This window comes from Nicotiana tabacum, chromosome 22, assembly GCF_000715075.1.
Source record: "Nicotiana tabacum cultivar K326 chromosome 22, ASM71507v2, whole genome shotgun sequence".
Taxonomy (NCBI): domain Eukaryota; kingdom Viridiplantae; phylum Streptophyta; class Magnoliopsida; order Solanales; family Solanaceae; genus Nicotiana; species Nicotiana tabacum.
The window spans coordinates 158,743,529-158,887,707 of NC_134101.1; the positions used below are offsets into that span (position 1 = coordinate 158,743,529).

The 144,179-nt window shown below is 39.7% G+C and overlaps 4 protein-coding genes across 4 annotated transcripts; 1 reads left to right on the forward strand and 3 right to left on the reverse strand.

Moving 5' to 3' along the window:
• Positions 1–23,531: 23,531 nt before the first annotated feature.
• LOC107805142 (BTB/POZ and MATH domain-containing protein 2) lies at positions 23,532–28,757 on the reverse strand. Its single transcript, XM_016629140.2, has 4 exons — positions 27,866–28,757; positions 26,881–27,229; positions 24,952–25,228; positions 23,532–23,956 (listed from the first exon to the last, which is right to left on the reverse strand). Exons 1-4 carry the CDS (start codon positions 28,294–28,296, stop codon positions 23,778–23,780), a joined length of 1,236 nt encoding a protein of 411 aa, XP_016484626.1. The 5' UTR covers positions 28,297–28,757; the 3' UTR covers positions 23,532–23,777.
• Positions 28,758–58,761: 30,004 nt separating this feature from the next.
• Positions 58,762–59,442, reverse strand: LOC142176132 (uncharacterized). The gene is made up of 2 exons (XM_075243207.1): positions 59,220–59,442; positions 58,762–59,105 (listed from the first exon to the last, which is right to left on the reverse strand). The coding sequence occupies exons 1-2, from the start codon at positions 59,440–59,442 to the stop codon at positions 58,762–58,764; spliced, it is 567 nt and encodes a 188-aa protein (XP_075099308.1).
• Positions 59,443–78,511: 19,069 nt separating this feature from the next.
• On the forward strand, positions 78,512–85,058 carry LOC107813893 (uncharacterized). The gene is made up of 6 exons (XM_016639209.2): positions 78,512–79,039; positions 80,226–80,406; positions 80,543–80,999; positions 82,136–82,207; positions 83,461–83,532; positions 84,221–85,058. Exons 1-6 carry the CDS (start codon positions 78,953–78,955, stop codon positions 84,720–84,722), a joined length of 1,371 nt encoding a protein of 456 aa, XP_016494695.2. The 5' UTR covers positions 78,512–78,952; the 3' UTR covers positions 84,723–85,058.
• A 447-nt stretch (positions 85,059–85,505) lies between these two features.
• LOC107813892 (elongation factor Tu, mitochondrial) lies at positions 85,506–93,956 on the reverse strand. The gene is made up of 12 exons (XM_016639208.2): positions 93,529–93,956; positions 92,981–93,056; positions 92,197–92,289; positions 92,039–92,113; positions 90,170–90,274; positions 89,984–90,074; positions 89,646–89,851; positions 89,033–89,116; positions 88,507–88,569; positions 88,352–88,414; positions 87,762–88,002; positions 85,506–85,852 (listed from the first exon to the last, which is right to left on the reverse strand). Exons 1-12 carry the CDS (start codon positions 93,711–93,713, stop codon positions 85,782–85,784), a joined length of 1,353 nt encoding a protein of 450 aa, XP_016494694.1. The 5' UTR covers positions 93,714–93,956; the 3' UTR covers positions 85,506–85,781.
• Positions 93,957–144,179: the final 50,223 nt, after the last annotated feature.

A 144,179-nucleotide genomic window follows, 5' to 3' on the forward strand; every position in this document is an offset into this window, starting at 1 on the left:
CATCCGTTGTGCGATAGTTGTACCTTTCATAACTTGATGATAGTATTATCATCGTTGTTGTAGATTAAGGTGCGAAAAGGCGAGTTCAACTTGGTGATTGTAAAGATTCTGATAAGGTATGTTAAGGCTAATCCCTTCCTTCATTTTGGCATGATCTCGTAATTACATGTGTTTGATAACGAGGCATAAAGAGAAGTTCATACTTCCGAATTTATATACACTATCCTACTCTCATAAGTTATAATATTCTCCCTTATTAGGACTTCATATTTAGTTTAGTTTTGTCTTCTGTCAGCCAAAAGAGCAGAGAGTCTATATATATACAGTATTATAATATTTTCACCATCATCGAGCTATAATCGATGGGCAGGCCCCTATTGGGCAACCTCTGATCAGATGTTGAGTTATATACCGAGCCTACTATGGCTGAGTGCCTATGATCAAGCCCAGGATGGCTGAGATACAGAGCCTAGTATGGCCGAGCGCCTATGAGGGAGCCTACTACGGCAGATCAGTTACACATACCGAGCCTTATAAGGGCGGACAACTATTTTACTTACTATATTGAGAGAGTTGAGCCAGTATCAGCAGGTAAGCATATCTTCATATTATCTTTGACTTAAGTTACTTTCAGTTATTATATTATCAGTTTAATTTTAGCTTTCAGTTATCATGTTGCCTTACATACTCGGTACATTATTTTGTACTGACGTCCCTTTTGTCTGGGACGCTGCATTTCATGCCTGCAGGTGCTCATTAACAGTTGGACATACCCTCCTCGCAGACAAAGTCAAACATCAGCTCGGTTAGTAAGCTCCACTTCCTCGGAGTTGCCAGGTCTAGACCTTGGAGTCCATTTTATATATACAGGTTTGATGGGTAGGTCGAGGCCCTGTCCCGACCATGATACAATTCAACTATCTCTAGAGGCTTGTAGACAAGTCCTGTATAGTTTGTATATTAGTAGATGTTCATGGCGGCCTCGTCAGCCTCCACAGATATATATATATATATATATATGAGCTTTTGGGTATGCTTACCCCTCAGATAAGAGAATCGATATTTTTATATGATTCAGAATATGGCCTCATCGGCCTAAGTTAAGGGTTACCCCTCCAGAGTTTACAGTTACAAAGTGGTACACTCGAGCTAAGAATGGCACCAAGTGCCAGCCATACCTCATCAGATTCGGGGTGTGACATGCGCAGACTGCTAGGTGACAAGCAGGTGTGTCACCTACTTGCTTAAATGAGAGTCCAAAAAGGGGCTATTTCGGGTCGGACAAAGAGCCCATTTAAGGCTTATCTCCTACAATATAACACTCATTATATAACACAAATAACCAGACCTAAACCCCTGTAAATATTCTCCCAAAAATTGCCCATAAACCCTAATTGATTTTCTCTCCTTTTCAAGTTCTAATTGGAGGTAAACCTAGAGTTTGAAGAACCAAAATAGGATCTGAGTTATTAAACAAATAGGGTAAGTTTACTGCTCTCTTTCATCCATTTTTTCTACTAGAGATGTATGGAAAGTCATTCTATAATTGTAAGAACTCACGGGACGGTGATCGAAAGCCGTGAGTTCAAGTTATTCACTTGTAGAGGATAATTTTGTGGATTATTTTCTGTTGCTGTTGGATTGCATGTTTTACTGCTATTTTCTTGATTTTTGTAAGAGGAAGGGTGTGGAGAAACACCACATAAATGCAGCATGGTGGGCTAGTCGTTCTTTATAATATTTTCGGGTTGTTTGACACTACTACGGTGGTCGTTTTGTGTATGAGGAGATTGGGGTGTGCTGGGCTATTTTGTAGTATTTTGTGGTGTATATCAGGTTGGAAAATAATGCACATATCTTGTTATAGTTGTGTTCTTGTGTTATTGGTGATAACTTGAATTTGGAGAAAGTAAGGATTATAGGGGAGATGTTGCCCGTTTTAATACAAAATAAGTTTGTCGTTCGTTGTGCGATAGTGGTACCTTTTGTAACTTAATGATAGTGTTATTATCGTTGTTGTAGATTAAGGTGCGAAGAGGTGAGTTCAACTTGGTGATTGAAAATATTGTTATAAGGTATGTTAAGGCTAAACCTTTCTTCATTTTGACATGATCCCGTAACTACATGAGTTTGATAATGAGGCATAAAGAGAAGTTCGTATTTCCGAACTTATGTACATTCTCCTAGTCTCATAAGTTACAGCATTCTCCCTTATCGGGACTTTATATTCATATTCAGTTAAGTATTATCTTCTTCCAGTCAAGAGAGCATAGAGTCCATATATATATATATATATATGTATACAGTATTACAGTATTTTCACTACCATCCAGCTATAATCGATAGGCAGACCTCTATTGGGAAACCTCTGATCAGATAGTAAGTTATATACCAAGCCAACTGTGGTTGAGCGCCTATGAGCGAGCCTAGAATGGTCGAGATACAGAGCTTAGTATGGTCGAGCACCTATGAGCGAGCCTACTACGGTAGAGCAGTTACACGTTCCGAGCCTTATAGGGCTGGACATTTATTTTACTTACTACATTGAGAGAGTTGAGTCAATATTAGTAGGTAAGTATATCTCTAGACCATCTTTAACTCCCAGTTACTTTAAGTTATTATATTATAAGTTCAGTTTTAGCTTTCAATTATTTTATTACCTTACATACTCGGTACATTATTTCGTACTGATGTCCCTTTTCTGGGGATGTTGCATTTCATGCGTGCAGGTTCCGATAGATTGACGGGTAGATCTCCTCAATAGGTGTTGCCCGAGTTCAGCTGACCATTAAGCTCCACGACCTTCGGAGTTGTCGGGTCTAGGATTTTGTGTATATATTGTGTATATATGTATATATGTTATGGGAAGGTCGGGACCCTATTCCTATCACAGTAATCCATCAATAGAGGCTTGTAGACATATCCTGTCAGTTAGTACAGTATGTTGGGCTTGTAGGCCTTGTATGTATACTTTGTTGGTTTGTCAGCTATAGTAGTTATGACGGCCTTGTCGGACCAACTTTATATTGATGTTTAGCCAAAACTAGTTTCCGTTTAGTTTTATATTTTGCTTCGCAAATTGTCTTAGAATGTGGCCCCATGGCCAAATAATGACATTGTATGTTCAGAGTCCCTCAGTCGCAAGTTGGTATGCTAGGTTGAGTGAGGCACCGGGTGGTGGTCTCGCCCCCCAGGTTTGGGGCATGACAAACTTGGTATCAGAGCAGTTCTATCTTAGGGAGTCTACAAGGTGTGTCTAGTAGGGTCTTGTTTATAAATGTGTTGTACACCACATTATATAAGTAGGGGACTACAGGGCATTTGGGAGTTGGTTTCACTTCTTTCAAATCTAAATCGTGTTGTCAAACTGAGTTATAGGAAATTTGAGTTAAACTTACGTATTGGTGTTTGCATACAGAGATGATGGTGACTAGGAAGAGTACGGCTAGTTAGAGGAGAGACAAGGCAATGGGTAAGGGGATCAGTAGGGAACCTCCAGTAGATGGGGCCCAGTCTGCGGCCCAGGGCGAGACCACTACTCAGCCATTACCGGCTCCTCCACCACCTGAGGAGATTCCTAGGGATACCGCACATCCAGTTCCCCCACCACTTCCATCAAATCAAGACTCGAGGAGTGCGGTGTATTTGTTGACACTGTTGGTAGCTACCGAGAAACAGGTTAGGGCATCAGCTATTGAAGGATCTTCTGAGGGGACTGGGAGTTCAAGGGTCCGAGAGTTTATTGCTTTGAGTCCCCCAGAGTTCACGGGGACAGAGCAGAGGGAGGAATCATAGGATTTCATAGATCAGCTTCACAAGATCTTTCGGGTTATGCATGTCACGGAGAAAGAGGCAGTTGAGCTAGCAGCTTTTCGACTCTGAGATATAGTCATCCTTTGGTACGAGGGATAGTAGAGGTTCAGGGGACGTGATGAACCTCTAGCTGTTTGGGAGAATTTTTCAATGCCTTCCTTGACCAGTACTTACCGTGTGAGTTCTGATAGGCTCGAGTCGATCAGTTTCTAGACCTCAAACAGGTCAATATGAGTATTCGAGAGTATAGTCTCCATTTTGACTCATTGTCCAAATATGCACCATCTAGAGTTGCTACTATGTGGGACAGGATCCACAAGTTTATAGCAAGGTTAGCCCCAGAGTTGATCAAGGCATGTGCCACCGTGCATTACAGGATAGTATGGATATCTCCTGAATTCATGCATTTGCGCAGAATATAAAAAGGGGTAGGTATCGGTAGTAGGGTACAAAGAGGACTGGGCAAGGGCAGCGTAAAAGGATGAGATTTTCCAGGTCTCAAAAGCAGCCTCAGGGTAGTTATAGGCCCTAGTACTTCGGACGGACACCTAGGCCTTCACTACCTCAGTTACAGAATACAGGTATGACCGCTATACTTAGTCAGGACCAGGTGTTAGCTCACGGATGTCGGGTTTGCAGCGATAACGACGTTCAGGGAAGACATGGTCATTTTCGCCGCGGTGTGACATCTGTGGTAAATGATACTTGGGCCAATGCCGAGCAGATTCTGATGCTTGTTATGCATGTGATCATCCGGGGCATATGATATGAGATTGCCCAAATAGAGATTCTGGGGTATGGCACAGCCAGCAAGTTCAGCAACAAGATCATCTATGTTTGTGCATCCTTCAGGGTGCGAGTCTCAGTCTTCGGCTTGTAGAGGTCGAGGCAGAGGTAGAGCTTCCAGTTCAGGTTGTAACCAGACTCGTATCTATGCTTTAGCGGGTCAATAGGACCAGGAGTCTTCACCAGATGTTGTGATAGGTATATTGACCATTTGCTCTCACGATATTTATTCCTTGATAGATCCAGGATCTAATTTATCGTATATTACCCCATTTGTCGTGGGGAAGTTTGGTATAGTGCCTAAAATACTAAGTGATCCTTTTGCGGTATCTACACTGGTTGGAGAATCGATTATTGCTAGACGGGTTTGCCAAGGTTGTATGGTGATAGTTTGTAGTCGTCAGACCTCAGCCGACCTAGTTGAGCTATAGATGATGGACTTTGATGCTATCATGGGCATGGAATGGTTGGCAGCTTGCTATGCCACAGTTGATTGCCGAGCAAAGACAGCCAGATTTCATTTTCTAGTTGAGCCAATCCTTGAATGGGTAGGTAATACAGCAACACCTAGAGGTAGGTTTATTTCCTATCTGAAGGCGAGGAAAATGATCGCAAAGGTTGCATTTATCATATTGTGCGAGTTAGAGATGCAGATGCTGAGATACCTACACTTCAGTCTATTCCAGTAGTCAAAGCATACACAGATGTGTTTCCAGATAAGCTTCCAGGTATTCCTCCAGAACGAGAGATCGGACCACCTGTGAGCGATACTCTAAACCCTCCATGATCGTAAGTTGTATGCTAAGTTTCTAAATGTGAGTTCTGGTTGAAGTCTATAGCATTCTTGGGGCATATTATATCCGATGAAGGCGTATAGGTAGACACTCAGAAGATTGAGGCCGTGAAATCGTGGCCTAGACCTACCACTCTAATAGAGGTTCGTAGCTTTCTAGGCTTAGCAGGATACTACTCGAGGTTGTAGAGGGTTTTTTCTTCCCTTTCGGTAGTATTGACGAAGTTGAGTCAGAAAGCAGCTAAGTTCAGTGGACAGAAGTTTGCGAGTGGAGTTTCCAAGAGCTTAAGAATATGTTGACCTCAGCGCCAGTTCTAACACTTCTAGAGGGTCCAGAGGGTTATGTCGTGTATTGTGATGCCTCAGGTGTCGGGTTAGGATATGTCCTGATGCAACATGGGAAGGTAATTGCATATGCTTCAAGGCAGTTAAGGAAGCACGAGAGGAATTATCCAACCCACGACCTCGAGTTAGCTCGGTTGTCTATGCACTTAAGATAGGGCGGCATTATTTATATGGTGTTCATGTTGATGTATTTACATATCATAAAAGCCTGCAATATATCTTCAAGCAAAAAGAGTTGAATTTGTGATAGAGGCGATGGCTAGAGTTATTGAAAAATTACGATGTTAACATTCTCTACCATATAAGATAAGCTAATGTTGTAGCAGATGCCTTAAGTCACTGATCTATGGGTAGCTTAGCACATGTAGAGGCTGAGAAAAGACAATTAGCTAGAGAGATTCATCAATTGGCTTGTTTAGGGGTTCAGTTAGTAGATTCTGACGATGGTGGAGTTGTACTCCAAAATACTGCAAAATCATCTCTCATAGCTGAATTCAATGAAAGGCAGTACGAGGACCCAGAGTTAGTCGAGTTGAAAGAGCGAGTTTCGCAGCAGAAGAAGCCATTGTTAGAGCTCAAGGGAGATGGGGTTCTTAGATACAGGGGTCATCTTTGTGTTCCAGATGTAGCAGTGCTACGAGACAAGATTATGTCAGAGGTATATTATTCGTGATACTCCATTCATCCTGGGTCGACGAAGATATATCATGATATTAAGGATGTGTATTGGTGGAACGATATGAAGAACATTTCTAATTTTGTTTCCCCATGTCCTAATTACCAGTAGGTGAAGGTAGAGCACCATAAGCTCGGAGGGCTAATGCAGACTATAGAGATCCCGATGTGGAAATACGAGGCGATAAACATGGACTTTGTCACAGGTTTGCCTTATTCTCATCGTAAGTTTGATTCCATATGGGTGATAGTCGATAGGCTCACAAAATCAGCCCATTTTCAACCGGTCAGATCTACATATACAGTTGAAGATTATGTGAAGTTATATATTATAGAGATAGTGCGGCTACACAGAGTATCAATATCTATTATATCTATCGTGGGGCCCAGTTTACAACACATTTCTGGAGGTCATTTCAGAGAGGTATAGGGACTCAGGTGAATCTCAGCACAACTTTTCATCCATAGACTGATGGACAAGTCGAGCGTACAATTCAGGTGCTCGAGGATATGTTACGGGCATGTGTGTTGGATTTTAAAAGAAGTTGGGATGAACATCTACCTCTTATCGAGCTTGCATATAATAATAGTTACCACTCCAGTATCCATATGGCTCTATACAAGGCTTTGTATAGGAATAAGTGCAGATCTCCTATAGGGTGATTTGATGTTGGAGAATCTAAGTTACATGGGCCAGACTTGGTTCAGCAGGCCGTACAGAAGGTAAAGCTTATCTGGGAGCGACTGTTGAAAGCTCAGAGTCGTCAGAAGCCATATTTTGACGTGCGGTGATGAGACTTAGAGTTCAGGGTTGATGACTGGGTATTCTTAAAAGTATTGCCTATAAAAGGGAGTAATGAGGTTTGGCAAGAAAGAAAAGCTTAGCCCACGATATAGTGGGCCTTATAGGATTATTGGAAGAGTGGGCCGAGTAGCTTATGAGTTAGATTTTCCCTCAAAATTGGAGTATGTCCATCCGTTTTTTCATGTATCTATGCTATGGAAGTTCATTGGGGATCCTACCTGAATGGGTGCCCACTAATGATGTACAGATCACAAAGGACCTGTCATACGAGGAAGTTCCAGTTGCCACCCTAGACCGACAAATTCGCAAGCTACGAAATGAGGAGATAGCCTCTGTGAAGGTTTTATGGAGAAGCAAAAATGTGGAAGATATGATGTGGGAAGCGGAGGAAGAAATGAAGTCTAAATACCCCACTTATTTCAAACTGAAGATATGGCTCGAGATGGGATATTTCAGCGCAACTCTATTTAGGCCAGTAGGTCATCAGGTAAGCTCTTATTTTTGACTTTCAGTATTTATGATTGACGACCGTGTGCGGCCAAGTTTTGCTATTTATAGACATTGGCCATATGTGGCATGTATAGTATATTTTCTAGCTACATGCAGGTTGGTTTTAGTCTAGTGTAAGGAGGAGACTCTGGGAAAATTTTTCAAAGTCTCTAAGAGTAAACGTTCGAGGATGAATGTTCCCAAGGGGGGAATGATGTTACACCCTATATTTTCGTACGTAAAAGTGTGTTGTAAGCAAACTAATGTAGGACCAAAAATGAGATCATCTTTGAAAGTATATAAAGTAAGTTAATCATGTTATCTCGGAGGTTAAAAATATTGAAGATCATGAACAACAAGTACAAAGAGGGTTGAAAGGTTCAGAAGCTAAAGGAATTGAAGAAAATAATGTTTCGTCGAAAGTCGACAATTTGGGAATGTTATAATATGTACTTTTGGGGTGAGACTAGGGTACTTAACATGATAAGGAGGTTATGTTATGAGTTATGTTAGTTGTATGATAGTCGTGTGTTATGTTTTAAAGTCAAGCGAGTTGTGGAACAAAAGTCGATGAAAGTCATCACAAGTTATGTTCATAAGTTTTACTAAAATTTGGGCCAAATGTAACTGCGATTTTCTTCCCATATTATCTATAGTTACGGGGTGTTCCACCCAAAAAATTGAAGATATATGAGTCTATTTTATAACTCATTAAATTGTTTGTCAATACGACATCGGAGTAGAGATATATTTGAGTTTTTGCGAGACTACACAGACTGTTAGGTGACAAGTAGGTGTGTCACCTACTTGCTTAAATGAGAGTCCAAAAAGGGGCTATTTCGGGTCAGCCAAAGAGCCCATTTAAGGGCTTATCTCCTGAAATATAACACTCATTATATAACACAAATAACCATATCTAAACCCCTGCAAACATTCTCCCAAAAATTACCCACAAACCCTAATTGATTTTCTCTCCTTTTCAAGTTCTAGTTGGAGGTAAAACCTAGAGTTTGAAGAACCAAGATAGGATCTGAGTTATTCAACAAATAAGGTAAGCTTACTGCTCTCTTTCATCCTTTTTTCTGCTGGAGATGTATGGAAAGTCATTCTATAATTGTAACAACTCACGTGACGGTAATCGGAAGCTGTGAGTTCGAGTTATTCACTTGTAGCGGACTGTTTTGTGGATTATTTTGTGTTGCTATTGGATTGCGTATTTTACTACTATTTTATGGAGTTTTGGAGGAGGAAGGGTGTGGAAAAACACCATATAAATGCATCGTGTTGGGCTGGTCATTCTTCGTAACATTTTTGGGTTGTTAGACTCTACTACGATGGTCATTTTGTGTATGAGGAGATTGGGGTGTGTGTCACGACCCTAAACCCAGACTCGGTCGTGATGATGCCTCTCGTGAAGACAAGACCAGCCGACACTTCCCAGTTTCCATTTTGTAACAAATAAGCATTTAGAAACAGTCTAAACATGAATAAATAAACCAAAGTTTAAGCAAAAGATAGTATGATATGCGGAATACAGCCCAAACACAGCCTGATGCCAGGGTGTCACTAGTCATGAGCATCTACAAGTTCTAATACAAGTCTGAGAAGTCTATAAACTATTACAAGCTGTCTGATAAAGAGATAGAAATGATAAGGGGGAGAAACATGGGACTGCAGATGCCAAACAGCTACCTCGTGGACTCCGAAATTTGCCGGGAGCTCTCAACTCGTACTGGTAGGATCCGCAATGCCTGAATCTGCACATGAGGTGCAGGGAGTAAAGTGAGTACTCCAACTCAGTGAGTAATAATCATAAATAAAGACTGAAAGCAGAAAATCATGTAAGGCAGAAACACATGCTATAATGAAGCAGCAAAACCATTTAAAATAGTAAACCAGTGAAAAATAGGTAAAAATCCTTTAACTCAAATTTAACTTCGTGAAAAGCCTTTTTAAACAATTAAGCAGGTAATTGACAGTCAATTATGAAAAATAAACACATAAAGGTTTGTCCCTCGGGCACTGCATCAACAAATCTGCCCCTCGGGCAACATCTCAGAACAGTACCAGCCCTTCGGGCAATCACATAGATCAATACCATCCCCTCGGGCAATCACATAGAACAATACCATCCCCTCGGGCTCAATCTCACATCACAATGGGTACTCACGCTCACTGGGGTGTACAGACTCCTGGAGGGTCCCCTTACGGCCCAAGCGCAATATCAAGCCACCTCGTGGCATCATCACTAGGCCCTTGACCTCAAATCAATCAAGCCACCTCGTGGCGTACATATCTCAGGCCCTCGACCTCATAATCAGTATCAAATGTTTCCTCACAACATAAGCCCTCGGCCTTACTCAGTCAAAAATCCACACAAGCCACTTGTGCAATGGTAAAACATGATTCTCAGCCCAAAAATATCATTTAAAATATCATGTAAGTGTTAAAAACAGAGTAAACATGGCTGAATACGAAAACAATGAAATATAACACGACTGAGTTCAAGTATAAAGTCAAAACAGTGAGGAAATACCATTAAAAATCCCCGAAGGGTTCAAATAGTTGGCACAAGGCCCAAATATGGCATTCAGCCCAAATCATGATGATAGCAAATAGATTTCAGTTAAATATGTGGTAAAATAGTCATTCGGGACGGACTAAGTCACAAATCCCCAACAGTGCATGACCCCATGCTCGTCATCAAGCGTGTGTGTCACCTCAATATAGCATAACGATGTGCAATTCGGGGGTTTCATACCCTCATAACATCATTTACAATCATTACTCACCTCGAACCGGTCAAATCTCTAGCTCGCGACGCCTTTGCCCCTCGAATCGACCTCCACTCGCATCGAATCTATCCAAAATCAGAACGAGGACTCAAAATATGCTAAGGGAACGAGCCCAAGCAAAAATAATCAAAATACGATACAAATCACGAAATTACCATAACCTGACCCCCGGGCCCACATCTCGGAATTCGATAATTTTTACATCAATAGATTCCTTATCTCCCCACGAGTTCATAAATATCAAAAGTTCTGAAATCTGACATCAAATGATCCTTCAAATCCTCAAACAAAGGTCTAAATTTCCAAGCTCTGGTTCTTCAATTTTTGGCTTAATTTCCATGATTATTTAGGTGGAATTCACATTAGAATCGAGTTTTAAATCCAAGAATCTTACCTCCAAGTGATTCCCCTTGAATCCCTCTTCAATCCCTTCAAAAAGCTCCAAAAACGACCAACAATGGAGGAAATAAACCCTAAAATCGCGGACAAGACGAGTACTTAAACATTCTATCCAAGCCTAAATTCCTTCATCGCGATCGCGAGATCTCCTTCGCGATCGCGAAGCACAAATTCTCAGAACCCAAATTTTACCCTACACGAACACGTCAACTCTCACGCGAACGCGATGCTCAGGCATCCAACACCTACGCGATCGCAGACAGGGGACTGCGTTCGCGATGAACAAACTCCAGGTCAATCCCCTAGTCCACTTAATTCTACGCGAACGCGACCTTCTCCATGCATTCGCGAACAAGAATCTCACAGCCTTACGCGATCGCATCTTCAACTTCATGAACACGAAGAACAACCTGGTATGCCCCCTTCAAAAGCTCTACGCGATCGTGAGACTCCCTACGCGATCACGAAGAAGAAAACTCTGCAACAGCTGAAGCTCAAAAATCTGCAACTTTTCCAAAGTATGAAATGGTCCGATTGACCACCCAAAACTCACCCGAGGCCCCCGTGACCTTAACGAAACATACCAACATATCCCAAAACCTTATTCAAACTTGTATCAATCTTCAAAATACCTCAAACAACATCAAATCGTCCACAGCACATCGGATTCAAGCATAAGTTCTCAAAATCTTCAAAATTACGCTTTTGATCAAAAACCCAACCAAACCACGTCCGAATGACCTGAAATTTTGCACACATATCCCAAATGACACAATGGAACTATTGCAGCTCTCGGAATTCCATTCCGGTCCCTATATCAAAATCTCGCCTACCAATCGGAAATCGCCAAAATATCAACTTCGCCAATTCAAGCCTAAATCTACTCCGAACCTCCAAAACTCATTCCGGTCGCGCTCCTAAGTCCCATATCACCTTCCGAAGTTATCTGAACCATCAAAACTCACATCCGAGCCCTCTAACACATAAATCAACATCCGGTTGACTTTTCTCACTTAAGCTTCCTCAAAAGAGACTAAGTGTCTCAAACCTTACCAAAATCATTCCGGATTCGATCCGACCAACCCGATACCACATAACACGGATAAAAAAAGCATAAAGAATCATAAATGGGAAAAAAAGAGCGGTAACGCATGAGACGACTGGCCGGGTCGTCACATCCTCCCCAACTTAAACAAACGTTCGTCCTCGAACGAGTCAAGAAACATAGCTGAAGACTCAAATAAGTGAGGATATTTGCTCCGCATCTCCCGCTTGGTCTCCTAGGTAGCCTCCTCCATGGGCCAACCTCTTCACTGCACTTTCACTGAAGCTATATCCTTCGACCTCAACTTTCGATCCTCACGACCCAAAATAGCTACTGGCTCCACATCATAGGTCAAATCATCATCCAACTGAACCGTGTTGAAATCCAGAACATAAGACGGATCCCCAATATATTTCCGGAGCATAGAAACATGAAATACTGGTTGCACACTTGACAAGCTGGGTGGCAAAGCAAGCTCATAAGCCACCTCCCCAATCCTCCGAAGCACCTCAAAAGGCCCAATGAACCGAGGACTCAATTTCCCTTTCTTCCCAAATCTCATAACACCTTTCATGGGCGAAACCTTCAACAGAACCTTCTCGCCAACCATGTAGGACACATCCCGAACCTTCCTATCAACATAGCTCTTTTGCCTTGACTGCGCTGTATGAAGCCTCTCCTGAATCACATTTACCTTTTCTAGAGCATCCTACACCAAGTCTGTCCCCAATAGCCTAGCCTCACCAGGCTCAAACCAACCAACTAGAGATCTACACCGCCTCTCATACAAAGCCTCATATGGAGCCATCTGAATACTCGACTGGTAGTTGTTGTTATAAGCAAATTATGCAAGCGGTAGAAACTGAAACCATGACCCTCCGAAATCAATGACACAAAGACACAACAGATGCTCCAATATCTTGATAGTGCGCTCAGACTGCCCGTCCTTCTGAGGGTGAAAAGTTGTGCTCAACTCAACCTGAGTACCCAACTCTCGCTGCACAGACCTCCAAAACTGAGAAGTAAACTGAGTGCCCCTATCTAAAATGATGGAAACTGGGACACCATGCAAACGAACAATATCTCGGATATAGATCTCTGCCAACCGCTCTGAAGAATAGGCAGTACACATAGGAATGAAGTGCGCGGACTTGGTCAGTCGATCCACAATCACCTAAATAGCATCAAACTTCCTCAAAGTCCATGGAAGTCCAACTACAAAGTCCATAGTGATCCGCTCCCACTTCCACTCTGGAATATCCATCCGCTAAAGCAAGCCACCCGATCTCTGATGCTCATATTTCACCTGCTAACAATTGAGACACCGAGCTACAAATTTCACAATGTCTTTCTTCATTCTTCTCCACCAATAGTGCTGCTTCAAATCCTGATACATCTTTGCGGCACCCGGTTGAATGGAATACCGCGAGATATGGGCCTCCTCCAGAATTAACTCCCGAAGCCCATCCACATTGGGCACACAAATCCGGCCCTGCATCCTCAACACCCCACCATCACCTATAGTCACATCTCTGGCATCATCGTGCTGAACTCTGTCCTTAAGGACAAGCAAATGTGGATCATCATACTGGCGCTCTCTGATGCATCATATAAAGAAGACCGAGAAACCACACAAGTCAATACCCGGCTGGGCTCCGAAACATCTAATCTCACGAACCGATTGGCCAAGGACTGAACATCAACTACAAGAGGTCTCTCCCAAACTGGAATATATGCCAAACTTCCCATACTCACTACCTTTCAGCTCAAAGCATCGGCCACCACGTTGGCCTTTCTCGGATGGTACAATATAGTGATATCATAATCCTTAAGCAACTCCAACCATCTTCGCTGCCTCAAATTAAGATCCTTCTGTTTGAACAAGTGTTGGAGGCTATGATGATCAGTGAACACCTCACAAGACACACCATACAAGTAATGTCTCCAAATCTTCAACGCGTGAACTATGATAGCCAACTTCAAATCATGAATGGGGTAGTTCTTCTCATAGGGCTTCAATCGACGAGAAGCATAACCAATAACTCTACCCTCCTGCATCAATACACAACCAATACCAACTCTCGAAGAAACATAATACACGGTATATGAACTTGAAGTTGATGGCAAAACTAACACTGGAGCTGTGGTCAAAGTTGTCTTGAGCTTTCGAAAGCTCTCCTCACACTCATCCGACCATATAAATGAAGAACTCTTCTGAGTCAACTTGGTCAAGGGCGATGCGATAGATGAGAATCCCTGAACAAAACGGCGATAATAACCCGCCAAACCAAGAAAGCTGCAAATCTCTGTGGCTGAGGACGGTCTGGGCCAACCCTGAACCACCTCTATCTTCTTCGGATCAAACTGAATACCCTCGATGGACACAATGTGCCCCAAGAAAGCCACTAAACTGAGCCAAAACTCACACTTGGAGAATTTTGCATAAAGCTTCTCCTCCCTCAATCTCTGTAACACAACTCTCAAATGCTCCGCGTGCTCCTCCTGACTACGTGAATATACCAGAATATCATCAATGAAGACTATGACAAACGAGTCAAGATAAGGCCGGAACACACTGTTCATCAAATACATGAATGTTGCTGGGGCATTGGTCAGCCCAAAAGACATCACCAAGAACTCATAATGACCATATCGGGTCCTAAAAGTTGTATTAAGAATATCCAAGTCCCTGATATTCAACTGGTGATAACCTGAACGAAGATCAATCTTGGAGAACACTCTCGCTCCCTGAAGCTGGTCGAATAAATCATCAATGCGAGACAAAGGATACCTGTTCTTAATCGTCGCCTTGTTTAATTGTCTATAATCAATGCACATCCTCATAGTGTCATCCCTCTTCTTTACAAATAGAAATGGTGCACCCCAAGGTGACACACTAGGCCGAATGAACCCTTTATCAAGGATTTTTGAAGCTGATCCTTTAATTCCTTCAACTCCGCTGGTGCCATACGATACGGCGGAATAAAAATGGCTTGAGTTTCCGGCACCAGGTCAATACCAAAATCAATATCCCTATCCGGTGGCATGCCCGATAGGTCTGTAGGAAACACATCGAGAAAATCCCTCACAATTGGAACAGAATCAATACTAGGAGTCTCAACACCGACATCCCTCACAAAGGCTAGACATGAAAGACAGCCCTTCCCAACCATACGCTGGACTTTCAAGAATGAGAGCACTCTACTAGGAACATAATCAATCACACCTCGCCACTCGATCTGTGGCACACCCGGCATAGCCAATGTGACTGTCTTAGCATGACAGTCCAGAATAGCACAACATAGAGATAGCCAATCCATGCCCAAATGACATTGAAATCCACCATACACAATAATAAAAGATCCACACGGGTCTCCAGACCCCTAATAGTCACCACACATAACCGGTACATACGGTCTACAACAACAGTATCGCCCACCGGGGTAGATACAAGAACAGGTGAAGCAAGTAACTCATGAGGCGTACCCAAATAATGAGCAAAATATGATGACACATGTGAAAAGGTGGAACCAGGATCAAATAATATAGAGGCATCTTGATGGCAGACTGAAACAATACCTATAATAACAGCATCTGAAGTAATAGCATCGGGTCTGCCAGGAAGTGCATAGAAACGGGCCTGACCGCCACCTGATCGACCTCTCCCTCTGGGATGACCCCTAGCTAATGGACCTCCACCCCTAGCTAGCTGGGCGGGTGGTGGTGAAGTAACTGACGCTGAAGTCGATGACTGACCCCTCTGCTGAGATGAACTCGCAAGACGACGAGGGCACTACCTCCACATATGACCCATCTCACCACACTCATAACAACTCCCAGGTGTTGGATAAGGGGACTGAAGGGAACCCCTCGCACCGGAGTGACTAGCAAATGCACTCGACATAGAAGAGCCCTGAACTGATGAAGCACGGGACGAACTCTAAGCTGGAAGGGCACTAAGTGATGACTAGCCCTGATGAGAACTATGAGAACCATGACCCGACGACACCCCACGATAACCTGGGCGAGCTGGCTGAGTGCCTGAATGGACGGCCTTTACCGTGCTGAAACTGACCTCTCGAAGGAGTACCACTATAACTACCAGATCCTTGAGGCCTCTTGGGCTCCCTCTTCTCGCGCTCCTGGTAACGCACAGACTCAATCTCCCGAGAAATGTCTACAACCTCCTCAAAGGTAGCACCAATCACCCTCTCCCTGGTCATGAGAATACGAAGCTGATAAATAAGGCCATCAACAAACCTCCTAATCCTCTCTTTATCTGTTGGAACCATCTAAATAGCATGACGATCTAACTCGAAGAACCTCATCTCGTAATATGTCACAGTCATCTCTCCCTGATGCAACCACTCAAACTCCCTACGCAGCTCCTCTCTGCGGGACTGCGGCACATGCTTCTCCAGAAAGAGAACGGAGAACTGCTGCCAGGTAAGGGGTGCTGCACCAACAGGCCGACGCCTCTCAAAAGCCTCCCACCAAGTGAAGGAAGCTCCAGAAAACTGATAAGTAGTGAAAGCGACCCCGCTAGTCTCCAAAATACCCACTATACGAAGCATCCTTTGGCACTTATTTAAGAAACCTTGAAGCATCCTCGCCCTCTGCACCACTGAAGGTCGGAGGCTGCAGTCTACCAAACCTCTCCAACCTACGTTGCTCATCCTCCAGCATAGCAGGAACCACATAGTCCTGAGCAACTGCAACTAGCTGGGCTGGATGTGCCCCCGACGTCTAAAGTCCATGCACGATCTGCTCAGGTGTGCGAGCGGCGGGAGTCTGATTGCCTCTCTGGCCTGAGAATTAACTGCGACTGTAGTGGCTGAAACCACCTGAGCTAGGCCAGTGCAAACTGATAAGATCTGAGCCAAAGCCTCCTAAAGACCCAGAATCACAATGGGCACAGCTGGTGCCTGAGCTGGTGCTGCTGGAGCGTCCATAACTGGGACCTGATCCTGAACTAGGGCAGTTGGTGGATCTGCAGGTGCTGCCCTAGCTGCTTTGCCCCTACTACGGCCGTGTCCTCGGCCTCTAGTGGCCACAGTTGGTGGTACTGGTGGTCGTCCATCCTGACCGGTAGCACATGTCCTGACCATCTGTGAGAGAATAGAACAATAGAAGTTTAGTACTCGGATCAACAAATTCACACGACAAGAATTTCAAGAATATGAAGTTTTTCCTAAAGGTTTTACAGTCTCTCGAGGATAAATACAGATGCCTCTGTACCGATCTGCGAGACTCTACTAAACCTTCTCATGAATCGTGAGACCTATGTAACCTAGGTTTTGATACCAACTTGTCACGACCCTAAACTTAGACCCAGTAGTGATGGCGCCTCTCGTGAAGACAAGGCTAGCCGACACTTCCCATTTTCCATTTTGTAACAAATAAGCATTTAGAAACAGTCTAAACATGAATAAATAAACCAAACTTTAAGCAAAAGATAGTATGATATGCAGAATACAGCCCAAACACAGCCCGATACCGGGGTGTCACTAGTCATGAGCATCTACAAGTTCTAATACAAGTCTAGGAAGTCTATAAAATATTACAAACTATCTGATAAAGAGATAGAAATGATAAGGGGAGAAACACGGGACTGCGGACGCCAAAGAGCTACCTCGTGGACTCCGAAATCTGTTGGGAGCTCTCAACTCGCAGTGGCAGGATCCGTAACGCCTGAATTTGCACACGGGGTGCAGGAAATAAAGTGAGTACTCCAGATCAGTGAGTAATAATCATAAATAAAAACTGAAAGTAGAAAATCACGTAAGGCAGAAACGCATGCTATAATGAAGCAGCAAAACCATTTAAAACAGTAAACCAAAGAAAAATAGGTAAAAATCCTTTAACTCAAATTTAACTTCCTGAAAAGCCTTTTTCAACAATTAAGCAGGTAATTGACAGTCAATTATGAAAAATAAACACATAAAGGTTCGCCCCTCGGGCACCGCATCAACAAATTCGCCCCTCGGGCAACATCTCAGAACAGTACCAGCCCCTTGGGCAATCACATAGATCAATACCAACCCATCGGGCAATCACATAGAACAATACCAGCCCCTCAGGCTCAATCTCACATCACAATGGGTACCCGCGCTCACTGGGGGTGTACAGACTCCTGGAGGGTCCCCTTACGGCCCAAGAACAATATCAAGACACCTCGTGGTATCATCACTAGACCCTCGGCCTCATATCAACCAAGCCACCTTGTGGCGTAAATATCTCAGGCCCTCGGCCTCATAATCAGTATCAAATGTTTCCTTACAACATAGGTCATCAGCCTTACCCAGCCAAAAATCCACACAAGCCACTCAGGCAATAGTAAAACATGATTCTCAGCCCAAAAATATCATTTAAAAGATCATGTAAGTGTTAAAAACAGAGTAAACATGGCTGAGTACGAAAACAGTAAAATATAACACGACTGAGTTCAAGTATAAAGTCAAAACAGTGAGAAAATACCAGTAAAAATCCCCGAAGGGTTCAAATAGTTGGCACAAGGCCCAAATGTGGCATTCAGCCCAAATCATGTTGATAGTAAATAGATTTCAGTCAAATACGCGGTAAAATAGTCATTCGGGACGGACTAAGTCACAAATCCCCAACAGTGCATGACCCCATGCTCGTCATCAAGCGTGTGTGTCACCTCAATATAGCATAACGATGTGCAATTCTGGGGTTTCATACCCTCATAACATCATTTACAATCATTACTCACCTCGAACCGATCAAATCTCTAGCTCGCGACGCCTTTGCCCCTCGAATCGACCTCCACTCGCGTCGAATCTCTCCAAAATCAGAACGAGGACTCAAAATATGCTAAGGGAACGAGCCCAAGCGAAAATAATCAAAATACGATACAAATCACGAAATTACCATAACCTGACCCCCGGGCCCACATCTCGGAATTCGATAATTTTTACAGCAATAGATTCCTTATCTCCCCACAAGTTCATACATATCAAAAGTTCTGAAATCCAACCTCAAATGTTCCTTCAAATCCTCAAGCAAACGTCTAAATTTCCAAGCCCTAGTTCTTCAATGTTTGGCTTAATTTCCATGATTATTTAGGTGGAATTCACATTAGAATCGAGTTTTAGGTCCAAGAATCTTACCTCCAAGTGATTTCCCTTGAATCCCTCTTTAATCCCCTTCAAAAAGCTCCAAAAACGATCAAAAATGGAGGAAATAAACCCCAAAATCACGGACAAGACGAGTACTTAAACATTCTGTCCAGGCCTAAATTCCTTCATCGCGATCGCGGGATCTCCTTCGCGATCGCGAAGCACAAATTCTCAGAACCCAAATTTTACCCTACGCGAACACGCCAACTCCTACGCGAAAGCGATGCTCAGGCATCCAACACCTACGCGATCGCGGACAGGGGGCCGCGTTCACGATGAACAAACTCCAGGTCAATCCCCTATCCACTTAATTCTATGCGAACGCGACCTTCTCCATGAATTCGCGAACAAGAATCTCACAACCTTACGCGACCGCATCTCCAACTTCACGAACACGAAGAACAACCTGGTCTTCCCCCTTTAAAAGCTCTACGCGATCGCGAGACTCCCTACGCGATCAGGAAGAAGAAAACTCTGCAACAGCTGAAGCTCAAAAATCTGCAACTTTTCCAAAGCATGAAATGGTCTGATTGACCACCCGAAACTCACCCGAGGCCCCCGTGACCTTAACAAAACATACCAACATATCCCAAAACCTTATTCAAACTTGTATCAATCTTCAAAACACCTCAAACAACATCAAATCGACCACAACACATCGGATTCAAGCCTAAGTTTCCAAAATCTTCAAAATTACGCTTTTGATCAAAAACCCAACCATACCACGTCTAAATGACCTGAAATTTTGCACACACATGACACAATGGAACTATTGCATCTCTCGAAATTCCATTCCGACCCCTATATCAAAATCTCGCCTACCAACCGAAAATCGCCAAAATATCAACTTCACCAATTCAAGCCTAAATCTACTCCGAACCTCCAAAACTCATTCTGGTGGCGCTCCTAAGTCTCAAATCACCTTCCGAAGCTATTCGAACTATCGGAACTCACATCCGAGCCCTATAACACATAAGTCAACATCCGATTGACTTTTCCCACTTAAGCTTCCTCAAAAGAGACTAAGTGTCTCAAACCTTACCAAAATCGTTCCGGATTCGATCCAACCAACCTGATACCACATAACATGGATAAACAAAGCATAAAGAAGCAGAAATGGGAAAAACTGAGCGGTAACTTATGAGACGACTGGTCGGGTCGTCATAGTGTGTTGGGCTATTTTGTAGTATTTTGTGGTGTATATCAGGTTGAAAAATAATGCACATATATTGTTATTGTTGTATTCTTGTGTTGTTGGTGTTATCTTGAATTTGGAGGAAGTAAGAATTATATGGGAGATGCTGCCCGTTTTAATGCAAAATAAGATTGTCGTTCGTTGTGCGATAGTGGTACCTTTCGTAACTTAATGATAATGTTATTATCGTTGTTGTAGATTAAGGTGCGAAGAGGCAAGTTCAACTTGGTGATTAGAAAGATTGTGATAAGATATGTTAGGGCTAAACCTTTCTTTATTTTGGCATGATCCCGTAACTACATGAGTTCAATAATGAGGCATAAAGAGAAGTTCGTATTTCTGAACTTATGTACATTATCCTAGTCTCATAAGTTACAGTGTTCTCCCTTATCGGGACTTTATATTCACTTAAGTATTGTCTTCTTCCAGTCAAGAGAGCAAAGGGTCTATATATATACAGTATTACAGTATTTTCACCATCATCGAGCTATAATGGATGGGCAGACCCCTATTGGGCAACCTCTGATCAGATAGTAAGTTATATACCGAGCCTACTGTGGTCGAGCTTCTATGAACGGCCCCAGAATGGCCGATATACAGAACCTAGTATGGCCGAGCGCCTATGAGCGAGCCTACTACGGCAAAGCAGTTACATGTTCCGAGCCTTATAGGCCGGACAACTATTTTACTTACTATATTGAGAGAGTTGAGTCAGTATCAGCAGGTAAGTATATCTCCAGACCATCTTTGACTCCCAGTTACTTTCAATTATTATATTATCAGTTTAGTTTCAGTTTTCAGTTATTTTATTGCCTTACATACACGGTACATTATTTTGTACTGACGTCCCTTTTCTAGGAACACTACATTTCATGTGTGCAGGTTCCGATAGATTGATGGGTAGACCTCCTCAGTAGGTGTTGTCCGAGTTTAGCTTGACTGGTAAGCTCCACGTCCTTCGGAGTTGCCGGGTCTAGGGTTTTTTGTACATATTGTGTATATCTATATATATGTTATAAGAAGGTCGGGGCCCTGTTCCGATCACAGTACATCCATCAGCAGAGGCTTGTAGACATATCCTGTTAGTCAGTGCATTATGTTGGGCTTGTAGGCCTTGTATGTATATTTTATTGGTTTGTCAGTTGTACTAGTTATGACGACCTTGTCTGCCCAGCTTTATATTGATGTTTTGTCAAAGCTAGTTTCTGTTTAGTTTTATATTTTACTTCGCAAATTGTCTTGGAATGTGGTCCCATGCCAAAGTATGACATTGTATGTTCAGTGTCCCTCAGTCGTAAGTTGATATGCTAGGTTAAATAAGGCACCGGGTGCCGGTCTCGCCCCCCAGGCTCGGGGCGTGACAACACTTACATATCAATTACATTAAACAAGAAAATATAATACGCAAAAAAACTCCTGGCACGGTTCAAACCGAATAAGCCCGAACCTGGTTGGGCTCAATAGAACCCCGAATTACCCAGCCCACTAACAACCCAGTATGCCATCCCACTAACCAGCCCGCCCCACTAATCGGATGGGTTATTTTTTCTTATGACCAGCCTGATTTAGCCCGTCCGATAAACACCCTTGGTTTACATATACACTTTTTTTGAAAAATTTAAAAATTGATATGCAAAATACAATTTCAAATTTTTTTAGGGTATTGATCTTGTAAATTGTCAATCCGCATGACATATGTACAAAGCAAGTTATAAAACTTGTTAACAATTCAACAAGATAGGTAAGATGAAGATTGTACTAGGGAATACCGCATACCCGCTGGCATGAAAAAACAATTTTCCATAGCACCAAGCTATCTCTGCACAAATTCCTTAAGAGCCTGTTTGGAAAGCTATCTAGGAATTGGATTTGGGTTTAATTGAGTGTAATTACACAATTTGGCATGTTTGTTTGGCCAAGTAATTACTTAGTCAGCATGAAAATTGGTGGTAATTGGAGGGGTGTAATTGGAGGGGTATAATTACACTCTTCAATTCTCAGGGGAGGTGAGAATTGGTGGTAATTACACTGTGTAATTACAAGGTTGCCTTTTAGTTTCTTTCCTTTTTGTTTTTATTTAATTTATTTTCTTTATAACTTTTTTTTCTATTTTTCTAATTTTTTAATTTTATTTTTACTTTTTAATTTCTTTTGAAATTTTAAAATATATTTTTCTTTGTACATATTTATCTTTTATTTCTCTACATTTACTTCTTGTGATTCCATGTAATTGCTTATATTTTATTTTTTATTTATATTATTCTTTTTTTAAAACTACGCCTTCTGATATTAGAAATAATGAGTTATTAATAAACTTAGCATATAATGAGTGATGCAATTAAAGTGAAATTTCGTTGAATGTGATTATAAACTTATTATGTTTCCTAATCTTAAGTTGTAGTAGAACTTACTATTATTATGTTAGAATTTGACATATGTTAAAATATATTTTTTTGGATTTTAAAATTATGGTATATTCATGGTTCCAATTTACTTATTTTAGTAGTATTGTCTCACATTGCATGTTGTTCATTTTTTAGTTAGTATTGATAGATTAGTTTTATCAAACATTTGAATAATATTATGGCATTATATTTATAAATATTAATTTATTTTATCAAACATGAATTCCATGATGTTCTTACAAAACATATGTTTTTAGTTTTTGTAAGTATCTAAACTAAATATTATTAACTTGAAATATATATAGAATATATATATAAATTATTTTTACAATATTAGTTATAAATATATGATTACTAATTAATGTATATTCACGAAAAAATATACATCTTAAATACCAAATATAATATCATTTATATTATAAAATTTATTTATAGGAATATATTTATTATATTAACTTTTAAGTTTTGATAATTATTTCATTTAAAATTTAATTTAACTGTGTAATTATACTTGTGCAACCAAATAATAAACTTGTAATTACACTATGACAAACAACAGACAAGGTGACTTTCCAAACCGACCCTAAACACAGATAAAAGTTGAACAGCGGCGCGGAATGATCCGCAAATCACCAACGTGTGATTACAACGTTAGAAGCCCTACAAGCCTAATACACACGCCTATTTGTGGAGCGGCAAATTAGTTTCATCGTAGACCTTCATATTTATCACCTAATTATCTGTCGAATAACAGTACTCCAAATAACAGCAAATAAATTACGTGATCCAATTGACAAATCAAGGGCTAAAATATCAAGTTCAAATACACGAAGGAACCGCACATAAGTAGAGGGAATAAAGAGAACCTTATCAACAAAGAGTTAGAAGCCGAGTCTCTTGGGAAATGTATCAAGAGCTTCAAGTAGCGGGAACCATACACATACATATTACTAGGAACAAAATATTATTATAGATGATTACAATATCAATGACATTGACAGACCCAAATTTACATCTATGTCAAACTACAGGCTGCATCATGAAAAATATTCCTATCCTAGAAACGACCACAGTTTGGCATTCAGAACTTCAATTATAATCTTTGTTTCACGCGCCGGCCGTTAACATCGCCGCCATCAAGGATAACCTCATTCCCTAGCTTGCTGGCAATGCCAGAATGTTCACTTACCCTGGCAACATATTCCAACAGTTCTGTGAGGACATGAGGACAACTCTCTCTCAAATAGTCAAAACCATCGGTTTGCATAACAGCTGCATAAGAAAAACTATGCTGGTCAATACCGCTTAATAACATAACTCAATCAGTATCAACTAATAACATAACTCTAACACTAATACGTACGAGCTAGAACAAAATTTACTTCGTTTGTGCAATCCTATAATAAGATCAATGCTAAGAATTTAAAGATGGAACCAGTCAACTTTAAGTCCTAAAAAAATTCCTGGATTCACCTCTCAGAGGTGAATGGAGCCAAGGTGCTTAGGATAATTTTTCTCCAAAAGGTTCCTGGATTAAAATACTATGCTAAGGATATGACAAGTTAAAAATCAAAGGGACAAATGGTTAATGAACATCAAATGCATAATGCCAACAATAATTATATAGCATGTAAAATCTAGATGCATGTTACCGAAAGAAATCTACTAATCAATAGACATTTTCAATTATGCAAACTTGGATTTGAAGTGGTAGCATATAAATTGCAATTTGCACAAAAATATTGTAACTATGTCTATCGGTTGAGCATAAAGTTAATTCCATGATCCACACTGACAAATGACATCACCAAATTGTAGAGTTGCAAGTTTTCTTTTACTTTTTCTTTTGTGCCTAAACCTGAACCCCTTTAAAAATAAGGACGATGAAAAGAAACTCATTTCAGAAATATTAATATAGACCTGCATTAATGGCCAGATATCTTCCCTTCCAAATTAACTAGCGACAATATTTTCAGTAGTACATAAAGAGAATTGTTGAAAATTAAATTAGACCTTTTAAATTTTCATTTTACAGAGATAAAGCACAAGTACATTTTATTACAGAAAATTTTCATAAGGGGAATTAAATCTTTTGAGAGTTACACTTAGGCGAGATTATTTGTAGATCATGATGCCAAAAAAAAGTAATAAATTTGTTAAAATTAACACAAAAGGTCAAGTACTTGAAAGTTGAACCAAATAATCAAATTGAATCGCAACTATGATGTAGCACTATAACATGAGTTGAACAGGAGATAAAAGATCACCTCTTAGATTTTCTGGCATGGCAACAAATTTGAGACAGACAGATTTCAGCTGGAAACAATGGTGCTGTTCAGCCAGGGCTAAAGTTGTTGCAATAGTATTAATAGCAACTTCCTCACACAGGTTAGCCTCGCAGAGCAACCTGAGCCTATCTAACCCATAACGGTCAGCAGCCGCAAGCATATGTTGAGACATTAAGGTCGATGCCCATTTTGAGTTCAATCCTGTGAGTTCTTCCATGTCCGGCAGCACATCCCAGTAAATGAAATGAATAAGAGCCTGCCAGCAACATACACGAGAATTAAAGCAACTAATGCAAAATTAAGTCGCAAAAGTATAATGAAAAGAGACAATGCCACATCAGAATTGTAAATAAAAAACATTTAACTCAAAAATGAACTCCAAATACGGCTCCTATTGGCATCTGCTGTAATCTACTTAGCTTCCTGTTGATACTGTAATAAATTAAACAGCTTCAACAAGTACACCACGGATGCAATGTTACCAAAGGCAAAAAGCATAGAAAGGTGTTCTTGGGCTTTAAACATAAAGAGCAATCACCGTGGTTCCAGTGAAAACATGCAAAAATGAAGAAGCAAATAAGTAAATACGTAATGCAAGAAAAAGTAGATATAAACACAACCAACAAGTATAAATAAAGGAATTAGAAAAAACAACAAATCAATAAAACAAGTGGATGATAATTATAAATCAAGATGAAATTTTACGTATATATAATCTCCTATTCTTAATCATACATATTCATCCATAACTTTTGATTGATATTTAGTATGTCACATTGCGAGGTACATTCATTATTTTAGTGTCACCCTCGTCAAGATTATAGAAAATGGCAATGATGTGTCCCTTTAGTGCCTCGGTGCTTACACTGAAACAGTAACAAAGCAAGGCACAACACCTAGCTTATGTTGTATCTAATTTCCAGACTTAAAAGTGCCTCGAGGAAGCCTTTAACAACACTGAGCGTTCCCAAAAGTAGGGATCAGATCAATGTATTTAAGTTTACAACCACTGGAATGCTTGGGACAAAAAATAGTTAATGCATTAACAATTTCAGAGATAAGCAAGTTAAAGAAGTTATTTGACTGTTGTCTGAATGCATACTTACTTCGCACCAGTCAAAATAAAGTTGCACTTCTTACCACTTGCATATAAATTCATAACCACTTATCCCCCACCAATGTCAACTGAACTTTAGGAATATTATCATCAATGGAAGTCAACTTCCATCCTTTTGAGATTAGAAAGTAAACGGTAGAAAATTCAAAGCAAAAGCACCACGATGTAAATTTCCCATGAGTTGGAAGAGTTAGCAAGTAGATGTACCACATACAAGTAGATTACAGCAAGAGAGTTCTCCAATTTTATGACAATTGGAAAAACAAATCAACAAAGAGAAAATCATATAGTAGAGCATAAAGTTCCTATATGTCTTCCGAAATAGCTTCATACTGACAACTTTTACCGTCCAAGCTGAAACTGTTCAACTGAATACATCACAAATCCATAATGAACAATTCCTTGTCCACCTATAACCTTCTTAAACACTTAATTATGGGTCAAAACTCTGTATTGAACTACCAGGTCTCTATTGGAGAGAAAACTTATGAAACATATTAAGAGTGGCAGAAAATATTCATCTAAAAAAAAGAGGCAGAAAATAACAAATAATTGCTGCAGGTGCAAGTAACTTCGAAAAAATTGCTTAATCGCAATGTGAAAGAAAATGCAATGACAACTGAGATAATAAATGGAATGAGGAGTTTTCATAGTAGTACAGTAATGCAAATACCAAGTTCAGCATATTAATTATCTTGAATACTTAGAGATCACATTAGTGATATTTACATTATAAGAAGTCAAATCTAGAGATAAGGGAAGGAAAGGGGACCGATGTATATGACTTTGACCTTAAAAACAGGGGCTTCCATGTCTTCTATTTTTATATGCTCTGTATTTTGATCCTTCATTGGACCATAGAGCTGTGCTCTGAACACAGGAGACCTCGCAGCAAGTACCAATTTGTGAGCAGCAAATATCTCTCCATCAACTTCAAAGTTTACATCAGTACCCTTCCCACTTTCAAGGAGTTGTCCAAAATGTAGTCCAATATTTGATGGTGGTAGAGGGATGGCATAAGTTTTAGGTCCTTCGGTGCGGGACCTCACAACACCAACACAGCAATGAACTTGCAGGCAATCATCCTTCAGGTAGTCTGATGTTTCTAAAGCAGTTCTTTTGAAGAATCGCTTATATCCCCTGTAGAACCCAAATTAGCTCATGTAGATTTATATACATGCATGTTAAATAAACAAAAGGTTCGACAAACATGGATAGAGAAGGTGATATGTGAAGTAAAAAAAAATTAAGTCAAATCCTGCAACTGAATTCTGGTCTGAAGTGCTAATTTCAATCATCAACAAAACCACAACAAGTTTCAGCATACTTCAAAAGCCCAAATGAAAAGCAAACAGTCTCCATTTCTTAAATAGGGTAAATCAAAATAGAAGTTTCCTTTTTTATCAGGTAAGATGAGTAAATCAGAAAGACGTTATGAGAATAAGAACTACAGCACAAGCATGTAAAGGTAGACAAGGACGAACGACACGTGCAAGGTTGACTGCTGGTTGCAATTTCTTCTACTAAAAGTTAAGCAAATCTATTCGCAAAGACAAGGACAAGGTTAAAGCGCCCAGTGTCACAAAATCAAAAGTATACCACAACACAAGCCCATACATTAAAGCACGCCGTACAAAAGAGTAAGTCAACCAACCAATCCATCAAACAATTCTTTATCGGTCAGGTAAAACCAGCGTTGAATAGTCAGTGAAATTCAACTACATTAGACCACACACTGCAAAAAGTAAAAGAAAGAACCCATAAAAGGGAACTCACCACATGCTTCCACGATATTTAAGAGTGTAGGGCCCACTCTCCAACGCTCTCCCGAAATGACTATGCACCTTATGCCTACCCTTACCGCTTTGATCAATTAACGTCAGCTCAAAAAGCGCCCTCACATCCGTGCCTTCGCTCGCTAAGGCAATGAACAACGAAACATAGGTGGAGTTATCTTCAATACTCTTTCCATCAGGATAGAAATAGATCGCCCACGAATACCCACCTACCATGAACGTACCAGAAGCGATGTACTTCCCAATCCCAGTCCCCTTGGACAACGAATATCCCGTGATCTTAAAATCGTGAGAGCCATTCACCGTCTCCGTCACCGACGTCGACGTAGTCGTCGCCGGAGATGATGAAGCCGAGGACGATGAAGAGGGTTTGGTAATTGCCTCGCTTTCAACCCTTCCCATGCCCACCATACGTGAAAATTTTAACGGCAATCACTCAATCGGTCAATTATTCTTCAATTAAATTTCCAATTTATGAAAAAATTCGAAATGTGGATCAGATCTAGGGTTTGGAAAGCAAAATTCGAAGGAAACGGAGTGGTTTGGGCTAGAGAATTAGGGGTTTATCTGCGAAATTGAGGGTGATTTTAGAGGAAATCTAGACTCTGCGAAATTAGGGCTCTGGAATTGTAGAATGTGAATTTTCTAGGGCTTCGCGAGAGGAGGAGGAGGAAGAAGAAGAGACGGAATGGATGAATTGTTTTTATACGCGCGGTGGGGTTGTGACAAAAAAGATGATTAGGTACTGTGCAAGCTGGCTGTATGATTGAGTTGGAAACTCACGCGCTGTTGGGGGGTTGTTTTCGGTGGTTGAGGAAATGCGGGATGTAACCGTTGGCTCTAAAGGAGTAAAAGGAGATCTTTTGTTAACGTGCATGTATAGATGTTGTCATGTATAGGGAAATTTATACTCCTATTATATACCACTGTCCCACAAAATAGTAAAAAATGCACGCGTTCTATTTTGTAGTCCCCATTTAATCTATATTTATTTTTAAATTTTTTTTTAATTATACCCAAATATGTTAAGAGTCCTAATGTACAGAGGTTCACACGATAATTATACGAGGACTATAGTACTATAGATTCTTTACGAGGATATAATAATGGAAGAATTATTATGAAATAATTAATATTGGGACGATTATTACTTGTTAATTACTTATTTTAAAAGGATATTGTAGTTTTTATAACAACTAAATTTTGCTCCTGAAAAATAATAATCAAGACAAAAAATATAGCGACAAATATTATATTCGATTTCAAGTGATGGGGTTACAATCTCTAAAATATATCTAAATCTAAAGAGATGTAGTCCTCTGATTCTTCTCCTCATGAACGATGGTTCAATAGCTTGAGAGCTTGATCTTGAACTTGACGGATTTCAGATTTGTAGTACGTCACGAACAATTTGAAGGTCATCACGAACCACAATTTGGTGTTGGGCTATCACAAACGGAAGATTTGAAGCCGCCCGCTTATGATTTGAGTTTGCCTTTAGAATTTGACCACATACGACGATTGCAGATATGGATGAAAACCTTGATGCTATTCTTCAGAGCTTCTTTAGCCTTTCTTTCTGCTTACTTGCTTGTCTTAGCCTTCTCCTTTGACCCCTTTATATAGGTATGGGGTGGAGTAATTTTCAAGAAAACCCTAGTATATTATTGGGCTTGAGGCTTATGGGCCGATCCATTTGATATAATACCAATTAACGGGCTAGCCCAATAATACATTGGACTTTTATTTAGATCAATTCATTTTAGATTTAAATAATCGACCCTTTTATACTAGCCCATAGTATCATTTGAACTAATATGTACTTAATATATGATGAAATCCAAATTACTTGTGGGTATAAATTTAATAAAATTTTATTTATCTACAAATGCTCCCTACTTCAAGGCTTATCGGGATGTAGGCTTACCGAAATCAAAGAAGAGACTTGAAGTACCCATGAAGATAACGTCCCTTCATGAATCATTTAGTCAAATGGTCCGATGTACCAAAGTTAACCATCTTGGAGTTTTTTCTATGTTAGAGAAGAATTTAGTTGTGTCAATTGCTTTTGGCAAATACTATGATCACCACGTTAGAGCCTGAATATTAGCTTGCAATGCAAATTAATAACCATCAACGTAGAACTAAGTAGTGGTATTACCAAATTTCTAAAATAACTTGGCTTGTCGATCGGCTAAGTATTTTTTGTTCCATGAAACACTCGGTCGTCATTCCTTCTATAGTTCTATGGAAAGAACATGTATGGACTTAAAATAAATAAGTCAACCCCATTTTACATAGGACCGAGTAAAAACTTAGCTTTGGTATTAATTCCCCGGCACTTCGACATTAAACAAGGTTTAGAATACTTGAAATCTTTTTTTACCAAACATATTATAAAAGCATTGTAATTTGTTTCTACGATTGAAATCCTTGTTCAACAAGCTATGGTTGTTTCTGTTGAAAATGTATCAAGGGCTCATGCTTAACATAACTTATTTTCAGACGTGGTCATACCTCCAGCCTCATTGTATTAACCAACAGGCAGCAGCTAGCAATTAGCTTTTCTTATGCTTTAGTTAAGTCGGACGTCTCCTGTTAGTACGACAGCTTTGCGCACTTATAGAAAACAATTCACATCTTGTCATAGGAGTGTCCAAAACTCAATTTGTTTGATCCTCCAAAAAGTAGACACATAGAGGCAAGATACATTCAAAAACTGAGGTTAAATTTGCTTTGTACTGTCCTATGTGAACTTCTTAAACTTGGTTCCAAGTTCTGTCGCGTTTGATATTTCGGCTTTGCACGTCTTCACAGAAAACTTCATATCTTGGTGTAGAGACGTCGAAATCACGAGCGGTTTGTGGCTAAAAAAACTAGACTCGGAGTACTACAACATACCAAAAATTTGAATTTAAATTCACATTGTATTATTGTGAGCAAGTGATTTTTGCCTTACGAAAAACTACTCCAAAATAAATCAAAAAAATAAATTAAATTTCTTTTACTGTGCAATTTTTGAATTTGCGTGATGTTTGTTAAATATTTGTCTTATATCCGTAAATGTTTACTTTGTCATAACAAAATGAAAATAAAAATAAAAATATATGTTGCATGCATATCTAGGATTTGATTATGCATTTAATAATTGATTCAAAAAATAAAATCACAAAAATATGTGTCTGTTCTAGTTTTAATATTTCAATGTGTGATTAATGTGTTGTCTATGTATTAATTGGTAATTTATCTTTGTAAGGGTAATTTTATTTTTATAATTTTTAGGAATTTAACAATTAGGAATTTAATTAGAAAATAAATGAATGGGAAATGATAAAAAAACGGACCTGGGCCAAAGATTTTTTTTAAAACAAAAATCAGGCCCAATCACGCAAAGGACCCGGTCCATGTCAACCAGTCCCATACGGGACTCAAACGACGTCGCTTCTGGATTTTTAATCTGGGTCGTTGATTCATTGCAATCAAACGGTCCAGTTCAGCCCCTGCATAAATGAAACGACGACGTTTAGGGCAACTAGATCTGAACCGTTCGTCTATCTTGATCCCACGGTCTTAAAAACTCACCCAGACCCGATCCGTTTCAACCCCGGGTTGACCCCTTTCCTGAACTTAGACCAAACGACAACGTTTGGTTAAGTGGATTGATCTCAACCGTGCATCTTAATTGATCCAACGGATGAGATCAATCCACCCCACCCCTATATAAGGACCAAACCTCTACCCCGGCCCCTAACTTAACACCCCTCCTCCTCTCACTGTTCATCATCGTTCCCAAACCAAACCCCTAACCCTAGCCGCCCTAGAATCCCACCGCCTGAAACCCGGCGGTATCAACACCGCCGGTCACCAAACTAACACCCTAGAACCCCCTGAACATCCTCTACACAAATCTGACCTTAGTTTCCTTCGAATCAGACCCCAACTCTTCGAATACTAAATCGAAGGTGGATCTGAAAACTCAAACCTTTCCAATGGCTTCCAAAATAACACCATAGTATCCCCTAGCATGCCTCGTTATGGATCTGAAGTTTGTTTGGTTCGAATCCCCTCAGAACTCTTCGAATCTTCTTTTGAAGGTTCGGACCAAACAAGAACAAACTCAGATCTGTTCTAAACTGACACCAAATGACCCCTAGGCTACCCTCACCCGTGTTTTGTATTTGGTCCCCCTCGAATCTGACCAGAAATGGTTAAGTCCCAAATCGAACCTTCAGGAACCCTAGAAATACCAAACTTATGGATTCTGTCCAAATTGAATAAAGATTGAGGTTTAATCGACCTTAGTCGAAGTATTTTCAGTGGAAAATACTTCGACTAAGGTCTGTTTGATTTCAAACAAAGTCCGAATCCAAGATGAGTCCGAGTCTGTAAATTTAAAGATTCAGAGGTATTTTTTCTTATTTTCTTTTTTTGTATTCTACGTGTGTTTTGTGTTTGTTTCATTAGACTGTGTAATTTTCACATCTTTTATTTATATTCTGTCTCCTACCCATCTATATGATATAATAAGTGAATTGTTTCTGTTGGTATGATTATTTACAATATGTGTAATCGACTCGATTAAGTTCGTCGATTAGTTATATTATGAATTCTCGTTTAATACTGATTGAAATAATCTGTTTCTATAGACTGCTTGTTGACAATTGTTGTAGATAATCAGTTTAATTAATACTCGTCAATTAAATCACCTTTGATTACATTTCAATGAGTCTATCAAAATGAATGTTGTGTATATGTTGATTTCTGAATCAGTGAGTTTCAGGGCATTGTCAGTATATTGACAATGCTCCTGTATTTGTTTGATTTTTGTTCAAATTTAAAGTTCAGTTTGAATTATTATGCTGAACTCAGTGTAATATTGTTGTAATGTTAAGTTTGAATTCAATTTTACAAAAAGTTGGTCAAATACAATGGTGTTAGGAGGTTCATAAGATTGGTTATAGCTGTAAATCAGAAGGATAATTAAGTTTATACAGATTATAGAATCTGTTTTGCAGTAGGTTCAGATTTTTCAGTAATAACATTAGGATTTCAGGGGGTACTATTGGGATTGAAATAATGTGATAGAATAGTGGACTGAAAGTGGAATGTTAATGGCTATAATTTAAGATACTAATGGGGAACAAGGGATAATGGGCTGCTGAAAAACAGGATAATAGCACTCAATAGGATTTAAAGTATTCAAAAGTAGTTTTAATGGAACTTTTCTGATTTTTTTTAAAAGGAGAAAAGGGCCCTGGTAGCACTAGGAGGGTAGAGGACAACCTTGTATAAATAGAGGGGGATTGAGACTGATTTAAGGGAGCTCTTTGAGAAAGAAAAAACAAGGAAAAAAAAAGAGCTTTCAGGCAGATTTTTGAAAGAGAAAAATCTGATAAGAGAGATTTTTTGAGGGCACATTTTGAAAGAGAAAAATCTGATAGAGGCAGATTTTAAAACAGAAAGATTTTAAGAAGAAAAATCTGATTTTTGAAAGGAGAAGAAATCTGATTTAGGAATCTGACTTTGTTGGTCTTTTTGGAATCTGTCCGGGTCTGTGTACTGATACTATTTGGTTTTAAAATCTGAAGTTCTTTAAGAAGCTTTACTCTTGTGAATCTGGGTTTCTCGGGTCTTGTTATTGCTCAAATCTGTGGAAATACTGATATTCTGCCAGTATTTTGTTACTGCTGCAACTGCTGAAAATTTACTTCTTCTACCTTCATTTTCAGGTACATATCTCTTAAATTCTATGTTGGAAAGAGATTCAACATGACAAATAATAAAGTTTGAATTGTAATATTATCTTCTATTCATTTAAGTTCTTTAGTTAAAAATTTCAGCTTTGGTTTCATGTTGGTTAACCAGTAGTGAGTTCGACTCGATGGCTACAAGTTAATTGTCTTATTTTGAAATTCATATAAAACTTTGTAATAATGTTATCCATGTCAAAATTTCATTAGTTTAGTTATCTTTGAGTTGTGTAAATAGGAAGCATGGCAGAAAGTTGGCTTTTATTTACACTTTATGGTATTGTTAGCTAGGTATAGTATAATATGGAAATATCAAGGAAAAATACGCTATTGGTTTATTTTGTTAGTAAGTTAGTTGTTGTTTAAAGCTAGATGATGTTGGTTGCAATTTGCTATCTTTTGGCACAACCTTGGTTGTGTTATAATCAATAGTTGAAAGACGCGTTAGTATAATCCGCTATGTTCACAATATCAAATATGATGAGTAATATTGTATACAATATCTTTTTATTAAGTCAACAGAAAGATTTGTTCTCTTTCCTAATAATAAAGGGCCTAGGAACTTATACAATGTGAAAGATAATGCTTAGTAATAATTCATATAGATTGAGAATCAAATTGGTTTGATTATATAATGAAATTGGTTTGATTATATATATCTATCCCAACTCAATCATAAGCATAATTAATTAAAATAATTTCGCCTATTAGATTAAAAACGAGTATATGAGAATAAGTTGAGATGTACATGCACAGATTGCAACACTTTAAATCAATGGTAAGTAAAAAATAGAATTTGCACTAAATAAAAATAAATTCTTGGAAAATATTTCTTCCCTTTATGAATCATTTATTTTTTAAGTTTCATATGCAATTCATTCTTTGGTAGATATATAATGTTGTATTTGCCGAAAATAGTGTTAATCATATTTTTATTCTTTTCTTTGAATTTGAATAGTCTGGATAAATATAATTTATATGCGGGAATTATAATCGACGGGCAACATTTAATAAATTGTGAATTTTTTTCAAGAGTTCAAGGGTATCTTAAATGGATATTTCTCATGATATAATAAACAATTTGGGGAAAGTCCATAATATTACTAACAAAGATTTTGCGCAATCAGGGATGCGTTCGCGCACCCTGATTATATATATTTTTTTTAAAAAAAGCAAAAATTCGGATTATGCGTACGCGCAATTTCGAGTGAATATTTAATAAAAAAACGAATTTCTTTGGAAAACATTAAATTTATTTCATAAAACCCGAGATGTGCAGTTCATTATTTAAACAAAAAGGGTGATGATGTTCCTGATTTTATTTTAAATTTCGAACATATATTTTTATAAAAACTATAACATGGACAATTTTATTGTGTACACGTACGCGTGGCATGATCCCCGGTAATTGTAAAAAGTATATAATACGAATATACGTACGCGTAATTCGTCCATATAATTGTAAACAATAAGTAAAAAGCGGTAGTAAAATCATGCAATAAAAACGTATTTAGTAAAATCAAGATAATTAAGCCAATAATAAAAATAGTTAAGCGACCGTGCTGGAACCACGGAATTCGGAAATGCCTAACACCTTCTTCCGGATTAACAGAATTCCTTACTCAGGATTTCTGGTTCGCAGAATAATAAACAGAGTCATATTCTCCTCGATTCAGGGATTAAAATTGGTGACTTGGGACGCCTTAAAATTCTCAGGTGGCGACTCTGAAATAATTAAATAAATCCCGTTTCGACTGTCCTTCAATTGGAGAAAACTCCCCACGTGGCCCGCGGGTGCGGTAAAATGGAGGTGCGACAGCTCTGGCGACTCTGCTGGGGACTAAAAGGTGTAAACTGTAACCCAGAACCATTGGTTCAGGGTTTAAAGAATTCGAGCTTAAAATATCTGTGTTAATTGGCTTTATTTACTATATGATTTTCAACTGTTTATATGATTAACATGCTAAATGTTTTTTTTTACCGCTTTAATATTATTTGAATTGTGAATATATACAACTGCTACGAAACCCCCTCTTTCTGAGTCTTCTAAATTTATGGTGCACACGTGCGCGTGGCCCACCTTTCTGTTAAAGTCATACCAAATAAGACGAAGTTGGGACAAGTAACTAGGCCGGGTAGACTTTCGTGCTCCCGGTACGTTGCCCCCGCTTCGGCTCAAACTGTCTGTTTGGGTAAGCCAGGTTTAGAACAATCAACCTCAGGTTTTTCACTTAGAATAACTCAGCCATGTACCGGATCCCTAGTAGGAACGTATATTTGCATCATGTACATTTGGCCTTGGAGACTTAACACAGGGGTTGGGTCTGTCTAGGACAGGTGAACCCGAAATAAAAAGACCATCATGATGCATCCTACTTGCTACTTGTGCATTCATTTACCTCGAACATGCTTGTTGACCAGCTTAAATGAAATCATGGTGAGAAGAAAGGAATAAAAAGGGTTGTTTTAAAAATTTCGAAAAAAAAAGAAAAATAGTTTTAAATCTTGAAATAAAGGTATTTAATAAATAAAAAAATTTTGAAAATGATTTTGTTTTAGTATAAATTTTCAAAATGAATTTTGACTTTATTAAAATTAAATTTCAGATACAAAATGAGCACCACACAAAACCCCTCATCCACGAGTACAGAAGAATTTCTATTTCAACTTCAAATGTGGTGGTATGATTTAGGCAAAGATGGTAAAAAATGGGTCGTCAAGCATTTGGGAAATCTCACGGACATTATGAAAGTTAAACCCCGTGATGATCTGATTGCGGCGTTAGTAACTTTTTGGGACCCTGTTCACAATGTCTTTCGTTTCTCTGACTTCGAGCTTACTCCTACATTAGAGGAGATAGCTGGATATGCTGGTTTTGACGGAAGTCTAAGAAATCAAAGCTTAATATTCACAAAGGCTCCTTCGGTACATCGATTCTTCGGTCTTCTGAACATCAACAGTCAAATCAGGAAAAACAATGTCATCAATGGATGTTGTTCCTTCAACTTTTTGTATTCAAGGTTCGGAAAGTCAGATGGGTTCGAAATTCATGAGAAAGGCCTTACTAACAAGCAAAACAAAGACACTTGGCAGATTCACCGTCGCTTTGCCTTCATGGTGGCTTTTCTAGGAATCATGGTCTTCCCAAACAAAGAGCGAACAATTGATATTCGCACCGCGAAAGTTGTGCAAATCCTCACCACCAAAGAAAATCACACCCTTGTCCCCATCATTCTCTCAGACATTTATCGGGCTTTGACTTTATGCAAATCAGGAGCAAAAGTCTTCGAAGGATGCAAAATTTTGTTGCAAATGTGGGTGATTGAACATCTCCAACAACAGCCCAAGATTATACAGTATGGGTCAAACAATGATAATTACATCGAGAGTTATGAGGAAAGAATAAAAATTATCAGGCTCCAGAAGGGATAGAAGCATGGGTATCTCATCTAAAAGCTTTAACGGCAAATCAAATTGAATGGACTTTGGGATGGTTCCCGATGAGGGAAGTAATACATATGTCAACCTCAAATAGTTATCTGCTACTATTGGGATTGAGAAGCATCCAGCCGTATGCGCCACTAAGAGTCCTAAGACAACTAGGGAGATATCAAATAGTTCCTGATGATGAAGATTTGAGTATGCAAGTAATCGAATTACACCCAGAAGCCGCTATTCCCGAGGCTCTACTTCAGCAGATGTGGAATGGATGTCGATACTTGAAAAGTGATACTTAAGTCCCAGACACTACAAAGGGTAAGATAAATCCTGGATATGCAAGGTGGTTTGAAAAACGGTCTCGCGTGGATGATGTACCAGAGCCTGAGCTAAGAAGGCCAACAAAAAGACCCCATGTTCAAAACTTCAATGATAAAATCCAAGAGCGGTTGATCTGGGGAGAAAAGAAAAAAGGGTACAAAGCAACTATCCATGCCCTAAAAGAAAATCTGAGAAGCCTCAGTTTGGAGAAAGATTTGCAAGCATAAGAAGCCGAAGGCGAGAAAAAGAGTCTAGCTTGTGAGAATGAAAATCTTCATGCTCGATTCCAAAAAATGAAAAGAGTTTCTGAAACGCCAAAGAGGAGCTGGAAGGATAAAAAAACCATCGCCAATCTCTTTGAAAGAATGCAAGATTATGATTCCATTCTTGCGGAAAACGAAAGGGCATTGAGCAAAGCAAAAGAAAGGATCCAGCAATTAAACGAAGAAGCCAGATCTAATAAGGAACGCCAAGATAGGCAATCCGAAAAAGACAGGGCACAATTCAAGAAGGAAAAAGACCATTGGATGCGATCAGAAGACCAACTTTGTGCGCAACTAGAAGAGGCAAGAAGATGCAACAAAGAACATCAACAAGCAGACCTCGACAGGGAAAGAGCGCAAGCAAGATTAGAGAAGGCCAGACTCCGAGCTCTGTTAGAATCAGCTCTAGATCGTGAAAACCGTGTCAGAGATATAGCCACCACTCGTCAGCAGCAATTGCAAGACCAAGACCAACGTCTCCAAGGTTTCAGGGCACAAATCCATGACCTGGCAGTCTTCACATCTCAAAGTTATGTAAACTGCCAAGGAATGGATTATGAAAGGTTTACAAAGCATGCGCCCACTTTTGCTCGTCATCTAGCAATGGAGTTGGAAAGGATGTATCGTACGCTGAGAGGTCATCCAGGTCAAGCTCCACATTGAGCAAATAGTCTAATAATATACAACACAAGTGGAAAATGGGGCACGTTGTGAGATGTTAAGAATTGTATCTTTTATTTTGATTTAAGTGTGTGTGTTTCAAGACATTTTCTTAAAAGTTTGCAAATGTAATTCCATCTTTGTATAAATGAATAAAGGTGATTGCCTTTAGTCCGAACTACGCAAGGTCTGATTCATGTAATAGCATGATACGTAGGCAATCTCTATAAGATTCGACCACCACGATAAAAGACATATATAATAAATAAAAGTGAATAACAATAAAAATTTCAAGAAAGCTGGGACGACACAAACAGCCGAGCAAATGCATAATAGAAAGGGATTATTTGTCTAGGAGCATTGCATCTCAACGTGTGATTATATATGTGTTAAACTCTCAAAACTAACAAGTTTGTTCATTTTCAGAATTCAAGCAGTTAGTTTCTCTAAAGAGTATACTGGCATATTATCACTATCACACAAGATCAAAAGGACCAATACCCGAAAGTATGTCTATCCCAGATGTTGACACAGGTATGGAGCTAGAGGAGATGGATGTCGGGAAAATGAAAGAAGAGATGTTTAAACTCAAGCAGCAAATGGCTGAGATGTACCAAGCCTGGTCTACAGGACAGTTACCCCCATCTTACCCAAATAACCCTGCTCCATCAATGACCCAAACTCAGGATAATATTACCACTGAATTATCCCCAAACTTCCCCATTTACCAGCATTACCGAGGCACCACCTCTCAGACACCACAGTCTCCACCTCCGAAACCAGTTCCATACTTTCCTCCACCTATGACTCCTGTTTTCGTAGCACCTCCCCCTGCTACATTTCACAAATCTCCTAGTGAGCCTACATTCTAGGCCCAGGACAACCAATATTACCCCCCGGAGCCTACCATCAAGGCCTCCGAAATTAATTCAACTGCTCCTCGTTTTAATCTCCCAACCGAAATTGACAAGCCAGCCAAAAATGCTGAGCAAGAAGAGATGTTCAGGAAGGTCAAGAGTTTAGAACAATCGTTCAGAGACATGCGAGGATTAGGTGGCAAGTCAGTGTAGCATACAAATATTTGTGCTTATTCCCCAATGTACAATTACCAGTTGGCTTCAAGATGCCCAAATTTGACCTATACAATGGGCACGGCGACCCAGTAGCCCACTTAAGGGGTTTCTGTAGCAAGATGCGAGGAGCTGGGGGAAAGGATGAATTATTGATGGCTTACTTCAGTCAAAGTTTAAGCGGATCAGCTTTGGAGTGGTATACACGCCAGGACCATGGGAGATGGTACACCTGGGATGACCTGGCACAGGCATTCGCATACCATTTCCAATACAATCTGGAAATCATCCCAGATCGATTATCTTTGACAAAATTTGAGAAGAAACACAATGAAAGTTTCAGAGAGTATGGTTTTCGGTGGAGAGAACAGGCAGCAAGAGTGGATCCTCCTATGAAGGAGAGCGAAATGGTAGACTACTTCCTCCAAGCCTTAGAGCCAACTTACTATGCCCATATGGTTTTAGCGGTTGGAAAATCATTCAACGAAGTGGTGAAGATGGGAGGTATGGTGGAAGAAGGTCTCAAAACAAATAAAATTATGAGCTATTCAGCAATTAAGGCAACTACTCAAGCTATTCAAGGCGGGGTAGGAGGAATCGGAAGAAAGAAGAGGGAGGAAGCAGCGGTAGTTGATTCAGGAATTTGGTCGGGACCCAGAGGTTCACCGCTTTACTATAATCAACAACGACCTCGCCAATCAGCTTACCACCATGATTCATCCCAACACTACTATCACCCTTCGGAGCCTCATTTCTCCATTAACCATGCTCAAGCATACAATCAGCCACCTGTTCACACCAATTGGCGTGCTCCTGCCACACCAAGTACTTACCCACGAGCCTATCCCGGACCAGGTTTCAGGCCGAGGCCAGCGTTTAGGGGGGAAAGAGAACAGAAAAAGAAAACTTACACTCCATTGGGAGAGTCTTACACTAGTCTGTTCCACAGGCTGAGACAGCTAAACATGCTGAGACCAATACAATCCAAGCTACCCAATCCTCCTCCAAAGAATCTGGATTACACCATTAGCTGTGAATATTGCTCCGGTGCACCAGGCTATGATACGGAGAAATGCTGGCATTTAAAAAATACAATACAAGAGCTGATTGATACTAATAAAATCGAGGTTCAAACCCCCGAAGCCCCAAATATCAATAGAAATCTAATGCCAGCCCATCAAGAGGCTAATATGATAGAAATCATATAAGCTGATGGGGAGACAAAGAAGCCGTCACAAGCTGTCATGATGATCAAGTCTCATGAAGCCAAATCAGATAAGCAGTTAACAGAAGAGAAGCCGGTACCTAAGCAGAACAGAAATGGTGATGGACCATCTATGATAATCGAGGAGGGATCATCGAGCAAAGTTGCCGCAAAACAAGAAAGGCCGAAAGTGATAGTACCAGGGGTTGCTAACAAACCCATTGTATTCGTGGAAGGAGCCCGTACAGATCGGGTTATTATCGCACCTGTAATCCAGCTGCCGGTCATCAACAACAAAGCCATCCCATGGAACTACGAACGGGTAACTATAATGTACAAAGGAAAAGAAGTCAAGGAAGAAGTGTGTGAGGTGCAAGGCTTGACTCGTTCGGGAAGATGTTTTACGCCCGAAGAGTTAAGAAAAACTAAAAACAATCCAACACCAATAAAGAGAGTTGTGACGGAAGAAGAGGCGGAAGAGTTTTTAAGAAAAATGAAACTCCATGATTATTCTGTTGTGGATCAATTAAAGAAGACGCCCGCTCAAATTTCATTGTTGTCATTACTGATTCATTCAGAGGAGCACCGTCTGGCTTTGATGAAAATCCTGAATGAGGCTCATGTTCCTGAAAAGATCTCCGTAAATCATTTAGGAAGAATAGCCAACAGAATCTTTGAGACAAACAGAATTACATTTGCTGATGATGAATTACCTGTGGAAGGTACTGAGCACAACAGAGCTCTTTACCTCACCGTGAAATGTGAAAACTCCATAGTAACCCGGGTATTGGTTGACAATGGGTCAAGTGCAAACATCTGCCCTCTCTCCACTTTAAGCAAATTAAAAATTAAAGAGGAGAGGATCCAGAAAAATAGTATCTGCGTACGAGGGTTTGATGGTGGAAGCAGAGATTCATTTGGCGACATAGTGTTGGAACTAACAATAGGGCCGGTTGAATTCACAATGGAATTTCAAGTGTTGGACATAACTGTTTCTTACAACTTGTTGTTGGGTCGACCATGGATCCATGCTGCTAAAGCAGTCCCGTCAACACTACATCAGGCTGTCAAGTTTGAATGGGATCATCAAGAAATAGTTGTGCATGGGGAAGAAAGTTTAAATGCTCGCAGCAGTACCATTGTACCGGTCGAGGGAACAGAAAATGACCAGGGACCATGGGTATACCAAGTATCCGACACAGTGTCGGTAGAGAAAATTCCAGAGGGGAAATACCTTCCGAATCCAAAGATATCCTCTACATCAGTCATGATAGCTTATGAAATGTTAAAGAATGGTTTTATACCCGGCAAAGGCCTGGGCTTATCTTTGCAAGGAATTATACAACCAGTATCTCTCCCCGAGAACTGGGGAACATTCCGTTTGGGGTTCATACCCACCGTAAATAACGTGATAAAGGCCAGAAAGCTGAAACATAAGGCATGGGATCTTCCAAAACCAGTCCCACCTCTATCAAAGTCTTTTGTCAAGACCGGTGCTAAAAATCGCCCGATAACAATAATTCCTAAATCCCGGGTCAATCCTGAGGAGGAATTAATTGAAAGATTCGAGAAATTGTTCGATGATGTGAATATGTTGGAAAGCGGAGAAGGGTGTAGCAATGCAGAAGTTCAATTCATTGGGACAGAAACAAAGCTTAATAATTGGAAAGCCACTCCTCTCCCCATTCGAAAGGAGTCTTGGTAGTTTATTTTGATTTTCTTTCAAGTTTGTTTGGGTTACTTCAGGGTTGTAATCCCAAAGCTTATCTTACAGTTTGTTTGAAGTGTGCAAAACCTTGTTATCTTTCATCATCCAATAAAAAGCAGTTTCCTTTTTATTATCATTCCTGATAGTTTTCTTTTGTTTTTCCTGTATAGTTCTTTTTACGCTGGCTCTAGTGATATGACATGCATGAGGAATCCTCAGCCCAGTCTTAAAAATCAATCTGGTTCCGAAATATTAATTTAAGAAATATATTGTGATTATAAATCAGAATATGATGAAGATGAGGTTTTTGAAGAGATTAGTAAAGAGTTAATTCACTTTGAGGAAAAAATCAAACCTAACTTGAGTGATACCGAGGACATCAATATAGGGGACATGAGTAATATCCGAGAAACTAAAATAAGTGTCCATCTGGAACCAAAGATCCGAGAGGAGTTAATTAAAGCACTCATAGAATTCAAAGATGTTTTTGCATGGTCGTATGATGACATGCCGGGCCTGAGCACTGATTTAGTGGTTCACAAATTGCCCATCGATCCAACGGTGCCTCCTGTCAAGCAAAGGCTGAGAAAATTCAAGCCTGATATAAGTGTGAGAATTAAGGAAGAAATCACCAAACAATTGGAAGCAAAGGTCATTCGAGTCACTCGATATCCTGTTTGGTTAGCTAATATCGTTCCTGTGCCAAAGAAAGACGGCAAAATTAGAGTATGCGTCGACTACCGCAATCTCAACAAAGCCAGACCGAAGGATAATTTCCCATTACCCAATATCCATATTTTAATCGATAATTGTGCCAAGCATGATATAGGATCTTTCGTGGATTGTTATGCTGGGTATCATCAAATTCTAATGGATGAAGAAGATGTAGAAAAGACGGCATTCATCACACCATGGGGAACTTATTGCTACCGGGTAATGCCATTCGGTTTGAAGAACGCCGGAGCAACCTACATGAGAGCGATGACCACAGTGTTTCATGATATGATACACAAGGAGATTGAGGTATATGTGGACGATGTGATCATAAAATCAAAGCATCAGGCCGACCACGTTGGGGATTTGAGGAAGTTCTTCTTAAGACTTCGAAGGTACAACCTCAAGCTTAACCCTGCCAAATGCGCATTTGGAGTTCCATCTGGAAAATTGTTGGGATTCATAGTCAGCCGACAAGGTATCGAGCTAGACCCATCAAAAATCAAAGCCATATAAGAATTGCCACCTCCCAGGAACAAAACTGAAGTAATGAGTTTGTTGGGAAGGTTAAATTTCATCAGCAGGTTTATTGCTCAGCTCACAACAACCTGTGAGCCAATTTTCAAATTGTTGAAAAAGGATGTTGCGGTCAAATGGACCGATGAGTGTCAAGAAGTGTTCGATAAGATAAAAGGGTACTTGTCAAACCCACCCGTGTTGGTCCCGCCAGAGCCAGGAAGACCTTTGATTCTTTACTTGACAGTCTTGGAAAATTCATTTGGTTGTGTATTGGGGCAACATGACCTCACTGGCAGAAAAGAACAAGCCATCTATTACCTTAGCAAGAAATTCACAGCCTATGAGGTTAAGTATACTCATCTGGAAAAGACATGTTGCGCCCTAACATGGGTAGCTCAGAAGTTGAAACACTATTTGTCGTCCTACACTACTTACCTCATTTCTCGTCTGGATCCATTGAAATATATTTTTCAAAAGCCTATGCCAACGGGAAGACTTGCAAAGTGGCAGATATTGCTCACAGAATTTGACATCATCTATATGACTCGGACTGCAATGAAAGCCCAAACACTGGCTGATCATTTAGCCGAAAACCCGGTCGATGAGGAATACGAGCCGTTGAAAACCTATTTTCCTGACGAAGAAACAATGCATATCGATGAGGTGGAGCGAATTGAAAAACCTGGCTGGAAACTTTTCTTTGATGGAGCCGCTAACATGAAAGGAGTCGGGATAGGAGCTGTAATCATTTCTGAAACAGGGCATCACTATCCTGTTACGGCTCAATTGCGATTTTATTGCACCAATAATATGGCTGAATATGAAGCTTGCATTTTGGGGTTAAGGCTAGCCGCAGACATGGGTATCCGAGAAATCTTAGTCATGGGAGATTCGGATCTTTTGGTACATCAAATTCAAGGAGAATGGGAAACCCGAGACTTGAAGCTCATACCATACCGACAATGTCTACATGATCTTTGTCAGCGGTTTCAATCAGTGGAGTTCCAACATATTCCAAGAATCCATAATGAGGTTGCCGATGCATTGGCTACCCTGGCATCAATGTTGCATCATCCGGACAAAGCTTATATAGATCCGATACATATTCAAGTCCACGATCAGCACGCTTATTGCAATATGGTTGAAGAAGAATTTGATGGTGAACCATGGTTCCACGACATCAAGGAGTATATCAAGATGGGGATATATCCCGCACAAGCCACAAGAGATCAAAAGAGGACCATTAGGCGATTGGCAAATGGATTCTTCTTAAGCGGAGGAGTTTTGTATAAAAGAACACCAGATCTTGGATTATTAAGATGCATAGATGCCAGACAAGATACAGCTGTCATGTCTGAAGTACATTCGAGAGTTTGAGGACCCCACATGAGTGGATATGTGTTGGCAAAGAAAATCCTCCGAGCTGGTTACTATTGGCTTACCATGGAGCGAGATTGTATCAGTTTTGTGCGCAAGTGTCATCAATGCCAAATACACGGAGATTTGATTCATTCTCCACCATCCGAATTGCACACAATGTCGGCACCATGGCCCTTCGTTGCTTGGGGCATGGATGTGATTGGACCGATTGAGCCAGCAGCATCCAATGGGCACAGGTTCATTCTGGTAGCTATTGATTATTTTACCAAATGGGTTGAGGCCAAGACATTCAAATCAGTGACCAAGAAAGCTGTGGTCGATTTTGTCCACTCAAATATCATATGTCGATTCGGAATCCCGAAGGTGATCATCACAGATAACGGTGCTAATCTTAACAGCAACTTAATGAAGGAAGTATGTCAACAGTTTAAGATTACACATCGCAACTCTACCCCATATCGGCCCAAGGCGAATGGAGCAGTAGAAGCAGCCAACAAAAACATAAAGAAAATACTTCGGAAAATGGTAGAAGGTTCAAAACAATGGCATGAAAAATTACCATTTGCATTATTGGGATACCGCACTACTATTCGCACTTCAGTAGGAGCAACTCCTTATTTGTTGGTATATGGCACGGAAGCAGTAATTCCTGCAGAAGTTGAGATTCTTTCCCTTCGGATCATCGCCGAAGCAAAGATTGATGATGATGAATGGGTCAAAACCCGTCTGGAACAGTTAAACTTGATTGATGAAAAACGATTGGCTGCAGTATGTCATGGTCAATTATATCAAAGAAGAATAGAAAGAGCATACAACAAAAAGGTGCGTCCACGGAAGTTTGAAGTGGGTAAGCATGTGCTGAAACGTATTCTTCCACATCAGGTTGAGGCGAAAGGCAAATTTGCCCCGAATTGGCAAGGACCATTCATTGTGACCAGAGTATTGTCGAATGGTGCACTATGCTTAACAGATATTGAAGGCAAATGCATGGACATGGCGATCAATTCTGACGCGGTAAAGAGATATTACGCATAACTTTTGAATGTTTGTATTTAACATTATTTCGAAGATTGGAATGACAAAGGCAATTTATTCTGCTATCCAAACACTATACCCTTTTGCTTCCCCTTTTGAGCCATATTTGTTTCGTTCCTACCCTCTCTTGGAATCGATGAAAATCAAATTGATGTAACAATAATAATGGTAAAAAAAATCACTATTATTTAGTGAACTACGTTTGACCTGATTTCTCAAAGAAGGATACGTAGGCGCCTCACGGTTCGGTCATAGGGTGCACAATATACATAATGTGCACAAAAAGAAACATCAAGAGACCCCAAATCAAGAAACTAGGGCAAAGAATTGTATTGGAAATAAGAAAAAAAAAAGATTCCAAGAGTTGTAATTTTAAACCCATATCAAAGCTATTTAGCTTTTAATACTTTTTTTTTTCCATTTCCCACCACATACCAAAAAGACCTTTCGACCAATTTTAGAAAAATGCTGAGTCAAGCAAATGAAGATGGTTCATAACACTCTGGTACAAACAAGAAAGGAAAGAAAAAATGAGAGAGTCTTATAGGTGAAAACCCACACGGGCACCATAAGGCGACAGAAGTTGAGAGAAAGTAAAATGAGAGAGTCTTATTGGTAAAAACCTTCGTAGGCACCATAGGGCGAAAAGGAAGTGAGAAATGAACAAATGAGGAAGGTTTATCGGTGAAAACTCTTTGAGATATTGCAATCCAATAGGTCTGTGAAATGAAAAATGAAGTTGGATTACGGAAATTTTGGGGGAAAACAAAAATGAGACAATTGAAAGGAGATTGATTAAAAGACTGGGTTGATTAATCCGAAATGCATACCCTGATCATTGGTGCCAGTAACTCCAATCAGATAAGTTTTTATTCTTTCTCCAACAGTCATCCAAACTTGGATTTTTCTTTTCATTCTATAATTGTCGAAATCAGCGTGTTTCGTCACTAATAATCTTACTTTTCTAAAGCTTTGAGATAAGTTTTATTCCAAACAAATAAGAAGGAATGTCAAGGTATACTACCAAGATTCAAGGTTACATGATGCAAAATACGGCCATGAAAGGCGGGAGATAAAAAGATATGGGTGTAAGAAAAGTGAAATCAAAAGTGGATCAGCAAAGTCAGAAGGGACATATAATTACAGTTAAAAGGGTTCGAAGGAAAACATACAGAGGGGAATCCTATAGTCAAGGATCAATTACAAGGACAAAACAGTCTTTTTCAACCATTCCAAGGCAATAAAAAGAGACGAAGAGAAGCCTCACCATCGGCAAGAATACCCCAGTTAACCACCATGCTTTAAACTAACGAAGTTTTCTTTGATTTAAAAACAGGGGAAAAGATAATATTTGTGTCAGGAAATACCTGGATGAGAATTGAAGAAGTCGGGCGTCCACCTGGAGAATGAGGATGAGAATTAAAGAAGTCAGGCGTCCACTTGGAGAATGAGGATGAGAGAAAAGAAGAAGTCAGACGTCCACCTGGAGAATGAGGATGAGAATTAAAGAAGTCAGGCGTCCACCTGGAGAATGAGGATAAGAAATTAAAAAGAAATCAGGCGTCCACCTGGAGAACGAGGATAAGAATTAAAGAAGTCGGGCGTCCACCTGGAGAACGAGGATAAGAATTAAAGAAGTCAGGCGTCCACCTGGAGAATGAGGATGGAGAATTGAAGAAGTCAGGCGTCCACCTGGAGAATGAGGATGAGAATTAAAGAAGTCAGGCGTCCACCTGGAGAATGAGGATGAGAAAAAAGAAGTCAGGCGTCCACCTGGAGAATGAGGATGAGAATTAAAGAAGTCAGGCGTCCACCTGGAGAATGAGGATGAAGAATTAAAGAAGTCAGGCGTCCACCTGGGGAATGAGGATGAGAAAAGAAGAAATCAGGCATCCACCTGGAGAATGAGGATAAGAATTAAAGAAGTCAGGCGTCCACCTGGAGAACGAGGATAAGAATTAAAGAAGTCAGGCGTCCACCTGGAGAACGAGGATAAGAATTAAAGAAGTCAGGCGTCCACCTGGAGAATGAGGATGAAGAATTGAAGAAATCAGGCGTCCACCTGGAAGAATGAGGATGGAGAATTGAAGAAGTCAGGCGTCCACCTGGAGAACGAGGATAAGAATTAAAGAAGTCAGGCGTCCACCTGGAGAATGAGGATGAAGAAGTTAAAAAGAAGTCAGGCGTCCACCTGGAGAATGAGGATGAAGAAGTTAAAAAGAAGTCAGGTGTCCACCTGGAGAACGAGGATGAAGAAAGAAAAGAAGCAGTCAAGGCACCCACCTGGAGAACGAGGGAATGTAATTGAAGTGTTGAAATCAAAAGCCCGCTCATATGAAAAAGGATCACACTTAGAATCAATAAAGCAGAGGAATCTAACAAAATCCCCAGCAAGAAACAACAAGAGTCCCAAACAGATGAAAAAATACGGGACGCAATGAAAAGGAAAACGAAATAAGTCAAATGCCTAAGAGTCACCAAGATATCAAGACAACAAGAAACGCAAGGGCATGATCTAGATAAGATTTTATAATTCATGTACCATAGTCTAGTTTAGCTTTTTTGTATTTCCTTTGAAGTAAGGTGTAATAAGGAGGTTAGCAAGCAGTAAAAACAGCACGAAGCAGCAGTAACATCACAGTCCCACGGTAGTCCCAGCTACCCAAAACTTCCCGAACTACATTGACCTGATTCCTTTATAGCCAAGGATATGTAGGAAACCTTTGAAGTAGAGGTTCGGTCAAATCTTTCAAAAAATGCTTCCCACAGAGTATTTGAACGGGCAAAAATCACTCGTATCCGCTCACTTTATCTTTGCACGAAAACTCTTCGAGTTTCTGCACAAAGAGGGGCAGCTGTGAGCACGTGATTTTTGCCTTACGAAAAACTACTCCAAAATAAATCAAAAAAATAAATTAAATTTCTTTTACTGTGCAATTTTTGAATTTGCGTGATGTTTGTTAAATATTTGTCTTATATCCGTAAATGTTTACTTTGTCATAACAAAATGAAAATAAAAATAAAAATATATGTTGCATGCATATCTAGGATTTGATTATGCATTTAATAATTGATTCAAAAAATAAAATCACAAAAATATGTGTCTGTTCTAGTTTTAATATTTCAATGTGTGATTAATGTGTTGTTTATGTATTAATTGGTAATTTATCTTTGTAAGGGTAATTTTATTTTTATAATTTTTAGGAATTTAACAATAATTAGAAAATAAAAGAATGGGAAATGATAAAAAAACGGACCTGGGCCAAAGATTTTTTTTAAAACAAAAATCAGGCCCAATCACGCAAAGGACCCGGTCCATGTCAACCAGTCCCATACGGGACTCAAACGACGTCGCTTCTGGATTTTTAATCTGGGCCGTTGATTCATTGCAATCAAACGGTCCAATTCAGCCCCTGCATAAATGAAACGACGACGTTTAGGGCAACTAGATCTGAACCGTTCGTCTATCTTGATCCCACGGTCTTAAAAACTCACCCAGACCCGATCCGTTTCAACCCCGGGTTGACCCCTTTCCTGAACTTAGACCAAACGACAACGTTTGGTTAAGTGGATTGATCTCAACCGTGTATCTTAATTGATCCAACGGATGAGATCAATCCACCCCACCCCTATATAAGGACCAAACCTCTACCCCGGCCCCTAACTTAACACCCCTCCTCCTCTCACTGTTCATCATCGTTCCCAAACCAAACCCCTAACCCTAGCCGCCCTAGAATCCCACCGCCTGAAACCCGGCGGTATCAACACCGCCGGTCACCAAACTAACACCCTAGAACCCCCTGAACATCCTCTACACAAATCTGACCTTAGTTTCCTTCGAATCAGACCCCAACTCTTCGAATACTAAATCGAAGGTGGATCTGAAAACTCAAACCTTTCCAATGGCTTCCAAAATAACACCATAGTATCCCCTAGCATGCCTCGTTATGGATCTGAAGTTTGTTTGGTTCGAATCCCCTCAGAACTCTTCGAATCTTCTTTTGAAGGTTCGGACCAAACAAGAACAAACTCAGATCTGTTCTAAACTGACACCAAATGACCCCTAGGCTACCCTCACCCGTGTTTTGTATTTGGTCCCCCTCGAATCTGACCAGAAATGGTTAAGTCCCAAATCGAACCTTCAGGAACCCTAGAAATACCAAACTTATGGATTCTGTCCAAATTGAATAAAGATTGAGGTTTAATCGACCTTAGTCGAAGTATTTTCAGTGGAAAATACTTCGACTAAGGTCTGTTTGATTTCAAACAAAGTCCGAATCCAAGATGAGTCCGAGTCTGTAAATTTAAAGATTCAGAGGTATTTTTTCTTATTTTCTTTTTTTGTATTCTACGTGTGTTTTGTGTTTGTTTCATTAGACTGTGTAATTTTCACATCTTTTATTTATATTCTGTCTCCTACCCATCTATATGATATAATAAGTGAATTGTTTCTGTTGGTATGATTATTTACAATATGTGTAATCGACTCGATTAAGTTCGTCGATTAGTTATATTATGAATTCTCGTTTAATACTGATTGAAATAATCTGTTTCTATAGACTGCTTGTTGACAATTGTTGTAGATAATCAGTTTAATTAATACTCGTCAATTAAATCACCTTTGATTACATTTCAATGAGTCTATCAAAATGAATGTTGTGTATATGTTGATTTCTGAATCAGTGAGTTTCAGGGCATTGTCAGTATATTGACAATGCTCCTGTATTTGTTTGATTTTTGTTCAAATTTAAAGTTCAGTTTGAATTATTATGCTGAACTCAGTGTAATATTGTTGTAATGTTAAGTTTGAATTCAATTTTACAAAAAGTTGGTCAAATACAATGGTGTTAGGAGGTTCATAAGATTGGTTATAGCTGTAAATCAGAAGGATAATTAAGTTTATACAGATTATAGAATCTGTTTTGCAGTAGGTTCAGATTTTTCAGTAATAACATTAGGATTTCAGGGGGTACTATTGGGATTGAAATAATGTGATAGAATAGTGGACTGAAAGTGGAATGTTAATGGCTATAATTTAAGATACTAATGGGGAACAAGGGATAATGGGCTGCTGAAAAACAGGATAATAGCACTCAATAGGATTTAAAGTATTCAAAAGTAGTTTTAATGGAACTTTTCTGATTTTTTTAAAAGGAGAAAAGGGCCCTGGCAGCACTAGGAGGGTAGAGGACAACCTTGTATAAATAGAGGGGGATTGTGACTGATTTAAGGGAGCTCTTTCAGAAAGAAAAACAAGGAAAAAAAAAGAGCTTTCAGGCAGATTTTTGAAAGAGAAAAATCTGATAAGAGAGATTTTTTGAGGGGACATTTTGAAAGAGAAAAATCTGCTAGAGGCAGATTTTAAAACAGAAAGATTTTAAGAAGAAAAATCTGATTTTTGAAAGGAGAAGAAATCTGATTTAGGAATCTGACTTTGTTAGTCTTTTTGGAATCTGTCCGGGTCTGTGTACTGATACTATTTGGTTTTAAAATCTAAAGTTCTTTAAGAAGCTTTACTCTTGTGAATCTGGGTTTCTCGGGTTTTGTTATTGCTCAAATCTGTGGAAATACTGATATTCTGCCAGTATTTTGTTACTGCTGCAACTGCTGAAAATTTACTTCTTCTACCTTCATTTTCAAGTACATATCTCTTAAATTCTATGTTGGAAAGAGATTCAATATGACAAATAAATAAAGTTTGAATTGTAATACTATCTTCTATTCATTTAAGTTCTTTAGTTAAAAATTTCAGCTTTGGTTTCATGTTGGTTAACCAGTAGTGAGTTCGACTCGATGGCTACAAGTTAATTGTCGTATTTTGAAATTCATATAAAACTTTGTAATAATGTTATCCATGTCAAAATTTCATTAGTTTAGTTATCTTTGAGTTGTGTAAATAGGAAGCATGGCAGAAAGTTGGCTTTTATTTACACTTTATGGTATTGTTAGCTAGGTATAGTATAATATGGAAATATCAAGGAAAAATACGCTATTGGTTTATTTTGTTAGTAAGTTAGTTGTTGTTTAAAGCTAGATGATGTTGGTTGCAATTTGCTATCTTTTGGCACAACCTTGGTTGTGTTATAATCAATAGTTGAAAGACGCGTTAGTATAATCCGCTATGTTCACAATGTCAAATATGATGAGTAATATTGTATACAATATCTTTTTATTAAGTCAACAGAAAGATTTGTTCTCTTTCCTAATAATAAAGGACCTAGGAACTTATACAATGTGAAAGATAATGCTTAGTAATAATTCATATAGATTGAGAATCAAATTGGTTTGATTATATATATATATCTATCCCAACTCAATCATAAGCATAATTAATTAAAATAATTTCGCCTATTAGATTAAAAACGAGTATATGAGAATAAGTTGAGATGTACATGCACAGATTGCAACACTTTAAATCAATGCTAAGTAAAAAATAGAATTTGCACTAAATAAAAATAAATTCTTGGAAAATATTTCTTCCCTTTATGAATCATTTGTTTTTTAAGTTTCATATGCAATTCATTCTTTGGTAGATATATAATGTTGTATTTGCCGAAAATAGTGTTAATCATATTTTTATTCTTTTCTTTGAATTTGAATAGTCTGGATAAATATAATTTATACGCGGGAATTATAATCGACGGGCAACATTTAATAAATTGTGAATTCTTTTCAAGAGTTCAAGGGTATCTTAAATGGATATTTCTCATGATATAATAAACAATTTGGGGAAAGTCCATAATATTACTAACAAAGATTTTGCGCAATCAGGGATGCGTTCGCGCACCCTGATTATATTTTTTTTTTTTAAAAAAAGCAAAAATTCGGATTATGCGTACGCGCAATTTCGAGTGAATATTTAATAAAAAAACGAATTTCTTTGAAAAACATTAAATTTATTTCATAAAACCCGAGATGTGCAGTTCATTATTTAAATAAAAAGGGTGATGATGTTCCTGATTTTATTTTAAATTTCGAACATATATTTTTTATAAAAACTATAACAGGGACAATTTTATTGTGTACACGTACGCGTGGCATGATCCCCGGTAATTATAAAAAGTATATAATACGAATATACGTACGCGTAATTCGTCCATATAATTGTAAACAATAAGTAAAAAGGGGTAGTAAAATCATGCAATAAAAACGTATTTAGTAAAATCAAGATAATAAAGCCAATAATAAAAACAGTTAAGCGACCGTGCTGGAACCACGGAATTCGGAAATGCCTAACACCTTCTTCCGGATTAACAGAATTCCTTACTCAGGATTTCTGGTTCGCAGAATAATAAACAGAGTCATATTCTCCTCGATTCAGGGATTAAAATTGGTGACTTGGGACGCCTTAAAATTCTCAGGTGGCGACTCTGAAATAATTAAATAAATTCCGTTTCGACTGTCCTTCAATTGGAGAAAACTCCCCACGCGCCCCGCGGGCGCGGTAAAATGGAGGTGCGACAATTATCCCAGGTGATCTTCCTAAACTTGGTCCAAGTTATGTCGTGCTCGACATTTTAGCTTTGCGCGTCTTCAATAAAAAAATTATATTTTGGTATAGGAGCATCGAAATCACGAGCGGTTCATGGCTACAGAAACTAGAATTCTAAAGCTACGACATAGATAAAAATAATAATTAGAATGTCCCGATATCTTCCCAGATATTTTCTCAAATTTAGGTAATATATTGTGACATGCTGCCCCTTTCAGTTTTGTTGGTTTTCATATATTCTTCCCTTTTCTTTTCGCAGACTCTCAGAGTAGCACATAGGATAGTGAATTCCATCAGCAAGGATGCATTTTATCGACCACGATACACTATATCTACATCTTAAGATTATTAGTGACAAGCAGAATCCACACACTCAAGTTCTCGCTTTAAAAGTTCATCCTCCGGTGATAGGTGCTTTCCCGCTTGCTAGAAAGCCGCTTGAAGCCTCCCTTGATCTTGTAGAATGGTCGACTAGAGAGAAGAAGGATGCATTGGACAGATTTTCGGGCAAAGCAACCAATATGAAGGTCCTACTTTTGAAGTCCTCCACCCATCAGAAGGTCGTGTCTGCTAGTCTTCCTCATCGTGATCACGATGGACGTCTCGCCACTTGGAGTGTTCCTCCATCCGGCTTTGGTGAAGATACGTCTAATATTGGGAGTGGGTAGAAGATGTTCTTGCCCGCAACAAGTTGACTCAAGATGGCATCAAGGTCTACGACACCATCTTTGCTTCGTTGTTCACATATGACTACAATGAGAATGTCCTCCGCGCCTTTTGTGAGCTTTGGCGTCCACCTACCAATACAATTTCTACCTCTATTGGTGAACTCTCTATCTCTTTGTGGGACATGCGAGCAATTGAAGGCCTTCCGGTGCATGGTTCCTTCTACGACGAAGTTATCCCCTCATCTAAGGTGTTGACACAAACGGATGATCAAGGAAAACCTTTCCTCCCAAGAAGTTGTCTACACCTGTTCTCGGTGTTCTACAAACTCATGAAGGATGATGTCCACAAGGTCTCCATTTGTGATTGGGTGGATTTTTGGTTTCGAGGTCCGAGTAGGTATGCCAAGCCTCCGTAAAAGTCATCAAGGAATCGAACAACAAGGCCGAAGTTGAATCATAATCCTTCTAGAAATATTAACGCGGGCTTCCTACCACGAACCGATGAGGAGAATTCCCCTTTTATTGAGCTTGGCTTGAAGGAGTCACTTAGAGCTGAGAGTTATTTGGTGGCTTTCCTTGCATGTTGGCTTTGCAAATTTGTGTTCCCCAACTAAAAGATCGACTACATTCGTGCTAGTGTCTTCAAAATCGCGAGTTTGACGGCTCATGGAGAGAAGTTTTCCTTGGCGGTTCCAGTCCTTGCAAGTATCTACCATGGCTTGAAGGAGGTCTCCACTTCTCAAGATTTGGGTTCCTGCAAAGCACTCTTTCCTATTCATTATGTATATGGATGGGTAGGAGCATATTTTGACACCTACTATCATGTTAAGCGTCTACAACAAGGTCCACAAATGTGCAAGGTTTCTAGCGAGAAGATGGCCAAGCATTTTGACCTTAGTAATGCCCTGAGTTGTTTCAACAAGTTAGTGCATGACAACTTACCATTTGGCTATGATACAAGGGAGGGAATTGCATCTTACTGATCGTGACGAATAATCGAATTCTTGGAGTGACTTTTTTTATAAGTCTTCGCTCAAGCTTCATCAACCTTAGGCATGATGACATTCATAATTGTGGAATCTTATAGGCCCCATAGGCTTAGTCGTCAATTTGGCTTTTGTCAAGATGTTTCTGGCAACCTCATAGAGCAACTTTATGACGACTTACTGAAAATGCTAGTGTAATTTTGGGACTCCTGTGTTTGTATTGGAGGTTCGTCAAAGGTTATTGTCCTTGCGCGTCCATCAGAAGAGGGGCCTCTAATGACTCGTGAGTACGTAAATTGGTGGTCATCTCATCAAGTGCACTATTCCAGACAAAGTACTCACATCATTTTGAAAGTTCCAAGGAAAGATGATATTCCTTTATCCTCCAAAGATGATCAACGTCAAAAGAACACTCACGAAGGGTCTTCCAAGTCTAAGTTAAGATTGAAAGATCCTTCGCCAAGCACCAAGTTCTTATCCAAGTCCACCCCTTCGACGGGCGGGGATGCCCATGTGGACAAATGAGCTAAACATGTTTTGTTGACTTCCATGACAACTACTGCCACTGTGGAGGTGGCAAACAATATTCTTTGCAAAAGGAAAGTGCCTCTTACGTCACCAAACAAAGATGTTGCGAAGACAACCAACGTCGTGCTAACAAACAAGGAAAGGACTCAAGCTTCTGCTTTGCCCAATAAGATTGTGAATATTTGTGCAACTTCCAGTTCGAACGAGAGTGATGTTAGTCACGACATATATTAGAATTGTTCAAAGAAGAAGGCTAAGAACACGAGCCATAGTGAGTTTGTTGACTTATATGCTCTTGGTATCGACACTGAATTTTTCGTAGAGAGTGACCCTAGCTCAACGATATCGTTGTCTGAACTGGAGAAACGAGTAAATATTATTTCCTTCAAATTTACTCCTTTTTTTCTTTTTTTTGAACACCAAAGTTATTATTTTTTTAATTGCAGTTGGGCGTTGATGAGTTGTATGATGATGTACTTGGTGATAACATGGTGGAAGACTGTGTTACAATCCCAAATTCCCTCGGTGTGGCTGCAAAAAGTACTCATACTTCATTTGATGGTGTTGAACATCATGCTGCAAACAACGCTTCACTGACAGATTTGAGTCTACCCAAAGAGTCGCACCTCGTTCTTCCAGAAGATGTTATGCTTTCCAAGCCAGCCATGACGAGTAAGATGAAGGTTGTCGCAAGTCAAACAAAACGTCAAAAAGCCTTCGAGCCTACTCCATGCCCGTTGCATCTTGATGCTCCAAACTTCAAACCACAAGAGACTATTTCTCATATTAAACTTTCTTTTGTTAACACGATGTGGCATATCTTGTGTGAATGAATTGAAGATTTCTCTTTTAATTCTCTGGATAGCTTCACAAAGTTGGAGTAAAGTATCACTTTGACTTTTGAGGAAATTAAGAAAGAAAATATTATTGATACTTCTACTTTAAAGGATCTTGTTGAGGCTTTCTTCAAGATATACGTAGATTATGATGCTTTAAGATCATCCAAGATGACTAAAGAATTTCACCAAGAGTCACTTTCTGATGCACGACGACACCTCGATGATGCAAAACAAGAATATGAAAAAGTGGGTGAGTCTGTAGAGAAACTTCAAGCTAATATTGCGAGTGTTGAACAACAGCTAGCTAACTTGGCCTCCAGAAAGAAGAAGATTGTCGCGCTCTTGGATAAACAACAAGTGAAGTTAGCTAAAAGTTAAGAGAATATTGACATTATCGAAGGGGAGATTTATACCATTGAAGTCAATCATCCATTATTTGATGATGAAGCAGAGGAATTATCCCTCCTGAAAGGGGCAGTTGAGACAAGCCGCCAACAAATCCTTAGCTTCAAACCTTTTCCATGATTTTAGAGGTTTTGTTTTTGCGCTTAGGATTCTCGACTTACGATTTTTTTTATATAACTAATATCATGTAATGGACTACTTATTTCTTGGAGAAATAAAAGTATCTTTATTTTTAGTATATGATATCTCTCTTTGAGACCTGGATTCCCTCCGTTACTCTCAATTATTTCTTTCTTAAATTTCAGCACATGTCTTGTGTGTTGGCTTTGTTGCTTTACGCGTTCTTGTTAAAGAAAGTCATATCTTGAGCTAGGAGTGTCAGAATTACAATTCATTTGCACCGCTAGAAAGAAACCTCAGAGACCTGAAGTACCTATGAATTTCATGGCAGAACTCCTTTCGTGCTATCAACAAAAAATTCGCGACATCGACTTAACTGCAGTGAACTTTCAGATTTGCGTACCTTCAGCGAAAATAATTGTATCTTGAGCTAGGAGTATAAGAATTATAATCTATTTATATTGTTAGAAAGCTGACTCGGACATCTAAAATTGATATAAATTTCATAACAAACTCCTTTCGGAGTATCAACAAAAAATTCACGAAGTCGACTCAACTGCAATGAACTTTCAGATTTGTGTACTTTTGGCGAAAATAATTGTATTTTGAGCTAGGAGTATCAGAATTACAATCTATTTGTGGTGTCAGAAAGTAGACTCGAATATCTAAAAATTATATAAATTTCATGGCAAAACTCCTTTTGGACTGTCAACGGAAAATTTCCGAACTCGACCTAACTACAGTAAACTTTCAGATTCGTGTACTTTCACTGAAAAAAATCGTATCTTGAGCTTCGAGTGTCGAAATTGCAATCCATTCGTGCCGTTAGAAAGTAAACTCAGAGATCTGAAATACCTATGAATTTCATGGCAGAACTTTTTTCAATCTACCAATAGAAAATTTGCAAAGTCGATACAACTACTATGACCTTTCATATTCGTATGCATATAGAAGTTTTTGCGGCATAAGACCTTCTGGATTAGTCAAAGTTCCAGATCATGTATTGCTTGAAACTTCAAAACCCAAATTAGAAATTTCACAGTTAGGCCACATGATGGGGGAACAATTCACATTAGATTCAACTACGCAAAGCTTTATGGTAGCATCATGTTTTGAAGAAATGAAGCGAACTTGGAAAGGCATTCAAGACAAGATAGCGACAATCTTTCGCGTCAATTGCTTTTATGACTTAGATTCTTCGTATATGACGAAGTATACATATTTTCATCCTTTTAGTATCTTGACAATGATGTAACAGATCCTTGTAACATTGAAGCAATCAAAATGTCCATTTTGGCTCGACATAAGTTGTCTTCTTTCTTTCTGCAATATGCGCCTATTTGAGTAATCAACGTGATGCTTCAGCTCGAATTTTGATGATTATTTCACGTTGAAACACATTTTTTTAAAGCTTATGAGACTGAACTTAAAATGAAACTCTAAGCTGCCTACGTACCTCGGTAAAGAGGATCAAGTTATAATGTAGTTCAAAACAAGTGAGTTTGTTTTTAAAAATTTTTTATATCCTAACTTTTGCCTAGGCCGCCTCTTTCAAGGTTTTCAACCTAGCGGATCTTTTTTTTTTGCCTAGGCCGCCTCTTTCAACATTTTCAACCTAGCGAATTTTTTTATGCCCTAATTTTCCTAGGACGCCTCTTTCGAGGTTTTCAACCTAGTGGACTCCTTTTTTTGGGTGTCGTTCGCATTTTAGGCTCATGCGGGCTAGGAGCATAGCAACATGTAGATTAAGCTTGTGCGTTAAGGAGCATTTATTATTCAAGGATAATATCTCTTCAAAAATTTCCCATTGATAAGGCTAATTCTCATTCCATGTGCATCAACTAACTTGTAAGCTCCACTTGAATAGGCTTCTTGCACAACATATGGACCATCCCATTTTGACATGAATTTGCCCCCGGATTTGCGAGAGGTGATAATAGGTCTTCTTACTGCAAGAACTTGATCGCCAACTTGGAAGGACCTCAAGCGAACCTTTTTGTTGAAAGCACGAGACAGACGAGTTTGATAACAATCAAGACTTTGTTGAGCTTCTAGCTTTTTTTCATCAAGGGACTCTAGTTCTTCAAGGCGCAGACGAGCATTTTCTTCTTCAGTAAGACCTTCTTGGACAACGAGTCACAAGGATGGTATTTGACACTCAAGAGGAAGAACTGCTTCGAGTCCATAAACAAGAGAATAAGGAGTTGCTTGTTTCGGCGTGCGATGAGTCGTACAATATGCCCACAAAGTTTCTTCCATTATATCATGCCAATCTCTTTTACACTTGGATATAAAAAAGACGACCTTCTTTAACAAGTTGCAAAGTGTCTTGTTAAATGCTTTGGCTAGTCTATCTACAGTAGCATAATACATTGACGAATTACGTTGCTTGAAGCCAAAAAGTTCACAGATCTTGGTCATCAATTTTTTATCGAACGGGTTGCCATTATCTGTCATTATATAACTAGGAATGCCGAAATGATATATGATGTTCACTCGAATGAAGTTTGCAACATTCTCTTTCTTCACTTCTTTTAGAGCGACGGCCTCGACCCATTTTGAGAAGTAATCAATTGCAGCCAAGATTTATAGATATCCTCCAGAAGATTTTGGAAGTGGTCCAACAACATCTAATCCCCAAGCGTCAAATGGCCAAGATGCAACAGTAGGGTGTAACATTTCAGGTGGTTGGTACATAAATTTTGCGTGAAACTGGTAAGCCTTGCATCTTCGAGCATAATCTAAGCAATCTCTCAGCATTGTCGGCCAGTAGTAACCTATACTCTTAATGTGGAAGTGGAGCTTTGGCCCAGATTGATGTGATCCACAAACTCAAGAGTGTGCCTCTTGCATGGCTTGAGTTGCTTCATATTCCCCTAAACAACGAAAGAGAACTGTCACGACCCAAACCAATGGGCCGCGACGGGTGTCTGAGTCCTACCTATCAAACACCCCTAAACATGCGTCTAAGATATGAACATGAATAACATATGCTGAATTACGAAAATAACATACATGAAGGAAACCTGCAAAAAAGGCATATGTACGTATACATGCAGAATACAGTGGGTGAGTCGGCAAGGCTGTTATAAACAACTATACATCCAAAACTGAAAGCCGACAAGGCCACATAAAACCCAACTAGACATACTATCTACAGACCTCTAATAGAAATATAACTGTACAAAAACGGGACTGAGCCACATCATACCCATATATATATATATATACAAACATATCATACCAAAATCAAAAGCAGCTCCGAATCAAGTGGAGCACGCCAACTCTCGCTGATCAGGGATCCTAATAAGGGGGATCGTCAGCTTGCCTACCTGCACCTGCGGGCATGAAATGCAGGCCCCGTGAAATAGGGCGTCAGTACGAAAAAATGTACTGAGTATGTAAGGCATGAAAATCTGTACGTAAAAGGCATAGATGACACATGGAATAAAAAAATCCATCTGTAAATCTGAATAACTTTGTAAATTCTGAAACATTTATAATGTTATGCATGTGTATATAAATGTCGTGTCATGCATGGGTATAGGTGTACATAATATCATCAAGCCACTGAGGGCATCCCATCATATCATCTCGGCCACTATGGGCAATATCATCAACATATACCAACTGATCAGGTGGTGGTGCATATATAACGTCGTAACCTTTTTCTATATCCCATATACATATATATACATATATATATGCGTATATAATGTGTATATAATGCCATCTGGTCATGGATCAATGCACATGTATAAATGGGTGAAATGTATGAAAAATATGTAAAACTCTCAATATTCCTTCCGGATAAAAATTTTCAACGGCGTATTATTCTGAGACCCATGAACAGAAGATAATAATAATTCTCATGGGGAATCAAGAATATTGACACCCCTAGTATTTCTATGAATAGAGTAATTTATGAAAACAGTGTGTTTGCTCGTTTCTTCTGTATAATTTGGACCATGCCAAAAGAAAGAAGGGATGACCTTAACATACATGAAATAGGCAAAACTCCGTATAATATTCTTGGCGAAGATTGCACCGTACACTTTTAGAACTGCAAAATTTGGATTGAATTAAACTTCTACTCATTGAAGTGTTTGAACGATTGCACTTCTGTTCTTAGCGTTGAAGTGTCTGAGCAATTGAACTTATGTCCTTGACGTTGAAGTATTTTAAACCAAGAAACGAAAGCTTGCTTTAGGATTTTCTTTTGGTTATTTGTTTGATTCTGTTTTTGTCCAAATGAATGGAAACAAAGGCACTTAATTTACCTTATTAATATTCCAATTATCCTTAGGTAGACACCTACCCAAAAATGACTATGAGTCATTTTCTTAATTGGTGGCCTTGTGCCACGTTTTTGGAAGGGAAGAAGGGATTAATTTTATCCACGTATTTTATTAATTAACTAGGTAATGTCCCATTGCTCGGTAATTAATTAATTACCCGTATAATTAAGAATTATCTCAAATTACTTAAAATTTTATTTATTTTTAATATACTTTATACATCGTACTACTGTGGTCATAAGGTACCTTACATGGTACTAGTCCATAATTATCGGGTATTATCGCTCGACTCGTATTTTATCCCAAATCGTCCACCTTCAACGAAACTCGTTTTCTTTAATTTGTGTGCCATTTATCCTTCATGCCACTTACTTATCGCTTGTTATAAATAACATAAATACGTTAACCTTAAGATAATCTCATCCCCGAATCCACGCCGGTTAACTGAAGATGAAACTTTAACGTACGAAAACGCGAGATGTAACATCATTCCCCCCTTAAAAACATTTGTCCTTGAATGTTTAACTTTGCAGGATCTACATAACCTTGGCAGAGTCGCCTTTGTAACAATACTACTACCCACTCTTCCTGTAGAAACTTAATAATTTAACGTTACATAGGATCACAATTATCAATAACGACAATGACCTCACACGACCAACGGCAATAACTGACACTAGAATCCATACACGTACCTTAAGGTTATGACGTCTCAGTCGGACCCTTCTTTAGAGGAGGAAATAAGTAGGGATATCTAGGCTCCATGCCTTCCTCGGCCTCCCAAGTCATTTCTTCCACACTATTGTTTCTCCAAAGTACTTTCACCGAAGCTATGTCTTTAGTTCTCAATCTCCAAACTTGTCTGTCTAGTATAGCAATGTGAGTGTCTTCATATGATAGCTGCTCTGTGACCTGAACATTATCAACTGACACGATTCTGGAAGGATCTCCGATACGTTTACGGAGCATAGACACATGAAAGATTGGATGTACAGACTCCAAGTCCGAAGGAAAGTCTAACTCATATGCTATCTGGCCTACCTTGCATATGATCCTATATGGTCCAATGTACTGAGGGCTAAGTTTTCCTTTCTTTCCGAACCTCATGACATCTTTTATCGGTGATACCTTCAGGAATACCCAGTCGTCAACCTGAAATTTTAAGTCTCGCTATCGATTACCTGCATAAGACTTCTGACGGGCTTTGAGTTGCTATTGGCCTTTCCTGTATAAGCTTAATTTTCTCAATTTCCTGTTGTACCAATTCTGGTCTTACTAACGTAGTTTTCTCAACCTCGAACCACCCTATAGGTGATCTACACTTCTATCCATAAAAGCTTCGTATAGATCCATCTGAATACTAGAATGATAGCTATTATTATATGCGAACTCAGTAAGCGACAGATGATCATTCCAGCTACCCTTAAAGTTTATCACACAAGCTCGTAACATATCCTCAAGTGTCTGAATAATACGCTTAGCCTGTCCGTCTGTCTGGGGGTGAAATGTTGTACTAAGACTTACTTGAGTCCCCAATCCTTTTTGGAAGGACCTCCAACAGTTAGCTATAAATTAAGCTCCTCTATCCGAGATAATAGATATAGGGACACCATGCAGTCGTACTATTTTCTTAATATAAAGCCTTGCATAATCCTCTAAGGAATATGTAGTCCTAACGGGCAGAAATGGGCTGACTTTGTAAGCCTATCAACAATCACCCATATCGAATCAAACTTATGTTGGTACGAAGTAATCCCACGATTAAATCCATATTGATTACTTCCCATTTCCAAATTGGGATTTCCATAACCTATAATAACCCACCGGGTTTCTGATGCTTAATCTTAACCTGCTGACAGTTAGGACACTGAGCAATAAACTCCGCTATATCCTTTTTCATTCCATCCTACCAATACACTTCCCTAATATCATGATACATCTTTGTCGCTCCGGGATGGATAGAATAACGAGAACAATGAGTTTCTCCCATAACCTGACGACGCAGCCCTGCAACATTAGGCACCCATAATCGCCCTTGATATCTGAGGACCCCACCTTCTGTAATTTCAAACAGTGTCTTCTCCTTCTGAGGGGTGGTATCCCTATAATGAACTAATACAGGATTCTCGTACTGGCGTTCCTTTACTACAGTTACTAAAGAGGATGTTGTATCTTGAATAGTAATTCCATACCACCTGAGTTCAGTAACCGAACTCCAAGACTAGCTAGCTGATGAACCTCATGGGCTATTTCTCTCCTTTCTGGCAGTAAATATGACAGGCTACCCATAGATCTACGGCTGAGGGCATCGGCTGCTACATTCGCCTTCCCCGAATGGTATAAAATATCAACATCATAGTCTTTAAGTAACTCCAACCATCTCCTTTGACATAAATTCAATTCCTTTTGCTTGAAAATATACCGAAGGCTCTTATGATCCGTATAGATATCAACATGAATGCCATACAAGTAGTGCCTCCACATCTTTAGTTCATGAATCACCGCGGCTAACTCTAAATGTTGGATCAGGTAGTTCTTCTCGTGCTTTCTTAGTTGTCTAGAAGCATAAGCCACAACCTTATCATGCTGCATCAGCACACAACCCAATCCAACGCCTGAAGCATCACAGTAGTTAACATAACCATTAGTCCCTTCTAGGAGCGTTAGAATCAGTGATTAAGTTAATTTGTCCTTTAATGCCTAGAAACTCCATTCGCAAGCATCGGTCTATCGAAACTTAGCTCCCTTCTGAGTTAACTTACATGGGTATTCTAAATTTTTTTTCAATTCATGAAATTCCCCTCTTCGAAGGCCCAAACTTCATCCTTTATTTATCACAATTACGCCTTTATTCCACTAATAGGGCAACATTTCATCTATTCTAAACGATACTAGTCTTAGACTCCTTTTAGTTTATTAAGGCTATAATAAGCCTTCTATAACTTAGAGAAACCATTAGCTCTCTTATGAGCTTAACCCCAAGGACTTATTCATTCTCGTCACCTTTTCACTCATATTTTCTTATCCTTCCTCCTGTCTTCCTTAAATTTTGTTGCTCTATCATACTTTAGCTTGCGACCTACACATATCTATTTATACTTATTCGCAACCTTCCTTCAACTTTCTTGCACCACATATTTCCTTATGTTATTCCGGAATATCAAGCGAGACGCAACATTCCACTTTGGTCGAAGATGCTAAAAGAAAAGAAAATTCCGTTTCAGGTTTCCTGTAATAACCTGCCAAACGGAGAAGCTACAAACCTCCATCGATGTTGTGGGTCTAGGCCAAGTCTTCCCTTCCTCAAACTTTTGTGTATCCACCCGGATGCCTTCATCCGAAATGACATGCCTAAGGAAGGCTACAAAGTTCAATCAGAATTCAAATTAGAGAATTTTGCATACAACTTCCCTTTTTGTAGAACTCTGAGCACAATACGCAAGTGATCTGCATGCTCAGCCTCTGAACGAGAATATACCAATATATATCGTTGATAAATACGATTACGAACATATCTAAAAAGGGCCTGAACACACGGTTCATCAGATCCATGAATATTGCTGGGGCATTGGTCAAACCGAACGACATAACACAAAACTCAAAGTGCATGTATCTAGTCCTGAATGATGTCTTCGGAATATCTTCCATAACACGAAACTCAAAGTGCCCGTATCAGGTCCTGAATGATGTCTTTGGAATATCTTCATCCTTAACTCTTACCTGATGGTACCCGGACCTCAAGTCTATCTTTGAAAAACACTTGGCATCTTGCAACTAATCAAATAAATCGTCAACCCTCGGGAGCGGGTAATTATTCTTGATCATCACCTTATTCCACTATCTATAGTCAATACATATCCGTAAGGAACCGTATTTCTTCCTCATAATTAACACAGGTGCTCCCCATGGTGATGTACTAGGTCTGATAAAGCCTTTTTCAAGCAAATCCTTTAGCTGTTCTTTTAACTCTTTTAGCTCTACGGGGGCCATTCTATAGGGAGGAATAGATGTTGGATGCGTATCTGGTAGTATAGGAAATCAATTTCTCGCTCTAGCGAAAGACCCTAAAGTTCATTGGGAAAAATATCGAGAAATTCATTAACCATAGGGAAGGACTGAATGGTTGGTAACTCTACTTCCATATCCCAAACCTGAACCAAGTGATAAATATAGTCCTTTATGATCATCTTCCTTTCCTTGAGATAGGAGATAAATTTACCTCCCGACAACGCCTTACTACCTTTCCACTCCAAAACAGGCTCCCCTGGAATTGAAATTGGACTATCTTTGATCTACAATCAACGTTGGCATGACAAGAGGCCAACTAATCCATACCTATTATAATATTAAGTTCTACCGAACCGAACACCACGTACCTTACCCTTGTTTATTATAAAATCTATCACGGACCATTACGGGCGACATCCATATGTATAAAATATTAAGACTTAACTCGCATAACTAATTTAGAAAAAGGTTTATATACATAGGGTTCGGCAAGGCCGTAGACAAATCATACCCAAAACTATATAGAGGATACTGTCTGCAAAACCTCTAAGTAGGCATAACTATAATATATACAAGTCGGGACGGGACTCCCTACATCCTCATAAAACAATCTAACACAATCAGAATCATGACTTGGTAGTTCTCCAAGAAGAGGTGGAACTCACTAACCAAAAGCTGACATCTGGAGGAAGTTTACAGTAGAGGGTCGTTGCCTCGTCCTATATGAGAGCCTCGATCAGACATACTTCGAAGCGGAACCTTCATATCCTTATTAGTTACCTTCCTCCTCTTGGCCCGACTACTATCCTCTTCCTCTGCTATCTTATAACATACACATATGAACCTTAATTGACGGATTCCCAAGATTGTGGACTATCTGGAACCTCAGAAGAGCTGGTGTCCGCAAATATCCTGACATAATTTTGAACCTGAGGGAAACCCGACTGTGCTAATCCATGCACTACTCCCCTAATACCCTGATCAACGGGCTGTAATAATAAAATTAAGGGCCTTGGTGAGCTCGGAACTCCTCTCACCCCATATGCTGCCAGAGTGGTTGAAACAGCTCGAACAGGTGACTCATATGGATCCTCAGATGGATCCTTCTCAATAGAACCCATGATCTCTGATGGATCTGACTCCATAGTGTAACTTATATCTCTTTCTAACACTTTCATTGCCTTTTGACCTATGCTAGCGGCTTGCGCATGTCGTCTAGTAGTAACTGGCATTGCTAAAAACATAAATAAGGTAAAGATTAGGAGTGGATACTTATGACTCAGTTCTATCGCACAATCTGGATTAGAAAGAAAAGTAACCATCCTAAATATCCGGTAGCCTCCTGCCTATAAGTGTGGTGCATAACACACCCATAAACAAGACTCTACTAGACACGGTCTTTAGACAACCCTAGGACAGAAATGCTCTGATACTACTTTTGTCACGACCCAAACCAATGGGCTGCGACGGGTGCCTGAGTCCTACCTATCAAACACTCTGAAGCATGCATCTAAGATATGAACCTGAATAACATCCGCTGAATTACAAAAATAACATACATGAAGTAAACCTGCCAAAAAGGCATATGTACGTATACATGCAGAATACAGTGGGCGAGCCGGCAAGGCTACTATAAACAACTATACATCCAAAACTAAAAGCTGACAAGGCCACATAAAACCCAACTAGACATGTTGTTTACAAACCTCTAATAGAAATATAACTGTACGAAGACGGGACTAAGCCACATCATATATATATATATACACACACACACACAAACAAACATATAGTACCAAAATCAAAAGCAGCTCTGAATCAAGTGGAGCACCCCAACTCTCGCTGATTAGGGATCCTAAGAAGGGAGACTGTCAGCTTGCCTACCTGCACCTGTGGGCATGAAATGTAGGTCCCGTGAAATAGGGCATCAGTACAAAAAATATACTGAGTATGTAAGGCATGAAAATCTGTATGTAAAAGGCATAGATGACACATGGAATAAAAAAATCCATCTGTAAATCTGAATAACTTTATAAATTCTGAAACATTTATAATGTTATGCACGTGTATATAAATGTCGTGTCATGCATGGGTATAGGTGTACATAACATCATCAAGCCACTGAGGGCATCCCATCATATCATCTTAGCCACTGTGGGCAACATCATCAACATATACCAACTGATCCGGTAGTAGTGTAACGCCGTAACCTTTCCCATATCCCATATACATATATATACATATATACGCGTATATAACGCCATCTGGTCATGGGTCAATGCACATATATAAATGTGTGAAATGCATGAGAAATACGTAAAAATATCAATATTCCTTCTGGATAAACTTTTTCAACTGCGTATTATTCTAAGACCCATGAACAGAAGATAATAATAATTCTCATGGGGAATCAAGAATATAGACACCCCTAGTATTTCTATGAATAGAGTAATTTATGAAAATTGTGTGTTTGCTCGTTTCTTCTGTATAATTTGGACCATGCCAAAAGAAAGAAGGGATGACCTTAACATACCTGAAATAGGGAAAACTCCGTATAATATACTTGGCGAAGATTGCATCATACTCTTTTAGAACTGCAAAATTTGGATGGAATTAACTTCTGCTTATTGAAGTGTTTGAACGATTGCACTTTTGTTCTCGTCATTGAAGTGTCTGAGCAATTGAACTTATGTCCTTGATGTTGAAGTATTTTAAACCAAGAAAGGAAAGCTTGCTTTAGGATTTTCTTTTGGTTATTTGTTTGATTCTGTTTTTGTCCAAATGAATGGAAACAAAGGCACTTAATTTACCTTGTTAATATTCCAATTATCCTTAGGTAGACACCTACCCAAAAATGACTATGAGTCATTTTCTTAATTGGTGGCTTTGTGCCACGTTTTTGGAAGGGAAGAAAGGGTTAAGTTTATCCACTTATTTATTAATTAACTAGGTATTGTCTCATTACCTGGTAATTAATCAATTATCCGTATAATTAAGAATTATCTCAAATTACTTAAAATTTTATTTATTTTTAATATACTTTATACATCGTACTACCGTGGTCATATGGTACCTTGCATGGTACTAGTCCATAATTATCGGGTATTATCGCTCGACTCGTATTTTATCCCAAATCGGCCACCTTCAACGAAACTCATTTTCTTTAATTTGTGTGCCCTTTATCCTTCATGACACTTACTTATCGCTTGTTATAAATAGCATAAATACGTTAACCTCAAGATAATCTTATCCCCGAGTCCACGTTGGTTAACTGAAGACAAAACTTTAACGTACGAAAATGCGAGATGTAACAAGAACTCCCTCAAATGATCTTCGATGCAAAGTGTCCTTGTAGTAATGGAAGCGAGGGGCACACCGATGAATTTCGGTCTTTCTCCTTGGATCATATGAAAGTATCCCATAACATAAGTAGTGGATCATGGTTTGTCGCTAATCAACCTTCTCAGCTTCAGTGACGACTACCAAATGGATCGAGATTGCTTTCTTCATCCTCGTTCTCATCTGGTGGTACTATCCACTTTTGGCAGATAATCTTTTGTGTCTAGCCGGGCAAAGTCAATGTCGAAGCTAGAGCAGCTAAGGCGTCAACTTTCTTATTTTCCTTTCTTGGCACATGTTGAAGAGTTACATTGCCAAGCCATCCAATTAATTTCTGTACATAATCATGATAAGGATGCAATTCTGGCTTTTGACCTCATAGCTACCTAGCAATTGATTGATCACTGACTCAGAGTCTCCAAAAATATGTAATTGGAGTTGTCTCATATCAACAGCCATCTCAAGACCAAGTATGAGTGCTTATATTCACCTTGTGTTAAGGTGAAGGAATATGGCAAGACTTCTTCTTGAGAAGTGACAAACACAACACTTGCACCAGTTCCTTCACGATGTGTGGCACCATCAAAATACATTTTCCATGGTGGTTGCACTTCGTTGACCATGCATCCTCATCAGGTAGTTCATTAGTCAACTCCCAATCATCAGGTATTGGATGATCTGCCAAGAAATCTACCAAAGCTTGTCCTTTCACAGCTTTTTGTGAGATATACACAATCTCGAATTGTTGAAATTGGAGGTACCACCTTGATAATCGATCATTGAAAACGGGTTTTGACATAACAAACTTGATCGGGTTTACCTTTGAGACGAGACGGATGACATGAGCTTGAAAGTAGTGCTTCAGCTTTTGAATTGCGAAAACCAATGCCAGACACAACTTTTTGATCGGAGAATACTTCAGCTCATTTGGGGTCATCATCCAACTCAAGCAGTAGAGGGAATTTTCTTTACTTTCACCATTTTCTTGGGCCAAAAGGGCTCCAAGTGACCTTTCTTGGGCTGCAATATATAGAATCAATTTCTTTCCTGGTATAGGGGCTGCCAGAACCGGAGGTTTTATCAAGTAGGATTTGATGCTTTGGAATGCGCTGATACAAGCTTGGTCCCATTCAAAAGATACATGCTTCTTCATGAGACGACTAAAAGGTTGGCACTTCCCTGCTAGATTTGAGATGAATCTTCTAAGGTACGCTAATTTTCCTTGTAGACTTTTCAGTTCATGTATATTTCTGGGCTCGAGCATCTTCAAGATTGTATCAACTTTGGATTGATCTAATTCAATCCCTCGATGTCGAATAATGAAGCCAATGAATTTTCCAGAAGTAACTCCAAAGGCACATTTCAACGGGTTCATTCTAAGTTGATATCTCCGGAGTCGTTCGAACACCATTCTCAAGTCTTGCAAGTGGTCTCCTCTATTTCTTGATTTCACTACTAAATCATCCACATAGCATTCCACATTCTTATGGAGGATGTCATCAAAGATATTCTACATTGCCCTTTGATATGTGGCACTGACATCCTTCAAGCCAAAAGTCATTACTTTGTAGCAATAAAAGCCTTAAGGAGTGCGAAATGCAGTAAGCTCTTCATCTTTCGGTGTCATATGTCAAATGATCCATCCATGAAAGACATCGCTTCATATCCAGTGGTGGCATCAATTATAAGCTCTGGCATGGGGAGTGGAAATTCGTCCTTAGGTCATGCATTATTGAGGTCTCTAAAATCGACACAAACTCGAATTTGGCCATTTTTCTTCTTCACAGGAACAATACTTGAAATCCATGTAGGATATTTAACCTCCCGAATGAAACCAGCTTCGATGAGTTTATTGACCTCGGCTTTGATTGATGGGATCAGTTCTGGCCTTAAGCATCTTTGGGATTTCTTAACAGGACGAGCTCCTTTCTTGACCACGAGATAATGAACTGCTACTTTAGGATCTAAACCAGGCATCTCTTTGTAGCTCCAAGCAAAGACATCTCTATATTCTTTGAGTAGCTCCACATAAGTGCTTTCTTCATTTGTGGTTAGCAGGGCACTTACATAGGTGGGTCTGGAGTCTTCTGTAGTGCCAAGGTTGACTTCTTTCAATGCATCAACTGTCATTTTAAGTCCTTATTCTAGTTTCGAAGGAGCGTCCTCGACATTTTCGTCTTCTTGGGGATCACCATTATTAAAAGATATATGGCCACACCAAGAGGCATCTCCTAAATTTTCGTCGACCTTCCTTAGAAATGAAGTATATTGCTCCTTATTCGCAGTAATGTGATATGAAGATCCTACACTTTCTTTATCTTCATCACGCTCTCTAGTGTGGACCACTGTGCGAGTCTTCACTTTGAGTACCTCTCCGCATAAAATCAAAAGTTCTGATTGTCGCCTCATTCTGGAAGGGATCAGGCTTTGACACTCTTTGGAGATACTTTGGACTCTAGATGGAAAAGGTCTTCTTATTTTTTCATAATTTCTTTGGGACTTGTTATTCTTCCTTTTCAATGGCCCCAACCTCTCAAATATAGAAGTTCTTATAGTTGGTTCTCCAAGTCGATCAAAGACAGAAGGCCTTTTATTAGGATCAACGGGTTTATCTTCCATCGTCATATAGTTACTACTTGCTCTTCTAATGGAGATGCGAACTGGTGGGGGTTGTTTGAAACCCAGACCCTCACGTGATTGCTTCACCACATACTCATTATCCTTCATCGTGTTTGCTTTCCTAGTAGCTTTAGGTGGGAGCTTCCCTAGCTTAGATGGTTCATTGGGATCATATCCAGCCTTTGCAAACAACCTGTAAGCATTCGGATCAAAACCTTCATTTGTGTGTTTCATGGGGAGTGACTTATTTTGAGGCATGTTAGGGCCACAAACTTTTCCAGTAGCTTTGAAGATAACTTTATGGTATCAATCTGCTTGATAGGAAGGGTTAATTCTCTTAGTGCATCTTTTTGGAGGCTTGATAATTCTCCTTCATCTTTCTTCACTTTTGGGACGTAATGAAATAAATGACCTATTTTCTTGCCTATAGTTGCAACATTATTTTTGTGATCTTTCGAAACTTGGTATGCTTCTATTGTAACTTTATCTTCACTAGAAGCTTAGCCCTTTTGGACACGATATTATCACTTTTGGCCTTCGCGATGATTCTCCTTCATCTTTCTTCACTTTTGGGACGTAACAAAATAAAGGAGCTATTTTCTTACATGTAGTTGCAGCATTACTTTTGTGATATTTCGAAACTTGGTATGCTTTTATTGCAACTTTATCTTCACCAGAAGCTTAGCCCTTTTGGACACGATATTATCACCTTTGGCCTTCGTGATGTCATTAACTTTTACTCCCTTCACGATGTGGTTCTTCAAGTAGAACTTTGCATTAGCGAAGTATGCCTCGGCTTCCACGAACAGCTTGTCGTCAACAACTATCTTCTTTTTGACTCTATCTTTATTATATTTCAAACATTGGTAGTAAGTTGATGGGACAACTTTGTTCTCGTGTATCCATGGCCTGCCAAGCAACAATGTATGAAGTCTTTGCATCAATCACATGCATCAATGCAGTTGATTGCATATCTCCCATGGTGATTTCCAGTTTGATAGCTCCTATGGCCCTTTGTCCCCCCTTGATTGAATCCTTGAATCATCAGTGGGCTTTCAAAAAGTTCTTCAATTGAGATGCCGAGTTCTTTCATTATGCGAATGGAAAGAATGTTAATTGCAGATCTGCCATCTATAAAGATTCTGTTTATCCTCCACTCGAGCACATAACCCACCATAAACAAAGGGCGATTATGGTGTCTCACCAAGTAGGAGATCATCTTCAGTAAAGGTGATTTTTGCATTACAGACATCTGCTTCTTGGAAGGAGGACTCAATAAGTCTATTGGACAGTGATGGAGGTGGTGTTGATGTGACTTTGTTCGTTTCCTCTTCTTCTTTATCAGCATTACAACACAAGTCCTTGTCATCATCATAAAAAATCCTCATGCGAAACCAACTTGGCAAGAATTCTCCCAAAGTCACCGGGTGGCGTGGCTTTTGGTGATAGTATGTCTCTATATCCACCTTCTTTGGGTTCTTAACCATTTATTGCTTCCTTGGTCTTCTTACCATCTTATTCCTCGTAGGATCGCTTCGTTGATCCTTTTTGCAGACTCAATTTATGGTGTCTTCGATGAATCACCAAGGTCCAAACTTCTTCATCAGGTTGATCAACTCGGACTTCGTCATCTTCCAACAATTATTCATCTTTATTTCCTTCATAGGTGCATATCTCAATCGGATCAAATGAGCCAAAGGCAATGGACACATGGTTTGTGTTCGGATTTTCGTCTTCAAGCTCGATCTTCTTTTGACGAGCGAAATCCATAACTTTGTCCTTGAAGTAAAAGAACTTTACAAGAGGGTAACCTACAAGCCGATGGTATCTGTAGTAATTCAGGTCATTGTTTTTTCCAACTTCACCTGGCCGCTTCATCTCTGGTTGCTCAATAAGCTTTAGCTCGAGGAGTTCTTTTAATATTGCAGGCACATCGGAGTCTAGAAATGGGTACTCTTTTTCTTGCATCTCTTTGAGAGTCAACTTCTAATTTGCATTGTCTTGAGAGGAAGTTGTTTTCATACTCTGTTTCTTGCTCACCTTAGTAGTAAACTTCAAAGGAGAGGCATTGACGTTCATGGATTCTTTGCTTTCATTCTTGGGTACGAACTTGCTCCATTTCTTGACTTCTTGCTTATCTCTTCCCTTACGAGGTTCGTAGATAGGAAGCCCTTCATTTCCAGCAGAAGCCATGCTCAACTCCATATCGTGAGCATGGGTGTCAAGTTCTTCAAATGTCTTGGGCTTAGTTCCTTGCAAGATGTAATAAAGTCCCTAATGCATTCCTTGAATGCACATCTCTATGCCATAAGCTTTGCTTAGCCTATCTTTGCAGTTAAGGCTTGCATTCCTCTATCGGTTGATAAAGTCAATAACCGGTTCATCTTTTCGTTGGCGAGTGTTCGTAAGTTCCACCATGCTCACAGTACGCCTCGTGCTATAAAAGTGATTGAGAAACTCTTGCTCCAATTGGTCGCAACTACCAATGGATCTAGCCTCGAGGTCGGTGTACCAATCAAAAGCATTCCCCTTTAGTGAGCGGACAGACTGCTTGACAAGGTAATCTCCGTAAGTCCCTGAATTGTTGTATCTCTCAACAAAGTGCGCGATATGTTGCTTTGGATTTCAATTGTCGTTAAACTGCTAAAATTTGGGAGGTTAATAGCCAGTAGGCATCTTCAAGCTATCAATTCTTGCAGTATATGACTTTGCGTACGTGAGAAAAGACTTTGAAGCGACCTTATACTTATTTTTGATAGTTCCCATAATGAATTCCTTCAATTGTTCAATGGGAATTGATCATTCGGAGGAGACATGAAGTTCTTTGGCGGATGACACTTGTTTTGTTGGAGGATCAGCCTTCTCGTGGACTTCAGGGAGCTTTCCAGGTGCATGACTTGATTCTCCATCCATCATGATTTCAACTATGCCTGTCAATTTTGCGATACAGACATCTTGATCTTGAGCATACTTTGTTAAGCCATCCAGTGCCTTTGTCAGGTTTGCAAGTTGCTCCTCCATTGTCGAAGTGTTAGTCATCATTGCCTCCGTGATTATTGCAGATGAGGAAGAATAACCGAAACCTTTCCACGGTTTGAACTCAATTTGGAACATGTCATGTGACGAGATTGGCGTAGAGCCAACACTTAAAACTTCATCATCAGTTTGGGTAAGCTGACTCTTGGTATTGTATAAAGTAAGTTGAGCAAGAGCTTTCTCCACAACTTCTGCAATATTAACTCTTCTCTCTGATTTGCTAGCAAAGGACCTTTCTTCTTCGGATGATGAATGTATCAAAGCATGCATTGGTGCAGCGACACTTGGAGTTCTTGCTGTCCCAAGACGCTCGCGTTGCTTCGGGTGATTAGCCCAAAACTCCACATAGTAGCGTTCAAGATACTTTCAACGTCAGAAGAAAACTTGGAGTCATCAACTTTTGAGTCGATCTTCTTTGAATCCATCTTAGTGATCTTGAATGTTGAGAGTTGAGAAGAGACGAGAGGTAGAGATGGTCCCACTGTGCGTGCCAAAATTTGTAACAACTAATTTTCGCTCCTGAAAAATAATAATCAAGACAAGAAATATAGCGACAAATATTATATTCGATTTCAAGTGATGGGGTTACAATCTCTAAAATATCTCTAAATCTAAATAGATGTAGTCCTCTGATTCTTCTCCTCGCGGATGATGGTTCAAGAGCTTGAGAGCTTGATCTTGAACTTGACGGATTTCAGATTTGTAGTACGTCACGAATAATTTGAAAGTCATCACGAACGAGGATTTGGTGTTGGGTTATCACGAACGGAAGATTTGAATCCGTCCGCCTATGATTTGAGTTCGCCTTTGGAATTTGACCACAGGCGACGATTGCAGATATGGGTGAAAACCTTGATGCTATTCTTCGGAGCTTCTATATCCTTTCCTTCTGCTTACTTTCTTGTTTTAGCTTTCTCCTTTGACCCCTTTATATAGGTGTGGGGTGGAGTAATCTCCAAGAAAATCCTAGTAGATCATTAGGCTTGAGGCTTATGGGTCGACCCATTTGATAAAAGACCAATTGACGGGCTAGCCCAATAATACATTGGACTTTTGTTTAAATCAATTTATTTTAGATTTAAATAATCGACCCTATTATACTAGCCCATAGTATCATTTGGACTACTATATATTTTATATATGATGAAATCCAAATTACTTGTGGGTTTAGATTTAATAAAATTCTATTTGTCTACTGTTTTATAATAGCTTATTTTTCATCTTATATACTTATCCATGTTTCACATTTTATCATTTATAAAATAATACATAAAATCTGTATAATATAAGGTTTATTTATATAATACATCACCAACCAACCGATGCATTAGTTATATTATGTATATTCTCACACACTCCTTTACCTTTGATTCTGTATGAAGTGAATCTATTTCCCTTGAGCAATAGCATGACAAAAGAAATGCATACACTTTTTTGGCCACTTTTTTTAGAAGCACACATGGGAGACAAAAAGGAGTAAAAAGCATGACTAATATGTACAAATGTCATCTTACGTGGAAATCCTATACAATCAATTATCACCATTACCTCTAATCTCACACCCTTTCTTTCCCTTTTTGTATCCTTTATTCTCAATTATGTTTATCTATTCGCTCAACTCAACCCAATTCCTACTTTATTGCTTAAACTCTAGTGACAATGTTGTGTCTTATTACTTTTCGTTTGTTGTAGTGTTAGGTCTATTTACTAACTATCGCTTTTGCTTTGTATCTATTTTATGGTTTTCATGTTGTTGTTATTTTTCCTATGAATTTTGTGGTGGTACTGATATTGTCTCTTTTTGTATTCTTGAGCCGAGAGTCTTTAGGAAATAGTCTCTCTACTCGTTTAGGATAGGGGTAAAGTCTGCATATACACTACCCTCCCCAAACCCCACTAATAAAATTTTACTGGGTCGTTGTTGTTGTTTCATTATCTATATTGCGTTTTCTTTAACCAACATAACAAAGAAAATATATGTCATCAACAAACAAAATAAATCTTTAAAAATTATTTTAAAAATGACAAAAATAATCTATTATATTTTGCGATAGGTTCAAAATGACATTTTACATATATTTGAGCATTTTTTATCAATTAAGTTTGTACAAAATTAACACTTTTGATCTCCGTTAAATATTTAATAAACTTTAGTTATTAAATTTAGGCAAAATAGGCTGACAGACACTTCTACTTATTTGCGTTTGTTATCCCGGTCCCTATACTCAACAAAGTGTTATCTGGACACTTAACCCTTTCACGGTCGCGTGTCTCTAAATCACATGATACTAGAATCCACGTCATATAAAATATGCCACATCACATTTTCTTTTTAATTTTACGTGAAAAAAGAAATAATACTTCTATCTTTTAATTTTTCTTAACTTTTTCTTTCTCCTCTAGTATCACCTTCTCCATCACTGTCATCTTGGCCACCAGATAACACCATAAACATTCTCCCAAAATACCTTACCTATATTCCATACCATTTTTCTTCTTCTCCAACACACATCAGACCAGCCATAGTAGCAACCCAATTTTTTACTTATTTCTCTATTTTCGACAATCTCCATTCGTTCACTCATCACTTCCCATCCATCTTCACGATTTCACTAGCTTCAAATCCCGTCTCTCCTCCCTTAAAATCTCGGTTCCCATAAAAAGGTTCCTAATATTACACTCCATTAGATTTGGGTAGATTTAACTTTATCCATACATAATAACAATCGTACAAGTACAATAAAAAATAAAGATTTCTATCAATCAAATTGCATAAATTTGCACTGAAAACAAACATTCATAAAGCAAAAAATAATGGCAAACAAAGAATTAAGTAGATTATGCAAAAGAAAATCAGATCTATCAAAAATATTTTGAACAAAAAGAAAGAAATGGGGAACGTGCTGGGGAAAGAACGAAAGGGAAGAAAAAAGAAATGGAGAAGGGAGGGGGAGAAAAAGAAAAAGAAATTGAATGGGAGAAGGGCTGGAGAAGACGGGAAGGGGGAGGGATAAGAGAAAAAAGGGGGGGGGGGTAAAACAGAGAAAGAAATTTACTATGTTTATTTAATTTTTTTTAAAAGAAAAAATTATTCTAAATTTTTATAATCACGCTCTTTGTACACGTGAAATATACGCATTTTGTACAACTCAGCAATTAAGTTGTCACATATGCATGATCAATGGTCAAAGGGGCTCAAAATACTGACTTTGAACAATTATAAGTGTCTCAATGAAACCTCATTGTATACAGGGATCGGGAAGACAAACGAGAGCATAAATACAAATATTTACTAGGTTATTCTGCCTTAAATTTAACAAGAATTATGAGGAAAAAAAAGATTGAACCTGAACTAACATTTGGAGGTGTTATTTTTTTTAGTTTTGGCTATTTTGATCTAGTAATCTTTGACCCAATACCTGCCAAATGGGAATTTTTTGACCGCTTGATGAAAATGTGCTTGTGGTCCAAATTCTTCCATCATGGAAGATGTACTTTGATGGTGTTGCTCGTCAAGATGGGGCTGAAGTCCTTTTTCTTACTTCTGAAGGAGAAGTGTTACCGCACTGCTTCACGTTGTCGAAACCTTGTTCCAATAATCTTGCAAGCGCTAGCTAGGTTAGGGTAGCACTTGCTAGAAAGCAGGTTAGACATGCGAGCAATAATACAAGCAAGCTAACACGCGGGGCGAAGTTGAAGGGGTCTTGCGCAACCTTTGACCCCTTCGTCGACAACCTCTCATTTGTTCGACTATTCGTGTGGCCTACTGCGTTTAGGAATAAGAAGCCACACCTGAAAAAAGAGTGTAAAGCAGTAATCATGTTAAATTGTGTCCCTTATAAACGAGTATATATAGAGAGGGAAAGAGAGGGAAGGCAGCATAATGTAGTTTGGTGCAACTTTTTAGGTGTAATTTTTGATATTTTTTAAATCTATTTCTAGTGTGTGTTATAATTTTGAGATCTGACCGAATTTTTCCGCTTTTTATGGTTAAATCTTATTTCTCAGTATTTTCACTAAATTTAACCGCCAGAGTTTGTTAAATATTAGACGGAGATCAAAAGTGCAGACTTATAACAAACTTAAAGGACCAAACTGTCTATGAATATATTTAAGGAATTATTTTGAATCTACTCTAAACATAAGAGATTATTTTGTCATTTTCTCAAATATGATATACTTTGCAGAAAGTATTAAGCCACATTGTGTACGCTCTGTTTGACTTTGATAAGGACATCACTTGATTACTTGCTACCGTAATTTGTGTGGCAAGCAAATTATGAAAATGATTTAAGAATTTTGGCGGCTGTGATCATCCCATTAAAACCAAACAATCTTTCAATCGGGTGGTAGCTGAAACTACCACCACAGACGGAGGTCCCAGAAGAATCCAAAATATAGAAAAAGTCGAAACCTATTATTCTTGTCTTGATTCAAGAATCCAACCAAAGCCCAAAGATGTAACCCACCAAAATTCTCAAAGGCCAATCACGCCACAGGCTTCAAATTTCTAAAACCACCAAATTGCAATAAAATCTTAGGGAACTTGCGGTGAGTAGCAGGATAAGCCCCATATGCTGTGACTATCAAATTAAAGCTTAAAGAAGAGAGATTTTAGGATCAGAAACTTTAGACAAAGAGGTTTCTGAACTGGGTTTCTCTCAAAAATGGCTGAAACTTGTCTTATGGCTTCTCATGGCTATCCGCCTTGGCTTTTATTCCCCCCAGAACAGGGCATAAGCAGGTTTTCCAAGGTAAAGCTTTCAACTTTGTATGTTTTGTAGGTATTTGATTTTGTTCTTGGTGTGTGTTGGTGAAAATAATTTGTAAATTATTTGTATTTGCATAATGTTGGCATGAGATGATTTAAATAGAGTAACGTGGTTAGTAAAGAAAGAGTGAAGAATTCATATAGCCGACCCCTACTTGTTTGGGATCGAGGCTTAGTAGTTGTTGTTATTGTTATGTGTGTTCGTGAAAACAATTCTTTTGTCGAAGTTTACTTTGGCTGGTACTGTTTATAAGCAAAGTAGTATTGGTATGATTTGGGCTCGAGTAGAGCGGAATGGTTATGGAGGATTCATGTAGTTGATCCCAACTTTGTTTAGAATTGAGGCATAGTTGATTGATTGATAGTATGTGCTCTCTTATTGTGGCTGATTTTTGTGTTAATGTCTTTTTGTTTCTGTCCAAACCTCCGGGCTTAGGGTAAATGGGTTTATGTAATTTGATACGGGATAATAATATGATCATCTCTAACAAGTTAGATTGGATGATGTAGTTTGATCTAGATCATCCTTCTTTTATTAAAGTGACGGAATTAGATGGTGTTAATGAGTCCAGTCATAGACTCACGGTTCCTCTTTCGGGGTCAGGTGGCAGATAGAATCCGGTAGCGGGTACACCTCTTAAATATATGTACAGATTATTAACAATTATTGTTATAATAATACACAGACACGCGCAAACATACACACACACACACACATCTTTCTGCTTCCATTTTTAGATTCCAGAATATGCTAAGGTGGTTGACATGAAAAGATGAGTAATGCTATTTTCTTTTCTTCCTTGCTTCCTTCAAGCCTGGAGTGCAATCAAAAGTTGTTGTAACACTTATTATCCAGCTCTAAAGGAAGATATCCTGTGCTTATCATCTTGTTGTCCTACTCCAGTCCTAGGACTAGGAGCATATTGCAATTAGAGTTCTAATCGTTTATGGATCTGGTGTAATGCTGGGTTCAAAGTGACTTGCACTTGAAGTCGCTTAAGTATTTCTGAACTTCTTTAATTTTATGCTTCCTTGTGTATTCAAGCCCTTCTGCTGATAAATATTCGTCTCTATTATTGAAGAAATGATGAGTGACCTGTAAAGAGTGGTCTACACTGATCAATTGACCCCCGAACTACTTAAACATTATCCTTTCTTTCTTATTGCAGGAAAGTCTCCCTTTTCTTCCCAGTCCTGGAGCAACCCAAGATATGGTGAAGTTAAGTTGTGCTAGCCTAAAGGTGAATCAGAGACTGGATTTATGGAAACCAATTAGTATGTTATTGGCGGGCAATCACTTTGTCAGAATCCAATCAACTATTAGGCGGCCAGAACTCGTAGATGTGCAAGGTTCATAACTCACACTTCCTCTTAAATTTTGAGTTTTAATTTAGTGATGATCTTAGACTGAATCCATTATTGTTCATGAAACTGCTCAAATCTTTTAAATACTGCATATGCTGATGACGCCTATCTTTTCCCGCAGACACTCAGTTGAACTCGGTGCTCTTCAGCTTTGGTATTGCTGAACAATGCACAAGGCAGGAGAAGATTTGGAAGTACCTCATGTCTGGTTCAAATGATGCAGAAAGCGGTGGAATAGATACGTCTATACTCTTTGATCTTGTGGGGCCACTGGCACATGCGGTGGACATGCATCGACAACAATTTGCTTCTTATCTTGAACAACAGTCTCATGATGCTATGTCTCAGCCATCTCTTGTTTATCCAAGTTGTTCACTCCACCTCTGGGAACCTTCTTTAAATGCGGTAAGCGACCTAGGACTCAGGAAAACACTTCATTCTAATAGGCCTCTATTAGTTAATGGTGCTAGTGCCAGGGTTGAGATGAAGGACATACTTGCTATTATCTCTGAGTTCTACTTGTCAAAGGACTCAATGAAATGCACAAAGCAAGCGATGCTGGTTCCTTACTTTGACAGGTAGCAATAGTTTTCCTTTTGCTTAACACCTCTTCTAAAGTTTTTATTAAGTTGGGTGGATATGACAAGTCTTTTCCCGTTCATGTGTTCATCTTATTGAAATAGAACTTGTTCGACCTTTCTCTTCTGTATTACTCTTCTTGATTGTGAACAGTGTAGCCCATAAATGCATTCTTTCCTCTCTGCATACCTTAGGTCTGCCGTTGTACAAAGTTTGTCACTAAATATAAGAGAAATAATAACAACAACAATCACACACTTACTTTGAATGAGAAATAGTTAGAGAGTTAAAAGGAAAACCTCTACCATTATGAACGGATATATACTTGGCATATATCATCCCAAGTCATAATTACAATGATGCTATCAAGATGATAATAGCCAAAGGACTACGGGAAAGGATCATACATATGCACTGATTAACCAAAGGAGTGTACAAACTAGTTTAGAAGTGTAAAGATGTCCTAATTCAGTTAGAGGTCCTAAAACCGAGGTGATTATATTAGGCAAAGATAAGAATCTGAGCATGTAACCATTTGATCCTATAGGATTGCGTGCCCAAAATACCCTGGTTTATGTCCATTTACCCTGAGGTGCTATGCTGAGGGTTCAAGACTTGCATCTCCTTGTAGATGCTTCTTGCGTGTTGAGATGGGTTGTAGGAGGTGTTTTACTAGTTGTTGCGATCTATATGTAATGAAACTATTTTAAGCTTGCTTCATCATAGGCGCAATGAGCCAGCTTTATACTTGTCAAGGAGTTATCAGAATCTGTTGGTTTGAACTATAGTTTAGAGAGGTGAAATTATGATATGTTATGCTTCAGAAGTTGGTTAGACAAAAGGTCAAAGGATGATCAATTTTGTGAGATTGGGGATGTACCGAATGGGTGCTATTAGCAACTGGCTTTCTGCCCCTTTGACCTAGGCTTAAATGGGCACCAGGGGTGCTTTTTCAGTCATGTTCAGTCATTTGCTCTAGAATAGTATTTCTGTATGCAAGAAATAGCTGTCACTGACTAGTGAGGTTAGCTATTCACCAAACTAAAAGTTTTGTTTAGAACTGAAAATGTTGCATCTTTGTTTGATAGATTGACTGTAGCCCCTCAAGGTTTAACTTAAGTTGTTTGCTGTGCAGATGCAGAATGTCAAAGGCTAAAGGTGAAAGTTCTGCTCAGAAGCTTGACGTGAATGCAGCATCTATAAGCAGGTATCTTATGCATCTCACGTGAAATTTCACATGTACTTTGTTTTCTTAGCTATGTTTTTTTATCTAATGATGTTTTAATATGGAAATCTAATTCATAGATACATTTAATCTATGATTTGAAGTTTCACTTTTTTGATCATTTTTGATGATTATTTGACTGGTAACTCTAAGCTGACCTCAAATCTTAGAGAACAAATGTTAGCGGAATATGTTAAGTAAGAAAAAAATAGCTAAATAAGGTAATTGGACAAAGAAAAAGAGTTTATTATTATGGAGATAAACTATGGAAGCATATGTTCAGATGGATGTATGATCTAGGTTTTCATATTAGGCTAATTGATTCTCAACTCTGCAGTAGTTCTGTCTTTGGTCGTGGAGCTGTATCTCTACTTGAAACGTCTAACAAAACCACCTCACAATGACTTGCATATTTCTGCTGGAAGCATTCATAGTTACTGCACATAATGAAGAGGGAAATGGATTCAAGGATATAGGAGCCTTATCACAATTTTCAGACACTTTTTAAATGAATTTGAGCCATGTGAGGTGTTTGCTGTACTTGGCATATTTATAGGAGGAAAAAAGTTTCAGCAGCAATCCTAAAACCGAGGTGATTATATTAGGCAAAGATAAGAATCTGAGCATGTAACCATTTGATCCTATAGGATTGCGTGCCCAAAATACCCTGGTTTATGTCCATTTACCCTGAGGTGCTATGCTGAGGGTTCAAGACTTGCATCTCCTTGTAGATGCTTCTTGCGTGTTGAGATGGGTTGTAGGAGGTGTTTTACTAGTTGTTGCGATCTATATGTAATGAAACTATTTTAAGCTTGCTTCATCATAGGCGCAATGAGCCAGCTTTATACTTGTCAAGGAGTTATCAGAATCTGTTGGTTTGAACTATAGTTTAGAGAGGTGAAATTATGATATGTTATGCTTCAGAAGTTGGTTAGACAAAAGGTCAAAGGATGATCAATTTTGTGAGATTGGGGATGTACCGAATGGGTGCTATTAGCAACTGGCTTTCTGCCCCTTTGACCTAGGCTTAAATGGGCACCAGGGGTGCTTTTTCAGTCATGTTCAGTCATTTGCTCTAGAATAGTATTTCTGTATGCAAGAAATAGCTGTCACTGACTAGTGAGGTTAGCTATTCACCAAACTAAAAGTTTTGTTTAGAACTGAAAATGTTGCATCTTTGTTTGATAGATTGACTGTAGCCCCTCAAGGTTTAACTTAAGTTGTTTGCTGTGCAGATGCAGAATGTCAAAGGCTAAAGGTGAAAGTTCTGCTCAGAAGCTTGACGTGAATGCAGCATCTATAAGCAGGTATCTTATGCATCTCACGTGAAATTTCACATGTACTTTGTTTTCTTAGCTATGTTTTTTTATCTAATGATGTTTTAATATGGAAATCTAATTCATAGATACATTTAATCTATGATTTGAAGTTTCACTTTTTTGATCATTTTTGATGATTATTTGACTGGTAACTCTAAGCTGACCTCAAATCTTAGAGAACAAATGTTAGCGGAATATGTTAAGTAAGAAAAAAATAGCTAAATAAGGTAATTGGACAAAGAAAAAGAGTTTATTATTATGGAGATAAACTATGGAAGCATATGTTCAGATGGATGTATGATCTAGGTTTTCATATTAGGCTAATTGATTCTCAACTCTGCAGTAGTTCTGTCTTTGGTCGTGGAGCTGTATCTCTACTTGAAACGTCTAACAAAACCACCTCACAATGACTTGCATATTTCTGCTGGAAGCATTCATAGTTACTGCACATAATGAAGAGGGAAATGGATTCAAGGATATAGGAGCCTTATCACAATTTTCAGACACTTTTTAAATGAATTTGAGCCATGTGAGGTGTTTGCTGTACTTGGCATATTTATAGGAGGAAAAAAGTTTCAGCAGCAATCTGTTGCATGAGCATTAAATTTCGTGCTATTCTAGTTTATGCTTCCACAGGGAAAATCATCCTCTCTCACATATTTATACTTTCTTACAGTCCTCAGAAAACTAAGTACCAGACATCAACCCAGAAAAGAAGCAACAAAAAGGCAGTTAAAGAGCAAGATATTTACAGAAACAATTATCTCCATGCATGCGAAAGCCTTCTGTCCATAATGGTTGACAAGAAACGGCATGGGAAAACTGCAATACTTTCATTGAAGAAATCGGGGCCTCAACTACCTTACATTCTGACCAAGTTCTCAGCTAGCATTGCTGGAACCGGCATAGCTGTCCTTTTCTCTGTTGCCTGCAAACTAGCTTGTGGTAGAATTGCCTTCTCTACACCTAAACTGTTGAACACTGGTTTAGGCCTTGGACTTGTATGGCTCTCTTGGGCTGTCAATAATTTGAGGGACACCGTTGTTGTAATCAACAGAAGTCCAGGCAAGTTGGATATGGTAGAAGAGGACATGATGAATAATCTGGACAAAAATGTGAAGGAAATCTACTTCAGAGCTGCAACTTTGTTAGCAGTTGTAGTGCTGAGGCTTGCTTGATTTCAAGAACACAAGATTTAGAGTGTAAAGATCAGGGCAACTTGGGGATGATATTAGTAGTAGCTGGTTTTGGGACGTCCAATTGTAATATAGTATCTGAGCAGACGGAAATGGATTTTAACTGCACCAAATATATATGTAGTGAGTAACATAGCTCAAGCTTTTTCTGCTCATCAGTTTGTGTTGTAGCGGGTTGTCTTGTAAAATGATTTGAATAAGGTGAGCACAAGAGTTTTGAGCTATTGGGACCATAAGAAAGAGTTTTGACATTATATTCAGGAGCCTAGTTTTAATACATTCAGACGAAGTTGCATAACTTATTTTGAGGCCACAAAAGGTTGTGCTTATAAGGTAAACATCTTTTCCCTTCAGGCTGCATATTCTTGAGTCTTGACAATACCATGATTGCCTTCTCAATCCAACTATATTCCTGAAGTGGTTTATTCCTAATTAATTGAGATGCCAAGATGATTAAGGGATCTTCCTATGAAGGATTCAATGGCACTGCATACAACTCCCGTTTTCTGAAATAAAAAACTTAAAAACACTGATCAGTATAGGGCTTCCAAGAAGTAGTTTTTGGATAATCTAAGATGGAGGTTCATCTCACTTCTGCGCTACTGTCGCCTAAGTTTCTGGTACTACACAAGATTGTAATCAACAGTAGTTCAGGCTAATCTGAGAGAATGCAAGCAAACAGTTCGATATTGCGAATTATTGCCTAGTACAATTGTGTCACAAAGCAATTAGCATGTAGCTCCTCGTCAATGCAAAAAACCATAGTTCACTACACCAATATGTTTATTATTTAGAGCAATTACTGCTTAATTATGAACTGTAAGATGCTACAAAGTGGACTCCTTCCTCCAATATATTCAATTTCAAGACACATGGATTCTCTCACCATTGCAACAGGAAAAAAATATTTGCGTCAAATGATGACCACATTAGCAATCGTCACGTGTGTTGTATTTCCGCAAGCAGCAATATAATTTTCCTTCGTCAACCCCTCTTGAGACAAAACCAGACTGAAACGTAAGTTTGCATTTTCCTCGAACCTCAGCTCAGCACCTTGGAAACAACCCCAGCACCAACCGTTCTGCCACCCTCCCTCAGGGCAAATCTTTGTCCTGAAAAGTTACAGGTAGATGGAATAGAAACACTCAGATGTCTACTATTCAAATATGTTCTTTTTACAAGAAGTCGTAATTAAATGCAGAAAGGAGACTCGAAGAAATACTTATTCCATCAATGAATAACAATCAGATGTCTAGGAAAACTAAGATATCCATCCTTAAGCACATAAACATGCATAATATGATGCGGCATTCATACAATTTCACATGACCTTATTATTGGGCAGAATGCATAGGCAGACCCTTAAACTTGGCCCTTTTTTTCATTTGAACACCTAAACTATGGGTAGTACCTATTGAGCACTTTAATTGGAACACAAATTGTGTCAACTAGACACATATTTTGAAGTTCAAGCAAACTAAAGTGTGTATTTCACTTGCTGCCAACGTGGCAAGCAGGACCAATAAGAAAAAAACACGTCACTAAAGAAAAAAACCAAAATTGAAGGACAAGACTCGTCACTTTTTCCACCATCATTTTCCCAGTGAACACCGCCGGAGCTATTGGAATTACAGCCGAGATTTGAGAGCTCACAACTCAACAACTCTTTCTGATTAACCATTATATTTTCAGCTGCCATCCGTTGCAAATTTTCAGCAAGTACTTATGGATTTGTCATCTTCTCTACATCATCGATGGATTGTTGTTGCTGCTCTTTTCTTCTTTTTTTAAATCTGAAAATAGTGATGTTTGAGAAGGCCTTCTCCCAATATATACTACCCCTACTAGTAGCAACCAAACCTACTATTATCCCAGTAGTTCCCTCACCAGAAGGGTGTTTGAGTAGCTTTGTCCAAAAATCGCGAGCCTCCATCACTGCTTACAATTGTCCTGCACAGGCCTATTAGTGCCCGTTATGTCCTCAGGTGAGTTTTGGTTGGGGCTTTGGCTTTGCGGTGGTGGTGTGGTGGCGATGCGACGGTCAACGCCTATCTCATTCCTAATTGACCATTTTTTAATTGAATGTAAAGTGTATTCTTAAGAAAAAATTAGTGTTGACTGTAATTTTCTGGTCACTGGATTGAATTTGAAAGGTCTCTGATTAGCATAGTGGTGGAGGAAGCATGACGGTGGTGAAGCAACTGTTATAGTGGTGGAGATGGCGCAGCACAAAGGAGGAAGAAGGAGATTGAAGCAAAATAGAAAAAGGGAATCTGCTTCTTCTCACGTGCTCAACACAAGTGGTGTGTTATACACACTGCCATGTCAGCAGTGTGTGTCTAATTGACACAATTTATCTCAACTTAAAGTGCTCAATAGGTACTACCCTTAGTTTAGGTGTCCAAATGAAAAAAATGGCCAAGTTTAGGGGGCTACCTATGTATTCTGCCTTATTATTGCGATTGAAGCACGTTGAAACTTCTAAACAAAAACGACAATGCAGCCAAAGAGTCAGCATATAACTAAATAACTGCCCTTAATTTCGAAACTGTGGCAGCCTCACATACTGGGTATGCTCTACTCAGCATTTGATACATGTGGGCAGGAGAACAATTCTACTCGAAATTAAAACGAACGCAAGTCCAACGCCATCTAGCCATATAATCAGTGACACTGAATGTATCAGTTTATTTTTTCTAGACGCAAAGACCATAGAAACAACATTTGGCTCTAATTTCTTGAACAATCGCTTTGACCAACAAAGGGAAAAAGAAGAAAAAAGATTCAATGCTAAGTTGCAATATAAACCAAAATCTTGCACCTTGTAGGCAGAATTAAATTAAAAAAGCTATGTAATAAATGGATTTCGATGTACATCACGGTTAACAGGAAGGCAACTTGAAAATAGTATCACTATGCAACTCCAAGGGGAGAAAAAAGAAGAATAACTACAGCAACTGGGGAGGAACCTTTACTCAACAGAGAAGCAAAATTGCAAAAGGAGCTACAGAATATACTGACCTGCGTCAAGAGGAACTGGAGATATCAGCTCGAAAGTAGCAGTAACGTTATCCCCCGGCATAACCATCTTGACGTTTTCAGGCAACTCCACTTTACCAGTAATATCAGCAGTCCTCAGGTAGAACTGAGGCCTATAATTTGAGAAAAAAGCAGTGTGGCGACCACCTTCATCCTTTGTTAGTACGTATATCTCTGCCTCGAATTTCTTGTACGTTTTCACACTACCAGGCTTTGCAATCACCTATAAACAATATGCAGTATAGGATGCTTGAAAATACACATGTATGTAGTTACATTATTTAGTTAATATAGCAGACTTCTGACTTCATGAAACATCACATTATCAGATTTGAACAAGTACCCCAAGGTAAATAGAAACAACGTAACAAAAATTGTGCAGTTCTATCAGGATAACAAGCTACTTTAATAAATGTAACAAGGAGAAACAAGCAAGCAGCCAATGGAAAATGTAAAACAGGAATAAAAACAGGAGGAAACTTTTCAACTTTTTACAGGTAAACAACTCTCTTACAACAACCTAACATAAAAACGCAGTCAAATAACACGGAGAGTGGTAAATTCTGACTGACCATTCCTCGCGTAATATCTTCTCGTTTCAATCCACGGAGAAGAAGCCCGACATTATCGCCAGCCTAAGTAAGAAATAAAACAGTATAAAAGTAAACAATAAGTGATGTATGAAAACAGCTCTTAAAAAGCCATATGGAATGACTCAGATACTTACTTGTCCATGATCCAAGATCTTCTTGAACATTTCAACACCAGTCACTGTAGATTTTAAATTGCCCTATGAAACAAAACAGATTATACGGACATGCTACAAAAAGCATAATCATAATTCTAATACCAAAGCACAATAATATAATTTAACACATACCGGCAATAATCAACCAAATAACAAAACACAATTGTCAAAGCTTCACAGCAAGTTAAGATTAAACCAAGCATCTTCAGCATTATAATAGTAGTTACCACAACCTAAACTTGTTATTATTGGGGGTCCAAAAATCTAACTATGCACTAATAGGGTGTATCTTATGTAACTTATTCTTAAAATTTAATTTCGTGTTAAATGAAATTAACGTGGCTAATGATCAGGCATCGCGTCAGTCGTCCTCAGGATTCCATGTAACCAGATAGAAAAGGGAGAACCAACTCTAGATCATTAGCACTAGAAATCTGAGTCGCATTATGAACCAATATATCCTCCGCCTAAATAAAATAGGTAATAGAATAAGAACACAGCTAACCTGCATCAGCCCTAAGATCTCCACATCATCTCCAACTTTTATTTGTCCCTGTTCAACACGGCCAGTAGCAACAGTTCCACGTCCCTTCAAAACATTAACAGCAAATGATTAGTACATTAGAGACAAGGTTCAAGCATTAATTTGTTTTTTCCTCTTTAAGTCGAAAGATGGACTGCGAACGCTAGCAGAATTTTTCTTTTTCTACTTTGTTTGGAGCAAGAGGATTGTTCTAAAATAAGCAACATGGAGGATGCCATCACAGTATAAAGGACACACTGAAGAAATAACGGTTTGCACGAGTATATGGTATTTTCAGCACTGAAGAGAGCACAGCATTTTCCTCCAAGAAGGACAAGAACAATCCCAGTCATACTAGCCTTTTGAGTTATCTCCAAAAACATAAGACTGCTATTCACTGGTTTTAAAGGTTGTAAAAGCATATGCATAGACAGCCCACTGACAATTAGAGATAACTTTGAATTGAAATGAAGTATAATTTCAGAGACCAGAAAGAAAAATGAAAAGAGCAATATAGTTTTTTTATTAGTCCAAGAAGGGCAATATAGTTTTTGAAATCTCCGGCTAAGCATGAGCTAGTAGAATATCAGATTACCTGAATTGAGAATACATCTTCTACTGGCATTAAGAATGGTTTGTCAAGCTGACGCACTGGATCAGGAATATATTCATCTACAGCTTCCATTAACTTTAAAATAGCTTTCTTTCCAATTTCTTCGTTAGTTCCCTGTAAAGCAGAAAGAGCTGAACCACGAATGATCGGAATTTCATCTCCAGGAAACTTGTAGAAACTAAGCAGTTCTGCAAGAAAGAAAATTTCATGTAAGAAAATGAGCATAGCGAAGTCGCAATGACAGCTTGCCAGTTACCACGACTTCAGCTTCTGCAGAAGTAATAATACAACTGAAGCAAAAAATGTAAAAGCTGGCGCACCCCGAAGCTCCATCTCCACAAGTTCCAGCAGTTCAGGATCATCAACAGCATCAACTTTGTTTAAAAAGCAGACAAGTGATGGTACACCAACCTGCAGAGTATAAGAAAAAGCAACATTAGAATCACCATATAGTAGCTTTATGTATTTCAATGGTCAATCCATGAGTGATACATGCAGATATCCACCTGGCGTGCAAGCAAGATATGCTCCTTCGTTTGTGGCATGGGTCCATCAGGAGCGGATACAACTAGAATACCACCATCCATTTGGGCAGCTCCAGTAATCATATTCTACAGATTAAAACAGGTGATTAGCAATTGAATAAAACGGAACTTTAGAGGGGAGAAAAAGTTACTGCGATACTTGAAATATTTTGAACATCAAGCACCAAAAAAATTGACTGAACCCAGGGACTTGTAATATGTCAGTTTTTGCTAGCCAAGCAGATTCATCTTTAGCTAAGGATTGTTAAAGATCTTTTACGTCTCAAAATGCAGAATTTGCAACTTGACAAATTTTTCCATCAACTTGACTAACTTTTTCATTCTTCATATATCCATATGTTTTATCTTCGATCAAAGAATCAATCACCACAAGAAACAAAATAAGGTGGCTACACAAGTGAGGAAGGAGTATTAGGAAGAAGAACAACCTCTCACAATACTTCTTAGGTCTCGCTCTACCCCTCCCTAGACCCCCCATGTGCAACCTCTCGCACCTCCTTACTGGTGCCTCCGTGGATGTCCTCCACACATGCCCATACCATATCAGCCTAACTTCCCGCAGCTTATCCTCCACGGGGGCCACCCCCACATTATCCCAAATAACCTCATTCCTGATTTGTCTCTCCTGGTATGCCCACACATCCATCTCAACATCTTTATTTTCGCTACCTTCAACTTCAGGAACATGGGAGTTCTTAACTGGCCAACATTCCGTCCCATACAACATAGTCGGTCCAACCACCACTCTGTAGAACTTACCTTTAAGTCTTGGTGACACCTTCTTATCACACAAGACATGAGAGGCAAGCCTCCACTTCATCCATCCCTCCATACAGTGCACCATATATGCTACTTGTATTTCTTATTGTTAATTTTTTTGATAATTTGCTACTCTTATTGTCACTGTTGCTCCCAACTGGCATTACTTTACTCATTTCTGGTTCAGACAGCAGAGAACAATTGAGAAAATGTTAAATAAGACTATGCCATGGCCACTCAAATATGAAATTAGTGAGAAGTCTTCCTATCATCTACGAAAAACCATTAAATAATCAAACAAAGATCCCACAAAGAAAGGACTGAAGGGATTTGATATTCACAATAGTAGTGCTTTTTCACATTACTTATTTATTTGCATCAAACCATACCTTTTTTTTCTTTTTTTGAGAAAGTCAAACCACACCTTTTCAATCAGAGAAAGTGGTGCAGACTGAGGGACCATCCTCTCACAATATTAGTAAAACAAAGTGAATGATGAATTTCTCTCTCTTCTATTACTGCTGAAGAATTTAACACTATCTCAATTGTGCCACAACATTTTATGCTTTAAACGTACAAGCCCTTCCATCCAATTTATATAACACTCTCTACTTTGCAACATATGACAATGTATTAAACCATCATATTTATGATACAATCCATAAAGTTTTCTTTATGAATCTCCATTTTGATTATTTTCATTACTACTAATCTACACTATTATAAGAAGACGATTCTCAACCACGAAATGTTGATAAGACATTTTAATCCTTCGTAAGTGCATATTATGTTGGATAAACATTCAATAATAAAAGAATAAAGCATACAATTTTTTTTGAGTATTTCAATATTCGTCCATTCAAACTTTGAATGTTAGGCGAACCAAAGTTGCTTAATTACAGGCTTCACGGTAAGTGAAATGCTTTTCAAATGATACACAATTGCTGAGTGCTTTCTATTTGATACTCAGACAAGCAGAACTACATAGTCCTAATCTAACAGTCATGATAAACAGATAAAGCAAGTTGAACAAGAGCATCTTAGTAAAAATAGGTAGGTTCTGCATCTCACCTTAACATAATCTGCGTGTCCTGGGCAATCAACATGAGCATAGTGTCTTTTAACCGTCTCATACTCCACATGGGCCTACAAATACATCAGCTCAAGCATTAAAAGCAAAATAGCATTAAGAAATAAAACCCCACTAAGGAAGGAAAAATATCCCTTACTGTGGCAATAGTAATTCCTCTCTTTTTCTCTTCCGGGGCCTTATCAATTTCATCAAATGCAACGGCCTTGGCCTTTCCTTCTTCTGCTAGGACCTATACAAGGCACAAGTGCTAATCAGGCAATTGTAGCTCACATAACTGATCGAGGAAAAGAAAAAGGAAACAGTAATAAGACGAGACACAAAAAGTTTGACATCATCGTATTAATAATATCACCCTATACAACCTTCATAAATTTCAAGAATTCAAGTTCATTTAACTAATTAAACTTTTAATTTTGGTTTCCTGCCCAATGTCCGGTACCCCATTGGGGCCCCGACTAATCCAGATTCGCACCACGTAAGGCCCATTAAAGACGGAAGCGCTCCCTGCCAGTATATCTTTCATTCCCAAGGCTCGAACCTGAGACCTCTAGTTAAGGGTGGAGGGATCCTACCACAACCCTGTCATCTATTCAAACTTTGCTATAAAATTTTCTGTATCAAACTAACTGTTTTTTCTTTTTTTTTTTGTATGGTAATAACATTTTATTAACAAAGGGCATTAACAGCTGTATAAAAGAAGTATATCAAAAAGTAGAGGAACCACACAAAAGGACATGGTTCTCTATGCTGTATCTAACTGTTTAATCATTGCATTAATACTTTTTATTATGATATATTATCCACTACCGCAGATATAATACACACATCCAATTAACATTTTAATCTCCAAGTCCCCTTCAAATTCAATCATAAAAACGAAATGGGGGCAGTAATAAATACGGAAGGATCAACCAACTAACCTTTGTAATTGCGGCAGTAAGAGTAGTCTTTCCATGATCAACGTGGCCGATAGTTCCCACGTTTACATGAGGTTTTCTGCAGGAACCCAGAAAATACAATTACACATTGACAAAATTCAGCTAAAAGAATCAAAATGGCTACATTGCAGGAAGCAAGGATCAAATCATCACAAGTCAAGCAAAATAGAATTTTTATCATAGATAAGAATTAAAGAAGAACGATAATGTCATGGAGGCTTGGCCAATATATATAGCTGAACATTTTTTAAATGAGTCTAAGTTAAGTGTACTGACAGTGTATGATTTTTACTCTTCCAATCGAGCCTGATATGGTAACCAGTCAAATTGCAGTGACAGTGTAAACATTATTTACAGCGTGCATATAACTTAAATCCTTTTTAAATTGCAGGAGTGACACAAAACAGTGGCGAATTTACTATGCTGAGTTACTGAATCAGCATCTGGAACCAAAAATATTATACATTTAAGGAGAAAGAAGTAAATTTACAATGATGAGTTACTGCATTTAGAAGTTTTAATAAGCTTACGTTCGAGTGAAAGTGGCCATGGATCTCCACCAAGGGTTAGAAAAAGAGGGAGTTTCATTTGCATTTAGCGACTCTGAGAGTGAGAACTGAGTGGAAGCTGATCCTGCTCTACAGCACGAATAGATTTGTGGAGAGAGTGAGAACACGCGCTTCGAATTGGGATTTCTAAAAGCGACCGATGCCATTGGAGTATGAGAAGATGGAGAGGAGAAGGTTCTGATGGAAGATGTCAATTGCTTTGGGGTTTTGAAGGGTTTAGGTTTTTTTTGCAGCGTGTGTTTCTCCTGCTGTCCAGCAGGGTTTTACTTGGGCGGCGCTAAAACGGCGACGTTCACCTCATCCTGGGCTCAGTTTCAAAGCGGCTGATCGTAAGTTATGGGCTTTTTCTTATGTAGGCACCTGCAGTTTTTCTTCTTTATTTTGGATCAGTGACACAAATAATCTGGGGGTTTTTTTCACTTTTAGTCTGCCCCAGAAACTATTTATATTCGGTAATCGAAAAAGTGTATAACTTTTATATATAACATACATAATGTTATATACACAAAAAATATACATTTTTCAATTACTATTTTGTGTGCGACTATACATTATTATTTACCCAATGATCTTGGAAATAAGAGTTAATCTTGAACTTAAAGTTTAACAAACCTTTGATTTTTGACCCTGAAGGTTTGCCTTTGGTCAGATGATTTGCACCAAAAGCTAAAAGTTAAAACCACTTGTATTGAGTTATTTTACTTGTATTCATATCAAGAGACCTCAGTTAAAGCAATTATAATCAATTTTGCTTGTTAAAGCCACAATACATGAGAGAAATCAAACTCAGTAGGTAAATTTTATAGGATCATAATTTTTATTTTTAAACAATGAATAGCTCAGTGACTTCAAGGAATATTAAAAACAACTTTGTTAATGAGAAAAGATTTAGCAATTAGCAACAAGCTCGATGCCTACTTTGAGAAGGGATTCTGTTTTTACCAAGAAAGGATACTAACCAGAGATGGATTCAGAATTTGGAGGTTTCGAGTGCCAAGCTAATCGATTTGATCAACTTGGGCTTTGGTTCGGGCTATTCATCTTATAGACAAATCGATCAAAGAAAAAAAAAACTCTAACTACTTGACGGAAAGCACAAAACCTTCAATAATATTACTAATATCATAAATATACATCATCCATTTACAATTGTCCTCAATGAGTTTTCATATTTTGAAAATGGTCAATAATGACATCATTACTTACATTGGTAAATACATCACGCTTTATGTAATAAACTAAACAATCATTTAAATATTGGTCACCCATGCTATTCCGCTCTTCATTCTTTATATGCTTCATCAATGAGAATGCTCTTTCCACAATTGCGATATCAATAGGTAAAATCAGAGTCAATTTCACAAGTAAATAAACATATAAGTCTCCGCAAGATTTGCCTCAACCAATGCATTTGCCAAATCACTAATTCCTTGCAAGTTGGAGAACTTTGGATTACCATCTTGCATATGAATTATGAAAGTATCGAGTTGATAACTCAAATTCTGAATTTGTACTTCATTAAACTCATTTGGATAACATTTTGCTCAATTCATTATTCTACCTTAATCAAAATTAGCAAAAGAATTAGTTTGGATTCAAGTTAGCCATCCCGAAAAGCAAATCACTACTCACTACATCTAAACGGGCATTAAGTTCTTGAAGTGGCACATCAATCATAGCATAAAAGGCATCAACACGCAAGTAGTGTGAATAATAAACACCAGAAGGCTTGCGCTTCGACTTTCCTAGAAAATAGGATTCATCCATCTTGGTAATAAGATATCATGCATATTACAAAATGAAAAAAATATCATCTAGCAAGGATTCCCATCCAATTTCCCTCATATCTTGCAATCTTTTCTTTATAGTATTAAGAAACTCCACCGCATTAATAATATCTTAATCTCTCTTTTGTAAGATCTTGTTCAACACATTTGACATTGCCAACACTTTCAACATTAAGTGAAGCATAAAAATAAATCTGAATGTTATTATCTCACTCAAAAGATATTTTGCTTGATTTCCCTCATCTAAAGTAGAACCTTCATATTCAATCACTTCAAGCACGAGAACAATAGATGAGAAAATAACAATAAAATTATCTAATGTTTTGAAATATGATCCCCAACAAGTATCACCTGGTCTTTGAAGCTCACGCTCTTGATTTAGTCCTCGTCGAGTATGAACTTCATCGGACTCAAGTAATTGTTCCAAATTTTCAGTTTGAAGATGGCAAAGCAAATCTCAGCACTTAAAAGATCCTCCAATGATATTCAACACGTTAGTAACATGGCTAAAGAAGTCTTCAACATCCAAATATTTTTTAGCAATAGCTACAAGTGTTAATTGTAACTGATGAGCAAAGCAATGAATGTCATATGCCCATGGACTATCTTTCATAATCAAAGTCTTGAGACCATTTATCTCTCCTCTTATGTTACTAGCTCCATCATAACCTTGTCCACGTATTTGGGATGGACTTAGTGAGTGCTCTGAAAGTAAAAAGTAGATTGCTTCCTTCAATGAGCATGTCGATGTATCACTAATGTGGACAAGACCAACAAATCACTCTACCACTTCACTATTCTTATCAACATAATGCAAAAAAGAGCCATTTATACTTTGTGTGAGATATCTTTGGACTCATCAACTAATATACCAAAGTAATCTCCATTCAAGTCTCAAATTATAGCCTTTTGATGTTTCTTTTGTACAAGCATTGATAATATTCTTTTGGATCATAGGGCAAGTTAAAGTATCATTTTGTGGAGCATTCTCTAATATTATTTTTCCAACATCCGGATGCATATCCCCGTACCATCGTAAGAATCCTAAAAAGAGGCCTTGATTTGTTGAAGATTTACTTTTGTCATGACCCCTAAAAAGTAATCCATACAACAATAGAAGTCTTGCCATATCAATTGATACTTCTAAACGCATCCGATACTCATTTTTCGGTTTCCCGGAGTGCAACTTGGATTGATTGATGAAGATTTGATAAATCTAGCATGGTTTTGAAATATTTATCATGGGCGCTATTAACATCATCAAACATGTAAATGGTATCTTTTAAGACTATTATTCCAAGCCCAAAAATTATTTTTTGTATAAAATTTATCCGCACTTTCATGAATAAATTCAGTTTTGAGCAAATAACAACATAAGCAATATTTCATATCTTTCTTTACACTATAATCCAATCATTTAGAAATTGACCATTGAACCACTTGGTACAAATTGACGCATTCTTCCTCCTATTAGAGTTTTTGGAAATTGATGCTTGAAAGGTTGACAAGGACCTTATTAAATGTAATGTTTCCTCACTTCATCTCGTATTCGAGGGTTATAGTTAGCAATAGGAATTCTTTCTCCTGGATCACCTTTAAGTGACCCCGAATCGAGTTTATAAGATGGGAGAGAATGGCACCAGCTTGGTTCAAGGATTGACAACTAGGACTTGATTGAGAATGGTCCAACTTCGTGACAAATTTATCTAGCTCAATTCAATTCCTATAAAATAAAAGTTCATTCTTGTGAGAAGATTTCTTTGTAGCTTAGTAAATGAAAATAATTCAACCCCTTCTATATAGGTCTCTAATCATTCAATATTTCCGTTGTGCCTTTTTCATTAAAAAGATACTTGTTTTATGCTTTTCTGATCTGAGGAGTCATAAGCCCATATTATGAACTTAAAAATTAGTTATAAAAATTTGGATAACAAGATAAGACTAGGTCTTTTAACAAAAATAAGATACAACTTTCTTTTTCTAGCAGTCTTCAAGCATATCCATGGAGGTTTGTTAATCAGTGAACTAAAGTCCATATATTATATATTACAAAAGATTATGTATGCATACCAAATTACCAATAAAAAATCGAAAACAGTGACAACAAAGTTTGCGAGAACACTAAAATCCAATTAAATACAACAAAAGCAGAGCAAGAATATATATTGGATGGGGAGAAAAAAAAAGTAATAGCCATATAGGGTTAAAAGATAAAAAATTGGAAGAAACTTAGCGAGCTTACAATGGTGGGCGTAGAAGCTAGAGCAGTTAGAAATGAGCATAGATGAAGCAGATCAGAGAAGGCATGAAGCAGAAGCAGAAGCAACGAGCACGCCGAGCAGCAAGCAGGGAAAAGTGGCGAAAGGGATGAGTTTTTGTTTTATTGGGATTTAGGGAGATTGGGAAAGATCCTAAAAGGATTCTAACTTTTTATTAATTAATAGAAAATATTTTATAAAAAAAAAATTATTATTATTTTATCCTATTAGTTTATACTTAAACTAAAAGAAACAAAAAGTTAAACATTTAAAATAGAAGTCTGCCGTGTCAGTGTAAATCTCTTTTGATTGCAAGCCAAAAACAATTTGCTAACAACTAGAGTCGAACTATTGACCAGCGGCCCAACTTTAGGAAAATATGCACCTTTGCCACCGGCACCTTGGCAATTTTTGTTCTATAGGTGGCACTTTAAATATATATACTATTTCTTATATGTATTTACATAGAGTTTTTGCAGAAATTTACGGGTGGCGTACCACCCCGAATGTGATGAATAGATCTGCCCCTGATACTAACATATTCTCATACCATTCTAACTCTTTGTTTATTTCCTTAAAACCCTAATCTTCGTCGTATTCTGCTTCTTGATTCAGTATTTCGAAGTTTGACAACGTTTTAGGATTTGGGCAGAAAATCCGCAAACATGTCATAAGAGAATAAGAAAAATAACAAGATTACGAAAAGAGACATTCATGGACAATAAAATATTGATTTTATTTCTTTGAATTTTAAAAGATAGTAGAGTTTACATCAGAAAGTAAGACAATAAAGTAAAACATCCGGATTACACCCTAAAATAATTCGGACGCATAAATGATAGCAAGACCGACTACCGAGACTCCCATCTGACAGGGAACTTTTCATGGTTCGGTGACCGTTTTAGATTTCTCTTCTTCCGCGACAATGGATACAATGGCTTTCAGTGCCGGATCAAATTCCCAATCATCACAGATCAATCCAATGATTGGCCCATTATTGTGAGTAGGCAAAGGATTGTTCGTCACATTAGGGGCCTCTTCTTCCCTAAAAACCATTGCATGACCTCTATTACGCATGAATAATTGAGTTGTATAATAACGTGCCCATATTCTATAACTAGTATGGTAGACTAAAAACTTTTCAGGCATAAATATCTAAAGTTTGGTTTTGGGAAGCAAAACTTAGGATTGAACTCCTCTCCATGTTGTAAGCACGTGATTTTTGCTTTACGAGCAATCGCTCCAAAAGAAAATAAAAATAGTGACAAATAATTTCGCTGTACAATTGTTCGAGTTTTTCGTGACATGTGTTGTTAGTCATTTGTGGATCTGTCCATTTTGCATTTAATCATTAACAAACAAAATACAAAATATGTATGTCAGGGTGATTAAACCATAATTCGGTCAGTAAAAGAAAATTCAAAAAAAAATATATATGTGCAACGTTCGTTCTAGGCTTTTAGTTAACTTACTTAAATTTTTTTGTGATAATTGTGTTAAAATGTTGCATTGTTGTTGGTTTTAATTTCATTATTTTATTATTTGTTATTTCATTTTTTGTTTTAAAAGAAAAAATAAAATAGAAAACAAAAAGAGGGATTGAAAATCGGGTTAGGCCCAGGAAATAAAACAAAAAGATGGGCCCAAACCAGCACAAGTCCGGTCCAGACCAGGCCTGCCCAGGCACCTCCCGAAACGACGTCGTTTCAGGGACGGTTAATCTGAGCCGTTCATTCCCATTGATCCGATGGCCTTTAGTGGCCCTCATGACCCGACCCATTCCCATTTTTGACCGACCCCTTGCTTAACCAAACGGCACCGTATGGTCAAGCCTCCCCAATCCTGGCCATCAATTTTAATCAATCCAACGGCCAGGATTGAATCAGCCTCCCCGTATATAAGCCTCCTATCATACCCCATGCCCCCTATTCGAACCCCCCCCACTCATCGTCTTCACCCAAACACTGAAGCCCCCCCCAAACCCTAGCAGCCGCCCTAGCTTCCCTTTCACCAGAACCCGGCGGCACGAACGCCGGTGACCACCTCCTGAACACCCTAAGACCCCCTCACTCTCCTGAACATGGATCTGCTATCCATTTGCCTCGAATCACTTTCCTTCGTCTCGAATCTTCATTTGAAGATTTGAGTCGAACCCGGACCTATGCCAAACCACCCCGTCTTCATACCAGACACTCCCCGGACCCTCCTCGTGACCAAACCAGACTTGGTTTGGTCCGAATCTACCCACAACTCCTAAAACACCAGATCTGAAAATCCAGACCTTAGAACACATGCACCTGGGGAATCCGGCCAGTCTTGACAGGGGTCTGAGGTCTAATAGACCTTAACCAAGGTGTTCTCATGTGAGAACACCCTGGTTAAAGTTTGTTCGGCCTCAAATGGTCAAAGTGAGTCAGTTTTGGGTCAGTTTGGTTTAAACATTTTTCGGTAAGTTTTTCTTTCCCTTTTCGTTTTATTTAACTGCTAATTAAGTCGTTAGCATGCTTTGTGGTGATTGTTTGTTAGTTTCTGATAGTTTCTTAATTTCTTCCATCTCTGTAAAGACCTTTTATTTGGTCGATTGTTTTCTATGTGTGTGTTCTGAATGTACTCTGTGATATACATGTTCGTCGATTAGATTAATCGTCAAATAAGTTAACTCATATAGGTTCCCAGTAATTGAACAAAAATGTTTTAAGACATTCGGGACCTTGTACGTGTTGTTTATATGAGCGACTGATTGTTACTTGTTATAATTAGTATAGTCGACTTGATAAATATCGTCGACTAACTTCCCACGACTGAATGTTCAAATATTCTAATACGTACAACCTCACTTGACTGAATAGACCTGTATTGTGATTTGAATATTGGGCATTACCTATGAATGTTAGTTTGTAACGACATTGTAAACAATTAAAAAACCAGGCTGGGGCAGTTCTGAAATCGAACGATCAGAAGCCCAAAAATTCCCTGATGCTGCAATAGGCAGGACAGTGATAATCAAGGTTAAAAAGGGGTAATCTGGGGTCTGAAAAGGACAGAAAAGATTAGTTTAAATAAGCTGACAAGTAGGGTACTAATTAAGATTAAACTAATACCAATGGGGAACAAGACACAAGAGTATGGGTTTAAAATGAATACTAAAATAAGCCCATAATCCTGGATTAAAGAATAAACCAGGCGTGGGGAACAAAGGGCTGGCACCAAAAGATGCTTAGGCATGGGCTTAAAAGAGTATGGGCAGCCTGCAAGTAGGAGGGAGGCAGTCAGCTGCACTGGGTCATTTGGCTTATATATAGGCCATTTCAGAACTTAAAGGGGGCTGGAACTTTTAGTCTGAAGAGAGGTCTAGTGAGTTTAAAGAAAACTGAAAAAACATAAGGTAGTTTCCAGAAAACATTGTAACCAAACACTGTCTGAAAGTTGTATAAGAGTGCATTTTGGTCAAGCTGTCTTGGCCAAGTTCTGTTGTTTGCATTGACTGAGCTGTTTATGGTTGTTGAACTGTTGGTGTTGCTGCATTGAACACTCTGTTATTGCTGTTGCTTCATTACTCTTTCCTGGGATTGCTCGTTTGGTGCTCGACTATTTGCTGGTTCTCTTTGTTCTGAGAAATATTGTTGGTCGTCGTGGGCTGTGGAAAACACTTGGATTGTTGATTTGTTGCTGTGTTGTTGCTGTGTATCTGCTGTTGCTGTGTTTACTGCATACTGCCCAGCTGATCATTCCTTTCTTCTTTGTCCTCTATACCAGGTACACAACCAATGCACTATCAAAATGTAACTGGGAAACTTGAGCATGAATACAAATGAAAGTCCTGAAGAATGTTTTTTATACATAGATTGTTACATTAAATATTCATGTAATGTGTAATAGTTTGCATTCTTGTTTAGATACTGAAGGTAGCCTGTGTGCCCAGTAGATGTCAATATGTGGTGATTGAATGCTAGTTTGTATATGTAGGTTGATAGATAAAAGGGTCTCCAACGCAGTAGGTTGTATCTTAGGTTTTATATGGTTAGCATGTCCTTGAATACATAGAACTATCCATGTTAGTTAATTTCATGTCCTTTTGATAAACTGTCTCCTTACAATTGGCAAACCATTGCTTTAAAATAAACGGTGCAAGTCTGTACTTCTCAACCTCACGAAGGTCGAGCCCGAATCAAACGAACCCAGCAGCCTTTCATCAGAAAGGCATTGGCCCAGGTCCAGCCGATACTGTGTGGGCTGGGTTTGGGCCCACGATGCTCGATTAGCTGCCCATGGGCATGGCCATGTTTTCTTATTCTGCAAAGGCACTCGGAATTCCGTTATAATAACCTGCAAGCATGTAATTGAATAGGGTCATTTTTATTCTCAACTAGTAGAGACAAATGCGACAAGAAACGTAGTTGCTATAGGATATCCTTTTAAAATAAAGACGAGATGAGCTTCGACAAACAAAAACGCACAAGATGCGGGGCCCTCGTTAAACGTATATTATCGAAGCATTTAGTTTCCAGGACGGGTCGTTTAGCAAATCTCACAACCCTCCTAAAATAACAATACGTTAGACTCTTTAGGACGCGCCTTAATAAATCTTACCTTCTTAAACTCGGGTGCACATTTATGTGACCCAAATCCAATTCTCAACGGAGTCGAAATGTGTTTCTAATCACGGGTACATTGATTGTGACGTGGTTCGAGATGCGTGTCCATGACGTTGCAAATTCATTTTAAAATAAGAATGAGATGAGCCTCACCAAATAAAAATACAAATTGCGGGGCCCTCAGTAAATATTTGCTTTAAAAATTGTTTAGACTTCAGGATGGACCGTTTAGTAAAATTCCACGGTCCTACCCAAAATAAATACGCTAGTCGCTTTAGGCACGCCTCTAATAATTTAATTTCCTTAAACTCGGGTGCACATTGATGTGACCCAAATCCAAATCTCAACGGAGTCAAAGTGTGTCGACGACCACGAGTACATTGATTGTAACGTGGTTCGAGATACATTTTATAACGTTGTAATTCTTGATAAAAATAACAGTAAATGATAAAAGCGGTTGAAGGATAAACTTTGCACATAAGTTCATATTGTATTTAAAATCAGATAAATAAGCCGAATATAACAGTTGAACGACCGTGCTAGAACCACGGAACTCGGGAATGCCTAACACCTTCTCCCGAGTTAACAGAATTCCTTATCCGGATTTCTGGTACGCAAACTGTAATATAGAGTCATTATTTTCCTCGATTCGGGATTAAAATTGGTGACTTGGGACACCCTAAATCTCCCAAGTGGCGACTCTGAAATAAATAAACCAATCCCGTTTCGATTGTCCTTTAATTGGAAAAAACTCCCTCGTACCCTCGCGGGTACGGAAAAAGGAGGTGTGACAGCTTTGGCGACTCTGCTGGGGATCCTATACCCAGAACCACTGGTTCAGGGTTAAGAATTCGAGCTTAGAATAATTGTTATTATTTGGCTTTGTTTATTATCTGATTTTATTACATGTTTTGAGCCTAATGTGCTAAATGCTGCTTTTACTGCTTTGATATTGTTGGAACTGTACATATAAACTGTGCCGAAACCCTTCTCTTATCTCTTGAGGAGCGCACGCTGGTCGTGGCTTCTTTCTGTTAGTGTCATATGCCCAAAATAGAACGAGGATTCGGAGGAGTTGCAAAATCGGATGGCCTTTTGGTTACCGGTACACAGCTCCCATCCTCGGCTCGAGTTGTCCGCTCGGGTAAGCCATGTCTAGAACAAACACCTAGGTTTTACAGCCTAGTATAACTTAACTTCATGCCGGATCCCTAGTAGGAACGCTTATTTGCATCACGTGCATTTGACTCAGGGGACTCAGCACAGGGGCTGGGTCCGTCTAGGACAAGCAACCTGAGAATAAAGACCATCCTGCTGCATCCTGCTTGCTTTATGCATTTACTTGTTTCAAGGCTTGCATGCTGACCGGTTTCTGAATATCTGGAACGTTTGAAAAAAAAAAAAGAATAACGGATAAGGAGATAATTATTTTTGAAAGATCAATACCCAGAAAATGGTTAAAACTCTGCCAGAATTTTGAAAAAAAAAACGAAAATGTGTGTTTTATTAATTTGTTTTAGTAAGGGTCTTTGATTCATTTCTAAGAGAAAAATAGTGTGTCTCCAAAATTCGGCTTATGCCTGAACTACGTCAGTTTGATTCTCGCAGGGTGCAAGATACGTAGGCAACCCCCATCGGGCTCAACTTGTTTTTCAAAATATAGGTACAATCCAAATAACGAAAGTTTTAAGGTGACATCATACTTTTCGGAAACAACCAAAATTTCGTTTTTCTAGAAAAAAGGTGTGTCAATTTGGTATTTGAGTCCAATGAGTCTGGATCTTTGCTTAATCACCCCAGTAAACATGCAGAATGAGCATAAGTCCAAGTTTGCCGGTAACAGTTAGAAGCAAAATCCCCCTGGAAGTGCGATTATGGTGGGAGGATTTGGAAAAGTCAGAGCAAGACAAGGTCAAACTGCACCTGGGAGGTTTGGTTGATTTGTTGAACGTCAGGCCGCGGTGCGACATCATAAAGGCTTTGGTTACATTTTGGGATCCGGCCCACAACGTGTTCCGTTTCTCAGATTTTGAACTCACCCCAACCTTAGAAGAAATGGCGGGTTACATGGACGTCACTGAAGGTTTGAGACGCAAATACCTGATCGCTCCAAGAGCTGTGAATTCACACAAATTCATGGATCTGTTGAAGATAAGCAAAGGAGTCCCATACGCTGAACTGGATAGAGGTTTTTCCACCCTACAATTCATATACCAGAGGTACGGGAGCAAAGGAGGATTTAATGATCCAGAAAGTGGTATTTGCAGCAGGGGAAATCTGGTAAAATGGAATGAGCATAGGCGGTTCGCTTTTATGGTGGCATTTTTGGGCCTTGTGGTGTTTCCCCAAAAAGATAGAAATATCGACCTGAAAGTGGCTGGAATCGTCAAAATCCTGATTACCAACGATAAAAGCATCTTTGCTCCTATGATAATGTCAGAAATATACCGAGCCCTCACGGCTTGTAAGGCCGGAGCAGACTTCTTCGAGGGGTGCAACTTGTTGTTACAGATGTGGATGATCGAACACTTGTGTCACCATCCTCAGTATATGCGCTACATGTCTACAAATGGGGGCTGCATCGAGGGTTATAACCTAAGGGTTTCAGGTTTCCGATCACCGGGAGGGTTTGAAGAATGGATATCCTATCTCCGGGTCATCACCGCAGACCAAATAAACTGGACTTTGGGTTGGCTTTCTGTGGAAGAAATCATATACATGCCCGCCACTGGTCCTCACTTCCTCTTGATGGGACTCAGAGGTATTCAACCTTATGCCCCTTACAGGTAATGAGACAGTTGGGAAGATGTCAAGTACTACACCCGGACGAAGATCTAAGCACTTATGCAGTCGAGGTCAGCAGTGACGGCCAATTTCCTGAAAAGACAGTTCGTTGCATATGGAGTGAATGCCAGTACTTGACGGCAAATACCCGGGTAAGTGATGTGTCTAGGGGTGAAGTCTCGCCGGCCTATCTTACTTGGCATAACAAGAAGAACATTGTGAAATGGCCAACCAAACGGCCTCACCTCCAAGATTTTGTTGAGTCATCGCAAGAACAATGGGACTGGCTCGCAAAAGAGGAAGGTTACCTGGTTGAAATCAGGAAGCTGAAGCGACAAGTTGAAAGGATTGTATTCGAAAACAACGTGCAAGTCGCCTAAGAGCAGGCTGAAAAAGACAAGCTAGCCCAAGAGAACCAAACCCTGAAGGCCCGCCTTCGCCAAGCCAGTAAGAATAACATCAACCGACAGAAGCGTTGCTCCGACGAAAGATTGATAGCCAGTTTGAGAAATCAGGTCATCCAGAGCCAAGAAGAATTAGGCCAATCAGAGGCTTGCATAGCAAGGATGAGGGTCAAAGGGGCAGAAGGTACAATGGCCCGGAGGAAGCGCCTACAGCAAGTCATGAGGGATTGTGAACTGAGCGTCAAAGCAGCAGAGGAAACAAATTCCGCTCTGCAAGAGCGGATCTTCAAGCAAAACACAAGATGCCCAAGCCGACAGGAGACGCTATTACAATGCAATGACAAGGATGGAAAGGCAAATGGATATGTTCCAGGATCAGCTCGCCACCAGTGCACAAGCGCTAGGACTAAAGAGCCGACAAATAAGGCAATTGTTCGCAGAAAGGGACAACATTCGAGCAAGAATTGACGAAATCGGGCATTACATCTACCTAAAATGCTTGGCATGCGAGCGAACACCTCGGGAAACCCTCATTGCTTCTATCATGGGCTGCGTCCACCGGATTATGAACGAGTTGAAGAGCTTGCAAAGAGACCTTACACCTAGGGCCGCAAAAGGGCCGAAAGATGCCTCGTGGGTCCCTAAGTTGGAAAATTAGTTGTTGATCGAGTCCTGGTCGTTTTGTTTGTTGTTTCCCCATATGTTGTTTTCTTTCCTCAAACCAAGTTTAAAACCGTGGAGTCTGTACTGTTGCCATTTTGTTTGAAGCAATGTGTAATAGCAAATTTTGATAATGAAATTAAGCGACTCCGGAAGAATTTCTATGTGTCTTTACTTCGAGGCAGAACTACGCCTGGTCTGATTCACGCGGGGACGTGATACGTAGGCAATCCCCATAAGATTCGACCGCTTCTAATAAAGAAAGAAAAGAGAATACAAATAAAATAAAACGCAGGGTTTCCCAAAATACTTTAAAGGGACGAATGAGCAAACCAGGATGACGCATGTTGTTTGAAGCAAAGCATGTAGAAACGGTTAACTGCCTAGGTGCATTGCATCCTTTATGTGTTATGATCAAATCTGTTAAGCTCTAACGCTAACAAAGTTTGTTGTTGTCTGATACCAGACAAGTTAGTTGTTAAAGAACTCTGGCAACACACTCCTACCAAACCAGATCCAAAGGACCGGTAGCAACAAGCATGACTACTTCGGAGAATAGCAATGAGGAAGAAAGGCCGATGAGCCAGTTGTTAAAAGAAGCGATGGAAAAGATTGAAAGGATGGGACTAAAGATGAATGCAATGCAGCTAGCCATAGCCAAAACGCAAAAGAGCCCTGAAACACTGGGACACATGCCAGAATACCCTCACTCCGGCCCTTCCACAAGCCGCCCAAATCCCCTTTATCATCAAGAAAGAAGCCCCCATGATTCCCAAGTTCCGCCACCCCACCAACCTCTCCCAACACCCAATATTCCCATTTTTGTGGGACCTACATCAGCCCCTTTGCAAAGGACGACCAGTGAGCCATTGTTTCAGGCTCACGATACACAATACTATCCCCCCGAGCCTACGTTTCATGCACCCGAACCACAGGCTTACAATGCACATTTGGAAGTACCGGCAGAGGTTGAGAAGCCGGTTAAGGCCCCTGAACAGGATGAAGTGTTGAGAAAGTTCAAAAGCCTGGAGCAGTCCTTCAGGAACTTGCACGGGCTGGGCAATCAAGTTAGCGTGGCATACAAAGATCTGTGCCCTTTCCCAGACGTCCAACTCCCGGCTGGGTTCAAGATGCCCAAGTTTGATTTATATGAAGGGCACGGTGATCCCATGGCACATTTGCGAGGATTCTGTAGCAAAATGAGAGGGGCAGACGGCAAGGATGAGCTGTTGATAGCTTATTTCGGCCAAAGTCTGAGCGGATCTGCACTGGAATGGTATACCAGGCAGGATTCCAGCAGGTGGTACACGTGGGATGATCTGGCGCAGGCTTTTGCAGGTCATTTCCAGTACAATCTAGAGATAGTCCCTGACCGTCTCACATTATTGAGAACTGGGAAGAAACCCGGGGAAAGTTTTCGCGAGTTCGGGTTCCGCTGGAGAGAGCAAGCAGCTAGAGTCGATCCTCCCATGAGAGAGGGAGAGATGGTGGACTATTTTTTGCAGACATTGGATCTAACCTACTTTGGTCACTTGGTGACAACGGTTGGAAAATCTTTCAACGAGGTGGTCAAGATAGGGGTCATGATAGAAGAGGGTTTGAGGTCTGACAAGATCTTGAACTATTCGGCACTCAAGGCCACAACCCAGGCTATTCAAAATGGCACGGGAGGTGCGTTGAGAAGAAAGAAAGAAGAGGTTGCCACGATCGAGGCAGGCAGTTGGTCCAGGGCTGGCAGGCCACACTACAACCAACCCAGACCTCACAGGTCAGAATACCCATATAGCCCACCACAAAATTTCTATCCACCTCGAGAACCACATTGTTCCGTACACCAAGCCCAGGCATACACTCAGCCTCCGGTTCGCCCCCAATGGCGTGCACCGGCTCCCCAGAACATATATGCACCACCACAAAACACCTACCCTCCACCAAGGGCATATAGAAACCCTTCAGGGGCAGGCTTTTGGGGAAATCCAGATGCTAGGAATGACAGATTGCGGAAGCAGAGAACCTTCACGGAGCTGGGAGAAACCTACACCGCTTTGTTCCACAAGCTGCGGCAATTGGGTTTGGTTAGTCCTGTCCAGACTCGAGAACCAAATCCCCCACCTCAGAATTTGGATCGATCAATCAGTTGTGAATACTGTTCAGGGATGCTCGGGCACGATACCGAGAAGTGCTGGAAGTTAAGGCATGCCATACAGGATCTTATTGACACCAATAAGATCGAGGTCCAGACACCGGAGGCTCCTAACATCAACCAAAACCCACTGCCAGCGCACCACGAAACTCACATGATTGAGTTGGTGTGCGAGGGAGGAGAATTGAGAAAACCCTCACAAACAGTGATGATGATCCAAGCCGCCCCGAAAGAAGTCTCGACCAGTGGAGGAACGAGTGTACAGTCGCAGGGAGAAGGCGTCAAGCCGGTAGTGATATTGGGAAAGAGCCCGTCCGCCATAACAAGCAAACCCGAGCCGAGCAAGTTGGTAGTATCAGGGATCCCGCCCACACCGACAGTCGTGTTGAAAGGGGTATGTTGAGAACGGGTGACCATAAAGCCTGTGGTCCAGCTACCGATGATTGACAGCAGGGCTGTGTCTTGGAAATATGAAAAGGCGGTGGTGATGTACAAAGGAAAACAGGTGGAAGAAGTCAGTTGTGAAGCGCAAGGGCTGACTCGATCAGGTTGATGTTTTGCTCCAGTGGAGCTAAGAAGAACCAACCCAGTTGCAACCAAGAAACCTGTGTCCGAAGAAGAGGCTGAAGAGTTCCTGAGGAAGATGAAAGTACAAGACTATTCTGTGGTCGAGCAGCTGAGAAAAACACCGGCCCAGATCTCACTGTTGTCATTACTGATCCATTCTGAGGAGCATCGTCGGGCCCTGTTGAAGATATTGAACGAGGCTCATATACCCAGTGAGATTTCTGTAAACCACCTGGAAACCATTGCCAGCAAGATTTTCGAGGTGAACAGGGTAACATTCTCAGATGATGACCTGCCGGTGGAAGGTACAGAGCATAACAAAGCTCTATACCTAGCTGTCAAATGTGAAGACTCGGTGGTAACTCGAGTATTGGTGGATAACGGCTCAAGCGCCAATATTTGTCCATTATCCACTCTGGACCAGTTAAAGATCGACCGCGGAAGAATCCGAAAGAATAGCATCTGTGTCCGGGGGTTTGACGGAAACGGAACAGCCACTGTAGGGGATGTTGTACTTGAACTGACCATTGGTCCAGTCCTGTTCACCATGGAATTCCAGGTGTTAAATGCCACAGTTTCTTATAACCTGCTGTTAGGACGACCCTGGATTCATGCAGCCAAAGCGGTGCCTTCCACCCTACATCAGACGGTGAAGTTCGAGTGGGAAAGACAAGAGGTCGTGTTACACGGCGAGGATACAACGTGCACCATGGGCAGAACCATTGTACCTTTCATAGAGACCGCTGATGACAAAGGTCCTTGGGTCTACCAGATTTTCGATACAGGGTCGGCCAACAAAATTTCTGAAGGAGAAATCATCCCGCACCCTAGGGTAGCTGCCACAACAGTCATGATGGTCTTAGAAATGTTGGGTAATGGATTTGTGCCGGGAAAAGGCCTGGGAGTCGAGCTTCAAGGGATTGTCCAACCTGTCTCCCTTCCTAAAAATTTGGAAACTTTCGGATTGGGGTTCAAACCAACCACAGCAGACAGGAAGCAAGCGCGAAAAATGAAGAAGAGGGTCTGGTTTCTGCCTAAACCAGTGCCACGCCTCTCAAGGTCTTTTGTCAAAGCAAGTGACAAGGGGTCGCCGGTCCCAAAGATTCAAGGACCTTTGATCGGTATAAATGAAGACCTGAATCAGAGTTTTGAGAGACTATTCACGGATGTCAGTATGGTGGAAGCTGGAGAAGGTTCCAGCAGAGCAGAGATACAATTTGTGGGGCCTGAGGCCAAGACCAACAATTGGACGGTTACTCCTCTTCCTGTCCGAGGGGAGTCTTGGTAGTAGGCTTTGATTTATGTTTTGTTTGTTTGTTTGTTCGGATTATTCAAGGGTGTAATCCAAATTTTACTTTCGTTTTTGTAAAAGTGTGAACCCTTTTATCCCGCAAGTTTAATAAAGTTCTTTTCTTTTGTCCCATCTTAATTTTGTTTTGTTCTTTTTCTTTCTGAACAGTTCTCTTTTTACTGGTTCTAATGACATGGCATGCACAACGGATCTTCGACCTAGTCTAATAAATCAATCTGAAACCGACTCAATGATGCAAGAGGTCGTTTGTGACGATGAATCTGAATGTGACGAAGGTGAAGCCTTCGAAGAAATAAACCGAGAACTGTGCCAATTTGAAGAGAAACCCAAGCCTAACCTAAATGACACCGAGGCTGTGAATCTGGGAGACACTGATAACGTCCAAGAGATCAAAATTAGCATCCACATTGAGCCGAATGTCAGAGCAGAATTGATCAAAACCCTCAGGGAATTCAAAGATGTTTTTGCATGGTCATATGATGATATGCCTGGATTAAGCACCAATTTAGTGGTTCACAAATTGCCCACTGACCCGGCATACCCTCCAGTCAAGCAAAAACTAAGGAAATTTAAAACAGAAACGAGTGTAAAGATCAAAGAAGAAGTGATTAAGCAGTTGCAATCGAAGGTCATTCGGGTCACGCGATATCCCGAGTGGTTGGCCAATGTGGTACCAGTCCCAAAGAAGGATGGAAAAATCAGGGTGTGCGTTGACTACCGCAACCTCAACAAAGCAAGTCCCAAGGACAATTTTCCGCTACCCAACATTCATATCCTGATCGACAATTGCGCTGGGCGCGAGATCGGATCCTTTGTGGATTGCTATGCGGGTTATCATCAGATCCTAATGGACGAGGAGGATGCTGAGAAGACAGCGTTTATCACGCCATGGGGAACCTACTGCTATCGGGTAATGCCATTCGGGTTAAAGAACGCCGGGGCAACGTACATGCGAGCAATGACCGTTGTGTTTCATGACATGATACACAAAGAAATCGAGGTGTACGTCGATGATGTGATCATCAAATCTTGGCGTCAGGAGGACCATGTAACAGACCTAAGGAGATTTTTCCAAAGACTCCGGAGGTATGATATCAAGCTTAACCCGGCCAAATGCGCATTCGGGGTTCCATCAGGAAAGTTGCTAGGATTCATCGTCAGTCGACGGGGGATTGAGCTAGACCCATCCAAAATTGAATCCATCCGAGATTTGCCACCGCCAAGGAACAAAACAGAGGTAATGAGTTTGCTGGGTAGACTCAATTACATCAGCAGGTTCATCGCTCAACTCACAGCAACTTGCGAGCCCATATTTCGGCTGCTGAGAAAGGATGCCGCAGTAGGTTGGACAGCAGAGTGTCAGGAGGCCTTCGACCAAATCAAAGGGTATCTGTCTAATCCACCCGTATTGGTCCCGCCGAAGCCTGGAAAGCCCTTAATTCTTTACCTAACGGTCTTGGAAAATTCATTTGGTTGTGTACTGGGGCAACATGATGACACAGGAAGGAAGGAGCAGGCCATCTACTATCTTAGCAAGAAGTTCACAGTGCATGAGGTCAAGTACACTCAACTCGAGAAAACATGTTGCGCCCTAACTTGGGTAGCTCAGAAGTTGAAACACTACCTGTCTTCGTACACTACTTATCTCATATCCCGCTTGGACCCGTTGAAGTATATCTTTCAGAAACCTATGCCCACGGGAAGGTTGGCAAAGTGGCAAATTCTACTCACAGAGTTTGATATCGTCTATGTAACAAGGACGGCCATGAAAGCCCAGGCGCTAGCAGACCATTTGGCAGAAAATCCCGTTGATGAAAAATACGAGCCCTTAAGAACGTATTTTCCTGACGAAGAGGTAATGCATACAAATGAGTTGGAATTGCCTGAGGAACCGGGTTGGAAGCTTTTCTTCGATGGAGCTGCAAACGCGAAAGGGGTTGGAATAGGAGCAGTACTCATTTCTGAAACAGGACGCCATTATCCTGTTACGGCTCAACTACGCTTCTATTGCACCAATAATATGGCCGAGTATGAAGCTTGCATTCTGGGTCTGCGCCTGGCTGCTGACATGGATGTCCAAGACGTCTTGGTCTTGGGAGACTCGGACCTCTTGGTACATCAAATTCAGGGAGAATGGGAAACACGAGATCTAAAACTCGTACCATACCGACAATGCTTGCATGATCTGAGCAAGCAATTTCGATCGGTGAAGTTCAAACACATCCCGAGAGTTCACAACGAGGTTGCAGATGCTTTGGCCACCTTAGCATCAATGCTGCACCACCCTGACAAAATGTATGTAGATCCTCTGCACATCCAGGTCCGTGATCAGCACGCCTACTGCAATGCCATAGAAGAAGAAGCAGATGGCGAACCCTGGTTTCATGATATCAAGGAATACCTCAGGATGGGGATATATCCAGAACATGCCTCTGGAGACCAAAAAAGAGCCCTTCGGCGTTTGTCGAATGGTTTCTTCCTCAGTGGAGGAGTATTGTACAAAAGGACCCCGGATTTGGGATTGTTGAGATGCATAGATGCCAGTCAGGCAACGACGGTTATGGCAGAGGTACATGCTGGAGTTTGTGGGCCACACATGAGCGGATATGTATTGGCAAGGAAGATCCTCCGGACAGGTTGTTATTGGCTCACCATGGAACACGACTGTATCACTTTCGTGAGGAAATGCCATCAGTGCCAGATACATGGAGATTTGATTCATTCTCCGCCAAAAGAGTTACATACGATGTCAGCACCCTGGCCGTTTGTGGCATGGGGCATGGACGTCATTGGGCCCATCGAGCCGGCAGTATCCAACGGTCATAGGTTCATTCTAGTGACCATTGATTACTTCACCAAATGGGTTGAGGCTAAAACCTTCAAATCAGTAACCAAGAAGGCAGTGGTGGACTTTGTTCACTCCCATATCATCTGCAGATTTGGGATCCCAAAAGTGATCATCACGGATAATGGTGCGAATCTTAATAGCAGCTTGATGAGAGAGATATGCCAACAATTCAAGATTACACACCGCAATTCCACCCCATATCGTCCCAAGGCGAATGGAGCAGTCGAAGCAGCCAATAAGAATATCAAGAAGATACTGCGAAAGATGGTGGAAGGTTCCAGACAATGGCACGAGAGATTACCTTTTGCTTTGTTGGGTTACCGCACTACTGTCCGGACTTCCATAGGCACAACTCCCTATTTATTGGTGTACGGAACTGAAGCCGTAATACCAGCGGAGGTCGAAATTCCATCCCTCCGAATTGTCGCTGAAGCCGGGATTAACGATGATGAATGGGTAAAAGCTCGATTGGAACAGTTGAGCTTGATAGATGAGAAAAGATTGGCAGCAGTGTGCCATGGTCAGCTGTACCAGAAGAGAATGGCAAGAACATATAATAAGAAGGTGCGCCCCAGGAAATTTGAAGTAGGGCAGCAGGTATTAAAGAAGATCCTCCCACATCAGGTCGAGGCAAAAGGCAAATTCGCCCCAAATTGGCAAGGGCCTTATATCGTGACCAGAGTATTGTCCAACGGTGCTTTGTGTTTGACAGATGTCGAAGGTAGATGTGTCGACATGGCTATCAATTCAGATGCAGTCAAGAGATATTATGCGTAATTTCTATGGCAATTTTTGGTTTATTTGTTTGTATTTGACATTTATTGGATAATGAGATGACGGAGGCAATGCTTTATTCTATCCAAACACTTTTAACCCTTGCTTCCCCCTTTGAGCCTTAAGTTATTCTTTCATACCCCTCTTTTGGAATCACTAATGGAAAAGACCTTTATAAAAAATAAAATAAAAAAAGAAAAGAGAGAAAAAGAAAAGAGAAAGAAAATGAAAAGAAGGAAAAGAAAAAAAAGAAGAAGATAAAATCATAAGAAACACAAAACCGTGGGAACTACGTTTAACCTGATTCCTCAAAGAGGATACGTAGGCGCCTCACGGCTCGGTCATAGTATGCATCATAGTGAATATAGGATGCATAATGTACATAGTGTGCATAATAGGTACAGTGTGCGTAACGCACATAGCGCAACATAAGTGTAAAAAATAAATTCCCCAAGCAAGAAAACTGGGGCAAAGTTTATGTTTTAAGTTCCAACAAGGGTTTGCTTCCAAAAGTTGTAACACATCACCCATAAAATTATTTTCATTTTTATAGCCTTTCTTTAGCTCCACACCAAAACCAACATCAACGTCCAAAAGACCTCCCGATCAATGTTCAAGAGATGTCGAGTCAGGCAAATGAGGCCGAGAATAATACACCGATCCCCAGCAAAGAAAAGGATCGTAAGACTGGAATTGATGGTCAAAGGAATCTCCAGAAGAGAGGGTCGTATCTACAATGCCCCGATTCCTCGAAAGAAATAAAATGTGAGAGTCTTATCGGTGAAAACCTTCACAGGCACCGAGAGGCGATATAAGATGAGGGATATGAAATGAGAGAGTCTTATTGGTGAAAACCTTCACAGGCACCATAAGGCGCCGGGAGATGAAAGAAAGGAGAGAGTCTCATTAGTGAAAACCCCTCGAAGGGCACTATGAGGCGACAAGACAGATCAACAAGCGACCACATGGACAGTCAGTTATCATCCCCAGCAAGTCAGACCATCGGTCAAATCGATTGATACAAATAGACTAGGTCGGGAATCTATGGTGCACGTCATGATCACGGGGACCAGTCATATCCTCCAGATAAGTTCTTTTGGGTTTCTTCCCCCACCAAAATATTGGTTCAGAAAGACTTTCTCCTTTTTCTATCTTTTATTTCTTTTCCTAAGATGTGTCTTGAAAGGATTTTTCAAAGCTTACTACCAGAAACAGGAGGGGAATTCATCCAATGTAGGATAATACAAACAGTCCTAAAGGCCAATCCCAGGCAATGCAGTGATCATGCCCGACAATGTCGGAGGAAGTAAGCTCATAAAGGGAGTGGTTTCGGGAGTTAAAACCAGACTCCCACAGCACGTGTTTAAAGAGAAAGCAGAAAAGGGGATTAATTGAAGGTCAATCCCCAGCAGGCTAGAGACCCCCAGCAGGCAACTTTGCCCACTAATCAATTACGGGACATAGAGCAAGAAAAGAGAAGAAAGGAAAAATCATCCGCCAGAAAGGCACCCTCCGCCACCACGATGAAAACTAATTAAATCCCTTTGTCTGCTGCAGGAAAACAAAGGATTGATGATGGCAGCAAGATGCAACGCCAGGGAAGTCACCAAAAACCGGGGCAGAAAATTTTCTGCCGATTGTCGAAAATTTTCTCGGAAGAACGGGGAAGCAATTTCAATACATTTAAGTTCTAGGTCGCCCACCAGTATAATGCGGGAATACTTTTAAGTTCTAGGTCGCCCACCAGTATAATGCGGGAATACATTTAAGTTCTAGGTCGCCCACCAGTATAATGCGGGAATACATTTAAGTTCTAGGTCGCCCACCAGTATAATGCGGGAATACATTTAAGTTCTAGGTCGCCCACCAGTATAATGCGGGAATACATTTAAGTTCTAGGTCGCCCACCAGTATAATGCGGGAATACATTTAAGTTCTAGGTCGCCCACCAATATAATGCGGGAATACATTTAAGTTCTAGGTCGCCCACCAGTATAATGCGGGAATACTTTTAAGTTCTAGGTCGCCCACCAGTATAATGCGGGAATACTTTTAAGTTCTAGGTCGCCCACCAGTATAATGCGGGAATAAATTTAAGTTCTAGGTCGCCCACCAGTATAATGCGGGAATACATTTAAGTTCTAGGTCGCCCACCAGTATAATGCGGGAATACATTTAAGTTCTAGGTCGCCCACCAGTATAATGCGGGAATACATTTAAGTTCTAGGTCGCCCACCAGTATAATGCGGGAATACATTTAAGTTCTAGGTCGTCCACCAGTATAATGCGGGAATACATTTAAGTTCTAGGTCGCCCACCAGTATAATGCGGGAATACTTTTAAGTTCTAGGTCGCCCACCAGTATAATGCGGGAATACATTTAAGTTCTAGGTCGCCCACCAGTATAATGCGGGAATACATTTAAGTTCTAGGTCGCCCACCAGTATAATGCGAGAATACATTTAAGTTCTAGGTCGCCCACCAGTATAATGCGGGAATACTTTTAAGTTCTAGGTCGCCCACCAGTATAATGCGGGAATACTTTTAAGTTCTAGGTCGCCCACCAGTATAATGCGGGAATACATTTAAGTTCTAGGTCGCCCACCAGTATAATGCGGGAATACATTTAAGTTCTAGGTCGCCCACCAGTATAATGCGGGAATACATTTAAGTTCTAGGTCGCCCACCAGTATAATGCGGGAATACATTTAAGTTCTAGGCCGCCCACCAGTATAATGCGGGAATACATTTAAGTTCTAGGTCGCCCACCAGTATAATGCGGGAATACATTTAAGTTCTAGGTCGCCCACCAGTATAATGCGGGAATACATTTAAGTTCTAGGTCGCCCACCAGTATAATGCGGGAATACATTTAAGTTATAGGTCGCCCACCAGTATAATGCGGGAATACATTTAAGTTCTAGGTCGCCCACCAGTATAATGCGGGAATACATTTAAGTTCTAGGTCGCCCACCAGTATAATGCGGGAATACATTTAAGTTCTAGGTCGCCCACCAGTATAATGCGGGAATACATTTAAGTTCTAGGTCGCCCACCAGTATAATGTGGGAATACATTTAAGTTCTAGGTCGCCCACCAGTATAATGCGGGAATACATTTAAGTTCTAGGTCGCCCACCAGTATAATGTGGGAATACATTTAAGTTCTAGGTCGCCCACCAGTATAATGCGGGAATACATTTAAGTTCTAGGTCGCCCACCAGTATAATACGGGAATACATTTAAGTTCTAGGTCGCCCACCAGTATAATGCGGGAATACTTTTAAGTTCTAGGTCGCCCACCAGTATAATGCGGGAATACATTTAAGTTCTAGGTCGCCCACCAGTATAATGCGGGAATATATTTAAGTTCTAGGTCGCCCACCAGTATAATGCGGGAATACATTTAAGTTCTAGGTCGCCCACCAGTATAATGCGGGAATACGTTTAAGTTCTAGGTCACCCACCAGTAAAATGCGGGAATACTTTTAGCCCTAGATTTTGGAATCAGTAGCCCCGCCTGAAGACGGAAGGTTACACCAGAGATCCCCAAGCAGGAAACAATAAAATCCCCAGCGCCAAGAAGCAGAAGGCTGCCAAAGCAAGCGCATTCAAAAGGAAGAAGGAACGCGTCTCAGAAGAAGCAGTTTGGAAACGTTGTAGCATGCCCAGTATAGCAATGTTGATGAAGAAACATACCACTGAAGAAACCATTGAAAGATTTAAAGAATAAAGCCATGTTCCCAGCAAATCAAGCAAAGTGATGAAAACTGGCATTCAGAAAAGGCGAAGGACCAGCATAATCTGCCAAGTTCACAAAATAAAGGCGTCAGAGGAAAGCGTTAGCCGACAAGAAAGCAAGACAACAAGAACAAGTCGGAGATAGATGAGATCTCCTACTCTAGCTTAGCTTCTTGTTTTTCCTTTCAAGATCAATGTAACAAGGAGATCAATGAGCGGTAGCATCCTACAGCAGCATGCAACAGCGCACAACAGCAGCAAGCACTACAGTCACACGGTAGTCCCAGCTACCAAAATTTCCCGAACTACATTGACCTGATTCCTGTTCAGCCCAGGATATGTAGGAAACCTTTGAAGCAAAGGTTCGGTCAAATCTTTTTCAAAAAATGCTTCACACGGAGTACTCGGACGAGCAAAAATCGCCCGCTTATCTTTGCGCGAAAACCCTTCGTGTCTTCGTGCAAAGAGGGGCAGCTGTAAGCACGTGATTTTTGCTTTACGAGCAATCACTCCAAAAGAAAATAAAAATAGTGACAAATGATTTCGCTGTACAATTGTTCGAGTTTTTCGTGACATGTGTTGTTAGTCATTTGTGGATCTGTCCATTTTGCATTTAATCATTAACAAACAAAATACAAAATATGTATGTCAGGGTGATTAAACCATAATTCGGTCAGTAAAAGAAAATTCAAAAAAAATATATATATGCAACGTTCGTTCTAGGCTTTTAGTTAACTTACTTAAATATTTTTTTGATAATTGTGTTAAAATGTTGCATTGTTGTTGGTTTTAATTTCATTATTTTATTATTTGTTATTTCATTTTTTGTTTTAAAAGAAAAAATAAAATAGAAAACAAAAAGAGGGATTGAAAATCGGGTTAGGCCCAGGAAATAAAACAAAAAGATGGGCCCAAACCAGCACAAGTCCGGTCCAGACCAGGCCTGCCCAGGCACCTCCCGAAACGACGTCGTTTCAGGGACGGTTAATCTGAGCCGTTCATTCCCATTGATCCGATGGCCTTTAGTGGCCCTCATGACCCGACCCATTCCCATTTTTGACCGACCCCTTGCTTAACCAAACGGCACCGTATGGTCAAGCCTCCCCAATCCTGGCCATCAATTTTAATCAATCCAACGGCCAGGATTGAATCAGCCTCCCCGTATATAAGCCTCCTATCATACCCCACGCCCCCTATTCGAACCCCCCCACTCATCGTCTTCACCCAAATACTGAAGCCCCCCCCCAAACCCTAGCAGCCGCCCTAACTTCCCTTTCACCAGAACCCGGCGGCACGAACGCCGGTGACCACCTCCTGAACACCCTAAGACCCCCTCACTCTCATGAACATGGATCTGTTACCCCTAGCCTCGAATCACCTTCTTTCGTCTCGAATTTTCATTTGAAGATTCGAGCCGAACCCGGACCTATACCAAACCACCCCATCTTCATACCAGACACTCCCCGGACCCTCCTCGTGACCAAACCAGACTTGGTTTGGTCCGAATCTACCCACAACTCCTAAAAAACCAGATCTGAAAATCCAGACCTTAGAACACATGCACCTGGGGAATCCGGCCAGTCTTGACAGGGGTCTGAGGTCTAATAGACCTTAACCAAGGTGTTCTCATGTGAGAACACCCTGGTTAAAGTTTGTTCGGCCTCAAATGGTCAAAGTGAGTCAGTTTTGGGTCAGTTTGGTTTAAACATTTTTCGGTAAGGTTTTCTTTCCCTTTTCGTTTTATTTAACTGCTAATTAAGTCGTTAGCATGCTTTGTGGTGATTGTTTGTTAGTTTCTGATAGTTTCTTAATTTCTTCCATCTCTGTAAAGACCTTTTATTTGGTCGATTGTTTTCTATGTGTGTGTTCTGAATGTACTCTGTGATATACATGTTCGTCGATTAGATTAATCGTCAAATAAGTTAACTCATATAGGTTCCCAGTAATTGAACAAAAATGTTTTAAGACATTCGGGACCTTGTACGTGTTGTTTATATGAGCGACTGATTGTTACTTGTTATAATTAGTATAGTCGACTTGATAAATATCGTCGACTAACTTCCCACGACTGAATGTTCAAATATTCTAATACGTACAACCTCACTTGACTGAATAGACCTGTATTGTGATTTGAATATTGGGCATTACCTATGAATGTTAGTTTGTAACGACATTGTAAACAATTAAAAAACCAGGCTGGGGCAGTTCTGAAATCGAACGATCAGAAGCCCAAAAATTCCCTGATGCTGCAATAGGCAGGGCAGTGATAATCAAGGTTAAAAAGGGGTAATCTGGGGTCTGAAAAGGACAGAAAAGATTAGTTTAAATAAGCTGACAAGTAGGGTACTAATTAAGATTAAACTAATACCAATGGGGAACAAGACACAAGAGTATGGGTTTAAAATGAATACTAAAATAAGCCCATAATCCTGGATTAAAGAATAAACCAGGCGTGGGGAACAAAGGGCTGGCACCAAAAGATGCTTAGGCATGGGCTTAAAAGAGTATGGGCAGCCTGCAAGTAGGAGGGAGGCAGTCAGCTGCACTGGGTCATTTGGCTTATATATAGGCCATTTCAGAACTTAAAGGGGGCTGGAACTTTTAGTCTGAAGAGAGGTCTAGTGAGTTTAAAGAAAACTGAAAAAACATAAGGTAGTTTCCAGAAAACATTGTAACCAAACACTGTCTGAAAGTTGTATAAGAGTGCATTTTGGTCAAGCTGTCTTGGCCAAGTTCTGTTGTTTGCATTGACTGAGCTGTTTATGGTTGTTGAACTGTTGGTGTTGCTGCATTGAACACTCTGTTATTGCTGTTGCTTCATTACTCTTTCCTGGGATTGCTCGTTTGGTGCTCGACTATTTGCTGGTTCTCTTTGTTCTGAGAAATATTGTTGGTCGTCGTGGGCTGTGGAAAACACTTGGATTGTTGATTTGTTGCTGTGTTGTTGCTGTGTATCTGCTGTTGCTGTGTTTACTGCATACTGCCCAGCTGATCATTCCTTTCTTCTTTGTCCTCTATACCAGGTACACAACCAATGCACTATCAAAATGTAACTGGGAAACTTGAGCATGAATACAAATGAAAGTCCTGAAGAATGTTTTTTATACATAGATTGTTACATTAAATATTCATGTAATGTGTAATAGTTTGCATTCTTGTTTAGATACTGAAGGTAGCCTGTGTGCCCAGTAGATGTCAATATGTGGTGATTGAATGCTAGTTTGTATATGTAGGTTGATAGATAAAAGGGTCTCCAACGCAGTAGGTTGTATCTTAGGTTTTATATGGTTAGCATGTCCTTGAATACATAGAACTATCCATGTTAGTTAATTTCATGTCCTTTTGATAAACTGTCTCCTTACAATTGGCAAACCATTGCTTTAAAATAAACGGTGCAAGTCTGTACTTCTCAACCTCACGAAGGTCGAGCCCGAATCAAACGAACCCAGCAGCCTTTCATCAGAAAGGCATTGGCCCAGGTCCAGCCGATACTGTGTGGGCTGGGTTTGGGCCCACGATGCTCGATTAGCTGCCCATGGGCATGGCCATGTTTTCTTATTCTGCAAAGGCACTCGGAATTCCGTTATAATAACCTGCAAGCATGTAATTGAATAGGGTCATTTTTATTCTCAACTAGTAGAGACAAATGCGACAAGAAACGTAGTTGCTATAGGATATCCTTTTAAAATAAAGACGAGATGAGCTTCGACAAACAAAAACGCACAAGATGCGGGGCCCTCGTTAAACGTATATTATCGAAGCATTTAGTTTCCAGGACGGGTCGTTTAGCAAATCTCACAACCCTCCTAAAATAACAATACGTTAGACTCTTTAGGACGCGCCTTAATAAATCTTACCTTCTTAAACTCGGGTGCACATTTATGGGACCCAAATCCAATTCTCAACGGAGTCGAAATGTGTTTCTAATCATGGGTACATTGATTGTGACGTAGTTCGAGATGCGTGTCCATGACGTTGCAAATTCATTTTAAAATAAGAATGAGATGAGCCTCACCAAATAAAAATACAAATTGCGGGGCCCTCAGTAAATATTTGCTTTAAAAATTGTTTAGACTTCAGGATGGACCGTTTAGTAAAATTCCACGGTCCTACCCAAAATAAATACGCTAGTCGCTTTAGGCACGCCTCTAATAATTTAATTTCCTTAAACTCGGGTGCACATTGATGTGACCCAAATCCAAATCTCAACGGAGTCAAAGTGTGTCGACGACCACGGGTACATTGATTGTAACGTGGTTCGAGATACATTTTATAACGTTGTAATTCTTGATAAAAATAACAGTAAATGATAAAAGCGGTTGAAGGATAAAATTTGCACATAAGTTCATATTGTATTTAAAATCAGATAAATAAGCCGAATATAACAGTTGAGCGACCGTGCTAGAACCACGGAACTCGGGAATGCCTAACACCTTCTCCCGGGTTAACAGAATTCCTTATCCGGATTTCTGGTACGCAGACTGTAATATAGAGTCATTATTTTCCTCGATTCGGGATTAAAATTGGTGACTTGGGACACCCTAAATCTCCCAAGTGGCGACTCTGAAATAAATAAACCAATCCCGTTTCGATTGTCCTTTAATTGGAAAAAACTCCCTCGTACCCTCGCGGGTACGGAAAAAGGAGGTGTGACACATGTCACGACCCGGATTTTTCACCCTCGGAAGTCGTGATGGCGCCTACTCATGAAAGCTAGGCAAGCCGAGTATTACATATTTTATTACCCTTTTTCCTTAACCTTTTAATATTTACGAATTAACATGTGATTAACAGCAGAATAATCATAATAAACAGAAATACGGAAGACGAAATCTAATAGTTTAACTAAATACTAATTTGGAAATCCAAAATACAACTCTACCTAGAATTTGTGTCACAATGTCACGAACCATTTAGAATACTACAAACAATGGTCTGAATGGAAAATACAAGTCTGTCTCTAAAATACATAAAAACAGAATGGAAAAGATAGAAGGGAACGCCAAGGCCTGCGGACGTCTGCAGGACAATCTGAGGTCTCCGTTGCACTGAAGGCAGCAACCTCTCTATAGTCCAAATGCTCCAGCATCGAGATCTGCACACAGTGTAGAGTGTAGTATCAGCACAACCGACCCCATGTGCTAGTAAGTTTCGAGCCTAACCTCGGCGAAGTAGTGACGAGGCTAGGACAAGACTACCAAATAAACCTGTGCAGTTATATCATTTACAGTAAATAATAATAACAGAAAACTAGTAGTTAAGATGGGAAGGGGGAACATGCTACGGGGGATACCAAGTACTAACAGAATTTCAGTAGAGAAGCACAAGAACACCATAATTCAATTATGAGCAAGAATAAGGAAAACAAAACAAGTGCATGGCATCACCTTTCGTGCTTTTACTCTCGTTCTCACCATAAGAATCAATAGATTCGACACGGCATCACCCTTTGTGCTTTTACCTCACATAATCATGGCACGACATTATCCTTCATGCATTATCACTCATATCATGGCACGACATCACCCTTCGTACTTTTACATTCACAATATCGGCACAATATCACCCATCATGCATTAACACTCACTCACAAATATCACGCACGACATCACCCTTCGTGTTTTACACTTTTCCTTACCCAAGCAACAATCACAAGCAATTTTGGGCAAGGGAATCAATAAAATCACCATAGAATCCCGGCAAGGGAGCAATTGTGTAACAATAATATCCCGGCAAGGGAAACAATATCATAAGCAATAATATCCTGGCAATGGAAAACAATATCATAAACCTCTCCTTATTTCCACAATCACTTCACAACATAAATCTCAACTTGAGCCAATGCTCTATAATGTTCAATTACCAAAATACCTCCATAAGCTTTGTTCATCATATTAAGCATGAAAAATACATAATAGAGTCACAACAATTATAGGATAAGACTCATGAGCATGATTGACACCAATGTATAGATACTCGTCACCACACCTATATGTCGTACTCAACAATTAACACATAGAAAATAAGACCACAACTCATATTCCCTCAAGCTAAGGTTAGGCTAAACACTTACTTCAATGCCACGAACACAATCAAGCCTCAACTACTGCTTTACCTCTTGATTCCACCACCAAACCGCTTGTATCTAGTCACAATTTACTTAATAACATTAATAAATGCTAATAAATCAATTCCAATGCATGAAAATAGGTTTTCTAATGATTTCCCCAAAAAATCAAAAATCGACCCCGGGCCTGCTTGGTCAAAACCCGAGGTTCGAACCAAAACCCGATCATCCATTCACCCACGAATTGAAATATATAATTTGTTTTGAAATCGGACCTCAAATCGAGGTCTAAATCCCCAAAATTTGAAAATCCTAAGTTTTACCCAAAATAACCCATTTCCCATGAAAAACCCTGGATTTTGAAATGAAATCATGTAAAAAGATGGATTAGATTAAAAGAAATGAGTTAGAAATGACTTACTAATGATTTGGAAGAGTTGGTGCCTTTGAAAAATTGCCCAAAGATGTTTTAGGGTTTGAAAAGTTGTAAAAAATGAATAAAATCCCGTATGAAATTCCACTTAACAGGTTTCTGATGTCGCAATTGCGACCCCTTGAGAAACCTGTCATCTTTGCATTTGCTATCAATTGCGAACCCTGGAAATTTCTACTATCTTCACAATTGCGAAGAAATAGTCGCATTTGCGACCCTGCCCCTTTCGCATTTGCAACCAAAATGCCGCATTTTGCGACGCCTGGGTCGCATTTCCCAAGCCTGAGAATTTCGCATTTGCGAAGCCTGATCTCGCAATTGCGAGATCAGAGGCCTAGGCAAAAATACCAGATACCGACAATCTTTCCTAAGTCCAATTTCACTCTGTGGCCTATCCAAAACTCACCCGAGCCCTCGGGGCTCCAAACCAAACTTGTATGCAAGTCCAAAAACGTCATACGGACTTGCTCGTGCGATCAAATCATCAAAATAACATCAACAACTATGAATTAAACCTCAAATTCATGAAATCACTCAAGAACATTGAAATTTCTATTTTCTCAACTATAGGTCCGTTTTATACCAAATTAATTCTGATCTTTACCAAATTTCACAGATTCAACTTAATTATTATTTTAAACTTGTACCGGGCTCCGAAACCAAGATACAGGCATGATACCATCAAGAAATTATATCAATTCACTTCTAACAGCCTTTATATTTTCCAACAAACAATTTTCTTTAAAAATTCTTTTCTCGGGCTTGGGACCTCGGAATGCGATTCCGGGCATACGCTCAAGTCCCATATTTTACTACGGACCCTATGAGACCGTCGGATCATGCATTCGGGTCCGTTTACCAAGAATGTAGACCAAAGTCAACTTTAATCCATTTTTAAAGGCCAATTTCCTTATTTTACTTAGATTTCACATAAAAACTTTCCAGAAATGCGTCCGGACTGCGCATGCAAATCGAGGTGAGACAAAAAGAGGTTTTGAAGGCCTCGGAACACAGAATTTACTTTCAAAATGAGTGAAAAGGTCATCACATTCTCCACCTCTAAAACAATCATTCGTCCTCGAACAAACATAAGGAAAGTACTTGAGTTGGAGAAAAGATGGGGATATCGGCTCCGCATATCGGACTCGAACTCCCAGGTCACTGCCTCAGCAGGCTGACCCCTCCACTGAACACAAACCGAAGGAAAACTCTTTGATCTCAACTGACGAACCTACCGGTCTAGAATAGCTACTTGATCCTCCTCATAGGACAAGTCCTTGTCCAACTGGACAGTGCTGAAGCCTAACACGTGGGATGGATCGCCATGATACTTCCGAAGCATGGACACAAGAAACACTAGATGCACAGCTGATAAACTCGGTGGCAACGCAAGTCTGTAAGCCACCTCTCCCACTCAATCAAGAATCTCAAAAGGACCAATGAATCTAGGGCTTAGCTTGCCCTTCTTTCCAAATCTCATCACGCCCTTCATAGGCGACACTCGAAGCAACACCCGCTCGCCGACCATGAATGCCACATCACGAACCTTACGGTCGGCATAACTCTTTACCTGGATTGAGATGTACGAAGCCTATCCTGAATGATCTTAACCTTGTCCAAGGCATCCTGTACTAGATCCGTACCCAATAACCGAGCCTCTCCTGGCTCAAACCACCCAACCAGCGACCGAAACCGCCTACCATATAAAGCCTCATAGGGAGCCATCTGAATGCTCGACTGGTAACTGTTGTTGTAGGCGAACTCCGCTAAAGGAAAGAACTGATCCCATGAGCCTCCAAAGTCAATAACACAAGCTCGGAGCATATCCTCCAAAATCTGAATAGTACGCTTGGACAGCCTGTCTGTCTGAGGATGAAATATTGTCCTCAACTCGACCCGTGTGACCAACTCACGCTGAACTGCCCTCCAGAAATGTGAGGTAAACTACGTACCTCAGTCAGAAATGATAGACATGGGCACACCATGAAGACGAACAATCTCCCGGATATAGATCTCTATCAACCGCTCAAAAGAATAGGAAACTGCCACAGGAATGAAATGCGCTGACTTGGTCAGCCTATCTACAATAACCCATACTGCATCGAACTTCCTCTGAGTTCGTATGAGTCCAACAATGAAGTCCATAGTGATACGCTCCCACTTCCACTCAGGAATCTCAATCCTCTGAAACAAACTATCAGGTCTCTGATGCTCGTACTTTACTTGCTGACAATTCAAACACCGAGCCACATGTGCAACAATATCCTTCTTCATCCTCCTCCACCAGTAATGTTGCCGTAAATCTTGATACATCTTAGCAGCTCCCGGATGAATAGAGTACCTGGAATTATGGGCCTCCTCTAGAATCAACTCTTGAAGTCCATCCACATTAGGCACACAGACTCGACTCTGCATACTCAAAACTCCATCATCTCCTACTATAACCTGCTTGGCACCACCGTGCCGCACTGTGTCCCTAAGAACACACAAATGAGGATCATCATACTGCCGATCTTTGATACGCTCAAATAATGAAGAACGAGCGATTGTACAAGCTAACACACGGCCGGGCTCAGAAACATCCAATCTCACAAACTGATTGGCTAAAGCCTGAACATTCAAAGCAAGCGGTCTCTCACTGATCGAAATATATGCAAGACTGCCCAAGCTGACTGACTTTCTACTCAATGGATCGACCACTACATTGGCCTTCCCCGGATGGTATAAGATGGTAATATCATAGTCTTTCAATAGCTCTAACCACCTTCTCTACCTCAAATTTAGCTCCTTCTGCTTGAACAAGTACTGTAGACTCTTGTGATCCATGAACACCTCACATGACAGGCCATATAAATAGAGCCTCCAAAAATCTTCAGCTCGTGAACAATGGTTGCTAACTCCAAATCATGAACTGGATAATTCTTCTCATGAATCTTCAACTGTCGCGAAACATAATCAATGTCCTTGCCATCCTGCATCAACACCGCACCAAGTCCAATACGAGATGTGTCACAATACACTGTATATGGCCCTGAACCTGTTGGCAATACCAATACCGACACTGTAGTTAAAGTTGTCTTGAGCTTCTGAAAGCTCGCCTCATACTCGTCCGACCAGCTAAACTGGGCACCCTTCTGGGTTAACCTGGTCATCGGGGCTGTAATAGATGAAAACCCCTCCACAAACCGATGGTAATAGCCTACCAAACCCAAGAAACTCCAGATCTCTATAGCTGATGTAGGTCTAGGCCAGTCCTTGACTGCTTCAATCTTCTTAGGATCCACCTGAATACCCTTTACTGATACAACATGACCCAAGAATGCAACTAAACACAACCAGAACTCCATTTCGAAAACTTAGCATACATTTGACTATCTCTCAAAGTCTGAAGAACAACTCTCAGATGCTGCTCGTGCTCCTCTTGGCTGCGGGAATAGATCAAAATATCATCAATAAAGACTAACATGAATGAATCCAAGTAAGGCTTGAACACTCGGTTCATCAAATCCATGAAAGCTGCTGGGGTATTTGTCAACCCGAATGACATCACCAAGAACTTATAATGCCCGTACCGAGTGCGAAAAGCTGTCTTAGGGACATCGGATGCCCTAATCCTCAACTGATGGTAGCCAGATCTCAAGTCAATCTTCGAAAACACTTTGGCACCTTGAAGCTGGTCAAACAAATCATCAATCCTCGACAATGGATACTTATTCTTGATTGTGACCTTGTTCAACTGTCGATAATCTATACACATCCTCATCGTTCGTCCTTCTTCTTAACAAACAACACTGGCACACCCCAAGGCGAGACACTAGGTATAATAAAGCCCTTATCAAGCAAGTCTTGCAACTGCTCTTTCAATTCTTTCAACTCAGGCGGGGCCATACGATATGGCAGAATAGAAATGGGCTAAGTGATCGGAGACAAATCAATGCAAAATCAATATCTATGTCGGGTAGCATACCCTGCAGGTCTGAAGGAAATACCTCAAGAAGCTCACGAACAACCGGCATAGAATCCATAGAAGGAACCTCGGCACTAGAATCACGAACATACGCCAAGTAGGCCAAATATCCCTTATCAACCATACACCGAGCCTTCATATATGAGATAACCATACGGGTGGAACGACTAAGAGTTCCTCTCAACTCTAAACGAGGTAGACCCAGAAAGGCTAAGGTCACAGTCTTGGCATAACAGTCCAAGATAGCGTGGTAAGGTGATAATTATTTCATCCCCAATATGACATCAAAATCAACCATATCCAAAAGTAACAGATCTACTCGGGTCTCAAGACCTCCAATCACAACTATACATGAATGATGGATACGATCTACTACAATAGAATCACCTACCGGTGTAGACACATATACATGAGCACTCAAGGAATCACTAGGCATGACCAAATACAGTGCAAAATAAGATGACACATAGGAGTATGTAGATCTTGGATCCAATAGAACTGAAGCATCTCTACTACAAACTAGAATAGTACCTGTGATAACTGCATCGGAGGCCTCAGCCTCAGACCTGGCTGGAAGAGCATAACATCGGGGCTGGGCCCCACCACTCTAAAATACCTCTCTAGGACGGCCTCCTGCTGGCTAGCCTCCACCTCTAGCGGCCTGACTTCCACCTCTAATACCTCTACATCCACCTCTAGCACCTCTATCTCCACCTCTAGATGGCTGAGTGGGTGGTGAAACACTCGGTGCCTGAACCATGGCACGGGAACCCTGATACTGAGAGATGCTCGGTGCCCGAGGGCAAAATCTAGCAATATGCCTCGTGTCGCCACAAGTATAACAAGCCCTCGGCTACTGGGAGTGACAATCCTGAAAATTCTGGAGAGGAGGTGCACTGATAGGAGTTGGTGGTGTACTATAGGGCAACTGATCAGAATACTGCATATGAGAACCACGACCACCTGGAGCACCGTGAGAAGCATGTAGTGCTGAATGAAACGGCCTGGAAGGATGGCCCCTACCAAAAGAATCCTTGCCTCCAGACGAGGCACCACTGAACCTGCCCAAATGACGAGGCCTCTTGTTAGACCCTTGACCACTCCCCTGTGATAGAACCATCTCAACTCTCTTGGCCATATTGGTCGTATCCTGAAAATAAATCTCGTTCCCCGTCTCCTTAGCCATCTGCAATCGAATAGGCTGGACGAGTCCCTCAATAAACCTCCTCACACACTCTCTCTCTTAGTGGAAAGTATAAGAAGAGCATGACGGGCCAAGTCAATAAATCTGGTCGCGTACTGAGTGACGATCATAGAACCCTACTGGAGATGCTCAAACTGCCTCCGATAGTTCTCCCTCTGAGTGATCGAAAGAAACTTCTCCAGAAATAGCTGAAAGAACTGATCCCAAGTCAAAGCCGGTGACCCAGCTGGTCTAGCCAAACAATAATCTCTCCACCAAGTCTTAGCGGATCCAGACAGACAAAAAGCAGCAAAGTCGATCCCATTGGTCTCCACTATCCCCATGTTCCCTAGAACCTCATGACAGCTGTCCAAATAATTTTGGGGATCCTCAGAAGATGTAGCTTGGTGAACCTATCCAACCTCCACAAGGCATCAGCAGACATAACTGGCCCCTCACCTGTCTGTGCCACAACACCCGGCTGAACTACCCTAACCAGTTGAGCTGCTAGAGTTTGAAACTGGGGAGCCATCTGCTCCGGAGTGCGAGAAGTAGGAGTCTAGGCTCCTCCTCCAGCCTAAGAGACGGCTGGTGCTACAGGAAGCAAGCTTACCTGGGCAACACTTTCCATAAGGCCCACTAAACGGACCAGAGCATCCTAAAGTATTGGGGTAGCGATGAACCCCACTGGGACCTAAGCTGGTCCTACTGGAACTGTCTAGGCTGGAACCTCAACGTCAAACTCAACCTGAGGCTCCTCCACTGGTGCTGCTGCTCGAGCTCTAGGCTGAGCCCTGCCTCTGCCTCGGGCCCTAGCACGGCCTTGGACTTCTCCCTTCGCAGGAGCTGCTACTAGGGGCTCGGGTTGCTTTCTCACCATCTGCGAAAGAACAGAATGGAAGTTCAATTATCATTGAGAAATCAAGTCGCACGACAGGAAAAAATAGATGTGAAGTTTTTTTCCTAACTCTATAGCCTCTAAGGGATAAACACAGACGTCTCCGCACCGATCCCTCAGACTCTACTAAGCTTGTTTGTGAATTGTGAGACCTAATCAACCTAGAGCTCTGACACCAACTTGTCACGACCTGGATTTCCCACCATCGGGAGTCGTGATGGCGCCTACTCATAAAAACTAGGCAAGCCGAGTATTACAGATTTTATTACCATTTTTCCTTAACCTTTTAATATTTATGAACTAACATGTGATCAACAACGGAATAATCATAATAAATAGAAATGTGGAAGACGAAATCTAATAGTTTAACCAAATACTAATACGGAAATCCAAAATACAACTCTACCCAGAATTGGTGTCACAATGTCACGAACCATCTACAAATACTACAAATAGTGGTCTGAATGGAAAATACAAGTCTGTATCTAAAATACATAAAAACATAATGGAAAAGATAGAAGGGAACGCCAAGGCTTGCGGACGTCTGCAGGACAATCTGGGGTCTCCGCTGCACTGAAGGCAACAACCTCTCTATAGTCCAAATGCTCCAGCATCGGGATCTGCACACAGTGTAGAGTGTAGTATCAACACAACCGACCCCATATGCTAGTAAGTTTCAAGCCTAACCTCGGCGAAGTAGTGACGAAGCTAGGACGAGACTACCAAATAAACCTGTGCAATTATATCTTATACAATAAATAATAACAACAGAAAACTAGCAGTTAAGATGGAAAGGGGGAACATGCTGCTAGGGATACCAAGTATTAACAGAATTTCAGTAGAGAAGCACAAGAACACCATAATTCAATTATGAGCAAGAATAAGGAAAACAGTAACAAGTGCACGGCATCACCTTTTGTGCTTTTACTCTCGTTCTCACCATAAGAATCAATAGATTCGGCACGGCATCACCCTTTGTGCTTTTACCTCACATAATCGACCCCGGGCCCGCTTGGTCAAAATCTGAGGTTCGAATCAAAATCCGATCACTCATTCACCCACGAACTGAAATATATAATTTTTTTTGAAATCAGACCTCAAATCGAGGTTCAAATCCCTAAAATTTGAAAATCCTAAGTTCTACTTAAAACAAACCAATTCCCATGAAAACCCTTGATTTTGAAATGAAATCATATAAAAAGATAGACTAGATTGAAAGAAATGAGTTAGAAATGACTTACTAATGATTTGGAAGAGTTGGTGCCTTTGAAAAATCGCCCAAAGTTGTTTTAGGGTTTAAAAAGTTGTAAAAATGAATGAAATCCCGTCTGAAATTCCACTTAACAGGTCTCCGTTATCGCAATTGCGAACCCTTGAGAAACTTGTAATCTTCGCATTTGCTATCAGGGGTTCACAATTGTGAACCCTGGGAATTTCTACTATCTTCGCAATTGCGAAGAAATAGTCGCAATTGCGAAGAAATAGTCACATTTGCGACCCTGCCCCTTTCGCATTTGCGATCATGGCCTGCCCAGGCTTGGTTCGCATTTGTGACGCTTGGATCGTATTTGCAAGCCTAAGAACTTCGCACTTGCGAAGCCTGATCTCGTAATTGCGAGATTAGAGGCCTGGGAAAAAAATTCCATATACCAGCAATCTTTCCTAAGTCCAATTTCACTCCATGGCCTATCCAAAACTCACCCGAGCCCTCGGGGCTCCAAACCAAACATGCATGCAAGTCTAAAAATATCATACGGACTTGCTCGTGCAATCAAATCATCAAAATAACATCAACAACTATGAATTAAACCTCAAATTCATGAAATCACTCAAGAACAATGAAATTTCTATTTTCTCAACTATAGCTCCGTTTTATACCAAATCAATTCCGATCTTTACCAAATTTCACAGATTTAAGTTAATTATTATTTTAAACTTGTATCGCGCTCAGGAACCAAGATATGTGCCCGATACTATTAAGAAATTACATCAATTCACTTCTAAAAGCCTTTATATTTTCCAGCAAATAATTTTCTTTAAAAAAAATTTTCTCGGACTTGGGACCTCGGAATTCGATTCTGGGCATATGCCCAAGTCCCATATTTTAGTACAGACCCTACGAGACCGTCGGATCACAGGTCCGGGTCCGTTTACCAAGAATGTTGACCAGAGTCAACTTTAATTCATTTTTAAAGGCCAATTTCCTTATTTTACTTAGATTTCACATAAAAGCTTTCGAGAAATGCGCCCGGACTGCGCACACAAATCGAGGTAAGACAAAAACAGATTTTTAAGGTTTCGGAACACAGAATTTACTTTCAAAAGATGACCTTTTGGGTCATCACACTCCATTTCCTTTATCTCCATTTCCCCAAGTTTTTACTTGGATAGATGACACGTGTCCTATATTGAAATTGATGATAAAGATTTAATTAACTAAAACTAGGTCTTAACCATGGTTAGGATAAAGAATATTTTCATATACTTGCTTGGAAAAAAATTGGCAAATCCCACAATTCTAGGCATCATATTTTCGGATGCTCATCGGTCAATATTATAACATCACCAATCCTACAACAATTAATGCGTCAAAAGTTTTATACCAAATGATAAAAATATTTCTGGGCTTTTATGAAGGTTTTTCAATGTTGGAATGTAGTTCTTGGGGATTACCACATATTCACATATTCACATAAGGTTTTTAAATATCTCTCTATATATAAAGCTGGGACTTAACAAGGCTTATGTGGCAATCATGAATAATATTTATCTTTTTCCTGATTTTTGCCTTTTTACTCAATATTTCGTCATTTATGTCCTTAAGAAAATTCAAAGGTCACGTCTCTTGATAACCAGTTTGTAATTTCCCTATCTTAATTATATAACGTCTCTTCCATTTCTTAGTGCCTATGTTTTCCTCTAATATATTAATCCTCCAAGAAATTTGCTGGATATAATATCCCTCCTAACAATGCTGGCAGATACTCTTTGTCTGCATTCGGGTTCATCATTCAAGAATGCTCTTTTCACCGGTTTGCATTTCGGGGTAGATGCATAGAAGCTGTCTATCACTTGATAAAGAACACCCATGTAATATTATCCATAATGCTTTAAAAATTTTAAGTACTAATGTAACTGTCACTTTTGTTTAACCTCGGAATTAGGGATTCTTAATGTGTAAGATTTATTATGTTTTTGTCTTCAATATTTTTTATTTTTTCCTCATCTTTTGTGTTACGGTCCGGATTTTCCACTCTCGGGAGTTGTGATGACGCCTACTAGTAAAAGCTAGACAAGCCGATTATTCCAATTGTTTACCCCTTTTCATTTTAAATTCCTTAACAGTAGTAAATTAACATTTTATAAACAACGAAAATATTAAAGCGGAAGAATGAAATGTAACAGTTTAAGCTAATATCGATACAAATCCATAACATAAACCATCCAGAACTGGTGTCACAAACTCACGAACTATCTAAGAAAAACTACAAATAAAGTCTGAACAAGAAAGTACATGTCTATCTTTGGAATATAAAAGAACAGAAAGAAGCTAGATAGGGAGGGGATGCCAATGCCTGCGGACGCCTGCAAGTCTACCTCGGGTCTCCTGATGGTCTGAAGGCAGCAACCCCTAGCTAAGGTCTGTATGCTCCAGTACCGAGATCTGCACACAGTGTAGAGTGTAGTATTAGCACAACCGACCCCATGTGTTGGTGAGTGTCGAGCCTAACCTCGGCGAAGTAGTGACGAGGTTAGGACAAGACTACCAACAAAATATGTGCAGTTAAAGTATATACGACAAGTAATAATAACGGAAACTAGCAATTAAAGATGGGAAGGGGAAATATGTTGCGGGAAATATCGAGTATCAACACGGAGAATCAACAACTTAGGCATTTGTAGTATTTGTCAAGAACACAACGATTACAATCTAAGACTCACGGGCATGCTTGACAACGACGTATATATACTCGTCATCACACCTATACGTCATACACTACACTAGCACATAGAAAATAAAGCACAATACCTATTCCCTCAAGCTAAGGTTAAGCCAAACACTTACCTCAATGCCACGAACACAATTCAAGCCTCAACTACCGCTTTACTTCTTGACTTCACCACCAATTCGCTTGTATCTACCATAATTTACTTAACGATATCAATAAGTGCTAAATGAATCAATTCTAATGCATGAAAATAGGTTTTCTAATGATTTTTCCAAAAAGTCAAAAATCGACCCGGACCCACATGGTCAAAACCCGAGGTTCGAACCAAAACCCGATTATCTATTCACCCACGAACTCAAATATATAATTTGTTTTGAAATGAGGTCCAAATCCTCAAAATTTAAAAATCCTAAGTTCTACCCAAAACACCCAATTTCCCCAATAAAAACCCTTGATTTTGAGTTGACATAATATAAAAAGATATTATAGATCAAAGAAAATGAGTTAGGAATGACTTACAATCGATTTGAAGAAGAACTTTTCTTTGAAAAATCGCCCAAGAGAGCTTAGGGTTTGAGGGAGTTTGAAAAATGAAGAATTTTCGGCTAAGTTATAATTTGCACAGGCACAGATATCACATTTGTGATGTCCTGTTCGCAAATGTGAACTCGCAATTATGGCCAAAGCTTCGCAATTGCGAAGGAAGGCCTGCCTCTGCTTTCTTTGCAAATGCGAACAACTGTTCGCAATTGCGGTGCCTGCTAAGGTCGCATTTGCGACATAAGCCTCGCAAATGCGAAGGTTCCCTGCCCCAGCCCATCATCGCAATTGCGACATTTCTTCGCAAATGCGAGCTAGCATTTGCAAGCCAGGCTTCGCAATTTACGAAGCCTGCAGACCTGCAACATAACAATAGTTTTCCTAAGTCCCATTTCACTCCGCGGCCTATCCAAAACTCACCCGAGCCCTCGAGGCTCCAAACCAAACATGCACACAAGTCCAAAAATATCATACGGACTTGCTCATGCGATTAAATCATCAAAATAACATCAACAACTATGAATTAAGCCTCAAATTCATAAAATCACTCAAGAACATTAAAATTTTCAATTTCTCAAATAAAGGTTCGATTTATACTAAACGAACTCCGATTCTTACCAAACTTCACAGATTCAACTTAATTATCATATAAGACTTGTACTGGGCTCTAAAACTAAAATCGGGCCCGACACCATCAATTTTAAACCTCTTTTCATTTCCACAAACTCTTATAATTTCAATCAAACAATTTCTTTCAAAAATTCATTTCTCGGGTTTGGGACCTCGGAATTCGATTTTGGGCATATGCCGAAGTCCCAAATTTTACTACGGACCATACGAGACTGTTGGATCACGGGTCCAGGTCCGTTTACCAAGAATGTTGACCAAAATCAACTTTATTCAATTTTAAAAGCCAATTTCCTTATTTTACTTTGTTTTCACATAAAAGCTTTTCGGAAACGCGCCCGAACTACACACGCATATCGAGGTGAGATGAAAAGAGGTTTTAAGGCCTCAAAATATAAAATTTACTTGTAACACAAGTACATTTTGATTCGTAGTAGCACTGAACTTTGCATCTCTCGGTTGTTTTGTTGTTCACTTTGTAAATTAAACATTTTCTGTCTTCAATATTTTTTGTTTTTTCCTCATCTTTTGATTCGTAGTAGCACTGAACTTTGCATCTCTCGGTTGTTTTATTGTTCACTTTGTGAATTAAACATTTTCTGTTTGATATGGTTGTCTATTTATTAGTTCTGAACAGGCCATCACAGACGGATACAACAATGACTCTGGTTGCTTATAGTGAATTTTGTAAAGGTGTAAAAATCAATTGAATATATCTAAGAATTTAGTTGTGTCTTACGTCCTATTTTTACTGTAAATCGAGTGAAAGATTATCACAGAATTTTTCTATTTGATGTAATTCTGTTTTTGTTTGCCTTCGTTCATGTTTGTGAATTTATCGTCTCATATTATGCACTTCGTTTATCTTTATAAATATAACTGATAATCTTACTTGTTTTGTTTCTATGACAGATTCGTTTTCCTCTAGATAAGCTCTTAGTGATGATTTATGCCCCTGTGGTGTCGGTTGTATTGCGTGGATACATTGTCTATGATACACTATTAAGTAAGTGCTACACTTATGATGAGTACGTCGGGGCTATTATTTCCTTGTATCTTTTATCGACCTGTTCCTCTCTTTGACGTCTTCAAGGCTGCGAAATATCCTTGACTTGTATCTATTTTGGTAGTCTAGGAAAGATGAGTTTTATTCCAATGCTTAGTTTGCACCACTTACTGCTCCCGAAAGGACTTCAAAACTAATCACATTTTTCTCCAAAAATCTTCTTAAATTTGTTGAATATAGGTGTATCCTTTCAAATATATGATTAGATTCTTGGCATTAAGCAACAATCTATTATTGAAATATAATATTCTTTGCCATATGCAAATATATGAATTCTTAGATTACGATTGACGAGAGATATTAAGTAACTGCCATATTTGAGAAGTCATGTGAAATTTTATAATGGAGTTCTTATTTTGAAGTTGTTCTTAGTTTACGACTTTATTCCTTTTAGTTAGTTTGGTAAACATTTGTTTGAATCAAAGTCATCCTTTTGAGTAATAGCTATGCTAACCATTTCCTTGGTGCTCCATGTGTGCCATTGAATTTTTCTCTGTTTGTTTCTTATATGTTAGTCTTTTTTCTTTGTTGTTCTTTGCGTGTTTCTTATATGTTAATCTTTTTATTTGCTCTTATCTATTTCATATATGGCAAATTAATTTTTCAGGTGAAGTGAATTAAAAATGTTTCTGTTTCTTTTATTTATTACAATTTGCATACTATTTGTTTTGGGTTGCTTGGTTTTTGATTGACCGCAAAATAATACTATAGAAAGGTTCACTTCCTTCCGTCTCCCTTCGTTCTTATTTTTTTTTTCTAAAAAGAAATTTGTATTTCTAATTGTGGGGCTATTGATGTGTTTATCACAACAGTACTTGAAGAGGGAACTAATGTAAACATACTCAATTGGATTGTATTGCTTATATATGTAATCTTGCTCACATTTAATGGGAAAAACACTCTTTACGGGAGATGTTTTCGTTCACATCATGGATCCATCCACCACAATCCTTGGTGGTTAATTAATAATGACAGTAAGTACCTATGATTAAGTGAGCAATGGCATTGAGAATAATATACAATAAATTCAAAAGGTAGTTGTCAAGATGAAAATAGCAATCGTGAGAGCACATTGAGAAGATCATTCCACCTGAACACTAAAGAGATAAAGATTTTCTGTCTTCTATTTAATGAATTCGTGGTACTAACAATTTTTCTTAACATGGGAGATTACTTACAGATATAAGTATAATAGTTATCGGTGTACGACCTGAAATTGAAGATTTTATGTTTGACATGTACATAAAAAAATGGGTTTGACAGTATATAAAAATAGAATAAAGAAACGATGCTTGAATATTTTAGCGAGAAGGCATTTATGATGAAAGGTTTTATATTTGTGCTTTAAATGATTGATAAATTTAATTTTACATGCATATATATGAATTTTCTAATCGCTTCTATCTTCATTAAACTTAAACAAGAGAAATATTTATATTTATTATTTACTTTTTATGATCGCGCGAGGGCGAATAAATTCACCGGTTCAAAAATAATTAGCAGATTGAGATTAGAAGCAAGTTTAATATCTAATTCCTAAAATCTTGTACATTAAAGGGTCATTGTCAAGGGTGCATACAGAAGATTGACACCAAACTCAACAAGCTATGTTTGATAAGAAATTACTACTTCCAAATTCTGACTATGAAATTTTAAAAGCTAAGAAGTAGGAAAAGGACGATGATAAGAACTAGAGGCAATCGTGCAACATCATTAATATGGAAAGATATTGAAATATTAATTATTAACCATGGATAAGACCTAATTTTTGTTAATTAAACCTAAACTATTAATATCAATATAGGACACATGTCATCCATCCAAGTAAAAACTTGGGGAAATGGAGACAATAATGAGAGTTGTATAATAACATGCCTATATTCAATAACTAGTATGGTAGACTAAAATCTTTTCAGTCATAAATGTATGAAGTTTGATTTTGGCAAAAACTTAGGTTGCATATGTTTGAAGTTAAGACAACAATGTCTGAAGTTTGCTTGCACAAGCAATATGCCAAACTTTAGACAAAGTTTTATAAATCCAAACGCAGAGCTTTTCAACTTTAATCACGTATGTCTAAGTTGTTTCTGATATAGCTAAACTTAAAAAAAAAATTAAATTAGGGTCCAGAATCGGATATATGTGCACTTGCCTCTCATCAATGTTTATACCTAAATTGTCGGCATTTTTGGGCTTGAATACATAACAATGTGGATTCTTCTTATTCAACTCAAATTCAACATTCTTGATTTCCATTTTCTTGCTGTCTTTTATAAAGGTATTCTGCTAGATTGGTATAGGAGAAATCCTAAGATTCCAAATTTGTGATATTGAATTCAGAATTAAACTTGCTTGAATATATACAAGAGACTACAACTTCAATCCCTATTGATATTCGTAGATTATTATTATAGGGAAAAATGGAGATACAATTGCTAAATGTTTAGGAAATTTCTTCAAATTTGACAATCACCACCGTCACTACCTTGAGAGTTAGATATGTAGGATTTATCTTCAATACACCTTAGCTAAACATCTTCTAATCAGCTTAGCAGATGCCTAAGACCAGCCAAGACATCAGGCCTTGGATGTATCCTATGACCCAATCCAATGTTCACCTTCCTGGATTTCTATAACTCCTTAAAAACTTTCAAACATGTCTTTGATCTTTAGAGGTCTGTTTACCCTTAAAACGAATAAGAACTAAATTTATATGCGATTTAAAGAATATGTGGTTTAATTTAAAACAAAGATCAAAGAACATTAAATAATTGAATTGAAATGAAAATGAAACGATCAAACCGAATTGACATAGTAATTAAGCCTTGAATTTAACTTAAGTGCCAATGGCCAATCTCGATTGAGCCTTCGAGATAGAGATCCGATTCAAATAAGCGGATGAACAACTGACACTTAAAACAACTATAGAGAGCCAAAATAAATTTTTGTCACGACCCTAAATCGGGACCCGGTCGTGATGACACCTTTCGTGAAGACAAGGCCAGCCGACACATTCCCATTTCAATTTTAAGCAATTAAAATTTTAAGTATTAAGTCTTAAACATGATAAAATCTCAAAATAAGCAGTGACAGTACAATTTGCGGAATTAAAACCAACACAGCCCGATACCGGGGTGTCACCAGTCATGAGCATCTATCAATATACTACAAGTCTGAAGGGTCTACAAAGCTATTACAGAATCACTAACAAGAGAAAGAAATGAGATAAAGGGGGAGAAGCACGGGGCTGCAGACGCCGAGCAGCTATCTCGTGAATTCCGAAATCTGCCAGGAGCTTTCAACCCTCGCAAGCAGGATCAGTAGCGCCTGAATCTGCACACGGGGTGCAGGGAGTAAAGTGAGTACTCCAACTCAGTAAGTAATAATCATAAATAAAGACTAAGAAGTAAGAAATCACGTAAGGCACATCACAGGCTATAAGGAAGCAGTAAAAGCCAGTAAAAAGTCATGAAACAGTGAAATTATACAAAATCACTCTAGTTCAGTTTAAGCTTCTTAAAATCCCTTTTAAACAGTTAAGCAAGTAAAAGACAGGCAACTAGAAAAGATAAACACATAAAGAACTGCCCATCGGGCACAATACCAACAGAATCAGCTCCTCGGGCTCTATCTTATATCACAATGGCTATCCGCTCTCACTGGGGGGGTGCAAACTCCTAGAGGGGCCTCTTACGGCCCAAGCACAATATCAAGCCATCTCGTGGCATCATCACTGGGCTCTCAGCCTCATATCAACAAGCCACCTCGTGACGTACAAATCTCAGGCCCTCGGCCTCATAATCATAATAAGGTGTTTCCTCATAACATAGGCCATCGGCCTTACTCAATTAAAATTCTCACAAGCCACTGGGACAATAGCAAAACATGACGCTCAGCCCAAAATATCAGTTAAAATATTATTTAAGTGTTAAAGCAGAGTAGACATGACTGAGTTATGAAAAAAGTAGAATATAACATGACTGAGTACAAGTATAAAGTCAAAACAGTGAGGAAATATCAGTAAAAATCCCCTAAGGGTTCAAATTGTTGGCACGAGACCCACATATGGCATTCAACCCAAAACATGATGGTAGCAAATAGTTTTCAGTCAAATGCGCGGTAAAATAGTCATTCGGGACGAACTAAGTCACAATCCCCAATAGTGCACGACCCCACGCTTGTCACCTAGCATGTGCGTCACCTCAATATAGCACAACGATGTGCAATCTGGGTTTTATACCCTCAGGACAACATTTATAATCATTACTCACCTCTACCCGGTCCAAATCTCTAGCTCGCGATGCCTTTGCCCCTCGAATTGGCCTCTAGATGCTGCAAATCTAACCAAAATCAGTGCAAAACCATCAAAATATGCTAAGAGAACAAAGCCCACTCAAAGAAATCAAATTACAATACAAATTCCGAAATTGGCCAAACCCGACCCCCGGGCTCATGTCTCGGATTCCACTAAACTTTACATCAATGGACTCCTTATCATTCCCCTAGTTCATTCATACCAAAAGCATAAAAAATCAATCACAAACGACCTCTCAAATCCCAAATTCTAGGTCTCCAATTACAAGCCATAGTTCTTCAATATTATGCTTAATTTCCATGATTAATTAGGTAGAATTCACATTAGAATCGAGTATTAAGTCCATGAATCTCACATCCAAGTGTTTCCCCTTGAATCCTTCTTCAATCCTCTTCAAAAAGCTCCATAATCGCTCACAAATGGTGTAAATAAACCCAAAAATCGCGGACAAGATGACTATTTAAACATTCTGCCCAGACCTCAATTCCTTCTTCGCGAACGCGGTCAACGCCTCGCGTTCGCGAAGCACAAATTAACTTTGACCAAAAATCCTCTTACGCGATCGCGACCAGACCCTCGTGAACGCGATGGTTTCCTCAGCCTGACCTTCGTGAACGCTCTCCTCTTCACACGAACGCGATGAACAAATCAACCTCGAACCCAGCTACTTAATTCCCTCTGTGCGAACGCGACTCCATCTCGCGAATGCAATGTACCTCATTCCAACCCTTCGCGAACGTGGAGCCTTCCTCGCGAACATGAAGGCTAAATCCTCTGCCTCCTCAACTAACCCTTCGCGAACGTGAGGGCCTACTCGCGAATGCGAAGGCCATTTCTCTGCAACACTAATCAGCAATTTTCTGCAACTCCCAACATCTAGAAATGATCCGATTAACCAACAAAAACTCACCTGAGGCCCCTGGGACCTCAACCAAACATGCTAACATATCCCATAACATCTTTCAAACTTGTTCCAACCTTCAGAATTCTCAAAACAACATCGAAACACCAAATTCGCATCGGATTCAAGCCTAAGAATTCTAAAGTCTTCTAAATTACGCTTTTGATCGAAAACCCAACCAAACCACGTCCGAATGACCTGAAATTTTGCACACAAATCCCAAATGATACGACGGAACTACTGCAACTCTCTGAATTCCATTCCGACCCCTATATCAAAATAACATATATCAACCGGAAAATGCCAAAAATCTAATTTCGCCAATTCAAGCCTAAATCTACTCTGGACCTCCAAAACACATTCCTATCACGCTCCTAAGTCCCAAATCACCTCCCGAAGCTATCCGAACCATCGAAACTCACATCCGAGCCCTCTAGCATAAATCAACATCCGGTTGACTTTTCCAACTTAAGCTTCCTCAAAAGAGACTAAGTGTCTCAAACCTTACCAAATCCTTTCCGAACCTAACTCATGAGACGACTGACCGGGTCGTCACATCTTCCCCCTCTTAAACAAACATTCATCTTTTAACGAGTCAAGAAACATAACTGAAGCCTCAAACAGGTGAGGATATCTGCTCTGCATCTCTCGCTCGATCTCCCTGGTTGCCTCCTCCACGGGCTGACCTCTCCACTGCACTTTCACTGAAGCTATATCCTTTGATCTCAACTTTCGAACTTGATGCCATAAAATAGCTGCTGGCTCTACATCATAAGTCAAGTCACCATCCAACTGAACCGTGCTGAAATCTAGAACATGAGATAGATTTCCAATATACTTCGGGAGCATAGAAACATGAAATACCACATGCACACTCGACAAGCTGGGTGGCAAAGCAAGCTCATAAGCCACCTCCCCAATCCTCCGAAGCACCTCAAAAGGCCCAACGAACCGAGGGCTCAATTTACCTTTCTTCCCAAATCTCATAACACCCTTCATGGGTGAAACCTTCAACAGAACCTTCTCACCAACCATGTAGGACACATCCCGAACCTTCCTGTCAGCATAACTCTTTTGTCTCGACTATGCTGTACGAAGATTCTCCTGAATTAACTTCACCTTTTCAAAAGCATACTGCACCAAGTCTGTCCCCAATAGCCTAGCCTCACCCGGCTTAAACCAACCAACTGGAGATCTACATTGCCTCCCATACAAAACATATATGGAGCTATCTGAATACTCGACTGGTAGCTGTTGTTATAAACAAACTCTGCAAGCGGTAGAAACTGATCCCATGACCCTCCAAAATCAATAACACAAGCACGCAACATGTCTTCCAATATCTGAATGGTGTGCTCGGACTGCCCGTCCATCTGAGGGTGAAAAGCTGTGCTCAACTCAACCTGAGTACCCAACTCTCGCTGCACAGACCTCCAAAACTGCGAAGTAAACTAAGTGCCCCTATCTGAGATGATGGAAACTGGGACACCATTCAAACGAACAATCTCCCGAGTATAGATCTCTGCCAACCGCTCTGAAGAATAGGCAGTACACACAGGAATGAAGTGCACGGACTTGGTCAGCCAATCCACAATCACCCAAATAACATCGAACTTATTCAAAGTCCATGGGAGCCCAGCCACAAAGTCCATAGTGATCTGCTCCCACATCCACTCTGGAATACCCATGTGCTAAAGCAAGCCACCCAGTCTCTAGTGCTCATATTTCACCTGCTGACAATTGAGACACCGAACTATAAATCCCATAATGTCTTTCTTCATTCTCCTCCACCAATAATGCTGCCTCAAATCCTGATACATATTCACGGCACCCGGATGAATGAAATACCACGAGATATGGGACTCCTCCAGAATCAACTACCGAAGCCTATCTACATTGGGCAGACATAGCCGGCCCTACATCCTCAACACCCCATCATCACCAATGGTCACATCTCTAGCATCATCATGCTGAACTTTGTCCTTAAGCACAAGCAAATGCAGATCATCATACTGGCGTTCTCTGATGCGATCCTATAAGGATGACCGAGAAACCACACAAGCCAATACCCGACTGGGCTCCGAAATATCTAACCTCACCAATCGATTAGCCAAGGCCTGAACATCAACTGCAATAGGTCTCTCCCTAACTGGAATATATGCCAAACTCCCCATATTCACCGCCTTTCGACTTAAAACATCGGCCACCACATTGGCCTTCCCCGGATGATACAATATAGTAATATCATAATCCTTTAGCAACTCCAACCATCTCCGCTACCTCAAATTAAGATCCTTCTGCTTGAACAAGTGATGGAGGCTACGATGATCGGTAAACACCTCATACGACACACCATACAGATAATGCCTCCAAATCTTCAACGCGTGAACAATGACATCCAACTCCAAATCATCAACAAGGTAGTTCTTCTCATGGGGCTTCAACTGACAAGAAGCATAAGCAATAACTCTACCCTCTTGCATCAATACACACCTAATACCAACTCTTGAAACATCACAGTACACGGTATATGAACCTGAAGCTGATGGCAAAACTAATACTGGAGCCGTGGTCAAGGCTATCTTGAGCTTCTGAAAGCTCTCCTCACACTCATCTAACCATAAAAATGAAGCACCCTTTTGAGTCAACTTGGTCAAGGGTGATGCAATAGATGAAAATCCCTGAACAAACCGGCGATAATAGCCTGCCAAACCAAGAAAGCTGCGAATCTCTATGGCTAAGAACGGTCTGGGCCAACTCTGAACCGTCTCTATCTTCTTCGGATCAGCCTGA

Coding starts and splice junctions, on each gene's coding strand:
- LOC107805142 (XM_016629140.2), bottom strand. CDS start 28,296: ATGGTGGGCATGGGAAGGGTTGAAAGCGAGGCAATTACCAAACCCTCT. Junction 25,229..26,880: donor TGGAAGCCCCTGTTTTTAAG/GTCAAAGTCATA, acceptor TGTTGCTGGCAG/GCTCTTATTCATTTCATTTA. Junction 23,957..24,951: donor CATGCCAGAAAATCTAAGAG/GTGATCTTTTAT, acceptor TTTCTTATGCAG/CTGTTATGCAAACCGATGGT.
- LOC142176132 (XM_075243207.1), bottom strand. CDS start 59,442: ATGACAGATAATGGCAACCCGTTCGATAAAAAATTGATGACCAAGATC. Junction 59,106..59,219: donor AGAAACTTTGTGGGCATATT/GTACGACTCATC, acceptor TTGTCCAAGAAG/GTCTTACTGAAGAAGAAAAT.
- LOC107813893 (XM_016639209.2), top strand. CDS start 78,953: ATGGCTGAAACTTGTCTTATGGCTTCTCATGGCTATCCGCCTTGGCTT. Junction 80,407..80,542: donor AGAACTCGTAGATGTGCAAG/GTTCATAACTCA, acceptor CTTTTCCCGCAG/ACACTCAGTTGAACTCGGTG. Junction 82,208..83,460: donor AATGCAGCATCTATAAGCAG/GTATCTTATGCA, acceptor TTTGCTGTGCAG/ATGCAGAATGTCAAAGGCTA.
- LOC107813892 (XM_016639208.2), bottom strand. CDS start 93,713: ATGGCATCGGTCGCTTTTAGAAATCCCAATTCGAAGCGCGTGTTCTCA. Junction 93,057..93,528: donor ATGGCCACTTTCACTCGAAC/GTAAGCTTATTA, acceptor GGGTTCCTGCAG/AAAACCTCATGTAAACGTGG. Junction 85,853..87,761: donor TCCAGTTCCTCTTGACGCAG/GTCAGTATATTC, acceptor GTAACTTTTCAG/GACAAAGATTTGCCCTGAGG.